General features: G+C 42.1%; 1 protein-coding gene across 1 annotated transcript; it reads left to right on the plus strand.

The window, feature by feature from the left end:
- Nucleotides 1-3,718: 3,718 nt before the first annotated feature.
- LOC126291584 (brachyurin-like) lies at nucleotides 3,719-97,786 on the plus strand. The gene is made up of 6 exons (XM_049985118.1): nucleotides 3,719-3,809; nucleotides 37,231-37,399; nucleotides 47,579-47,748; nucleotides 64,966-65,067; nucleotides 82,840-82,976; nucleotides 97,481-97,786. Exons 1-6 carry the CDS (start codon nucleotides 3,734-3,736, stop codon nucleotides 97,652-97,654), a joined length of 828 nt encoding a protein of 275 aa, XP_049841075.1. The 5' UTR covers nucleotides 3,719-3,733; the 3' UTR covers nucleotides 97,655-97,786.
- Nucleotides 97,787-144,179: the final 46,393 nt, after the last annotated feature.

The raw sequence follows: 144,179 nt of genomic DNA on the forward strand, positions 1-144,179 counted from the left end.
CTGAGTTTGCAATGTGCGGTTTAGGAGATCCCAACACATGTCTACAGCATTTCTTAACAACGAACAAAGAAGGCAATAATGTAAACAGCATAATATTGTAGGGTTCGCGATTTAAGGAGGGCAGGAAGGGGATTAAAGCGTCGCGCCAGAACTGATCTTGGAAAGCGATTTCGAAAATTGTCGCTCTGTCTGACAGACCACGCCTCGTTAGTTAAAGGATAAGTTCAACTACAGTAACGAAAAACTTTGTTGAAGGTGGGAATTTAAATTTAAAAGTTAGTACACTTAATTAAAAATCACTATGTTTCAGTCTAAGAAAGCTCATCATTCCAACATTATGGAAATAGTTGTGTAATGATATTAGAGATATTACAGTGTGACAATAAGCATGTAGCTGTCCTCTAAACTGAGTAACATCTACTGTCTGAAATAACTGGGGAGCAAAATTTATTGTTTTCCTTTACTTTCAAACATAACTCTAAAAATATGAAACCCAAGGACATTAAAATTGGTACATTACCGATAAAAAGTGGCATTTTTGTTCCAGTATCCGCAAATGATACTAGTTAAGAACAGTAAGTGACGTGGCAATTATAACAAGAAGATGGACCATCACTTTATTTTCAGTACGTGCTAATATATTCCTGAGCAACATTGTTGCATTTTTGCTATAGACATATGCATCGTTTGTTCTTGCGAACATTAAAAGTAATTGTGTCATAAATGGACGTCAAACACAAACATAAAGAAATGAAATAAAATCTTAAAGGTGAGAGAAACCTTAAAAAATCAATACAGTACAGCATTTATATGACGAAAAATGCAAAATTGGGATTTTAGTACATGTGAACAATAAGTAGCTAATAAGAAATTAAAGAGGACATACCAGAAAACTCTATGAAACACTAATAAAGTCCAGTGAAACGGAATGAAGCTGCTGACGACACTGCTATAAGTGTACGTAGGAGCATTTAGAAAAATATCTGCGGTGACAATTATGTCTCTGAAATGCTGCTTTAGCAAAGAGTGAAAAAGTCACCCTCTCAGTTCCTATGTGCTCACCCAACCGCAACCTCAAACGGCTAGTTGTGTAACAAAACAGTTGCACGACAGAAAACACTCAACAAAAGTTTGAAAATCAAAGAAAGAAATAAAATAATGTCTGACAACTTTCAGGAGTTAATTTAAAGTAGCATAATATTTGTTATACAGGGTGTTTGGAAACGAAATCCCTAGTTTTAGGTATAAATTTAATGGGGAAATTATTGAAAAATTACCTCAATGAATACATACCATGAAAGAGAATCCCTTCAAGGTTTCTTTAATTTTAGTTGACGTCAACGTGGGATCCATTTGTTGCCCTGCACAGGTCGAGACGATATTACAATTCTCGCCACGTAATCATCAACATTTCAGGTGTAACTGTTCCAACCACCACGACGATTCTTTCCCATAAATGATTGATGTCTCTGATCTTGTCACTGTACACAACATTTTTTATGTGGCCCCAAAAGACAAAGGTCAGAGGGATTAAGTTTGGGTTACTTGGTGGCCAAGGTACTGGGCCAGCCCTGCCTGTCCACCTTCCTGGAAAGCGAGTGTCAAGAGCCGCACTCACATGTTACTGTAATTAGGTGGAGCGCCATCTTGTTGGAAAAACACAAGTCTCTTTTCCGCCTCAATATCGTGCATTTTGAGAAACACGTACTCTGTCAACATGTCACAGTAAACGTCTCCGTTTATTGTTTTTGCTACAATTATGAAAGGACCAATCACATGATTTTCCATCAAACCGCACCAAATAATAGCTTTGGGAGAGTCACATTGATGCTGAATAAGTCCATGTGGATGCTCTGCCCCCCAAATTCTGCAGTTATGACAATTAACTGTTCCACTTGAATGGAATGTAGCCTCATCAGAAAAGACAATATTTTTGTAAAAGAATTGACATCGTCAATTCTGTGTAGCAGGTCAGCAGCAAACTCATACCTTTCGATTTTACCAATAGGTTTTATTTCATGTAACATTTGCAATTTGTAGGTGCGTAACTTAAGTCCTTTATGCACAACATCATACACAATACCTTCAGCCACTCCTAATTGTAGACTACGTCTGGCCAATTACTTCTTAGGGCTAGGAACACACGGAACATTGATCTGCTCAACAACATCTTCAGAAGTTCTTGATCTAACTGGTTATTTTGCCTTTAAAACACAACCCGTTTCCTTGAAAGACTTTAGCCAATGACGGACAGTTTTTGCTGTAGGTCGTTCACCACCATTGTCGCATCTAAAATTACGTTGCACTGTTTTAACTGACTCAGTTTTCGCCGGCTGGTGTGTCGCGTTTCTCGGCGCTTCAGTCTGGAACCGCGCCACCGCTACGGTCGCAGGTTCGAATCCTGCCTTGGGCATGGATGTGTGTGATGTTCTTAGGTTAGTTAGGTTTAAATAGTTCTAAGCTCTAGTGGACTGATGACCTCATATGTTAAGTCGCAGAGCGCTCGGAGCCATTTGAACCAGTTTTTGGTTACACGACAATAACATCCCTGTAATGGACTGGCCTGCACAGAGTCTTGACCTGAATCCTATAAAACACTTTTGGGATGCTTTGGAACCCCAACTTCGTTCCAGGCCTCAACAACCGACATCGATACCTCTCCACCGTTCAGCACTGTGTGAAGAATGGACTGCCGTTCCCAACGTGGAAGTCATTTTCAGCCAGGTGTTAGCACACTTTTGATCAATTAAAGTACTACTGTGACGGAACAAGACTCAGACACCGCGTTTAGTGTGGCAGGAGGCACTCAGCTGGCGTGCATGACCAGCGTAAGACACATTTACGAAATACGAAAACCTAATAAATTATTACACAAATAAGCAAACCATTGCAACCACATGAAATCAAAAGCACATTAACGTGCCTCTATATGAAACAGAATAATTAGGTAAGGTAACGACATAAAATAGCAAGTCAAATGATTTGATTAAAACTGTCATACGTAGTGAAACAGCTAAATTTTAAAGTGCTCGCACAGCGTACGTAAACAAAACCCAAACTTCAAGGCATCAGGAAGAGGGGCCGTCTTAAATATTGCAAACCATTGACAAAGAGGTATATCTAGTAATTTGAATAAAATTTAAGTAACAGAAGGGGGGAGGGAGGGCGCACAATCACGATGACATCTTCCACTCCATCATCGAAACGTGCTCGAGACTCGTCGGGGATTGGGGGGGGGGGGGGGGGGGGAGAAGGGGGTTGTCCACTGTAATGAAACTCTTTGGAGTTTCCTGTCCTTTTGAATATTTGGAATCACCTCACCAAGCTAGTTTATGCTTGTGGTACCTTCCTATCCTGGTGTCGATGATTTATGGCTTCTGTTGTCACAGATTTGAATTCTGCTTATCTGCTTGTACCTTCACCTGGTGTGTCTTCACCTGGCCATTTTGATGCAGTTCAACTCAAGTCTGTAACAAAAGACAAGGGAAATGATTTCGAGAGCTGATAAACGTTTCATAGAAAACTAGTATCTTCTCTCGATTAGTTTCCGAGTCCTAGTGCTTTGAAATGAATGATAGATGGACCTTATGGAGACCTAATGTTGCTGTAATCGCATGCCCTGCTGTGACGGGCTGCATCGTCAGATAGCGATAGTGGCAGATAGCAGCAGGCAGAAGCACCTACCAGCACTGAGTTCATCATTCTAGTGACAGCGATACTCACGGCAGGAGCAATGGCGGTGTGCGTCCTGTACTTGCTCCTCTCTGCGCCCGTGCTAGCTGCTGCGAAGCCGAGTACTACGGAGTGGTGTGAGTGCTGCTATGACCAAGATCAAATTTCACAGTGAAACGTACGAAACGGATAATTAGTTTACTAGAAATGTGTATACCTTTTGTTTTCATTGCCAAGCGTTACTCTAGCTGTCATTTCATTTCTCTTCTTTTCTTCTCACTACTTTCTAACGGCCTGCTACCATTTAACTTCCTCCGTGAGTTTATTCACTTATGGCCAACATATTGGTAACGGCCTTGCCGCAGTGGATACACCGGTTGCCGTGAGATCACCGAAGTTAAGCGCTGTCTGGCGTGGACGGCACTTGGATGGGTGACCATCCAGGCTGCCATGTGCTGTTGCCATTTCTCGGGGTGCCAATTGAGGAGCTACTCGACCGAATAGTAGCGGCTTCAGTCAAGAATACCATCATAATGACCAGGAGAGCGGTGTGCTGATCCCACGCCCCTCCTATCCGCATCCTCCTCTCAGGATGACACGGCGGTCGGATGGTCCCGGTAGGTCACTCGTGGCCTGAAGACGGAGTGCTTTTTTATGGCCAACGTATTAAATTATTCGGAGTAAATAGTTACTAGAGCTCAAGCGATTATTTTAAAGGAACATAAGAAATGTTTTTTTTTGTAATGGTGTTATTCTTAAACGAATCCAGTGAGACAAAAATAAAGACCAATGTGTAGTTAAAATGTAATATATATGATGACATCTATGGGGTGTTACCGTAAGAGCGTGCAGAAACTGAACTGGGCATAGAGGATATTCCGCTGAACAATCTGAGGTAGGGAACCTTGGATCGGAGTAGCCATCTTAAGGAGTTAAAAGGAATAAAACCACATTAGCGTGTATACTATTAGTATTATTAGTTGAAAAGCTCCCAGAGTGGAAGACGCTAAGTAAATATGGTTCATTTTCTGTTCTTCTGGTTCTTTTTATTTGCGCACCAGTGTTTCATTGTTTGCGAGAATGTAGCTCTTCTTTCTTCCCTTCACTTTGTTCTGGTTCTTCGGGCTTTTGTCTATGGTTTAATATCCCAGTTTTCTACTTTTATTCTAAAATTTTTCCCTACGTCTATTTCTTCTTTGGTGATTTTGGCTAATTCCAAGTCTTTTTTAACATTTTGGATCCATTCTCCTTCATTAGCGAGGCAATCTACGTATTTTACTATTCTTTTTGTTAGTCTGTGTTCGGGAAGGCTCATTATGTGGCCATAGAATTTGAGGCGTCTTTTCCTCATGTCTGACTCTATTCTTCAATTTTGGATGTTTTCTGTAGTCTATACCCATTCTCGGTCCATTTTGGTCCCAAAATTTTCCTAATTATTTTTCTTTAGATCTTCTATATCAGTTTTCCTGTTAGGCACCAAGATTTCACTGACATATAACATTCATGGTTTAATTACTGTTCTGTAATGTCTAATTTTGGCATTTAAAGATACGCATTTTTTGTTGTATAAGTTTTGCACTAATTCTAAAGCATTACGAGCTGCTTGTATTATTTCCTATTGTGCATATTTTACAGAGATAAGTTCTTCTAGATATTTAAAGTGTGATATTTGGTTTGTAATTTGAAAATTTCTCAATTTCATCTTGTAAACATTGTGTTTTTGAATGATATCTGCAGGCCAACTTCCTCCGCGCATTCTTTTAGAGGTTATATCTGTTTTATACCAATTTCACAAGAATCTGCCATTATTGTGAGATCGTCCTCAAAGGCTAAGTAGGGAATTTTTAGATTATTTTTTTAGTTCCTTATGAAATTTGCAAGGAACTAAAAAAATAACCCTATGAAATTGGGCAGGATAGAGTAACATGGAGGACTGAAGACCACAACAGATGAAATTGGTTTCCAGCAATTTTCTTTTCTCATTCTTCCATGTCTCTGTCTAGAACTACATTGAACAACAAAGGCGATAACCCATCACCTTGTGTAAATCCAGTTTTTATCTCGAATAGTTTTGCAAGTTTTCCCAGAAATTTCACTTTGGATGTTGTATTTGTTAATGCCTGCTGAATGATTTTCTGTATTTTCCGATCCAATCCGTTTTCTTCAAGAATCGTAAATATTGTGGGTCTGTGGACTGAGTCGTAGGCATTTATGAAGTCGACAAAGACATGTGCTGTAAGCTTGCCTCTCATCTTCCTCCTTCTTGTGCTTAATTTTTTAAAATTTGACCTGGGCACGATCTGTTCAGCCTGAAACCAGCTTGGAAATCTGAGATTTTGGGTCCGAGCAGTTGCTGTTCCATTTCGAGAATACAAGCTGGTAAAATCTTATACGTGACAGGGAGTAGAGAAATTCCTCTGTAATTATTCGCATCATGGTTGTCCCCTTTTTTTAAATTTATTTATTTTTATCTTTTTACTTAAATTAGGTACAGCGTACTGCAAATACCACCATTGACACAATGAACGTACTATTTGTACTGTATCTTACAAAACGTGCTGAAATTGACGGCCATCAACCTCACGCATGCATGACATCGGCAAACAAGATGCTGACACAGCCTGACAAATATTCCTGCTGTGTTTCAAATTACTATACAGGCAGCTACTATTGTGGCAACTAATTCCACCTCCGTATCCACTGGGGTCTCATACAAAAGTGACTTTAGGTATTCCCACGAGAAATAATCAAGAGGATTCAGGTCAGGTGACCTCACAGGCCATGGAATAGGACCTCCCATTTCAATCCAGAGACCAGATAATAAAGAATCATGACTTCCTAGTAAACAGACTGATCTTCCTCGTTTTCTTGCAGGTAATAAAGAATGTACATGTAAATAAACAGCACAGTAGGTGTAAGCTTATACGCATGTAAGTTGTAAATTAGCTAGGAAACAGTAATGTTAGGCAAAGCAGTAGACAGGTTTATTTTCATATCTCCTTAAGCTGGCTTCTCCGAGCCCAGGTTCCCTACCTCAAACTGTTCAGTGGAGCATTCTCTATGTCCAGCAGCATACGGAAACACGCTGTATAAAAAGAATACTACATATAGTGCAATCTGTCTTTATACACCGTTTCTGCACTCATAATTTTCCTCTAGTAACATTCTGTATCTTACCGTGTGTCCTGCCGTCTTGTCCCTTCTTTTTGTCAGTGTTTCCTACCTATTCCTTTCCATGGTAAATGTCACAATTTTTACTTAATCAATCAACTTAATTTTCCACATCGTTGTGGAAGGCCGGGAGATACGGGAAGATTTCAATTAGATCACATCATGGTCAAACAGAGATTCCGAAATCAGATACTGGATTGTAAGGCGTACCCAGGAGCAGATATAGACTCAGATCACAATATAGTAGTGATGAAAAGTAGGCTGAAGTTCAAGACATAAGTCAGGAAGAATCAATACGCTAAGAAGTGGGATATGGAAGTTCTAAGGAATGATGAGATACGTTTGAAGTTCTCTAACGCTATAGATACAGCAATAAGGAATAGCGCAGTAGGCAGCACAATTGAAGAGGAATGGACATCTCTAAAAAGGGCCATCACAGAAGTTGGGAAGGAAAACATAGGTACAAAGAAGGTAGCTACGAAGAAACCATGGGTAACAGAAGAAATACTTCAGTTGATTGATGAAAGGAGGAAGTACAAACATGTTCCGGGAAAATCAGGAATACAGAAATACAAGTCGCTGAGGAATGAAATAAATAGGAAGTGCAGGGAAGCTAAGACGAAATGGCTGCAGCAAAAATGTGAAGACATCGAAAAAGATATGATTGTCGGAAGGACAGACTCAGCATACAGGAAAGTCAAAACAACCTTTGGTGACATTAAAAGCAACGGTGGTAACATTACGAGCGCAACGGGAATTCCACTGTTAAATGCAGAGCAGAGAGCAGATAGGTGTAAAGAATACATTGAAAGCCTCTATGAGGGTGAAGATTTGTCTGATGTGATAGAAGAAGAAACAGGAGACGATTTAGAAGAGATACGGGATCCAGTATTAGAATCGGAATTTAAAAGAGCTTTGGAGGACTTACTGTCAAATAAGGCAGAAGGGATAGATAACATTCTATCAGAATTTATAAAATCATTAGGGGAAGTGGCAACAAAACGACTAGTCACGTTGGTGTGTAGAATATATGAGTCTGGGGACATACCATCTGATTTTCGGAAAAGCATCATCCACACAATTCCGAAGGCGGCAAGAGCTGACAAGTGCGAGAATTATCGCACAATCAGCTTAACAGATCATGCATCGAAGCTACTTACAAGAATAATATACAGAAGAATGGAAAATAAAATTGAGAATGCGCTAGGTGACGATCAGTTTGGCTTTAGGACAAGTAAAGGCACGAGAGAGCAATTCTGACGTTACGACTAATAATGGAAGCAAGGCTAAAGAAAAATCTAGACACGTTCATAGGATTTGTCGACCTGGAAAAAGCGTTCGACAATATAAAATGGTGCAAACTGCTCGAGATTCTGAAAAAGTAGGGGTAAGCTATAGAGTGGACGATCAAGAACGAAGTGCTCTTATTAAGAAGGGTGTAAGACAAGGCTGTAGCTTTTCGCCCATACTCTTCAATCTGTACATCTAGGAAGCAATGTTGGAAAAAAAAGGAAGGTTCGGGAGTGGAATTAAAATACAAGGTGAAAGGATATCAATGATGACATTGCTATCCTGAGTGAAAGTGAGGAATTAAATGATCTGCTGGACGGAATGAACAGTCTAATGAGTACACAGTATGGTTTGAGAGTAAATCGGAGAAAGACGAAGGTAATGAGAAGTAGTAGAAATGAGAACAGCGAGAAACATAACATCAGGATGGATGGTAACGAACTCAATGAAGTTAAGGAATTCTGCTACCTAGGCAGTAAAATAACCAATAACGGACGGAGCAAGGAGGACATCAAAAGCAGACTCGCTATGGCAAAAAAGGCATTTCTGGCCAAGAGAAGTCTACTAATATCAAATACCGGCCTTAATTTGAGGAAGAAATTTCTGAGGATGTACGTCTGGAGTACAGCATTGTATGGTAGTGAAACATGGACTGTGGGAAAACCGGAACGGAAGAGAATCGAAGCATTTGAGAAGTGGTGCTATAGACAAATGTTGAAAAGTAGGTGGACTGATAAGGCAAGGAATGAGGAGGTTCTACGCAGAATCGGAGAGGAAAGGTATATGTGGAAAACACTGATAACGAGAAGGGACAGGATGATAGGACATCTGGTAATACATGAGGGAATGACTTCCATGGTACTGGAGGGAGCTGTAGTGGGCAAAAACTGTAGAGGAAGACAGAGATTGGAATACGTCAACCAAATAATTGAGGACGTAGGTTGCAAGTGCTACTCTGAGATGAAGAGGTTAGCACAGGAAAGGAATTCGTCGCGGGCCGCATCAAACCAGTCAGTAGACTGATGACAAAAAAAAAAGTGTAATATCACCCGCCTCTGTAACCAAGGTCACTGACGCATGCTTGTGCCGTGGTACTCACCTCGGACGTACGCTAGTTCGAAACCTGATGGTGAAAAATATTCACTGCCACTGTTTGCCCTGCAAGGGGAGAAGAGGTGGTGGTGTAAAGTTCCTGACCACCACCCTCTGTGACAGGGCCTCGGATTTAATACCAAACCTCTCTGCGATTCAGCCTCTCCATTCCCGCCATCCACAGCGATATTAATCCAAAACTATACTCCACAGTCATCCACAGGGCACAGATACTTGGCTGATACTTCATAAAAGATCGGGGGAAGACAACGGCAAACCACATTCACTGCTGCCTTTTCTAGAAAGATTCCTGCATCTGGTCCCCAAAATTTCAAAATGGTTCAAATGGCTCTTGAGCACTATGGGACTTAAAATCTATGGTCGTCAGTCCCCTAGAACTTAGAACTACTTTAACTTAACTAACCTAAGGACATCACACAACACCCAGTCATCACGAGGCAGAGAAAATCCCTGACCCCGCCGGGAATCGAACTCGGGAACCCCCAACATTTATTCCCCGATTATGGGACTTGTTTCACTTCTGATATCACCACGTTTCAGTTCTTTGTTTTTACACGCTGTCCATTACGTAAACAGCTGTGCTTGAGTCCTACGTATCCAGAAATTTCAATTTATGGTCCATTTTTAATACTATTAGAACGCTTCCGTCGAGCAGTGCTCTCTTTGCTTTGTTAATCCCCTCATTTTCATCCTTCATCCTTTAGTTTGCTTCCAGGGTAGGGGAAGCCTTTTAACTAATCAACTGTGTGGTCGCTAAATTTCATGTTAGGTTTGTTGCCTGCCTTATTTCCGCTGTGTCTCAGATATCTTCACCTTTATTTGGTTAACTTGAATCCATACTCTGTGGGTGTAAGACCTTAATTCTACAGAATCCGCCAGAAAAATGTATACACTCTTTGTCAGGCTCTATCGAGACATCGATATTGTCGTCCGATTTAAGTTACGACTGTGTGGTAGTATGGCCTTTGGCTCAACAGTTGTTAATGGTTTCATCTCCGTATTGAGAAAACAAGATGGCTGCAGCACGCTTGACATTCGAGCAACGAAAATGAATTGGGAAGTGGTTTTCCAAGTTTGATAATACCACTGAAGTGCAACGTCAGTGGAGGCGGGATTTTGAAGCAGAACCGAACCGGACTCTTACGATAATAGTTGGTGGTGACTTTAATTTACCCTCGATATGTTGGCGAAAATACATGTTTAATACCAGAGGTACGCATAAAATATCATCCGAAAGTGTGCTAAACGCATTCTCTGAAAATTATTTCGAGCAGTTAGTTCATGAGCCCAATAGAATAGTAAACAGTTCTGAAAACACACTTGACCTCTTAGCAACAAATAATCCTGAGTTAATAACGAACATCAAAACCGATATAGGGATTAGTGAACACAGGGTTGTCGTAGCGAGACTGAATATTGTAATCCCCAAATTCTCGAAAAATAATCGAAAAATATACCTGTTCAAAAAAGCAGATAAAAATTCACTTGACGCATTCCAAAGAGACAATCTCCACTCATTCCAAATTAATAACATAAGTGTAGACCAGATGTGGCTTAAATTCAAAGAAACAGTGTCGGCAGCAATTGAGAGATTTATACCAAATAAACTAACAAACGACGGAGCTTATCCTCCTTGGTACACAAAACGGGTTAGAACACTGTTGCAGAAACAACGAAACAAACATGCCAAAATTAAACAGACGCAGAATCCCCAAGATTGGTGATCCTTTACGGGAGCTCGAAATTTAGCGCGGAGTTCAATGCGAGATGCCTATAACAGTTTCCACAAGGAAACTTTTTCTCGAAACCTGGCAGAAAATCAAAAGAGATTCCTGGTCGTATTTGAAGTTTGTTTGTGGCAAGAAACAATCAATGGCTTCTCTGCGCGATAGCAATGGAAATACTATCGAAGACAGTGCTGCCAAATCAGAGTTAGTAAACACAGTCTTCCTCAATGCCATCACAGAAGAAGACAGAATTCGAACCGAGAACAGCTGCCAACGTCAATAACGTAGAAGTAAATATCCTCGGAGTAGTGAAGCAACTCAAATCACTTCATAAAAGCTAGTCTTCTGGTCCAGACTGTATCCCAATTAGGTTTTTTTACCGAGTATGCTGATGCATTAGCTCCATACTTAACAATCATATACACTCCTGGAAATGGAAAAAAGAACACATTGACACCGGTGTGTCAGACCCACCATACTTGCTCCGGACACTGCGAGAGGGACTTTGAGCGAGGGCGTATAGTGGGCATGTGGGAGGCCGGGTGGACGTACCGCCGAATTGCTCAACACGTGGGGCGTGAGGTCTCCACAGTACATCGATGTTGTCGCCAGTGGTCGGCGGAAGGTGCACGTGCCCGTCGACCTGGAACCGGACCGCAGCGACGCACGGATGCACGCCAAGACCGTAGGATCCTACGCAGTGCCGTAGGGGACCGCACCGCCACTTCCCAGCAAATTAGGGACACTGTTGCTCCTGGAGTATTGGCGAGGACCATTCGCAACCGTCTCCATGAAGCTGGGCTACGGACCCGCACACCTTTAGGCCGTCTTCCGCTCACGCCCCAACATCGTGCAGCCCGCCTCCAGTGGTGTCGCGACAGGCGTGAATGGAGGGACGAATGGAGACGTGTCGTCTTCAGCGATGAGAGTCGCTTCTGCCTTGGTGCCAATGATGGTCGTATGCGTGTTTGGCGCCGTGCAGGTGAGCGCCACAATCAGGACTGCATACAACCGAGGCACACAGGGCCAACACCCGGCATCATTGTGTGGGGAGCGATCTCCTACACTGGCCGTACACCTCTGGTGATCGTCGAGGGGACACTGAATAGTGCACGGTACATCGAAACCGTCATCGAACCCATCGTTCTACCATTCCTAGACCGGCAAGGGAACTTGCTGTTCCAACAGGACAATGCACGTCCACATGTATCCCGTGCCACCCAACGTGCTCTAGAAGGTGTAAGTCAACTACCCTGGCCAGCAAGATCCCCGGATCTGTCCCCCATTGGGCATGTTTGGGACTGGATGAAGTGTCGTCTCACGCGGTCTGCACGTCCAGCACGAACGCTGGTCCAACTGAGGCGCCAGGTGGAAATGACATGGCAAGCCGTTCCACAGGACTACATCCAGCATCTCTACGATCGTCTCCATGGGAGAATAGCAGCCTGCATTGCTGCGAAAGGTGGATATACACTGTACTAGTGCCGACATTGTGCATGCTCTGTTGCCTGTGTCTATGTGCCTGTGGTTCTGTCAGTGTGATCATGTGATGTATCTGACCCCAGGAATGTGTCAATAAAGTTTCCCCTTCGTGGGACAATGAATTGATGGTGTTCTTATTTCAATTTCCAGGAGTGTATTTTGTAGACATCGACGTACATAGGGAGGAACGATGACCACGATAAAATAAGGGAAATCAGAGCTCGTAAGGAAAGATATAGGTGTTCATTCTTTCCGCGCACTGTACGAAATTGGAATAATAGAGTATTGTGAATGTGGTTCGATGAACCCTCTGCCAGGCACTTCAATGTGATTCGCAGAGTATCCATGTAGATTTAGATGAACCGCTAACATGCCTAACAATTAAACGCATTATTGACAAGTTTGAATTGTATGGAACGATTTATGATATTCACTAATGAATATCAGGACGACAGCGTACAGCTACAAGTCGTGGTTCCTCGGCTCTCGTGTTGGAAGCGTTTGTTAATTCTCCACAGAACTCTGCTACGCAATGTGCAGATGAAGTGGTGCGTTAGGATTGCAAGCTGCAAAGTGGGAAGTTTACATTCCACGATTACTGCACGGAATTAATGATGACGATACTGATTGCCGAATGAAGTTTTGTGAATGGTATCAGCGGTTCTATGTACTTAAGTCTGGAACCGTGCGACTGATACGGTCGCAGGTTCGAATCCTGCCTCGGGCATGGATGTGTGTGATGTCCTTAGGTTAGTTAGGTTTAAGTAGTTCTACGTCCTAGGGGACTGATGGCCTCAGAAGTTAAGTCCCATAGTGCTCGGAGCCATTTGAACCATTTATTAAGTCCTATAGTGCTCAAAGCCGTCTGAACCAATTTTAGTTTATTCTGAGACCGGTTTCGAAGCTTAAAGCTTCAGCTTATGCTTCTGGGAACACTACACTAGGCGCTTGCGTGTTGTGCACAGTATTATGAAGTCCATTTCTGTCTGGAACCCTTGCCACAGTTAGCGTTTGTGTTGGAGTGCTATGCGTTTGTTTGACGTTGGTGTGATCCTTCATGGCTGACTGGCTGGAGAGCCACACAATTTTGTCCTTATAATTATGTGAGAGCCCTGCTCGACGGAAGAGTTCTAATAGTATTAAAAATGGACCATAAATTGAAATTTCTGGATACGTAGGTTAAATAAATAAAGGTGAAGATATCTGAGACACAACGGAAATAAGACAGGCAACAAACCTAACATAAAATGTAGTTAAAAGGCTTCCCCTACCCTGGAAGCAAACTAAAGGATGAAGGATGAAAATGAGGGGATTAACAAAGTAAAGAGAGCACTGCTCGACGGAAGAGTTCTAATAGTATTAAAAATGGACCATAAATTGAAATTTCTGTATACGTAGGACTCAAGCACACTACAATCACACTACAATCTGCCTGCCCGGCTAGTCGCGCCGTCTAACACGCTGCTACACGAGCGAGATTAGTGTTCGATTAGTGTCGAGGTCCGCCTCGGCGAATGTTAGCTGGTCCCGCTTATTCGGCCTCAGATACGCTATGTCTGCGACTGCTGCGCAGGCACTGTCTCCACGTACGTGTACGCAATACTTACTGTACTACGGTAACATTTGGGGTTACACTTGTCTGGTATGAGTCGTTCCCGCAGGGTAAGGGTCCACTGGGAGCCGAACAGCACAATAACCCTGGATTAGGTGTGGGGCGGCGGTGGGGTGGGTAGACTGCTGTGGCCTGTTGTGGGATTGTGAACCACTAAGGGCTACGGCGGGACAAAGCCTCTCCGTCATTCCTAGGTCCCCAATTTAACACACAAATACACACCACTATCTACAAAAGTAGCTTTCACTTTAGTATGTCAGTCCCACAGTACTTGTATGTTGCTAGCCCCTGCTCTTGTTCACATTTGACAGCAAATGAAGATGAAGATTTAGGTTTGGAAACAGGTCGTGGAATAAATTAAGAAAATTACTGGCAATTGAAGAAAATTTTTCTTCTATAAATGTGTTCCTACACGAAATTATATGTGGCTAGAAAAATAACAAATCTGGAGGTGATGATTGCATCTTGGCTGAAATGTGGAAATACGCACATCAAGATACAATAAAACATCTCCATGGTATCATGGTGCAGATTTGGGAAACTGAAACGCTACCTCCAGTTTGGACTATAGCAATTCTTCATCCGCTTCACAAAAAAGGCGATAAGAGTGATCTGAATAATTACCGAGGAATATCTTTGCTAGCAACGACGTACAAGATCTTTTCCAGACTGTCGTTAAACAGAGTTGAATCAGTCTTAGATCAACAATTGGGCGAATATCGAGCTGGTTTCAGGGCACCAAGATCCTGTGCAGAGCAGATCCATAACCTGAAATCTGTTACATCATACGCTAAATCAAGATCAAAAACGTTTGTTGTGACCTTTGCCCACTTTCAAAAAGCGTATGACACAATTGATAGAGAAACAATAAAGAACACCCTTGCCGAAGTTGGTCTAGATAGGTAAACAATCAATCTGACAAGCGCCACTTCAAATAATACAGTGGAACGGTCAAGTTCAGAGGATAACTATCAGAACCATTTGAAATCTGTACAGGTGTGAGACAAGGTGACCTGCTCTCTCCATTGCTTTCAACTATGTCCTGGAAAAAACAGGGAGTGGAAAACAAACGTACCGCCAGGTTATGGGATTCAAATTGGACACAAAAGAAATGGCCTCAGTGGAAACTGTTTGGCTTTTGCTGATGATCTGGCAGTCATTGGAAATAATATTGACGTAGCTAACGTTCAAGCGTCCAGCCTACAATCAATTGCTGCTAAGACTGGCCTAAAATTAGCATTTAACAAAACTGGATTCATCACAAACATCTAACACGCTTCTCCTCATATTGAAATACAAGAGAAAATCAAGCAGTCGAAGAAATTTAAATATCTTGGAGAAATAATTACACGTGACAGTTAAAAAATGCAGCTGTAGAGAGTAGGTGTTCTAAACTCGAAGGTGCTTTTCATCTGTGCAAAGACTTATAGCAAAGCAAAAGACTGTCTTTAAACCTAAAACTTTCTCATTATAACACCGTAATTATAGCGTCAGCTTTGTATGTATCAGATCGTTTAAACAGGACGAAGAAAGGACCAATACGAAAACTTGAAATAAAAGCCGGTAAATTTTGAGGAAAATCCTTGACCCTATCAAAGAAAACGGAGAATTCCGCCGAAGGCACAACTGTGAATTATACGAACATACAGAAGACATTCTTACCAGCATGAGGTAGCGGAGAGTGCTGTTTTTTGGTCATCTGGAAAGAATGAACCCTCCAAGACTTGCTTATTCCATACATTCATCAATTTCTAAAACAAAATCGTATTCAAAATGGGCAAACCAAGTTAAAAAGGTTTTATAAGAAGCTTAAATTTCATTTTGATGACATTCAGGATAGAGAAGTTTTCAGAGAAAAAGTCAAAATTACTTAAAACATTATTTCGCTTACTGCGCCAGTTCTACGTCCTGCCTGCAAAATGGTCAAAACAGAGAAAAGAAGCACAGTGAGACAAAATGAAAATCTACTAGCAAAAGAGGAAAACACAATCAGGGAAGAGATAAAAATCTTCGTGGTCCATAGCAGACCGAAATGATAGCAAAAAAATGTTCCCCAGTTGTGGAGGTTCACCTGATCAAATATACTGTCTTGACAACAGTAGGACGATTAGTGAAATATATGGGGATGAAGTAGAAGAGACGCAGCGTTGAGAAACTGAATGGAGAGAATTACGCTCCCTGGTCGTATCAAATTACAATGATTCTGTTAGATTGTGATTCTTGGACTATATTTCAGTCTGGTGAAGATGGATCAGTCGTGAGGGCAAGCAAAAACTCTGCTTTCCATATGCAATTAGCAGCAAATGCAAATGCGGAATTTGAAAAGTCCAAAAACAGTATGGGAAGTATAATATCTTGCGCACTCGTCTAATATAAGGTGCCTAGGAAGCTGTCTTCTCAGATGGCTAGTCAACAATTCAAGCAGATCATATTAATGGAATCTATTACAGTAAGTGAAATTGACAATAGTTAACTTTGTGTATTCACAAGAATGTGACGCAATCAAATGGCGATATGCTAATAATCAATATCCTTCGATATATACAATTTCAGTACGAGCAAAACAATTAAGTTCGTAAGTCACTGCTGTGGCGGTAGTATGCGAGCAACTTCTTTTTTTTCCTTTATTGAGTTTCGATTCCCCCTGAAGGGGGCGGGCTGCCAGCAGCGTATTACGCCGCTCTTCATCCTACAGAATTTGGTTTAAAAAGATGAAGATAATAAAAAATAAGCGATAAAATCGGTGACTTAAAGGTAAAATGGCAGAAAATTCTGGAACTTAAAACATAAAACACAGGGTTAATGATGCTAATAAAATACACAGGCAGCAGAAAAATAATAGACAGACCATTAAAAAACACGGCGACAGTCTGGTTTCTGTTCGCAAGAGATATAAAATGCACGCCCAGCGACAGCATGATTTCTGTTCGCAACACTGTGGAAAGACGCACATCTCTGAACACTCACTTACACACTGCACTAAAAAGTTGGCACAAATATGACATACCACAGACGAGAGCAGGTGGGGGGAAACTGGACAGATGACGGGAAAAAAGGGGGGAAGGAGAGGAAAAGTGAAGGGGGGAAGGGGAAAAGGAGCCAATGGAAGATGAGGATCCATAAGAGGGGTGGGGGTGCGGAGCAGACGTGCCAGGGAGTAGGGAAGGCAGAGGAGGGGAATACAAAAGGACGGGGGAGGGGGGGGGGAGAAAGAAGATAGGGTATGCGAGCGATCGAGCTATGAGGCGCAGCGCTTTTATTCTCTTTGTGTAGAGGCCGCTCCTGCTGTGGTGACGTCATAGTCAGTGTGCTATTGGCTGACGTCATCTCACAGCCTTCTCTGCTCTTCCGTCCTTCATCATCGGGCTGACGATTGTCGTCACGCCGGGACAGGAAGAATATGAAACATTTAACGACACAAGGGATACGACAGTTTGCACAGTGTTACTGAGACGGGTATTACATTAGCTTAAAATGAAGCACTTTGAATCTACGTAAAATTATGTAGGACTAATATACCAAACTCCAACGCATGTAACGAACTTTAGTGACAAAATCGAAGATGGAGATGTAGCAGTGAGTATTCTTCATTGGGTTGCAGATGTATGGCGTTCAGTAGTGAGAGCTTTTGTGGAATTTTCCAGATAATAACTTTAACTGTTCTACGATTAACAGTCGTTTGCTTGCTGAAGATGCCAGACGTCATGAATATAATAAAGATAGACATTCTGGAGTGTCATTCAAAACTAATCTTGTTGTTGTTGTGGTCCTCAGTCCTGATACTGGTTTGATGCAGCTCTCCACGCTACTCTATCCTGTGCAAGTTATTCATCTCACAGTACCTACTGCAACCTACATCCTTCTGAATCTGCTTAGTGTATTCATCTCTTGGTCTCCCTCTACGATTATTACCCTCCACGCTGCCCTCCAACGCTAAATTTGTGATTCCTTTATGCTTCAGAATATGTCCTACCAACCGGTCCCTTCTTCTTGGCAAGTTGTGCCACAAACTTCTCTTCTCCCCAATTCTATTCAATACTTCATCATTAGTTATGTGATCTACCCATCTAATCTTCAGCATTTTTCTGTAGCACCACATTTCGAAAACTTATGTTCTTTTCTTTTCCAAACTAGTTATCGTCCGTGTTTCACTTCCATGCATGGCAACACTCCATGCAAATACTTTCTGAAACGACTTCCTGACACTTAAATCTATACTCGATGTTAACAAATTTCTCTTCTTCAGAAACGCTTTTCCTTGCCATTGCCATTCTACATTTTATATCCTCTCTACTTCGACCATCATCAGTTATTTTGCGCCCCAAATAGCAAAACTCCTTTACTACTTTAAGTGTCTCATTTCCTAATCTAATTCCCTCAGCATCACCTGACTTAATTCGACTACATTACATTATCCTCGTTTTGCTTTTGTTGATGTTCATCTTATATTCTCCTTTTAAGACACTGTCCATACCGTTCAACTGCTCTTCCAAGTCCTTTGCTGTCTCTGACAGAATTACAATGTCATCAGCGAACCTTAAAGTTTTTATTTCTTCTCCATGGATTTTAATACCTACTCCGAATTTTTCTTTTGTTTCCTTTACTGCTTACTCAGTATACAGATTGAATAACATTGGGGAGAGACTACAACCCTGTCTTACTCCCTTCCCAACCACTGCTTCCCTTTCATGTCCCTCGACTCTTATAACTGCCATCTGGTTTCTGTACAAATTGTAAATAGCTTTTCGTTCCCTGTATTTTACTCCTGCCACCTCCAGAATTTCAAAGAGACTATTCCAGTCAAAGCTAATACCAGTATTAAAAGGTGCCTAGGAACGTCACTTACGGAACAATGTGTCAAAGGACAAGAACAAGCGAAGAAAGAAGCGTCGTGCAAATGTACTTTTGTTTTCTACAATTCCACAACGAAATTCTGTCTCGAAATCTGCCAGGAAACCCAAAGAGATTCTGGTCATACATAAAGCACACCAGTGGCAAGACTCAGTTAATACCTTCACTGTGCTATAACAAGGGTGAAGTCATTGATGACAGTGACACTAAAGCAGAGTTACGAAACACAGGTATCCGAAACTCCTTCGCCAAAGAAGACGAAGTAAATATTCCTGAATTTCAAACAAGAAGTACTTCCAAGATGAGAAACATAGAAGTAGATGTCCTCGGTGTAGCAAAGCAGCTTAAATAACTTAATAAAGCGAAGGCCTCCGGTCCAGATTGTATACCGGTCAGCTTCCTCTGAGAGTATGCCGATACAATAACTTCATGTTTAACGTACTCAACAGCTCGCTCACAGAAAGATACGTGCCTAAAGACTGGAAAATTGCTCAATTCACACCAATACCCATATCCATAACGACGATTTGCTGTAGCGTTTTGGAACATACACTGTATTCGAACATTACGAAGTACCACGAAGAAAATGATTAACTGACACATAGCACGGATTCAGAAACTATCGTTCTTGCGAAACACAACTAGCTCTTTGTAATCATGAAGTAGTGAGTGCTATCCACAGGGGATGTTGCTGTCATTTACCGTCTTGTAAAATGATTTAGATAAGACATCTTTATGGTGGGAAAAATGGCAATTACCCGTGGATAAAGAAAAGTGTGAAGTTATTCACATGAATACTAAAAGAAATCCGCTAAATTTTGATTACGCGATAAGTCACACAAAACTGAAGGCTGTAAATAGAAATAAATACTTAGGGATTACCATTACAAAAAACCTAAATTGGAACGATCACATAGATAATGTTGCAGGTAGAGCAAAACAAAGACTGCGATTCATTGGCAGAACACTTAGAAGGTGCAACAGGTCTACCAAAGAGACTGCTTACACCACGCTTGTGCGCCCTATTCCGGAGTACTGCTGTGCAGTGTGGGATCCGCATCAGGTGGGACTGACGGATGAAAAAGTACAAAGAAGGGCAGCTCGTTTTGTATTATCGCGAAATAGGGGAGATAGTGCCACGGACATGACACGTGAATTGGAGTGGCAATCATTACAACAAAGGCTTTTTCGTTGCGGCGGGATCTGCTCATGAAATTTCAATCACCAGTTGCCTTCTCCGATTGCGAAAACATTCTGTTGGCACCCACCTACATAGGGAGAAATTATCATCAGGACAAAATAAGATATATCAGGGCTCACACGGAAAAATTTAAGTGCTCATTTTTCCCGCGCGCTGTTCGAGACTGTAACGCTAGAGAATCAGCTTGAAGGTGGTTCATTGAACCCTCCGCAAGCAGAGTAATCACGTAGATGTAGATGTCCCAAAGTCCGTCACTTATTCAGACGAAAAGAAAGCGTGTGCTGTTTCTATGAGTTCGTCCTGTGGCACAGTTATTGAGCAGTGGTGTCAGAAAAGTGGAATCCGTGGAGAAAGATACACTAAGATCGAAGATAACTAACAAAGAATGTATGACTAAAGAATTTGTAGTTAAAAATATAGTATTTGTATTTCAGGTCGGCCATGCAATCTTTTGTGCGAGACAGTTCACTGATAATGATAGGCAGATTATTTTCGATTGCGAAGATTGGAAGCTCTACAATTAACTTGGGAGAGAGCTCGTTTAAAATCAACAGAAAACTATTTTATATTACGTAAATAGGAACGCAAGTGCAGACGTCAAACCAATGAACGTATTGAGAAATAATGAATTTAACACAAAATCACTAGACTTATGACATCGAATGATGTACGTCAGGAAGAGTACAACAGATATCGTGATGAAAGAGGAAGCAGTCCTGGGACTACACCGTAAAAAAGGTCAAACAAAACCGGAGACAGTGAACACCGATGTGGTGTGATAATCAAGTAGCAATTATGCACTCCAAGAATCATATAGGTAAGTCAAGAATTCGAAACACCAATTCATCAGGGAGAAAGTAATGGATTGAACCATTTACTGTCAGTAAATCTGGGCGCATAAAAATCGAACAGACTTGTTGACCAATTGTTCTAAATCGGAATTTTCACGAAGGTCACTGGGACAAAATTTTACGTTCGAAATAATATACGTGGTTTAGTTTCCGATATCATTTAGAAGGGAGCGGGAAAGAGCTCCTTTACTGATTCCATTTTTGTTATGTGACTGGATTGCTAAAAATTACGAAAAAAAATTTGATACGTTAAGAAAAAGACATTTTTCTCTTCTTCAGTGGTGTACGCAATATCGTCTTTAAATGTTAATGTGTATAGTACGACCGGTTCATACTATTTCAGCTAGATGCAGTGCATGCAAATAAAAATCGGAGTCCGTCAAAGACTGAAAATACTGTTCACATGCAAGTCACGTTTATTATATACACCTCAAAAAAACTTTTACATTACCTTCGTTCCGAGAGTTCCGGAAGCTGTACAGAAAATTGGGATAGAGATCAACATAAAAATCCATTACACCCTTTTTATTGCTCATGAAAAGTACACATTCCACGTTGTACCACCATACAGCGAGACCTTCAGAGTTAATGGTCCACATTGATGTACTTACCGGTACTTCTAATAATTAGCAGCACGTCCTCTTGCATTCATACATTCCTGTATTCGTCGTGGCATATTATCCACAAGTTCATCAAGGCACTGTTGGTCCAGATCTTCCCATACCGCAACGGTGATTCGCCTTAGATCCCTCAAAGTGGTCGGTCGGTCACGTCGTTCATAAACTGCTATTTTCAAACTATCCCAGGCATGTCCTATGGGGTTCATGTCTGGAGAACAAGCTGGCCACTCTAGTCGAGCGATGTCGTTATCCTGAAGGAAGTCTTTCACAAGATGTGCACTATGGGGACGCGAATTGTCGTCCTTGAAGACGAATATGCTGCCGATATGGTTGCACTATCGGTCGGAGGATGGAATTCACGTATCGTACAGCCGTTACAGCGCCTTCCATGACCACCAGCGGCGTACATTGACCCCACATAATGCCACACCAAAACAGCAGGGAATCTCCGCCTTGCTGCACTCGCTGGATCGTGTGTCTAAGGCGTTCAGCCTGACCAGGTTGCCTCCAAACACGTCTCGAACGATTGTCTGGTTGAGGGCATGTGCGGCACGCATCGGTGAAGAGAACGTTATGCCAATCCGGAGTGGTCCATTCGACATATTGTTGGGCCCATCTGTATCGCACTGCATGGTGTCATGGTTGCCAAGATGGATCTCGCCATGGACGTCGGGAGTGAAGTTGTGCATCGTGGAGCCTATTGCGCACAGTTTGAGTGGTAACACGACGTCCTGTGGCTGCACAAAAAGCGTTACTCAACATGGTAGCGTTGCTGCGAGCATTCCTCCGAGCTATAATTCGTAGGTAGTGGTCATCCACTGCAGTAGCAGCCCTTGGACGGCCTGAGCGAGGCATGTCATCGACAGTTCCTGTCTCTCTGTATCTCCTGCATGTTCACTTCGAGACTCCTGGACACTTCTCTTGTAGAGAGCGCTTCCTGGCACAAAGTAACAATGCGGAAGCGATCGAACCTCGGTATTGACCGTCTATGCATGGTTCGACTGCAGACAACACGAACCGTGTACCCCTTCATGGTGAAATGACTGGAACTGATCGGTTCTCGGACCCCCTCCGTCTAATAGGCGCTGCTCATGCAATGTTGTTTTGTCAAAGGGACTGTGCCTGTGATACAATATCCACAGCCAACGCCTATCTTCAGGAGTTCTGGCAAGCGAGGTGATGCAAAACTCTTTTTGATGTGTGTATACTGATTTAACATGGTTTACTTCAGGTCAGAGGGACTAAAAACAAGAAACAAAAATAACTATAAATTTCTGAAATGAAAATTTAACAGCATGTTGTTGTTACATATGTCAAATGCTAGCTTCTGATTAGAGAAGTGCAAATGTGCAAACATATTTTGTTAGGGTAATACATCTAATCTAGTATTATTTAAAATATCAAATTTATGGTGAAACTTGACATCTGATTGGCTGTTTTCTGGTGTGCTTCTCATGAGGTGCTTCAGTTGTTTCAGAATTTCTCTCTAAAGAAAAATATATAAATATTTGCAAAAAATGAAACAACAGGATCGAGAAATGTGATCAGAATGAAATTTATTCCACCGATTAGTGAGATGACACTACACATATGATTAGCATGACAGACGTGTACGTATACTGTCACTGTGGGAATACAGCACAAAGTAGTGCCACAGTTTGCTACAATCAGAGCCCCCAGAGCTCGTGGCGTGGAATAAAAGAGGGCGTGAATACACAGCTGGGGATTACTCTGTCACGCAGCTTTCACGTGCACCCACAAAGAATCAACTGTGACTGCAGGAGGAGCTCAACGAGCAAGTTGGCGGCCGACCAGGCCCCAGAAATGTTCAGAGACCGGCATGGCAGGCTAACAGGCACGCTAGGGGAGCGGTGGTAACCAAAAATGTTCAACGAAGACATGCACATTCCTCGCCAAATGCGGTCGGGCGTTGTCGTGCTGTAATGTGACATTTGAAACAGCCTGCAGGAGGTGCAGTGGCGTGGGCTGTAAGGCCTAACTGATGTAGTGGTAGCTTGCCCTCGAGACATAGGGTCGTGGTTTCCCAGTCGCGTTCTCTCTTCCCGAGCGTGGGGTTCCCGGTTCGATTCACAGTGGGGTAAGGGATTTTCACGTGCCTCAAGATGACTGGGTGTTTATATTGTCCTCATCGTTTCATCATCATTCCTGAAAAGTGGGGAGACTGGACTGAGCAAAGGTTGGGAATGTATATGGGCGCTGATAAACACGCATTTCAGCGTCCCACAAACCAAACATCATCATCATCATGATCGAAACGTAGGAGGCGTTATAGGCAATGGCGCCACACTTTCTCCTCTGTGCTGCTCGATCATACAGTCTGTCGTCATGTGTTCACCACAGTGGCGTGGGAGGCATATGTGGCTATCACTGTAGGACAATTTGAAGCAGAACTCGTACGAAAATGCTACATTTGGCTACCCAGCACGCCAGAGTCGGCTTTCTCGTGTCCATTGCCACCTGCAGCGATCATGGGTTCTGGTGAATGGAAACCGCCACAATGGCATGTGTGCCATCAGTCCAGCATACAGAAGACGGAGCTGCAGTTCTCCATCGTTGCACCAAAACTGTGGACGAAGCTGTGCTTTCCAATACGACTAAATGGACAAGATGGCGGTCGTTTCCCGCTGTGATCACACTGTATCGTCCAGTACCCTCTGGGTGATGTGTACGGCCCTCTTGCTGCCATTGGTACCACACCCGCCTCATTGTTCAAGAAGGGTGCCCCGTACGAGCTGAAATGTCGAGGAACGATAGACACACCACTTTGAGACCAGTCATTCTGCCCCATTCGGACACACTGACATGTGGATGTTACTCCCTGTTTTGTCGCCGAGGTGTAGTGGCACTTCGTTACACGTTTCCACTTCGTCTGACGACTCTGCACCGACTGAGCGTTGCGTTGCGATACAGTTCCCCGCAGTCGTTTAATGAACAAAGTAAGAGCATAAGGACTATCAGACCAATTGTGTGATTGAAGAGTTCCTAGATAACAGAACGCAGCATGTCATTCTCAATGGAGAGAAGTCTTCCGAAGTAAGTGTGATTTCAGGTGTGTCGTAGGACCGTTGCTGTTCATAATATACATAAATGACCTTGTGGATGACATCGGAAGTTCATTGAGGCTTCTTGCAGATGATGCTGTGGTGTATCGAGAGGTTGTAACAATGGAAAATTGTACTGAAATGCAGGAGGATCTGCAGCGAATTGCGCATGGTGCAGGGAATGGCAATTGAATCTCAATGTGCTTCGAATGCATAGAAAGATAGATCCCTTATCATTTAGTTACGAAATAGCAGGACAGCAACTGGAAGCAGTTAATTCCATAAACTATCTGGGAGGACGCATTAGGAGTGATTTAAAATGGAATGATCATATAAAGTTGATCGTCGGTTAAGCAGATTCCAGACTGAGATTCACTGGAAGAATCCTAAGGAAATGCAATCCGAAAACAAAGGAAGTAGGTCACAGTACGCTTGTTCGCCAACTGCTTGAATACTGCTCAGCAGTGTGGGATCCGTACCAGATAGGGTTGATAGAAGAGATAGAGAAGGTCCAACGGAGAGCAGCGAGCTTCGTTACAGGATCATTTAGTAATCGCGAAAGCGTTACGGAGATGATAGATAAATTCCAGTGGAACACTCTGCAGGAGAGACGCTCAGTAGCTCGGTACGGGCTTTTGTTGAAGTTTCGAGAACATACGTTCACCGAGGAGTCGAGCAGTATATTGCTCCCTCCGACGTATATCTCGCGAAGAGACCAAGAGGATAAAATCAGAGAGATTAGAGCCCACCCAGAAGCATACCGACAATCCTTCTTTCCACGAACAATACGAGACTGGAATAGAAGGGAGAACCGGTATAGGTACTCAGGGTACCCTCCGCCACACACCGTCAGGTGGCTTGCAGAGTATGGATGTAGATGTAGATTTAGATGTAACGCTGGCCTGTCCAGTCACAAAAAAGATGGCATTGTTGGGCCCATGTGCACGCCACCTCTCTGCCATGTGAATCATTTATTGTAATTCCGCTGATCTGCACATCCTCGTATCACTGCATAGAGTCGTGGTCGGAGAGCGTTGATGCCGTTTTTCTTTTTGGGCAACTTGTCACCATCGAATGGCGTCTTATTCCTCCCTCAGTTACTATCTGAACAAGTTGCTCACTTGCCTCCGTCAGTAGTAGCAGCAGCGTTTATCAATACTGGTACTGCTATAACTTCCTTTGTGTGGAAGTTACACTCAGTCGCAAAAGTATTCGGACAGCACGTAACGGTGTATAATTTTGCAGTTTGCCGCATGAACAAATACAAAAATTGCACTTTGTGATGTATTTGGGACTCTGGGTACGATGTCGCAACGTGAAACACGCATCAAATAGGAAGAATTGTTATTGGACATGTGTCTGTTACGTAATATTTCCTGAAAACGGCATGGGAAGGTGCAACAAAAGTATTCGGACAAAGGCGGACAACGTGAGAGAATAGTTTATTCCGAGGCGTACAGAGGGTGAAGCGACTGCAGTGTGTCCGACATTTCCGCGAGACGATAGCGATGATTAGTAAACACGTATCGCGAGCCTGTGCAGGTCGACGATGGGACGCAGAGGAAAGTGTTCTACGTTCGACCAAAGACAACTTGTCGTTTATCAACAAGCGAAGGGGAAAACGTGCAGGGAAATTGAGGCAATAGTGAACATGAAGAAAAGTACAGTTCACGACACCATTAAACGGTTCGAGAAAGAAGACCGATTGGAATTCCGTTGCAGTACAGGACGGCCATGCACATTTTCAGAGAGATGAACGTGTGATTGTGCTAAGGGTACAACAGAATACGAAAATATCTGCCGCATGAATTGCAAGTGAGGTGGAGGGAGACCTTGGTATAAAAGTTCATTCCGAAACCGTGCGGAGAGTACTACCACGATCGCAGTACCATGGTCGAGTGGCAAGGCGAAAGCCATTCATAAATGCAGTGAACCAGAAGAAACGTACGCAGTTTTCGAGAGAATAAGCCGAATACGATCAGGCTTGGTGGAATCGGGTGATATTTTGCGACGAATGTAAATTTACATTATGGCAAAGCGACGGAAAGGCAAACGTGTGGCGAAAGACCGATGAAGAGCCGAATCCCAGGAACCTCAAACCAACAGTAAAGTTTGGAGGTGGGATCATCATGGTGTGGGGATGCATGTCCGGCAATGGAGTGGGTGATTTAGTATTCATTGCTGATACGATGAACAAGGAAGCGTATTTGAATAAACTGCTAGGACACTTGAAGCAGAGTGCACGACATCTAGGTATTGCGAACAACTTTCATTTTTATTAGGATAATGATCCCAAGCATACCGCGCATATTGTACAAATGTGGTTGCTCTTCAGTTGCCCGAAGGTGTTGCACCCCCCCCCTCCCCCTCCCCGATACCAGACCTTAACCCAATCGAACATTTGTGGGATAAATTGAAACGGACCCTCCGCGCGGACAACATCTATACGAAGGAGACCTCGAAAGAGAAACTGCGCCAAGAATGGGCAAATATAGGCCCAGATATCACGAAAAAACTCGTGGAAAGTATGCCTAGTAGATTGGAGGAAGTATTGAAAATAAAAGGTGGACCCACAAGGTATTGACATATTCGTCGTACAACTTATGAACATTTATTGGACAGTGTCCGAATACTTTTGTAGCAGCAGGGTGTGCAGGATGTTTCATTTTTGTTGTTAATTTTTCTGTTATTTTTTTGGAAACGAAATAATACAATAATTCTTTTGTAATTAATGTTGTTACGAATATATGTTTCTAATAAATATGTTTGGGTTTCATAGTCAGTGTTTCTCGGGTGCTCATTGTGAAACTTCCCACTGTCCGAATACTTTTGCGACTGAGTGTATATTTCCATGTCATGATGTGTGTGGCAGTTGGTCGGGGCCGCTGGCGGCGTGCACACGCGGTCGGAGTTGTGTGGCACTGGCTGCGAGAGCTGCTGAGTTCGTCGCCCACCGCACCTGCGTACTGGAGTTGAGTAATCAGTCAACCTGTCACGAAAGCTCAACCATTGTGACATCTCATCGTTAACTGCTGGTTGTTGCATCCTGGGCTGTCCCCGCAAACAGCAACATGATGGTGTTTTGACTCGGAAAAATTTTGCAGCCGCCTTCCTGTATGGTGTTTAACCTTTGAAGTGATTATAATTTATTAGTGAAGTGCATCAGTGGTATCTTCTGCCTAGTGGCCGTTAACGTTCCGGTTACCTGCCCTGGTCGTTACCGCTGTTTTGCGGCAGTGTGGTTTCCTCGCCGTGTTGATGCAGTCCGGCACATCGTGTAGTTTAACAGCTTGATGTTGTTCTCCTCTTCTCTTTGAGTGTTTATTCTGCATTGGCTGTCTTTATACGCCAATTATTAAGACATAATCCTGCTGCGATCCTCGTCTTCGCTGGTACGTTTGGTTGTCGTGCTGTTGGTCGGGTGGAAGGGAATTGATAAGGCGGTTGGTTGGTTCGTCAGCCGTCCGTAGGTCATGCTGCAGCCCGATCTTTTAGTGCTACGCTTGGCTGTCTGTCTCACCTAAACTGTGGTTCCAGTTTCCTCCCAAGGCCGACGCTTGGAACACTTCCGAGCACCACTGCTTGTTGTTTGTGATTGTCATTTTATTTGGTCGCAGGTACTGTGCCAGGCCTTCAGCCGTGTATTAATAATGCCGTTTCATGTCTGTTTCCCCCTGAGCAGCCATAGCGTACGGATCTCCGTGCCGGCGCGTTCACAGGAGCTCAGTCCGTCAGTTCACCTGATGATGGCGACATGTTTGATCGCCGAAATATTGTGCCCGTTCGACAATATAGACCGGCAGTACACCCGTGGATATTTAATACGCCGGGAGAAACTCAAGAATCACATGTCTGTTTCATGTTTAATGTATGGCCTTCATCCGAACTTCATAACAACTTTAAGATTAGGCCTTCAACCGTGTTTCATTTACAATTCTTGTTGCTCTGTATTTAGGCCTTCAGCCGCGTTTGTTTCAGAATCTGAGGCTTTAGTATGTAAACCCTTGTCTGTAAGGTTTCTCTTTAATTATTTTGAATTCTTGAAGCGGCCTTCAGCCGTGTTCTGCAATTGTTTATCTTCAGGTTGTCTTTAATTATTCTTGAGTAATTGTTTGGGCCTTCAGAAGACAAATTAGGTGAGATGTTTTTCTATTGCACTGTGTAAAGGCTTATTCTTAAAGTCTCTCTTTTATAATGTAAAGAAATTTTTTTATTGGTCTTTCAACCGAAGAATTAACTTAAAGTTTCCCTTATATAGCCATTAGCCGGAAGATATTGTAATTTTACTTAAGTAAAGCCTTCAGCCGTTACTCTAAATCCTGGTGTTTTAAAAGTAATCATTTAAACTTATTCTGGAGAACTATACATGACGATAGTATCTGCTCCCGAAAGAACACCGTAGATGACCATGCAGCTTTGCTAGAAATGAAACGATAATTAAATGGACACCCTAGCTGCAAACAGGCGTTGATGTACTTCATTAGGGACCTGTTTAAAATGTGTGCCCAGACGGGGACTCGAACCCGGGAACTCCTGCTTACATGGCAGACGCTCTATCCATCTGATGGGCAAACATCTCTTAGGCGCACTCGAATGTAGTGGTGTGGACATGTTGGGAATGTGGGTCTCACGGGGAGCGTACAAGGGATAAGTCCCTGCAGTCGCGCTATCCTGCGTGCCCTCGGTGGCTCAGATGGGTAGAGCGTCTGCCATGTAAGCAGGAGATCCCGGGTTCGAGTCTCGGTCGGTGGACACATTTTCAACATGTCCCTAATGAAGTACATCAACGCCTGTTTGCAGCTAGGGTGTCCATTTAATTATCATTTTATTCTGGAGAAGTTATTTGGACCGTGAATTGGTCTTTGTTGTTTTAATAAGACTGCGTTGGTTTCAGGAATAAAGTTGTGTGTGTCTTGTATAACTAACAGTAATTGTTCCGAGTCTTCCACTTTTTGCAAACTGTAGGGTACGTTATTCAGGGTGATTTTGTTTAATGGTGAAAGTCTGCAGAAAATGATTCCCAAGGGGATATGAGGCAAAAACGTTCATGTGGGTGTATGGACAGAAATGGTGTCTATGCTACAGCAGACAAGCCACAGATCACCATGTATCTTACAGGGTGTTTCAAAAATGACCGGTATATTTGAAACGGCAATACAAACTAAACGAGCAGCGATAGAAATACACCGTTTGTTGCAATATGCTTGGGATATCAGTACATTTTCAATCAGACAAACTTTCGAAATTACAGTAGTTACAATTGTCAACAACAGATGGCGCTGCGGTCTGGGAAACTCTATAGTACGATATTTTCCACATATCCACCATGCGTAGCAATCATATGGCGTAGTCTCTGAATGAAATTACCTGAAACCTTTGCAACGTGTCTGGCGGAATGGCTTCACATGCAGATGAGATGTACTGTTTCAGCTGTTCAATTGTTTCTGGATTCTGGCGATACACCTGGTCTTTCAAGTGTCCCCACAGAAAGAAGTCACAGGGGTTCATGTCTGGCGAATAGGGAGGCCAATCCACGCCGCCTCCTGTATGTTTCGGATAGCCCATAGCAATCACATGATCATCGGAATATTCATTCAGGAAATTAAAGACGTCGGCCGTGCGATGTGGCCGGGCACCATCTTGCATAAACCACGAGATGTTCGCAGTGTCGTCTAAGGCAGTTTGTACCGCCACAAATTCACGAAGAATGTCCAGATAGCGTGATGCAGTAATCGTTTCGGATCTGAAAAATGTGCCAGTGATGCCTTTGGAAGAAATGGCGGCCCAGACAAGTACTTTTTGAGGATGCAGGGACGACGGGACTGCAACATGGGGCTTTTCGGTTTCCTATATGCGCCAGTTCTGTTTATTGACGAAGCCGTCCAGGTAAAAATAAGCTTCGTCAGGAAACCAAATGCTGCCCACATGCATATCGCCGTCATCAATCCTGTGCACTATATCGTTAGCGAATGTCTCTCATGCAGCAATGGTAGCGGCGCTGAGGGGTTGCCGCGTTTGAATTTTGTATGGATAGAGGTGTAAACTCTGGCGCATGAGACGATACGTGGACGTTGGCGTCATTTGGACCGCAGCTGCAACACGGCGAACGGAAACCTGAGGCCGCTGTTGGATCACCTGCTGCACTAGCTGCGCGTTGCCTTCTGTGGTTGCCGTATGCGGTTGCCCTACCTTTCCAGCACGTTCATCTGTCACGTTCCCAGTCCGTTGAAATTTTTCAAACAGATCCTTTATTGTATCGCTTTTCGGTCCTTTGGTTACATTAAACCTCCGTTGAAAACTTCGTCTTGTTGCAACAACACTGTGTTCTAGGCGGTGGAATTCCAACATCAGAAAAATCCTCTGTTCTAAGGAATAAACCATGTTGTCCACAGCACACTTGCACGTTGTGAACAGCACACGCTAACAGCAGAAAGACGACGTACAGAATGGCGCACCCACAGACTGCGTTGTCTTCTATATCTTTCACATCACTTGCAGCGCCATCTGTTGTTGAAAATTGTAAACTACTGTAATTTCGAAAGTTTGTCCGCCTGAAAATGTACTGTTGTTCCAAGCATATTGCAACAGACGGTGTATTTCTATCGTTGCCGTTTTTATTGCCGTTTCAAATGTACCGGTCATTTTTGAAACACCCTGTATTTTATAGAGCAGACAAGTCTCTGAACCGCACAATCTGTGAGGAGTCGTGGGCGTCTGGCCATTTCGCATATAGTGGTAGTTTCTCTGTTCTTCTGTATCTTTGCGTAAATACTAACGACAGTAGCACGTGAACGTTCGATCAGCTTCGCCGTTTTCGAGATACATGTTCACAGGCCCTGCATAACAATAATCTGCCCTTGTCAAAGCAGCTTATCTCAGTGGATTTCTACGTTTGCAGCCCATATCTCCATAGAGATATCCACCTTCCGTGTCTGACCCGCTTACATACTGTTGTTACCACGTCACGTGACCTCAACGCCACCAGGTGCCATCCAGCGCCGCGGTGGGCAGTGGCGTAGTGTTTTCGTCTATCATTGCATGTCGTCCAGGACTCTGACGGCGCTGTGTATGGTCCTCTTCTCTCCACTGATTCCACATACATCTCACTGTTCAAGCACCATGCCCTTGTACGTGCCGCAAAGTGACAGAATGAGAGACCCACCACCTGGAGAACTATCATTATGCCCCGTTGAAACGCAGTCAACATCCCCATAGCCCACCCTGTGATGTTGGTGAGGCATAGCGGCACTTTATTGCACGTTTCCATACTCTGCACGATGGCTACGCCTGTCCACAGTCGCCGCTGGGCTTACGTGCACGCTACCTCTCTGCCATTTAAATCACTTGCTATGATTCTGCTGTTTTATCATGGCATGATGCAGACCTGCGCTTCTCAGTGTTCCACGTCTCGCAAGCAGTAGTGTAAGTGTCAGAAAATGAACAGAGCAATGACCTCACCTCAGACCTGTCGGTATTAGTTGCTGGATGGTGTACCCAAAACTGACCATGTAATGTGGCTACGAATATGACGTGCTTTGCCGCTTTATATTTGTTGGTAATGCTGGATATAATTTCTAAAAAGTAAATCGAAAGTGACAAGTAGGACCTCACTTAAGATCTGATAGAGCAAGTATAAGGAAGTACACTCATGCTCATAAATTAAGGATACTTGCAGAATGTGGTTCCACACAGCGTGACACTACACAAAACTGGCGCTAGTAGCATAGGTACATAGGGAACACACACGACACAGACATGTAAGTCTACGGTGTTGGTTATAAGTTGGAAAAACTGTCTCGAAACACAAGTGCTGCAAAACGCCACTGTTTTCTGCGCATGTACCCCGACATCAATGTGGGATACGTTCACTATGCACATACACACACACACACACACACACACACACACACACACACACACACACACACACACAGGCCGCACAATGGGTTGGCATAATCAGGATCAGTTGGTGGAGCAGCTGCTGGGGTATAGCCTCCCATTCTTGCACCAATGCCTGTCGGAGCTGCTGAAGTGTCCTAGAGGTTTGAAGACGCTGCACCGATATGTCGACCGAGAGCACTCCAGACGTGCTCGATGCGGCTTTGGTCTGGAGAACAGGCAAGCCACTAGAATGAGATATTCACTCTGCAGCGGAGTGTGCGCTGACATGAAACTTCCTGGCAGATTAAAACTGCGTGCCCGACCGAGACTCGAACTCGGGACCTTTGCCTTTCGCGGGCAAGTGCTCTACCATCTGACCTACCGAAGAACGACTCACGCCCGGTACTCACAGCTTTACTCCTGCCAGTATCTCGCCTCCTACCTTTCAAACCTTACACAAGCGCTCCTACGAACCTGAACCAGAGCATTGTTTCACAATGTATTAGGAGAGCTTCTGTAAAGTTTGGAAGGTAGGAGACGAGATACTGGCAGAAGTAAAGCCGTGAGTACCTGGCGTGAGTCGTGCTTCGGTAGCTCAGATGGTAGAGCACTTGCCCGCGAAAGGCAAATCTCCCGAGTTCGAGTCTCGGTCGGGCAAACAGTTTTAATCTGCCAGAAAGTTTCAGGCAAGCCACTAGATTCGCCTGATATCCTCTGTTTCAAGATTATCCTCCACGATGGACGCTCGGCGGGGCCGTGCGTTATCATCCATCAGGAGGAAGGTGGGACACACTACACCCCTGAAAAGGCGGACATACTGGTGCAAAATGACGTCCCGATACACGTGACCTTCTGCAGTTCGTCTGTCAAATAAATGCATCCATCAAACCACGACCTCCATTCAGGTCCCTTTAAGGACATTAAGAGATTGGTATCTGGTTCCTGGTTCACGCCAGATGAAAACCCGGCGAGAATCTCTGTTCAGACTGTACCTGGACTCGTCCGTGAACCCAACCCGCGACCACTGTTCCAATGGCCATGTACTGTGTTCTTGACACCAGGCCTTACGGGCTCTCCTGTGACCAGGGGTCAGTGGAATGCGCCTTGCAGGTCTCCGGGCGAATAAACCAGGTCCTTTGAGTCGCCTGTAGACTGTGTGTCTGGAGACAACTGTTCCAGTGGCTGTGGAAAGGTCCCGAGCAAGACTACCTGCAGTACTCCGTGGCCGTCTCCGGGCACTGATGGTGAGATATCGGTCTTCTTGTGGTGTCGTACACTGTGGACGTCCTGTACTGTAGCGCATTGACACGTTTCCTGTCTGCTGGAATCGTTGCCATAATCTTGAGGTCACACTTTGTGGCGCATGGAGGACCCTTGCTACTACCTGCTGTGTTTGACCAGCCTCCAGTCGCCCTAGTATTCTACCCCTCATAACGTCATCAATATGTGTTCTTTGAATCATTTTCAACACACAATTAAAACGTCTGAGTGTTGTGTGCTGTTCTTAGGTTGGTTAGGTTTAAGTAGTTCTAAGTCCTAGGGGACTGATGACCATAGATGTTAAGTTCCATAGTACTCAGAGCCATTTGAACCATTTTGAAAACGTCTGAAAACGTCTGCACACTTACTCGCTGCACCGTAGTCTGACATGCACCAACATACCTCTGCATATGTGCAGTGCTGCCAGCGCCACCGTGCGACGACCGCAGGTCAAATGCACCGCATGGTCATACCCCGAGGTGATTTAAACCCGCAAACCGCCCACCAGAACGTTGTTTCAGCATGTATCAGTATTATCCTTAATTTATGTGCATGAGTGTATAATCAAACTAAATGGTGGAGAAAGATGCGGATAGTTTCCGTTTTTTGTTGTAAGCAAAAGAGGCTGCTATGTTAGACTATAACCATATTTTACTACATGAAAGTTTTGGCTACGGTGGACAAACAGACTTCCGTCTAAAGGCTCCCGTAAACGATCAAACATTTTATCAAACTTAACTATGCTTGCCAAATATTTGACAGTTCACGGTGCAGTTTGACGTGTTTGTCAACCATAGATCTTGCTTGACGTATTTGAGAGAAATTTTGATTGACAGAATGTTTAACAAGATGGCGGAAGTTCTTTGTCTTGAGGGTTTGCAGTATATGTTTAGTGAAAAATTGTTTTCATACGATTTATCTCACTGTATTGTGAGTTTCCACTACTATCAAAAAAACTACGAGCAAGTATAAAAACGAAACAATACTGATAATTACCAAAATAAAAAGGTAACACATCTTCATCAGCCATGTATTACCCACGAAGAGGTTATGAACAATATAATTATTTTACACATACAGTGACATACAAGCCGGTGGAATGAAACAAAAGATATCGAAGTTCTCTGGTTCCCTGACTTGACTGCAGTATATAAGAAAACACGCGACTTTTAGTTGGTTGTCGAATTTTTTGTGAAGTTAGATCAACAACCAACTAAAAATTGGGTGTTTTTTTATATATTGCAGTAAAGCCAATGAAATGAAGCAGAATCTCACACATCCACAACATCACATAATAATGACATAAGAAACACAAAAAAACCGCTTGAAAATGGGAATAATTCCCCGAAAGGCCTCGTGCGAAAAATAAAATAAAGAAAATCGCGAATGGAAGCAGATGAGTTATTTACAAACAAACCTATTGTTTTTCACAGTTGAAGGCTTTCAGATTCATTTATAATGTATCAAATATGTATAAATATGTATAAATTTTCGCATACTTGTTTCTTTCTCAATGTGAGGGCGAAATAACGTTGGACAAGTTTATTAAACGTTTCACTGTCCATCCGCACAAAGCTGAATTAATCATCAGGTTCTGAGTGAAACATTTGTAAAATTTGTAAATTTGTTGAAAGATCTTATGGGACCAAACTGCTTAGGTCATCGGTGCCTAATCTTACAAACTACATAATCTAACTTAAACTAACTTACGCTATGGACAACACACACACACCTACGCCCGAGAGAGGACTCGAACCTCCAACGGGGGAAGCCGCGCGGACCGTAACAAGGATACACCTCAAAGCCGTTTCACTCACACACCTGTTCGGAATAGAGCAGTGGTGAGGGAAGCCGTAGAACCTCAGTCGCCTCGACTACGGTAGCAGACCGCGAGCGCTCTGTAGAACCGGAAGTGATGCCCGGGCCTCAACTAAAGCAGTAAATCGGTTGCAAACTACACTCCTGGAAATTGAAATAAGAATACCGTGAATTAATTGTCCCAGGAAGGGGAAACTTTATAGACACATTCCTGGGGTCAGATAAATCACATGATCACACTGACACAGGCACTGACACAGGCACATAGACACAGGCAACAGAGCATGCACAATGTCGGCACTAGTACAGTGTATATCCACCTTTCGCAGCAATGCAGGCTGCTATTCTCCCATGGAGACGATCTTAGAGATGCTGGATGTAGTCCTGTGGAACGGCTTGCCATGCCATTTCCACCTGGCGTTCGTGCTGGACGTGCAGACCGCGTGAGACGACGCTTCATCCAGTCCCAAACATGCTCAATGGGGGACACATCCGGAGATCTTGCTGGCCTGGTTAGTTGACTTACGCCTTCTAGAGCACGTTGGGTGGCACGGGATACATGCGGACGTGCATTGTCCTGTTGGAACAGCAAGTTCCCTTGCCGGTCTAGGAATGGTAGAACGATGGGTTCGATGACGGTTTGGATGTACCGTGCACTATTCAGTGTCCCCTCGACGATCACCAGAGGTGTATGGCCAGTGTAGGGGATCGCTCCACACACCATGATGCCGGGTGTTGGCCCTGTGTGCCTCGGTCGTATGCAGTCCTGATTGTGGCGCTCACCTGCACGGCGCCAAACACGCATACGACCACCATCGGCACCAAGGCAGAAGCGACTCTCATCGCTGAAGACGACACGTCTCCATTCGTCCCTCCATTCACGCCTGTCGCGACACCACTGGAGGCGGGCTGCACGATGTTGGGGCGTGAGCGGAAGACGGCCTAACGGTGTGCGGGACCGTAGCACAGCTTCACGGAGACGGTTGCGAATGGTCCTCGCCGATACCCCAGGAGCAACAGTGTCCCTAATTTGCTGGGAAGTGGCGGTGCGGTCCCCTACGGCACTGCGTAGGATCCTACGGTCTTGGCGTGCATCCGTGCGTCGCTGCGGTCCGGTCCCACGTCGACGGGCACGTGCACCTTCCGCCGACCACTGGCGACAACATCGATGTACTGTGGAGACCTCACGCCCCACGTGTTGAGCAATTCGGCGGTAGGTCAACCCGGCCTCCCGCATGCCCACTATACGCCCTCGCTCAAAGTCCGTCAACTGCACATACGGTTCACGTCCACGCTGTCGCGGCATGCTACCAGTGTTAAAGACTGCGATGGAGCTCCGTATGGCACGGCAAACTGGCTGACACTGACGGCGGCGGTGCACAAATGCTGCGCAGCTAGCGCCATTCGACGGCCAACACCGCGGTTCCTGGTGTGTCCGCTGTGCCGTGCGTGTGATCATTGCTTGTACAGCCCTCTCGCAGTGTCCGGAGCAAGTATGGTGGGTCTGACACACCGGTGTCAATGTGTTCTTTTTTCAATTTCCAGGAGTGTATTTTAAACATGTCGCAGACTGATGAAAAGAGTAGAGAATCGACACACGGCGCCCCGCCTTGTTTCAGACACGCGGCGCTCACCCGTAGGGAGTGGCGCTCGCGTCGTGGACGGCTACGACGCGGGGGTGGGCCAGTTCCCGCACCAGGCCCTCGTCCTCTGCGACGGGTCGTCCATCTGCGGGGGGGCGCTCATCACCAGGACCGCCGTCCTCACCAGGGCGCGCTGCATCGACTAGTGAGTCCGAATACTTGCTGCGAGGCCAGCTGTGCAGCGTGTGCACACAGGAACGTGGCTCATGGGGGCACTGCAGATGTATGGTCGTTAGAGTGTCACAAATTGTTGTTGCCAGTATTGTGATAAAACTGATATTTCAATATTCCATCTTTGTTTTATATGATTGGCAGTAACTGCAATGGTAACTCCACTGATAACTGCAGATGAGAGAGTGGATAGGTCGGAAAAGTACGAGGGTGAGTCAAATGAAAACCTTAAATATTTTTTTAAATATTATTTACTGTGCAGAAGTGGTACAAAGCTGTATCACTTTTCAACATAATCTCCCCCACGCTCAATGCAACTCCTTCAGCGCCTACAAAGCACATAAATTCCTTCGGAAAAAAATTCTTTTGGTAGTCCGCGCAACCACTCGTCCACCGCGTGGCGTACCTCTTCATCAGAACGGGACTTCTTTCCCCCCGTTGCGTCTTTGAGTGGTCCAAACAAATGGAAATCAGTAGGAGCAAGGTCTGGTGAGTATTGTGGATGAGGAAGACAGTCAAAATGCAGGTCTGCGTTTGTTGCAACTGTTTTACGGGCAGTGTGGGGCCTAGCATTGTTATGTTGGAAAAGGACACCTGCTGACAGCAATCCGCGTCGCTTTGGTTTGATTGTAGGCCGCAGATGATTTTTTAAGTTCAAATGGTTGAAATGGCTCTGAGCACTACTTAAACCTAACTAACGTAAGGACATCACACACATCCATGCCCGAGGCAGGATTCGAACCTGCGACCGTAGCGGTTGCGCGGTTCCAGACTGTAGCTCCTAGAACCGCTCGGCCACACCAGCCGGCGATTTTTTAGTAGATCTGTGTATGATGCACTGGTGACAGTGTTCCATCCAGGCATGTAATGTTCCAAAATGACGACTTTATCGTCCCAAAAGAGAGTCAGCGTAACCTTCCCTGTTGATCGTTCTGTTCGAAAGTTCTTTGGTTTTGGTGATGATGAATGGCGCCATTCCTTGCTCGCTCTCTTCGTTTCCGGTTGGTGGAAGTGAACCCAGGCTTCGTCCCCAGTAACGTTTCTAACAAGGAAGCCATCACCTTCTCGTTCAAAGCGCCGAAGAAGTTCTTCACAAGCATCAACACGTCGTTCTCTCATTTCAGGAGTCAGCTGCCGTGGCACCCATCTTGCAGACACTTTGTGAAACTGGCGCACATCATACACGATGTGGTGTGCTGACCCATGACTAATCTGTAAACATGCTGCAGTGTCATTCAGTGTCACTCGGCGGTTTTCCTACACTATGGCTTCAGCTGCTGCAGTGTTCTGTGGAGTCACAACTCGTTGTGCCTGACCTGGACGAGGAGCATCTTCCACTGAAGTCACACCATTTGCGAACTTCCTACTTCATTCGTGGACTTGTTGCTGTGACAAACATGCATCACCGTACTGAACCTTCATTTGTCGGTGAATTTCAATAGGTTTCTCACCTTTACTACGCAAAAACCGAATAACAGGACGCTATTCTTCCCTGGTGCAAGTCACAAGTGGGGCGGCCATCTTTATACTGATACTGCGACGGTATGTGTGCATCTGCACTATGCTGCCACATACAGGCCATTCTGCATGCTGTTTGTAGCACTAGCACGCTAACCAACTTACAGGATCACTGAGCGAAAGTTCGTTTTGTTATTACAAATTTAAGGTTTTCATTTGACTCGCCCTCGTAGATTGAAGGCCTCTCTGAGCAGGAAGACTTGACTGATGACGTGATAGAAGAAGAAATAGGAATTGACAGGGCAGAAATAGCGGATCCAGTATTAAAATCACAATTTAAAAGAGCTTAGGAAGCCTTAACATCAAACAAGGCACAAGGGATTAATAACATTCCTCACAATTTCAAAAATCATTGGGGAAAGTGGTAAAAGAATTGGTGTGTAGAATCTATGAGACTAGCAAGTTACCATCAGACTTTCGGTAAAAAATAATCTATACATTTAAGATTTCGAGATTATCGCATGATCGGCTTAACATCTCATGCATCCAAGTTGTTGAGAGCAATAATTTACAAAAGAATGGGAAAGGAAATTTAGGATGTCTCGGGTAACGATTACTTTCTCTTTAGGAAAGGTAACCTTTCCCCATGAACCATGGACCTTGCCGTTGGTGGGGAGGCTTGCGGGCCTCAGCGATACAGATACCCGTACCGTAGGTGCAACCACAACGGAGGGGTATCTGTTGAGAGGACAGACAAACGTGTGGTTCCTGAAGAGGGGCAGCAGCCTTTTCAGTAGTTGCAGGGGCAACAGTCTGGATGATTGACTGATCTGGCCTTGTAACACTAACCGAAACGGCCTTGCTGTGCTGGTACTGCGAACGGCTGAAAGCAAGGGGAAACTACGGCCGTAATCTTTCCCGAGGGCATGCAGCTTTACTGTATGATTAAATGATGATGGCGTCCTCTTGGGTAAAATATTCCGGAGGTAAAATAGTCCCCCATTCGGATCTCCGGGCGGGAACTACTCAAGAGGATGTCGTTATCAAGAGGAAGAAAACTGGCGCTCTTGATCGGAGCGTGGAATGTCAGATCCCTTAATCGGGCAGGTAGGTTAGAAAATTTAAAAAGGGAAATGGATAGGTTAAAGTTAGATATAGTGAGAATTAGTGAAGTTCGGTGGCAGGAGGAACAAGACTTCTGGTCAGGTGACAACAGGGTTATAAACACAAAATCAAATATGGGTAATGCAGGAGTAGGTTTAATAATGAATAGGAAAATAGGAATGCGGGTAAGCTACTACAAACAGCTTAGTGAACGCATTATTGTGGCCAAGTTAGATACGAAGCCCACACCTACTACAGTAGTACAAGTTTATATGCCAACTAGCTCTACAGGTGACGAAGAAATTGAAGAAATGTATGATCAAATAAAAGAAATTATTCAGATAGTGAAGGGTGACGAAAATTTAATAGTCATGGGTGACTGGAATTCGGTAGTAGGAAAAGGGAGAGAAGGAAACGTAGTAGGTGAATATGGACTGGGGCTAAGAAATGAAAGAGGAAGCCGCCTGGTAGAATTTTGCACAGAGCACAACTTAATCATAGCTAACACTTGGTTCAAGAACCATAAAAGAAGGCTGTATACATGGATGAAGCCTGGAGATACTGACAGGTTTCAGATAGATTATATAATGGTAAGAAAGAGATTTAGGAACCAGGTTTTAAATTGTAAGACATTTCCAGGGGCAGATGTGGACTCTGACCACAATCTATTGGTTATGACCTGTAGATTAAAACTAAAGAAACTGCAAAAAGGTCGGAATTTAAGGAGATGGGACCTGGATAAATTAGAAGATCCAGAGGTTGCCCAGAGTTTCCGGGAGAGCATAAGGAAGCAGTTGACAGGAATGGGGGAAAGAAATACGGTAGAAGAAGAATGGGTAGCTTTGAGGGATGAAGTAGTGAAGGCAGCAGAGGATCAAGTAGGTAAAAAGACGAAGGCTAGTAGAAATCCTTGGGTAACAGAAGAAATATTGAATTTAATTGATGAAAGGAGAAAATATAAAAATGCAGTAAATGAAGCAGGCAAAAAGGAATTCAGACGTCTCAAAAATGAGATCGATAGGAAGTGCAAAATGGCTAAGCAGGGATGGCTAGAGGACAAATGTAAGGATGTAGGGTAAGATAGATACTGCCTACCGAAAAATTAAAGCGACCTTTGGAGATAAGAGAACCACATGTATGAACATCAAGAGCTCAGATGGGAACCCAGTTCTAAGCAAAGAAGTGAAAGCAGAAAGGTGGAAGGAGTATATAGAGGGTCTATACGAGGGCAATGTACTTGAGGACAATATTATGGAAATGGAAGAGGATGTAGATGAAGATGAAATGGGAGATACGATACTGCGTGAAGAGTTTGACAGAGCACTGAAAGATCTGAGTCGAAACCAGGCCCCCGGAGTAGACAACATTCCATTGGAACTACTGACGGCCTTGGGAGAGCCAGTCCTGACAAAACTCTACCCTCTGGTGAGCAAGATGTATGAAACAGGCGGAATACCCTCAGACTTCAAGAAGAATATAATAATTCCAATCCCAAAGAAAGCAGGTGTTGACAGATTTGAAAATTGCCGAACAATCAGTTTAATAAGTCACAGCTGCAAAATACTAACGCGAATTATTTACAGACGAATGGAAAAACTAGTTGAAGCCGACCTCGGGGAAGATCAGTTTGGATTCCGTAGAAATTTTGAAACATGTGAGGCAATACTGTCCCTACGACTTATCTTAGAAGCTAGATTAAGGAAGGGCAAACCTACGTTTCTAGCATTTGTAGACTTAGAGAAAGCTTTGGACAATGCTGATTGGAATACTCTCTTTCAAATTCTGCTGGTATCAGGGGTAAAATAGAGGGAGCGAAATGCTATTTACAATTTGTACAGAAACCAGATGGCAGTTATAAGAGTCGAGGGACATGAAAGGGAAGCAGTGGTTGGGAAGGGAGTGAGACAGGGTTGTAGCCTGTCCCCGATGTTATTCAATCTGTATATTGAGTAAGCAGTAAAGCAAACAAAAGAAAAATTCGGAGTAGGTATTAAAATCCATGGAGAAGAAATAAAAACCTTAAGGTTCGCTGATGAAATTGTAATTCTGTCAGAGACAGCAAAGGACTTGGAAGAGCAGTTGAACGGAATGGACAGTGTCTTAAAAGGAGGATATAAGATGAACATCAACAAAAGCAAAACGAGGATAATGGAATGTAGTCGAATTAAGTCGGGTGATGCTGAGGGAATTAGATTAGGAAATGAGACACTTAAAGTAGTAAAGGAGTTTTGCTATTTGGGGAGCAAAATAAGTGATGATGGTCGAAGTAGAGAGGATATAAAATGTAGAATGGCAATGGCAAGGAAAGCGTTTCTGAAGAAGAAAAATTTGATAACATCGAGTATACATTTAAATGTCAGGAAGTCGTTTCTGAAAGTATTTGCATGGAGTGTAGCCATGTATGGAAGCGAAACATGGACGATAACTAGTTTGGAAAAGAAGAGAACAGAAGTTTTCGAAATGTGGTGCTACAGAAAAATGCTGAAGATTAGATGGGTAGATCACATAACGAATGATGAAGTATTGAATAGAATTGGGGAGAAGAGAATTTTGTGGCACAACTTGACCAGAAGAAGGGATCGGTTGGTTGGACATGTTCTGAGGCATCATGGGATCACCAATTTAGTATTAGAGGGCAGCATGGAGGGTAAAAATCGTAGAGGGAGACCAAGAGATGACTACACTAAGCAGATTCAAAAGGATGTAGGTTGCAGTAGGTACTGGGAGATGAAGAAGCTTGCACAAGATAGAGTAGCATGGAGAGCTGCATCAAACCAGTCTCAGGACTGAAGACCACAACAACAACAGGAAAGGTATCGGCCTCAGAGAGGCAGCTATGACGTTGCGGCTGAAAATGGAAACAAGACTGAAGAAAAAGCGAGATATCTTCACAGGACTTGTCGACGTGGGAAAAGCGTTAGATAATGTGCAATGGCGCAAATTGTTCCAAATTCTGAGAAACATGGGGTTAAGCTATAGGAAAAGACGTGTAGTATACAATATGTACAAGAACGAAGAGGAAGCAATAAGACTGGAACTGGGGTTTAATCTTTCTGTCCTGCTGTTTTGTCTATACATCGACAAAGCAATGAGGGAAGTAAAACAAAGTTTCAAGAGTGGGATTAAAATTCGATGTGAAAGGATACCAGTGGTAAGATTTGCTGATGACATTCTCAGTGAGAGTGAAGAAGAATTGCAAGATCTGCTGGATGCAATGAGCTCTGTAATGAGTACAAAATATGGAATGAGAGCAAATAGAAGAAAACCGAAAGTAATGAGAAGTAGGAGAAATAGGAACACTGAGAAACTTAACATCATAACTGGTGATCGCGAAGTAGAGGAAGTAAAGGAATTCTGCTACCTAGGCAGCAATATAACCCATGTAACCCATGAAGGACGGAGTAAGAATGGCATAAAAAGGAGACTGGCACTGTCAGAAATAGTATTCCTAGCCAAGAGAAGTGTGCATCAAATACAGCCCTTAATTTGGGGAAGAAGATTCTGCGCATGTACATTTGTCGGAGAGTAATGTATGGTAGTGAAACATGGACTATGGGAAAACAGGAACAGAAAGGAATAGAGGCATTAGAGATGTAGTGCTACAGTGTGCAGAATCGGCGAGGAAAGGAATGCATTGACAACACTGACAAGAAGGAGGGACAGGATGGTAGGACATATGTTAAGACGTGAGGCAATAACTTCCATGCTACGAGAGGGACCTGTAGATGGTAAAAAATTCAGGAGACGACTGAGATTGGAATACACCAGTAAATAATTGAGGATGTAGGTTGCAATTGTTACTCCGAGATAAAAAGGTTGGCGCAGAAGAGGAATTAGTGGAAGGCCGCATCAAACACGTCAGAAGAATGAGGAAAAAAAAAAAATTTGTTATGGAAAGTGGAAGTGCAGAGTAAACTGTAAATTGCTGCAAGACTTTCTTTTCGTCACGTACATGATAAGAATTCTATAGAATTTGCAGTGGAAAATTTAGCTTTGGACATGAGGACGACGCGACATTGTACCTCAAGTGAAGTCTGTTGCAAATAAAAACCGACGAGGCTTAAAACTACAACTATCTATCGGTGAATCCACCTAGAGATACATAAAATCCATTTGAAATTCACGTGGCTACACTTCAATACAACAGTGTCGTGCACAGCCGGTGTTTGAGGTTGATGGATTGCACCACACATACAATGAAACCACTCATCAATCGTTACTGTTCATGCTCTAATACTGATATGAATTGAATCATCACAAATCTAACGCGCCATCTCGGATATAAAAAGTAATTGGTGCCCTTACATTACAGACAACCCTGTAGGTAGGGCAACCGCAACTGTGAGTAATCATCTTGGGCATTAATGAACAACTTCAACTGTATTTAGTCCTTTATTTTTAGGTGAACATCTGGATAGCAATAAATCCAGAAGGAATAACAATCCTGATACATTAACTGGTATAATAACTTCCTAAAAATGTTTTGAAATTTTTAATAATTTATAAAAAACTACTTTAATCTCTTACATGAGACGTTTAGAATATTTGTAGTCACATAACTGAAATACTCTCATTTTCTCGTGTAGAAGTTCTTAATAGTTTTTTTTATTTTAAAAAATCTTAATATAATTTTAGAAATTTATTATACCAGTGAATGTCTCAGAGTTGTTATTCCTTCTGGTTTTATTGTTATACAGTTATTCACCTGAAGTAGCTTTTAGTGCCATGAAACCAGCAGTGATCTAAAAATGAAGGACTAAATACAGTTGAAGTGGTTTATTAACACCCAAGATGAACCCTACATTATAGTACATTTCTGTAATTACCAGCTGTTTCCACAACATAGTTTTCAAAGTCGTTCCTCTACTTGTTGTTTAGCAACATCTTGTTGTAACATTTCTTGCCACAAACCTATTCGTTCAATTTTATTTAAACACTCGTAATCTATATATTGGTATCTGAGTTGGAAACAGAATTATGTTATCAACTTGTTTGCTGGTATACATCCAGTTGCAGTACCCACACAATATGATTACTTATTACTCACTTGTCCATGATTTTTTGTGCATCATTGTAAGAATAATAAGGGACGCATTATTATGTGTTGTTACTGATGATTATTCAACTTGCATTTCACGTATAGTCATCGCCTGTCGCAAACTGTCATGATTCAGTCCTCGCTTATTTTAAACAGAACTGCAGATCGGAGATACACATTTATCTCTCTGTATCGCAGATGGAGAGGCGTATTTATACGCTATGAATTTATTATCAGACTTCACATGCAACGAATAGTAATCCTAGTGACCATAGAATAATCTCAGAGTCTAAGCCTAATTTTTCCAACATTTCACACTTCACACGTATCCACTGTCATTAACACAATCACACATATTTGAAACATCTGTATGAACTCATCAGAAACATATATTAAAATATCAGTAAATTCAGCTAGATAAAGTCAGACTGCTCATGTGCAATCAACTACAAGTTGTTCAAACAGTAACACAGCATTATAGAGAAGTTACATCACTATGGATTTCACATTACTGAGTTCGTCATTGTACGTTTATAAAAACATGCTACATTTGTTGACGAATTTGCAGAAACGTCAGTGAGAACTGTCTACAACTGCAGAATAGCTGAACTATTAAGGACCAATCTTAAGGTGTTTACATGTAAACAGTGCGCCAGAACATCGATTTGTAACGATATACGTGAATCATGTTAACACTGGTAACATTTCACGTAATTTACTTAATTTCACGACGTACAGAGCTTCGCACTCGTCTGATATTACTGTACTTCTGCAACCAAAAGGCCTATTTTTGACGATGACATGTGAGCATACCTGAGGATTTTTAAGTCCGACATGTGCTTAAACAAACTCTTTTGCATTACCACTTGAAAAGGCCCATAGACTGAAATTTCAATAGTGAAATAAATAGTTTCTTCAGTCAACGAAGAATATGATGTTCCCTCGAAACTTCTACATGACTGTGAACCTAGATCATGAGAAGTTAAATAAAAAATAAATTACATAACTTTATTTTTTCTTGGCGATTATCGAAACCAAATTCTAACCTAGAGACGTTTTTATTAAGCTGCTGCACTTACCTTGGGTACATTGCCACACGGATTATACCAACATTGTGTACAAAATGTAGCATTTGCAGAATCAGCTTTACAGCTATAGTCGCCTGGTAGAAAATCATAGCACTGACACACAGAGACAACCCATTGCTCCCCCTCTTACCCCCGCCCCAAAAACACACACATGTGCACTTGTGCAGAGTGAAAGAAATTCTCGGCCAACCCCCTCACGAGACTGACGATCGTGCAGAATCAAAACGCACCTCTTCGTCTGCACGACAACGTTCCTACGAAATTGAAAGACAAAAAGCATCTCCTATCATCGAGCTTAAGTTTTAGTCTTGTACTCTAATGACCACGTGTGGTATCATATCAAATCATGCTCTATCCTTAGATCTCAGTTACATCATCTCAAATAAAAATCCGTTCTTCATGTGGCACATTCGCCATCCATTCTACGCATTCTGCCATGACACAGCACTTACTCTCGCTCTCAGGCCGACAACTGCTTGCAACTCCTTCGCTCGCTTCAAATCTACTCAATAATACAACCTATGGTAGTCAAAGAATATGTCACTCCTGTGATCGAGGCATGCAAAGATGCTTATAGTGGTAAACGTTCCTAACAACTGTGATTTCTCTTGACATTTATTTTCAGATACGCCAAGTGCCAAACATACCAGACAAACTGCGATTTCTGATATGTACATTTTTACCGCCATTTCTCCTAATATGTAGACCTTTAATTACCATTTACCCTAATATGTACATCTTTCACTAGTACTGATTACCATCAAAACCGCAAGCCGCGGTAGCCGAGCGGTTCTAGGCGCTTCAGTCCGGAACCGCGTTATCGCTACGGTCGCAGGTGCCTCGGGCATGGATGTGTGTGCTGTCCTTAGGTTAGCTAGGTTTAAAGTTCTACGTGGCTGATGATCTCAGATGTTAAGTCCCATAGTGCTCAGAGCCATTGAAACATTTGAACCATCAAAACCACACACAAAAATTATTTTCTGAAAAGACTTCATAGTCGCCGTTGACTGTATAAAATTTTTATTATTACGATTGCAATATCGGCCTTATGGCCATTTTCAAGTAACACTGCAAAAGTTACATTTTGTCAGAATATAAAACTATCTGACATTAGTACATGTCGTCGTCAAAATGCAGCTTTTTGACTGTGAGAGTCCCACAAGGTACGATGAGTACGATCGGATCTTGTGGGACTCTCACATTCCAAAGGTTGCATTTTGACGACGACATGTACGCATGTCAGTTTTATATTCTGACAGAATGTAACTTTTGCAATGTTACTTGTAAATGGCCATAAGGCCGAAATTGCAATCGTAATAACAAATATTTTATACGGTCAACGGCGACTTTGATGTCTTTTAAGAAATGTTATATGACTGTGAATCCCAAACATGAGAAGTAAAACAAAAATTAGTATTGCCACTAGTCTGCTTCGCAACTGGAAACAGGAAATTTACTTTCGCAGCCACACGTCATGGACCGTCCGCCTGGGAGGCATCCGTAGGACTCAGGAAGAGAGAACCGCTTGGATCGAGGTAGCCACCTGGGCAGTGGTGCACCCAAACTACAACACGACGGCCTATCTCAGCGACAACGTGGCTATTCTGTTCCTGCCCGCGGAAGCTCCTCTGAACAGTGAGTAGCGCAATAATAACATACGATTCTTACTTTAGAGAGAGAGAGAGAGAGAGAGAGAGAGAGAGAGAGAGAGAGGCAGAGAGAGAGAGAGAGAGAGAGAGAGAGAGAGAGAGAGAGACAGTGGGAGGTGAGGGAGGGTTGAGGGTTTGTGATTGAACGAAAAATTTCACGTGATGGCAGCCTGGGAAAGCAGTGTGTGCAGTACAAAAACAGTTTAAACATCCACGATGGTGACATTTATGGTCATGTGATAATGACATCACTTCTGGTTGCGTCTTCTACGTTTGCTTGTAGATACAATCCAGTTGTAAACACCTAGGCCAGTTGCGGTATTTTCTACACATGTGTGTGTGTTACTTTGTTGTGGGGCGCCCAGACCTTAGCACACACATAACGCTGGTTGATTTGCCTCTAGACGTTGTGTATTCCATATCATACAAGTGTGGATCCAGCATGAAAAATACCCATGTCACAACGTTGGTGGATCCATCTGTGGACATTGTATCAGATAATACATGAGTGGGTCCAACCTGAACAACCCATCAAGCATAACCCTGGTGGATCCATCTCCATACATTATCCCAGTTCACATGTGGGTAGATCCACTCGAACAATATCCAGTATGTAACGCAGTTGGATCCACCTTCGTACCCTATCCTCACCTACCATAGGCTGTGGGGGATGCCTGAGACAAACTGCTGCAAACACACAGTGCGCTAGGTTACTACTATTGGATTATAGCATTAACTTTGTATATATAAGGCAAGATTTTGTTGGGAATACTTGTTTTTACAATGATGGATTCGGTGCCTTATAACAGTATATAGATATTATTTTAAGTGTTACATCGAATATGAAGAATCATGAAGATAAGTCACTTTTTTATAAGGTTTTCAATAGATTTGAAGCTATTTCCTTGGTAGAGAGTCATATCATGCCACCAATAACTGCTCACACTTAGTCATAATCTCATGTGGTAGGTTAGGACGTGTGCAATGCTGTTCTTACCCAAGGTGGTCATGATATCTGTAACGGAATGTGTTCACTCTGCAGCGTAGTGCGCGCTGATTTGAAACTTCCTGTCAGATTAAAACTGTGTGCCGGACCGAGTCTCGAACTCCGGACTTTTGCCTTTCACGGGAATGTGCTCTACCATCTGAGCTACCCAAGTACGACTCACGCCCCGTCCTCACAGCTTTACTTCTGCCAGTATCCCGTCCCCTACCTTCCAAACTTCACAGAAGCTCTTCTGCGAACCTTGCAGACGAGATACTGGCAGAAGTAAAGCTGTGAGGACGGGGCGTAAGTCGTGCTTGGGTATCTCAGACTATGGAGCACTTGTCCGCGAAAGGCAAAGGTCCCGATTTCGAGTCTCGGTCCGCACACAGTTTTAATCTGACAGGAAGTTTCATATCTGTAACAGTCTGCCATCACTTGCCAGTGTCCATTAGTTTAATGCTTAACATTCATTGTCATGCATTATGATTATTTAAAAGAAATAAAATAAAACTTTTGTTACAAAGTAGAAATGATCAATGTCAAAATGAGTGTTCGAATGGAATACTGTAATAGCTTCATGTAGACGATACTAGTATTACCCATAAATGTCACACTTTAGGCTTTGTCTATAGCACAACACAGTAAGATAGTACTGACAAAAGCATTGTGAACTATGCAGATACCTGACTCGATGCTTTGCTGGGTGACTGCCTATTTTTAAGCAAATTCTGGAGGGAGTATGTTATACAACAGATTGCATTGCTTTGCTGGAAGGCTAACTATTCGTCATATGCACATTATATTTCAAAATCAGGAGATGTGTTTATCTATACCATACAACATTGTACTTTTAACGGAACATTTGGTAATGGCACCTGGTGAAATATATGTTGAAGTTTGGTTCATCATTGAGGACAATCCGATTAAACTGTAATCAAAACCACTGAGGTTCGTTTCAGATTTTGAAGTACTCGTATGTAAAAGTATAGAAAATAGATATTAACTGACGGGTTGCCAATTTTGTTTAATTTTTTTTAAGTCATCCGTCTTCTGACTAGTTTGATTCCCATTAGTGTGGATAATTTCGGTGTTTGATTAATATGAGGTTCGTTAGTTACGTTGTAGATGTGCTAGACAGTCTGAATATGGATCATAGACAGGACTAAATGGTATGTATACATCCTGCAATGGTAACATACCAGGAATTAGTGACAGGATATATTTTTACCAACCATCATCTTTAGGTTTGTTACCAAGCCTTTTAAACTGGTGTGGTAATTGCACTGAAAACACCTTTGTTCTGGTAGAGTAGTAAAATTTGTGTGGAAATCGGTTTGCCAACTAACTTACAGGGGTCTGATGCTTGGTATGTTGCCAATAGAACCAAAACTGGGTAAGATTATGGTACTGAGAAACGCACTTATTATTTCCGATTCTGCTTTCTCGACTATGGCAGCCAAAAGCTCCTCCTTTCCAAGGGTTTTGCATACTGTTGTGGACAATCGTTACCACATAAAAAAAAGCATTTACTGGTGGTAGAAATTCTTTCTGCTGACAAAGGCATTCCAAGGTTCTGAAAATGAGTGATGGAGCTTTGATTTACTGCTACAATGTTTGATCCTGCACATAAAGGGAACATTGAAATAGTGGAGAAATTCTGAGATTGACTGACGTAAGATTCATAGCCTAGAATAGAATAAACATGGTAAAGGTCTGGGATGAATAGCATTTAACCATTTACCAATCGAAAGGGTGAATACATGCAAGAGAGGACGTGAAGGATTTCCTGATTGTTTGGTAGAAAAATTCATAGGGAGGTCAAAGGTCATGAAGATAAAGGACAGTGCCGGGGGCAGAGTAGCACGGATATGAAAAACACGCACACTAAGCCAGAGAAACGCTTTTATGATATTCAGATGTTGTTGTGATCTTCGGTCCAAAGACTGATTTGATGCCGCTCTCCAGCCTTCTCTAGCCTAATCAAGCTGGCTACTACAACCTTCATCGTTTTGATTCTGCCTATTGTACTCATCTCTCGATCTCCCTCTACGATTTTTACCACCCACACTTCCCTCCATTTGTAAATTGGTGATCCCTTGATATCTGACAATGTCTCCTATCAACTGATTCCTTCTTCTAGACAGTTCATGCCACAAAATTTCTTTCCTCCCCAGTACTATTCAGTACCTCCTTGTTGGTTACGCGCTCTATCCATCTAATCTTCTCCGAGGTTGGCTTCTAGTAGCTTTTCCGTTCTTCTGCATGGTATTCGAATTAGTATTTTGCTACCCTGACTTATTAAACTGATGGGACAGTAACATTCATACTAGTCAGCAGCTCCTTTCTTTGGAATTGGAATTATTATATTCTTCTTGAAGTCAGATGGTATTTCGCCTTTCTCATACACCTTGCACACCAGATGGAAGAGTTTCGGCATGGCTGCTCCTCCCATGGCTACCAGCAGTTCTGACAGAGTTTCGTCTAGTCTTGGGACCTTGTTTGGACTTAGTCTTCTGTCAAATTCTTGTCGCACTATCATGTCTCCCATCTCATCTGCATTTACGCCCTCTTCCATTGCTATAATGATGCCCTCAAGTACACCTCCCTTGTGTATACCCTATATATACTCCATCCATATTTCAGCTTCCCTTCTTTTCTTGGGCCTGGTTTTATACGTGAACTATTGATGTTTTAAAATATGAAAATCGTTGTTGAAAACAACAGTAATTCTGAGAACAAAAAAAGAGCTATAAATCTCTAAAGGTAAAAATTTTTAATGTATTTGGATTTCATAACGTTTGCACCACGCTACTCTCTGGGAACACTTGACACCGAATGAATCATGGTACAGAAAATAGGTGACCAAGGGTGCCTGCAACCATGTATGAAGCATTACAATCCACAGTGTATGTATTATGAGTCCGTCACGTGATCATGATGTCACTTCAGGTTACGACTCCTACAATGAGAGCAGATATTGAGAGTACCGATAAAATCGCGTTACGTGATTGGTTGGATTCTCCAGCCCTGCTGCTCTACGTTGAGGGGGCAGAAGTCATGGTAATCCTCCTACTATCGTGCTGGACATTCTTTCGCCTGGAGAGGTGCAGCAACTCGACGTGGCAAGATCTCGACAAGTAGTTGGAAGTCACCTCCAGAAATACCGAGCCGAGCTGCCCCTATAGCCGCCCATAATCGCGAAAGTGCAGCCGGTGCTGGGTTTTGTCCACGAACTGACCTCCATTATATCCCACATATTTTCTGTGGGATTCATGTCAGGCGATATAGGTGGCCAAATCATTCCCTCCAACTGTCGAGAATGTCCTTCAAACCAGTCGTGAACAGTTGTGATGTGGTAACATGCCACATTGTCAGTCATAAAAATTCCATCAGTGTTTGGGGACATGAAGTTCATGAATGGCTGAAAATGGCATCTCCAGTCAATGATCGGCACAATTTGACCAGAGGACTCAGTCTATTTCATGTAAACACAGGCTACACCACTATGGAGCCATCACCAGCTTGCACAGTCACTTGTTGACAACTCTGGTCCATAGCTTCGTAGAGTCTGCGCCACACTCGAACCCTACCATCAACTCTTACCAACTGAAATCGGGGCTCTTGACCAGGCCACGGTATTCTAGTTGCCTATGATACAACAGATACGGTCACAAACCCAAGAGAACCACGACACGCGATGTCATGCTGTTAGCAAAGACATTCGCGAGGGTCGTATGCTGCCATACCTCATTAACGCCAAATTTCCTAATGGATACTTACGTCGTACGTCCCACACTGATTTCTGTGGATATTTCACGTAGTGTTGCTTGCCTGTTGGCAATGACAACTCGACACAAACTCCGCAGCCCTCGGTAGTTAAGTTACAACCATCGGTCACGGCTTTGTTCGTGGTGAGTCAATGTTAAGAATATGTAAATAATATACGCCTGAAATCTGGTATTCTCGGCACACTCTTCACACTGTGGATCTTGGAATACTGGATTCCCTAACGATTTCCGAAATGAAATGTCCCATGCGACTAGCTCCAACTGCCGGCCGGTGTGGCTGAGCGGTTCTAGGCGCTTCAGTTTGGAACCGCGAGACCGCTACGGCGCAGGTTCGAATCCTGCCTCGGGCATGGATGTTTGTGATGTCCTTAGGTTAGTTAGGTTTAAGTAGTTCTAAGTTCTAGGGGACTGATGACCTCAGATGTTACGTCCCATAGTCCTCAGAGCTATTTGAACCATCTAGCTTCAACTACCATTCCGCGTTCAAAAGTCCCTTAATTCCCGTCGTACGGTTATCATCACGTCAGAAACCTCTTCACACGAATCACCTGTGTACAAGTGATAGCTCCAATAATGCACTGCGCTTTTATAGCTTGTGTATGCGATACTACTGCCATCTGAATTTGTACATATCGCTTTTATGACCTCAGCATAATGTTACAACAGATAGCAGTATATGTGGAAACGTGTAACAGTACCACAAAGCTATACTAATGACAGATTGTTGTCATGTGTGGTGGTCTTGAGCCCTGAAATTGGTTTGATGCAGCTATCCATGCTGCGCTATCCTGTGCAAGCTTCTTCATCTCCCAGTACTTACTGCAACCTACATCCTTCTGAATCTGCTTAGTGTATTCATCTCTTGGTCTCCCTCTACGATTTTTACCCTCCACGCTGCCCTCCAATGCTAAATTTGTGACCCCTGATGCTTCGGAACATGTCCTAACAACCGGTCCCTTCTACTTCTCAAGTAGTGGCACAAACTCCTCTTCTCCCCAATTCTGTTCAATACTTCCTCTTTAGTTACGTGATCTATCCATCTAATCTTCAGCATTCTTCTATAGCACCACATTTCGAAAGCTTCTATTCTTTTCTTCTCCAACCTATTTATTGCCATGCTTCACTTCCACACATGGCTACACTCCATACAAATACTTTCAGAAACGACTTCCTGACACTTAAATCTATACTCGATGTTAACAAATTTCTCGTACCGCCATAGAGGTAAGAGCGGCTCAGTATTTCTGGAGGGGACTTCCAGCGACTTGTCCAGTGCGTGCCACGTCGAGTTTCAGCTCTAAGCGGGCTAAAAGGAGGTCAGACGAGATATTAGGAGGTATCGCGTGACTTTGGCACCTCAGTCTAGTCTATATTTATTTATCTCTTGCGTAATACATTCGTAGAGTGACCCGGATTTTCAAGTGCGTTTTTTGCGGTGTGTTATCTAGAAATACATCACGTATGGGATGTGGTCGTCAGCCTGAGACTCTTAGCACGTTTCACTAATGGATGTGAATCGAGGTGTTTTCCTCTCAAAAAGATTTAAAAAGTCCGCATCACGGCACTAGGACTTCTTTATGGCTACTTATGAGTCACCATTCGTTTACTAAGGTATTAAAAATGCTCGTTACAATCCCGACCCCAGGTCTAGACCTCTCACCCCGCCTACCCCCACCCCCCCACCCCCCCTTACAAACCATTTAATTGGCGCCCTTCGCTGCAATCTCACTATGCTACGCTTCGGCAATAAGCCACCGTAAACATATGTTAACTTATCTACATCTACATCTGCATCCATACTCCGCAAGCCACCTGCCGGTGTGTGGCGGAGGGTACCTTGACTACCTCTATCGGTCCTCACTTCTATTCCAGTCTCGTAGAAAGAAAGATAGTCGGTATGCCTCTGTGTGGGCTCTAATCTCTCTGATTTTATCCTCATGGCCCCTTCGCGAGATATACGTAGGAGGGAGCAATATACTGCTTGACTCCTCGGTGAAGGTATGTTCTCGAAACTTCAACAAAAGCCCGTACCGAGCTACTGATCGTCTAACTTGCAGAGTCTTCCACTGGAGTTTATCATCTCCGTAACGCTTTCGCGATTACTAAATGATCCTGTAACGAAGCGCGCTGCTCTCCGTTGGATCTTCTCTATCTCTTCTATTAACTCTACCTGGTACGGATCAGCGCGGGATTAGCCGAGCGGTCTGAGGCGCTACAGTCATGGACTGTGCGGCTGGTCCCGGCGAAGGTTCGAGTCCTCCCTCGGGCATGGGTGTGTGTGTTTGTCCGTAAGATAATTTAGGTTAAGTATTCTGTAAGCTTAGGGATTGATGACCTTAGCAGTTAAGTCCCATAAGATTTCACACATATCGGGACTTTTTTTTGGTACGGATCCCACACCAGTGAGCAGTATTCAAGCAGTGGGCTAACAAGTGTACTGTAACCTACTTTTGTGCGTCCATCTAATCTATAATTATTTGTCACTTACATAAAATGTTTTGGAGAACGATTCCGATTTTGCGGTTCGTTTTCCGTGGTGTATTACGTAAAAATACATTACGTTACGAGATTTTCCCCTAAGTTTCAAACTCTTACTGTGATGGTATACGCAGTGGTGTGGGGTACAATTATTGCCCAACTTTCCTCAACTGTATGTACCTTCGAAAAGCTATCAATCTGATTTTCGCGAGCACTGTGTTGTTGCTCTTTCAGGGAAGTCTAGTTTACCGTAGAGGTGAGAAACCAGTCCAGGACTTAAAGATGCTTATGTCAGCAACTATCGGACAGAACCGTGAAAAAGGCAAACGATCGCTAATACTGCACGCATGTCGCAGATTCTGCGGGTTTTTTAATGTCTCCGTTAATACACGGGATGTTCCGAAACTATTCGTTCGGATTAATACTGAATGTAGAGAACATAAAAAATGGCGTTTCAGTAAGGAAGATACGCTCTCTGCAGTCAGATTGTAATGATAGGGAACATTTTGTTAGTGGTGCTGACGGAACCTGTTGTATCTTCGTCACTGACTGGGAATGTATATTGACATTCAAAACTGTTCCATGTATGTAAGGATAACTTTGCGGTCTGCCTAACAGTACACCGATTCATTGGCAAGCGTCATATCCATGTGACGACAACAATGTATTCCATATAAACACACCGATTCAGCCGGCTGGTGCGGCCGTGCGGTTCTAAGCGCTTCAGTCTGGAACCGAGTGACCGCTACGGTCGCAGGTTCTAATCCTGCCTCGGGCATGGATGTGTGTGATGTCCTTAGGTTGGTTAGGTTTAAGGAGTTTTGAGTTCTAAGGGACTGATGACCACAGATGTTAAGTCCCATAGTCCTCAGAACCATTTGAACCATTTGAACACCGATTAAAATGGCTGTGAGCACTATGGGACTTAACTGCTGTGGTTATCAGTCCCCTAGAAGTTAGAACTACATAAACCTAACTAACCTAAGGACGTCACACACATCCATGCCCGAGGCAGGATTCGAATCTGCGACCGAAGCGGTCGTTCGGTTCCAGACTGTAGCACCTAGCACCTCTCGGCCACTTCGGCCGGCACACCGATTCAGTCGCAGCAATTACCACCTCAGATAACAAAAGTAATCATGGACCAGTTTCCGTACACGGAAATGGCAGACATGAATCTGGTGAATGGAAATGGACGAGCTGCAGTAAGAGAGTATCGACAGTGCTTTCCCAACTGACGGATTCCGCAGCACCAAATATCCGGCATCGCCTGCTTCGTGGAATCTCGCAGTTATGGATGATACAATAGGGAATCGAACAGTGTGAACTCCTGGAAGGAAATACAAGATTCTGCGTCATCTACAAGTTCACGACCTATTGCGCGTATCAGTGGTGTCAAACATAGCTTTGTGTGGAATGCGTTGCATCCATTCCGTCTTCAGAGCTTGGTAGCACTAGAACCAGAATAATTTCCCCAATGCGTGATGTTTGCACAATGATTTTTAAAGGGGACTGCCCCGCACCTCTTATTTCTTGCTTCGGTCCTGTACACTAACGAGGTTCTGTTTACTTGTGAAGCTGCAGTTTTGGTTACATGTGACTCTACGAGGTACTCAACCGTGGGGTCATCGACAGCGATTTGCTGTTCATTTTCGGGCCAGCATTCCCTGTGTTAGGTTGACAGGACCATACATTCTTCCATTCCGCCTCAGTGGACGGAGATATCGAATCTCGATGGGACATGTGTTACCAGAAATGCTGGAGGTTGTTAGGCAAAGGATGTACTTCCAGTACGATGGGAGGGAGCTCACTTCAGTACTGGTGTGAGGTGTTATCTGAGAGCCACCTTTGGAAATTGATGGATTCGAGAAGGTAGCCCTGTGGGTTGGCCACGCAGTTCACCTGATCTCACGTGTCTGGATTTCTTCTTCTGGGACCTTGTGAAGCACCTGGTGTATGAAACCCTTAAGGAAAGAGACCTCGTCTCTTGAACTGCTGTCGCTGCTGGTACCATTGTAGACATGCCAGAAATCTCTGAACAGGCATGACAATCAATGATCTGTCTATGTACTGCATGCACACAGGCAATTGGCCAATCGTTCATGTGAATGCAGGTGCTCTACTAGCATGCAGAACTGCCTTCTGTCTCCAGCTTCAGAAATTGCCGTCAGCGACTTATGTACCAGAATTATGAGGTGCATTCAAGTTCTAAGGCCTCCGATTTTTTTTATAATTAACTAATCACCCGAAATCGATGAAAATGGCGTTACTTCTCGGCGTAATCGCCCTGCAGACGTACACATTTTTCACAACACTGACGCCATGATTCCATGGCAGCGGGAAAGGCTTCTTTAGGAGTCTGTTCTAACCACTGTAAAATCGCTGAGGCAATAGCACCACGGCTGGTGAATGTGCGGCCACGGAGAGTGTCTTTCATTGTTGTAAAAAGCCAAAAGTCACTAGGAGCCAGGTCAGGTGAGTAGGGAGAATGAGGAATCACTTCAAAGTTGTTATCACGAAGAAACTGTTGCGTAACGTTAGCTCGATGTGCGGGTGCGTTATCTTGGTGAAACAGCACACGCGCAGCCCTTCCCGGACGTTTATGTTGCATTGCAAGAAGGAATTTGTTCTTCAAAACATTTTCGTAGGATTTACCTGTTACCGTAGTGCCCTTTGGAACGCAATGGGTAAGGATTACGCCCTCGCTGTCCCAGAACATGGACACCCTCATTTTTTCAGCACTGGCGGTTACCCGAAATTTTTTTGGTGGCGGTGAATCTGTGTGCTTCCATTGAGCTGACTGGCGCTCTGTTTCTGGATTGAAAAATGGCATCCACGTCTCATCCATTGTCACAGCCGACGAAAAGAAAGTCCCATTGATGCTGTCGTTGCGCGTCATCATTGCTTGGCATCATGGCACACGGGCAGCCATGTTGTCGTCCGTCAGCATTCGTGGCACCCACCTGGATGACACTTTTCACATTTTCAGGTCGTCATGCAGGATTGTGTGCACAGAACCCACAGAAATGTCAACTCTGGAGGCGATTGTTCAACAGTCATTCGGCGATCCCCCAAAACAATTCTCTCCACTTCCTCGATCATGTCGTCAGACCGGCTTGTGCGAGCCTGAGGCTGTTGTCACACGATGTTCTGCCTTCATTAAACTATCGCACCCACGAAGGCACTTTCCACGCATCCATAACTCCATCACCACATGTCTCCTTCAACTGTCGATGAATTTCAATTGGTTTCACACCACGCAAATTCAGAAGTTCAAGTAAGGAAAACGTCGCTATTTGAAGTATTTAAAACAGTTCTCATTCTCGCCGCTGGCGGTACAATTCCATCTGCCGTACGGTGCTGCCATCTCTGGGACGTGTTGATAATGAACGCACCCGCATTTTAAAACAATGCGCAGGTTTCTCTCTCTTCCCAGCCCTGAGAAAAAAAATCAGACGCCTTAGCACTTGAATGCACCTCGTAAATATATTTGTTTGTATATCCTCTACCTGTTGTATTAATTTGAAAGGAAAGTATCGAAACACCCTTGATGTATTGCTGCTCTGAACTATAGGACACTTCGTGCTTTGAGCTGTGTGCGGTTCGTGTTGGTGCTGTTGGTAGGTTGGCATCTTGTAATAGGGATAGTGGCGTCTCGTTTTCTGCTTCTGTTTACTGGCGACACTACATCTGCTAGTATTGTCTGTCTGGGAGTGGCAACAGGAACGTTTATCGATATGTGGTACCTATATTATTTTTGGAAGGACGTGAAGTGTTTTCCGGGTCGGGTGTGTCGGTAGTTTGGTTGGGACAGAGCAGCAGAGACGTCCGGCAGCGCGAGGACATGCCGCGACCGCTGGCGGCACGCAGTTATTGCCGGATCGAGAGGCTGTAGTTGCGAGGGCCACAACATCGTTGTGGAACCGGACCTAGCACGTTGAGTGGAGTGAACGTTAAATCCTGTAGTTAAACCTCCATTTTTGTGATCACGCCGTTTGTTCGTGCATTGCGTGAGACGAACAGCAGTTAGTGGAGTGTGTCGAGAGGGCAGAATCTATTAGCCGTCTTCTACTGCCTGTTATTAGTTTTGAATTTTGTGTTATTATTTGGTGAACTGCAACCAGCGGTATTTTACTGCCTAGTCGCCGCTAACGTCCCAGTTACCTGCCCTGGAGGTTAGCGTGTTTTTGCGGTATTGCACCTTTCCTCGTCTTGGCGATGCTGTCCCGTATGATGCGTTGCGTGACAGCCTCCTCGATTGCAGTGTGGATTGTGGTTTCTTTTCTCAACTTTCATTGTAGTGGTTCCTTCTGCCTTTCGTCGTTTTAAATATCGGATTCTGAAGATGCAGTGCTGTCTGTCACTTCGCCCTCGCTCGAATTACTCCATCGTTTTACTGGTTATCACACATTAGGTGGATTTAGCTGTAGGGACTTTTCTCAGGTCGATCCTTGGAGCACTGTCTGCGGATCACTCCCTTTTTTTATTTGATCTGATTTTGTCAATCGTTTAAAAGTAATATTTTGTTTAATTTATTCCGATTGATTCTGGTCTTCAGCTGGCAAATAATTTTAATTCTTCTTAATAAGGCCTACAGCCATCAGTGTAACTTGTGTTACAGTTGATTTTTTTAATGATTGTTTTAAAAATTATTTTCCTATTTTCAACTTGTTGTTGTCTTTCTCACTTGTAATTAAGGCCTTCAGCCACTAATTGTTCTCAATTATTGCTGTGGCCTTCAGCCAACAAATATTTTTGAATTCTTTCTTAATAAGGCCTTCAGCCATCAGTGTAGCTTGTGTTACAGTCAATTTTTTTTTAAAAAAATGATTGCTTAAAAAAAATATTTCCTTAAATAAAGTGTGTGTGTTTACTGTGCAAACAACGGTAACTGATTAGGCCCCATCCACCACACCTTTTCCTGCTTACCCTAAGTACCACGTCTCATTCTTATAAGTTGGTCACTTGATTATGACAACTTTTAGTTATAACTCATAAATCCTTAGATCACATTTACTCCCAATAGGTATTCTGCAAGGTGCATGTTGGAGGGTACCTCGTGCCACTTTCAAATAGGGGAAACAGGCTCTCTGTATGCTTCTGTGCAAAACCCTAGGGTCTTTCATCTTCATGGTCCTTCCACGATACATACTTTGGCGGTAGTAGTTCTATTGTTAGCTGCAAATGACAGTTCACTGAATTTTCCCAATAGGTATTTATTCGCCAAGAACGTTATCTTCTCTACAGGGATTCCCATTTGTGTTTACAAAGCATCTCTGGAACACTCGTGCTTTGATCAACCCCACTGATAACAGATGTATCTGACATAGTGGTGCGTGAATGATTTAGAGAAAGCGATCTACTAACTTAACTATCTGTAGCTAAGGCGTGAGTTGTAGCATTTTTCACTTCTCCATAAGCAACAAAAGATTTACTGCTGTCAAATAGTTTGCGAAGTGCATGTTACAGACAGATTCCAGCAACCTCGTAAACCGCAAAATAACATAAAACTTGAGTCAGCTAAATTATTATCAATGAGTGTTAACGAAAATAAAATCGAGGGATGAATGTAATGAACGTCACAACATTTCCACGTTTCTAGATGAGAACATCTACTTTGCTTTTCGAGAAGTAGAGAGATAAGTAAAAAAGAATATTAGAGATGGATTAATACAGCTTGCATATCACTCTGCTGCTGAACACTTTGGCTGATGCTATACTGCCTCCCTTCTCAAGACCTTGCTTCCGTCAATCACAGGTACTGGTGTTAGGTGGGTTCCTGGCTACTGTATCGTTGCGATCGGAGGGTTTCGTAGGTGGTCAGTATCCTTTAGACAGCTTCACAGTGCGTCATTCTCGCTCCAGCTAGCTATGGAGGTAGATCACACAGGTACACTTCATAATGGTATAGCAACTCAGCCACGCCGGCATCCTTCACTGTTTTGTCAAAGTGTCTTATGTCGTAAATTTTGTAAATATTTACCGAGATTTTGCAAAGTACGCCATTATGTCATTAAATTACATCATTTCTGGCGAAAGGACGACATACACGTATTAAGACATATACTATGACGTGACTTATACTAGTAATGCTGGGATGACATTGATTTGCTATGTTGTGGTATTTTTTAAACATTTAAAGTGTTAGCAATACTGTATTTGTTGGTAATAAAGCCTTGTAAACGTTGTTTAACGTGGAATATCAGTGAAACTAACATTTCAAGTCTCACCAAAAACGTGTTTGTTGTTAAATGTTGTGCTGCAGAAATTGTTTATTTTGGAGTGTCGACGTTTTTTAAAAAATAATGTGCTACAGTAATTGGTCAAAATCATATTTACACATATCTTAAGACAGAGATGTAGGTATTTGTAAAATCGGTAAAACTGCAATAAATTAACTCAAAATCATAAAATAACAATCATCAGGGGATGGGACTAGTTTTACTTACACGTCTTCTTATTCTGCTTTTGGGATGGACTCAGCCAGTGCTTCATGATGATACTTCCATTATGTTTTCTACAGACCTCTAGTGATGAATTCCGCAAATTTCCTCATAAAGGATGAGGGGGAGGGCGAAGGAGCTTGAATACTATTTGTCCAGTGAGGAGCGGGCCAGGGGAGTTGTGGGTGACCTTAAAGGTATAAGTGGACTGAACCAGTAACAACTAATTTTCAGAATGAAATTTTCACTTTGCAGCGGAGTGTGGGCTGATATGAAACTTCCTGGCAGATTAAAACTGTGTGCTGGGCTTAGAGTCGAACTAATTTGTACCAGAACCAACAGTGGCTTAGATGCTTGGACAGACCTGGGGAGGGAAGGCAGACCTTCAATGTAAAACAGCCAAGTGCATAGTCTGGCTTTGGGAAGGGGGAGTTGGGGTAGGCTTGTATACAACTCTCCCAATGATACACTCCTTAGTCTGGCGCTGATGACCGCGCAGTTGAGCGCCCCATCATTATCGTACCCTCCTTATTAGTGGGTTGAACTAGATGTAACAGATCATAACCATTTGGAAGTTGAACTGGCAGTGCTCCACAACTCAGAGCAACACTTAGTAATAGCCATGGGATGAAACCTGACCATGAAAATATAGATGCGACTGGTGCTGCAATCCTATCCAGATCGCTTCCCACTATGCAATGTACTATGGTTCCTTCACTTTGAATGCCTGTGTAGAACATGGAAAGGATGACTGTTTAAATGCCTTTTCTCACTGTAATTACTTTGTGCTCCCTTTGGAGTGTAATATCTTCTGATAAATGATTAAATTTTTCCTTTCATTCACTTGTGAACCTGTCATCGTCAACATGGAAAGCATCGTCCAAACCAACTGGTGATACTCTCCAGTTGCAAGTCTTCTGTAGTCACACATTACTCTCAGTAAACACCATCACTTATTGGGCTGGCTGTCAATGGAATGTATTTACTGTATGTTTCTGCAGAACCAAATAGTTATTTATCATACTCGTAAATATTGTTAACAGAAATGACCAAGAAAGTTTTCGTTTCCTTAGCTCTACGATGATGATATGGCTCTGGATTTAAATAAGGTTCGAACAGAATTAGAAATAACAAGATACTGAGCTGGAATAATTATCTGTTATTTAAATAAACTAAATCTATGTTGTACTTTTTTCTGTGCAATTAAATTTAGTGATACTCTTCTTTCAGTCCAAGTAGCACATTAGGTCAAGCTACAAGATGCCTCACTTCAAACGAAAATGTTCTTAACTATCTCACTTAAGAGCATTTTTTTGGTTTCTCGAAATTGCGTTGTTTAATTGCTTTTCATGATCCATTTCGAAAGTTCATTCCTCTGAGGCATCCATGTTTTTAAATTACTTTTAAATTTCATTTACTTTCTAACAACCATATATATAAAAATCATGTAAGTTCATTGCCTTCAGACCTTAAAACACATCTTTATTTCTGTTTATGTACTTAGAGTTTTCCATCACTTCACGTGATTCTGCCAGAGAGTATGCCTGTATCATTTATCGTCTCTAGGTCAAAAGCTGCTACCTGCCTGGAGATATTGTAACTTTCTTGAACTCAGATCCGTTTAAGCATTTTCAAAGCTATTCTTAGAATGCGTCATTCATATTAGAAACAAAAAAACTTTATAATATTATTTAGTGTCCTGACTCATATTCATACTTATTCCCTTTTTCACAGTACTAAGATGGTTGACAGTAAAATGATAGGAAAGAGAAAAAATACGTGACCACTACAGATAATCAGGTCAAAAGGTGACTGGAGACTGTCTCCCTTTAAGAATCAGCTATCCAATGTATACATTTTCATCACTATCACACATACAAAATTAACTCCGCCCGAACAGGCCTTGGAAGGACCAACGGTACCGACACTTACGAAATTAGATATATTTAATGTGTGATTATTATATCAAAATATACTTTTTGCACTTGTTTCAAACGTTCTTGTACACACACTGTCTCCGAGTTAAGCAATGCTCACAAGAGTATGTCGGTAATTGGACATTGTGTAATGAAGTCACAATGGACACTTATTCTTCAGATCCAGTTCACATTATATGATTGTATTCTACTCTAAATCAACGTTACCCAAATTACAGTATCCTGCCATCTCATTTTGCCTACTAAATGTGTAGAAACTTCATAGTGCTACAGAAACATTATTCTACCATTATGCCTATTGGTTCCTTATTCCAGAATGTTCTCAATTTCACCCTCTAATCTCCCCTATTTTTGAAACGTAATTCAGTAACACCTATTTTACGCATATAAATTTTACTTACCACTAAATTGTATTCATACTTAGCAAAAGAAGATAATACCCTTTTATTTCCGCTCATCTGAAAAGTAATTCTCTCTTAAAATTTCTGTCCTTCATTGCCTCTTCTTGTCTACTTATCTTACTGATAACTAGAATACAGAAAAAAACACTTCCTGCTCAATTCCTTTACACTTTAATCTCACCTTTTCCTCAGCAATACCTAACTCTGCTTTTTGGTTAAATAGCCAGATTAAACTCTCGTCTTTGGTAGCACAAACAGATGGGAATACAAATTTATCACATGTTAAAATGCTCAACTGGAATAATACTCTTGTAATAAATAACTAATGTTTGTAATTTATATTAATAATTCTCTTGTTTCAGCTCCTATATTTATATTGTTAAACAGGATCCATTGTTTCTTTTTCTGTTTACCATTTCTGTTGTTGAATTTATTTTTGGGACCTATTTCGTAAATTCATTGCTTTTAATACAACCATTTTTCTAATTTAGTTTTAAGGATCATTTCCTTTGAGAAAATCATATTCATAGCAGACACGAAAGTTCATTCCTTTCAAATATTGAAACTGTAATCACATAGATATACTTAGTTTTTCATTACTTCACGTCATTGTATGAGAGAGTCTGCCTATAGCATTTATCGTCTGTGGCTCAAGAGCTGCATCCTGTTGGTAAAAACTGTATCAGTTTCTTGTACTCTGTTTCTCTTTAGTATTTTCAAAGCTTGCCTTGGTACATGTCGTTCTTATTAGAAACCAACAGAAACTTTGGAGTGTTATTTCGCAAGCTGAATTACATTCATAATCATTGCCTTTCTTTTAGCACTAGGATGGTCGACAGTAAAATGAAAGGAAAGGTAAACAAACATGCAACCACTACAGATGTCAGGTCTGGAGTGGTACATAGGGGGTTGTAGAGTCAAAGTTCATTACTTAGTAACAATGGCTGTGTGTGAGTATGATTTGGCAGAATAGTCTACATTGAAGTGTCTGCCACTGTCATTCTGATGACGACGCGTATTTGCATCTCATGGATTGTTGGTTAGGACATAGTGTGAAGATAACATCCAAATCGCAGATTTGTAACATTTCATTCAATGACATTAGTAAGGCACTGTATTTCATATTCAAAGAATCCAAACATATGATTTGTAATATTTTGTTCTCAAGGTTTCATCAACGTGGTGGCGTTACCTTCTTTTCTCGAGGTCAATGAAACCTTCGCTGGACAAACTGCTGTGGTCAGCGGCTGGGGACTGACCAATACCAGTGGTAAGTGTGCTTCCTTTGTTCACTTTGAGGCATCTATTGAAAAACAGCAAGTTACTAGGCTAGAATACTACTGCCTGGTGACTGATTTTAGAATTACTTGACAGAATGCTCCCTAGGGATCGCCAAAAGCAGTTCCCGCCATTTTCTACGGTTTTAGTTGTTGCTAAGACAAGATTGTCCTTAATGCAGCATTTGTAAATGCTTCGAGCTCTACATATTTAAGGGAGGCATTGAAACTACACACATAAAAAAAAGTTTTGCATTACCTCGGTTCCGAGAGCTCTGGAACCTGTACAGAAATTTGGAATAGAGATCAACATAAACATCATTTACGCCCTTCTTATTGTCCACGAAAACCACACATTGCATGTCGTTCCACTATACAGCGAGACCTTCAGAGGTGGTGGTCCAGACTCCTGCACACACCAGTACTTCTAACACATAGAAGAACATCCCCTTGCATTGATGCATGCCTGTATTCGTCGTGACATATTAACCACAAGTTCATGAAGGTACAGTTGGTCCAGATTGTCCCACTCTTGCAGCCCTTCTCAATCTATCCCAATCATGTTCGATAGAGCTCATGTCTGGAGAACATGCTGCCCACTAGTAGAGCGATGTCCTTATCATGAAGGCAGTCATTAACAAGATGTGGACGATGGGGACGCAAATTGTTATCCATGAAAACGAATACCTCTTTAATATGCTGCCGATATGGTTACACTGTCCATCGGCAGATGGCATTCACGCATCGTACAACCATTACGGCGTTCCTAGACCACCAGCGGCATACGTCGGCCCAACATAATGCTACCCCAAAACAGCAGGGAACCTCCACCTCCTGCAATAACTGGTAAGTGTGTGTAAGGCGTCCAGCCCGACCGCGTTGCCTCCACACAGGTCTTCGACGACTGTCTGGTTGAAGGCATATGCGACACTCATCGCTGTCGAGAACGTGATGCCAATCCTGAGCGGTCCATTCGGCATGTTGTTGGGCCCATCTCTACCATGCTGCATGGTTACAATGATGGGCCTCGCAATGGACGTCAGGAGTGAAGCTGCGCATCATGCAGCCTATTGCACACAGTTTGAGTCGTAACATGACGTTTTGCAGCTCTATGAAAAGCATTATTCAACATGATAGCGTTCTCCAAGCCATAATCAGTAGGTAGCTGTCATCCACTGCAGTAGTAGTGCTTGGGCGACCTGAGCGAGGCATGTCATCGACAGTTGCTGTCTCTATATCTCCTCCATGTCCAAACAACATCGTTCTGATACGCCTGGACACTTCCCTTGTTGACCCTCGAATTTACCTTTTGTGAAATTACTGGATTACTCGATGTTGAGAAACTAGTTAAAAGAAATATTATCAGTTCAATATGCATACATGTTGTAAGGAAAAACATCATGATTACGTCACAAGCGAACATGCCTGACGTAATATTGACCACAAAAAAATGGAGTAAGGAACATCTACAGGCTCCCATCTAGTTTCTTTGAGGGCTTGGTAGTAACCTACATTTCTGACTAAAGTTTTTGTATGTCGAGTCAGTAGTGGCTACAAAAACATCAGTCAGGAGACAAAATTGATTCTTAATATCATTTTTTGGTTGAAATTCATATCCCAGCACAAATATTATACAGTGGGAATTTTATTATTTTGGGACATCTGTTTATACAAATTAAACTGTGCTGGCTTTTCAAGATGTTCCAGAAGATCGTTTTTCTATGAACATGGTCCCTTTCTCCACAGGTACTTGTTGGGAATGTAAGTCAGATTTGATACAAATTTTATCAGCCCAGGTTATATGAAATTACAGAATACCTCCAGGAATTTAATAGACTGTTTGAAAAATCAAGTGCTGCAAGCAATGAAAACGCCATGGAACTATATTATAAACTTGTCAGGTGCCTCTCATATTGCTTAGGTTTGGAGGACCTGGACACTTAAATTGAATAGATTACCTTATTAGTTATAGAGACATAAAATGATTTGTTAAATATTAAATTGATTCAAACAACACAAAATTCACAAAAACACACAAATGGAGAGATTACAAAAGAACTCTATTACAATTTTACACAGACAGAGTAAAACAAGAATAATAAAAGTAATGATTATAATGCTCGCTGCCAGCATTATACTGGACAATTATGGTTATATTCTGCCCAAACACATGAAGGACGTGACTGGTGCATTCACCTCTGATGTAGAACTTTATAGTTATATACGAAAAAATTACAATTAAATTTTATCAGTCAGAACAGATTAGACAATAGATTAAGAAATAAAGGACAAATAAGACCATTACAAAATGCAGGAATGTAAATGATTAATATAAACATTCAACATTAAGAAAATCTATTATTTTCATCCTTAGTAAGTGTTTACAAAATATTACCCAAACATTGTCAAAAAAGGTAAACGAAATAGAAAAGTAAATGAACAATTGAAAGAAATGTGTAAAACATAGAAAGACAGTCAAGATCAGAGTATGAAAATTTTTTAAAAGATCAACCAGTTAAACAAGGAATCAAAGGAATAGGTGATATTCCATTAAAAAGCAACTGAGGAAAGCACATGACAAAAGGTTTCTTATTATCTAAATGATTTAGAAAATTGGGCGATATTCCACCAACCACACAACATGAAAGTTAACAACCTAATTACATTTTAAGTGAATCAGATATACAAGATTCAACGAATCAATATCTAGAAGAAATTAAATATAGAAAAAAGTTAAAATAGACGAAGACTAAATGAGTATTGAATAAATATGAGTGAGTTTTTGGATAAAGAGCTAGATTTAAGTATATTGGACGATTACCAGTGAAATATGATAACTTAAAAAATGGCGAAATAGAATATGAAGGTACAGATGAATTAATGAATCCTTTAACTGAAAACCTATGACTATGGACGATTCAGGTGAAGAATTTGACAACTTTGATTTACAAAGATATGCATGAATTTTTTCGATTTCAGTGCAGTACCTAATGAAAATAATCGAAATAAAATTAAATCAAGCAAGGTAAATATATATAAAAATTTGTTAAAAGTAATTGTTGAAGAATATTTCCTTAGTTTTTGGGTAAGGACTTTCAACAATTCATTAGATAAAATTATTGTACAATTAATAAAAATATGTTCAGAAAAGCAAACCAAATATGTTTTGATGACTGAGAATCTACAATAAATTGATAGATTTAAAAAAGGTTACAAATAAATTTAAGATTTTTATTATTAATATTCCAGAAGGAATTCTATATTTGATTAGAACATTGGAGAACAACCCTTTTACATTTTGGAAATTCCAAAAAATATAGGGAATCGTTAGTTAAAATATTAATCAATGAACTACATTTTGAATTAGTTATTCCTGATTATAGATATTGTGGCAGTGGAATAAGATTAGAAGAATGATTATGTAGAGGGGTACTGGAATTAATCATTAGACAGTGCTTGTAAAGTAGATGACTTTTTTTGATAGAGATAATGCTTTAGAGAAATGCAGTAAAGCTGAGAAAGAAATTCAGGTAACTGGGAAACAAGAAATGTATTCTGAAGATGTGTTACTTGGTGAAAAATTGGTGGCAACAGCTGTTGGAAGAATAATATATGGAAAAAGCAAATTAGGTATGGGTATTGAAACGGATGATAGTGTTCCTTTTATAAAATTCTTTATTAATTTTTTATCAGTATACATAAATAATAATAGTGCTGATTATACTTTACACCCAAGTGATAAAATTAAACCAATATCAATTAAACTTAAATAAAATAATGTACAATTAAGCAGTATCAACAATTTTAACTGGTACTAAAAAAAGAAAAAGATAAAAGACTGGTGGGAATTTAGTTATTACATTAAGTGTTCCTGTAGTGAAATAAATTGCTGAATATGTAATGAAAAAGAAAGAAAACTCTGGATTAACGAAATGAAAGGAGCAATTTTTCCTATTTTATTGGTTGTTTTGTGCAATTTGTTCAGCAATTGGTGATATTTCTTCTGTTGTTTTATCTGCTGATAATAAACAGAAATTTGATAAACAATTACAAGAACACAAAAGATGTAATTAAACAATGGGAAATAAAGGTACTGGATTGAAAAAGTAAAACAAAGTGGAAAAATAATTAAAGCACATAATAAGAATTTAGCTAATTTTAATGTAGGAGAATTAGTTGAACAAGTAAAAATTTAATATTTTAGAGGTTTATTCCTGATTAATTGTCCAAGAAACCAAAAAAATCTTGAATGTGGAATGCTAAATGAAATACATCTGATCATGTTCATAAACACTGGATTTTTTCTTATAAATCTAAAACACAAAATTAATTTTGGCTTTATTTTGTGGAACTATACCAAAAAAAATTGTTAATTAAATGAGATATATCATCAATATAAAACAAAGTTTCAATAAATTTATTTGTAGTCATTTATGTGTATTTATCTTAAAACTATTATCAAATGTTATAACTTCAATGAAATGTTAAATGCCAATAACTGACATTTTTGGAAATAAGACAAATCTTAAATATACTGAAAAAATTGAATTACAAATAAAATGGAAAAATACATAATGAATAATATATTACAAAATAATAATTTCAATTAACATATAAAATAAAATACGTGATAAGCAAAGTATTGACTTTGTATTTATTCCCCCAAATGAAACAAATATTATTCTTAACAAAATTGTTATTATTGGTTAAAATGTTTCTTCAAGTGTGTGTGATAATCTTTACAAACTAACTAAATCCATCCATCCAATCAATGATTCTAACAGAAGTAGAACAGATACTGTTAAAACTGTGCCAGTCGATTTAAAAGTACTTTTATTTGGTGAATTGTTGTTAGATTGAAATGAAGACAATAGATTAAAACAGTATTGAAGTTTTTATCTTTATAAATTGACTATCATGCTTCACATTCTGTCCTTCAAGAGAATCAACCAACCCTTCATGATTATCATACCTATCATTTAAAGTGTAAAAAAATTACTGAAAGTGATAATCTCCATAGAATAACAACAACTAAAGCTGGAAGACAAAGAAATGAAGGCTTGCTTCTATTTGTAAAACTAAAAATAATAAAAAAATGTAACTAATAGGTTGAAGATTGTAAACACACACACTGAAAATATACTAGGTCCTAATGGATGTATTAATGAAGAAATTATTAATGACTTGCATAAAGTAATGAGAAAAAATTTAAAAGATGAAATTTCGTATCTGTTGCTGTAGATGATTTATGGCAATGGGATGTGGTTGACAAGGTAATTTAAGAGGGATTTCAAAAATAAACAAAGGATATAAATATTTATTAACTGTTATTGACAATTTTTCGAAATTTTCTGGTGTCATTGCAATTAAAGAGAAGACAGGTAAAATTGTAGTTATTAATTTTTTTTTAATTTATAATACATTGTCCTAGAAATTTACCAACAGAGAATGGAATAGAATTTTATAGTTCTGATTTTCAAAATTCAATGAAAAAATATATATTAATTTACTATTCAAGTTCTTGGGAATTCAAAACATTCATCTTTGAAAGATAGCACAGAAGATTGAAAGGAAAAGTGTGGAAAAAATTTGCAATGAAATTATAAATGGATTGATTTAGTAAAATGCCTAGTTGATGAATATAATAAAATTCATTCAAAAATAATAATGTAATCGAAAGATGTAAGTAAATAAAATGAATTTTTTTACTGTAAACAGTTTATGTAACAAATTTGGCAGCTACAAAATCTAAATATAAAGTATGTGATAAAGCAAGTTGTACTGATCATACAACAAAAAAAAGTAGAGAAAATAATATATAAAAGAAAAAATTCATAACTGGAGTAACCAAGCGTCTACTCAAAATTGTACTGAAAAAAAGAGTGAAAATGTTTCGATTATCAGAAACATAAAGGTAGGTATCAAAATTTAGATGTTTTGAGGAAAATCTGTAAAATATATTTGAAAACATAATAAATTAGGCTGTCATGAACAAATATTAAGAAGTATTAAATACATTTCAACTGGAATTGCAACATCATTTGGAAGAACTTAGTATATCTTCATTGTATGATTGTCCTTTAGGACTTAGTACAACAAAATTGTACTAACTAAACAACAGCTAAAATTTACTATTTTTAACGATTTTATAACTTGATCTTTAAAACAGTCTTTTGTCAAGAACCTAAATTTTAACTTTCAAAATTTAATATTTTTAGCAATTTTTAAAAGTGAGCCAGATCTGTGTTTTGTGTACTGTTTCCAACAGAGCATTGCTGACCCACTGCCAGTTTGTTTCCATCCAACAGTAAAGGTGCTAAAGAACTGCTCACCTTGAAGTTGAAGGATTCGCTCACTCCTATCAGCATGATGTACAAGGTATTGGGACTCATCGGATCCTGAAATGCTCTGCCACTACGCCAACATCCAGTGGAAATGGTCACTTATCCACTTCAATCGTACCCATTTCAGTCATGGTTGCTGATGTCGTGGTGTTAACATTGGCACATGCATAGGTCGTCGACTGTGGAGGCTCATCCTTAGGACTGTTTGGTGCACTGTGTGCTCAGACACACTTTTATTCTGCCCAGCATTGGAAGTCTGATGCTAGTTCTATGACAGTTCGCCACATGCCCTCTTTTACCAGTTTGTCCAGCCTACAACGTGTGGCATCTCTAACACACAAGCCCACGACATGTGGATGTGGTTTCACCTTGGTTTCGCGACGTGTTGAAGACACTCACCACAGCACTCCTCAAACATCCGACAAGTCATGCAGTTTCCGAAATGCTCGTGCCGAGCCGCCACTCGATTACAATCTGCCCTCTGTCAAACTCAGATAGATCATGCTGTTTCACCTTTCTACATATAGACAGCAGGACACTGATAATACATGCATTGTTTGTTTCTGACTAGAAGTCATTCCTCACTAGGTGTCACTAATCACATGGGCAGATTTGTATTAATAGTATGTCAGTGGTCATAATGCTCTGGCTGATCACTATATTTTGTTTTTGGTACAGCATCTAACGTCCCAAACACAGCAGGATATGGCAACTGATCTTCTGAAGATTCAACCTAAAGTTAGTTAACAGATGGTGTTCTCACGCCTACCACACCCCAGTCTCCTGTTCTACTCTTTGTCCTTACATCCATTCACAGGTACCGGCAGGATTAGCACTGAGGATCTCACCTGGCTGCTTGTGTAATCTGTTAACATGAAAATCCTCAAGAGCGTGCGAAAGGCTGGAAACATGTCACCGCTTCACATATAAAAGTAATGATGTTATCGTCTCCTTTCTGAAAAACTGCCTGCTGCAGCTCGCGAACCCAGTTTATCCTGTAAAGCGTGTCCACCTGTGTGTCGCTACTAAAGACCCAATATATATTCGAATCTGCTTACAGTAGTCAAACCTGTGATCTGTAGTTTTTACCCAGTTTCATTGCCCCACACTCCCATTACAAAATAAACAATTCCTTCATGCCTTATGATGTTTATATTCAGTGTCAATAAATTGCTTTTTTTCAGGAACACTGTTCTTGCTGTTGCGAGACTCAAGCAACCCACAGTATATCCTGTATTAACTCGATTACATTACAGAGCATCTTTCTATGGCGTCATCCATTCTGACCAACTGATGTTTCAATTTCTTTGTCATCCCTGATACAATTAAAGTAAGGTTACCATACAAATGACAATGAAACATAAAAATTACAATTCTTTTTATAGAATATACAACTGTAAATATAATTTGCAGATATATTCACATTAATTCTGAGCTTCTGTTTATTTTTTTCTTTAATTTCTTTGTTGTGATATCAGTCTGAGATACTTGATTACTGAATGTCACAGCATTTACTAATTAATAATTGCAAAATAGTCAGCAATGTACATGCATGAGCTGTTAGGCTGACTGTGCAATAATACCCGAACTTGGCAGCTCTCACAGTCTTCGGAATTGTGTTGATATTTTCAGGAAGAAAGATTGAATGTTACGCGACTCATACATTCTGCACACCTACGTTAATAGTCGTTTTGTGCCACTTCCCCCAATTATTTTAGAATTTCTGATGAAATTCTATGTTATTTGATCTTAAGTCCTCCAAAGCTCTTTTAAATTCTGATTCTAATACTGGGTCACATATCTCTTCTAAATCGATTCCTGTTTCTTCTTCCCCTGATAGAGGCTTTCAGTGAATTCTTTCCACCTATCCTCTCTCTCCTCTGCATTTAACAGTGGAAAACCCCTTGTACTCTTTATATCACCAACCTTGCTTTTAATGTCACCGAAGGTTGTTTTGACTTTCCTGTACGCTGAGTCTGACCTTCCGACAGTCATTTCTTTTCTGATATCTTCCCATTTTTCCGCAGCCATTTCGTCTTAGCTTCCCTGAACTTCCTTTTAACTCCTCTGAGACTTTTATTTCTATATTCCTTAATTTCCCAGAACATTTTTGTACTTCCCCTCTCATCGATCAACTGAAGTGTTCCTTGTGTTACCCATGGTTTCTTCACAGTTACCTTCTTTGTACCCATATTATTTTTCCACATTCTGTGATTGCACTTTTTAGAGATGTCCATTCCTCTTAAACTGTTCTGCCTACTGAGCTATTCCTTATTGTTGTAACTACAACCTTAGAGAACTTGAAGCGTGTCTTAGCACTCCTTAGTACTTCCATCCGAAACGGTATGATGAACAGACTGTAAGTGAATGGTGATCGATAACCTAATGCGACCTTCTCCTGTTTGAGCAAGGTGACCTAATTGCGATGGTGTATCGTTCACAGTGTACCAATTCTCCAAGGAACATTGTGTACACCGTCACAGTTGAAAGTTCAAGTTTTTGAAACCTAAGTCACCTTAATGATGTTCTGCAACTTTATGTCTCTAACTGCCGGGCGAATAAAAATGTGTATTTGCAAATGCAGATAAAGTCACCGACTGTCTTTCAATAGACGAAGGGTTAATGATCTCCAGTATTTAGTATTGCTCGTAGCAACCAGTGTTGAGGTAACACATGGTTAGAGACATGCATATCAAATAGCTTTTAGTTCATAAGTTCGCGAGTTCATAGAGGTAAAACGCCGTGTTGAAATGTTATCGCAACGTGACATGTAGTCTCCCGTAGGCTAATAGTATTCAGCTTTCAGTCAGCAAGTTAGGTATGATAACGTAGGTTTTCCCGGCGTATCAAATACTGGTGATTGTCACGGGTTTGCAGCCGGGTTCTATCATCGTGACGACAACACGATATTTCGGCGGACCATCTGGCCGCCATCTTCAGGTGAGATTGAGTGCACAATCACGCCGGAACTGAATAGAGCTCAGATTTGGCGGCTCCTTTATACCGTCTTGGACAGACGCAAATTATTGCCTCGGCTGGGATTGTCTAATGAAAGAATCAATTGAAATATGTCTGTCTCATGATATTATTAACAGAGATAAAGGTTTTCCTTTAAGCAAGACGTGGAATCCTATTTTATCACAGATAAAACAACAACGGTCTGGTTTCCGACCGGCTGCATTTTAATTTTGCGATTCCTCGCTTTTGACAGTTTTCACCGTTGGCGCCGCTGCAATTTTTCGCCTCACAGAGAGCAGCTCTTCCGTTGCTAGCGCACGAGCAACGGCCAGTACCCGCGGTATAAAGCAGCCGCCGAATCTGAGGTCTCTTCAGGTCCTGCGTGATTGTGCCGAAATATCGTGTTGTCAGGACCACGGAACCCGACTGCAAACCCGTGAAAATCGTCAGCAGGTTAGCTAGTTTGGACAGGGCATGAGCGAACGACCTTTCCCTTACAACCAAGGCGTAGCCAGGATTTTGACAGAGGGCTGGGGTCCGATTTGTTGCAGAACTTAAGACTATGTTTTTAATTCATTCCTGGAATTTCCGTATAGATTGATAAACAATTTTATTCGACAATGATACCGGAGTTTTCATCAACAGGAGTTACACTCTCCTGGCTTAGGAGAGCTGTATTATGACAAACCGCTAAGAAGCAGCCATGCTCCAGTCTCCCTTCATCCTCTAAGGTCATTCTACAGTCTTCTTCTTTCAGTCTGGATTTGAGAGAGGAACTGATCAGGAACGGAGTAGAGTTAATTTTTTTGGACACTGTGGCGGTTACCACCTGGCTTTTGGAATAAAGAGATCTCTGTTTGTCAGAGAAGCTAGAACAATTTTTGGTTGTGAAAACGCAAATGATCCGTAATCATTTAACCTTACACTTTCCCAAATTTCCTCATTTAACTATGCATCTCTCACTTATCGACATGTAAGAGAAATCATTTTCTGCAATACGGAATATCACGGCAGATAAATGCATGAGCTTAAATGACGAGAATTCGATTTATTTATCAGATGGATTTTAGTACCAAGAGTCTCCAAAGAGATGCATATCTGTTCATTTAAGGAGACGGTCTGCATCTTCAAGGAAATTGGAATCTTTCAGGGAAGAAAGGTATTGGGAGGGAATTTGCTGTGGACTACAGAAAAGAACTAACCAGTGGAGTTGCTTAAATTCAAGATGTAAAAGCACAGAAAACCATTGCCACGGTTGCTAGCAGACGGATTCAAACCACCTCCTCTCCCGAATGCAGGGATTGCTAGCTCAGCAGCACAACACCTGGAGCTACCCCAAGTCGCCGGAAAATTTGGAACAAGTGATTGTCGTACATTGTTGTAATGTTAAATAAAATGCACCAAAACAAAAGATTGAATTCTGGCATTGCATGTTTTTCTTTTAATTCTCCATGGTTAGTCATTTGATAGTGCATGAATGTATGCATATTTTAAGATTTAATTAGCCATGGAAATGCTGGATTGAGTTGTTACATTATTATAAGATTGTAAACACACTACTGGCCTTAAAATTGATACACCAAGAAGAAATGCAGATGAACGGGTATTCATTGGACAAGTATATTATACTAGAAGTGCCATGTGATTACATTTTCACGCAATTTGGGTGCATAGACCCTGAGAAATCAGTACCCAGAACAACCACCTCTGGCCGCTATAACGGCCTTGATACGCCTGGGCATTGAGTCAAACAGAGCTTGGATGGCGTGTACAGGTACAGCTGCCCATGCAGCTTCAACACGATACCACACAGTTCATCAAGAGTAGTGACTGGCGTACTGTGACGAGCCAGTTGCTCGGCCATCATTGACCAGACGTTTTCAATTGGTGAGATATCTGGAGACTGTGTTGGCCAGGGCAGCAGTCTAACATTTTCTGTATCGAGAAAGGCCTGTACAGGACCTGCAACATGCGGTCGTGCATCTTCCTGCTGAAATGTAGGGTTTCGCAGAGATCGAATGAAGGGTAGAGCCACGGGTCGTAACACATCTGAAATGATGTAACGTCCACTGTTCAAAGTGCCGTCAGTACGAACAAGAGGTGACCGAGACGTGTAACCAATGGCACCCCATACCATCACGCCAGGCGATACGCCAGTATGGCGATGACGAATACACACGCTTCCAATGTGCGTTCACCGCGATGTCGCCAAACACGGATGCGACCATCATGGTGCTGTAAACCGAACCTGGATTCATCCGAAAAAATGACGTTTTGCCATTCGTGCACTCAGGCGCTCCTGTCTGTGATGCACCGTCAAGGGTAACCGCAGCCACGGTCTCCGAGCTGACAGTCAATGCTGCTGCAAACGTCGTCGAACTGTTCGTGCAACTGGTTGTTGTCTTGCAAACGTCCCCATCTGTTGACTCAGGGATCGAGACGTGGCTGCACGATTAGTTACAGCCATGCGGATATGATGCCTGTCATTTCGACTGCTAGTTTTACGAGGCCATTGGTATCCAGCACGGCGTTCCGTATTACTCTCCTAAACCCACCGATTCCATACTCTGCTAACAGTCATTGGATCTCGACCAACGCGAGTAGCAATGTCGCGAAACGATAAACCGCAATCGCGATAGGCTACAATCAGACCTTTATCAAAGTCGGAAACGTGAGGTACGCATTTCTCCTCCTTACACGAGGCATCGCAACAACGTTTCACCAGGAAACGCCGGTCACCTGCTGTTTGTGAACGAGAAATCGGTTGGTAACTTTCCTCATGTCAGCACGTTGTAGGTGTCGCCACCAGCGCCAACGGTGTGTGAATGCTCTGAAAAGGTAATCATTTGCATATCACAGCATCTTCTACCTGTCGGTAATATTTCGCGTCTGTAGCACGTTATCTTCGTAGTGGAGCAATTTTAATGGCCAGTAGTGTAGATTTGGGACCAAAGTGACAGGGAGGGATGCAGAACGCAGTCAGCAAGGACGAATTGAAACATCCCGCTGAAAACTTCTTTTAAAACTAACGGGCCTTAGAATGTGCTGTCATCACATATCCCTTCTGCTCTCCCAAAAATGCTCCCCATCACTCCGTATTGGAAGTGGCTTTTGTAGCTGAGTACCATCCAGCTGACCACATTGGGCGACATTTTGCCATTTTCGCAACTAATGACAGAATATTGAGCAAATCTTTTAAAGAAATTCAACCTTGTATACAACACGATTTTTGGGCGACATGGACAAATGCAAGTGTATTTTTATGCACTGATTTCAGTTTACTGCTGTTTGTAACGATATTTGCGGCTCCGATGCCTTGTGCCTTGTGAAGTACTGAAATATTGAAATCCCAAATTTCTACCAGCCTCCAAATAACAAATCCATAACTAACATTAAACTGCTGTAGATAAATAATTAGACTATTATGGTAGTGCATACTTTGTAAGGTGTCAGGCAAATCCAACACCTTCCATGAAAACCCTGTAGTATGTCACATAGCTCCAAATAAATCGTGACATTAAATTAACCAAAGTAATACGAGTAACGAGTGAGCAAATGGAATACCACAGACTAACACAAGAATGCCTAAATGCATGTCGTACCTTCCCACCGTGAGACCGACGCAGTTCCGAGTGGAGAAACGAGAACAGAAGCCCAGAGTAGAATCGTGTTAAGCTAGAAGGCCCTGCGATAAGGGACGGACTGGACACCCACGTCGGCAGCCTACCGCTAAGACTACCACAAGCACGTTTTAGTGTGAGACTTTTTCGCGTCCCTGTTACATCAAGGACCACCCCCCAGCCCATGTTAGAAGGTAGAGCCCTCCAGAAAAACAGTAGAGATCTCACGATAACTCTAAAAGGACCACACCAGCTGCAGGTTTTAGCGTGAGACTTTATCGCGTCTCTGTTGCGCTGCAAACTTCAAAAACATTGCCTCACCACGAAAAGTATAACGTTTCTCATTGGATAGACAGAATTTCTGTAGGTGAAGTTTAGGTTAACATTGCGACCCTGATTGGTCAGATGAAAACACAGCCAGATAGATTTTTTAAACCAACTTCGGTAAATTGTAGTAAGAAGAAGTTAGGAGAGAGTTGCTTCCGAGATAGCGAGGTGAGAGGAGCTGTGCTGCCCGCCGCTGCCCTGGCACTGGCTAAACACTGACAAGGTAATGAACGCACGCGATGCCGCATTTTTCAGCGCATAAGGCTTCACTCAGAACTGCAGAAGTCTCATCTGTTACACCCCCTTTTTTGCGTAATACTAGTGTCGATCGTTAATTAAAACTCATGGTGTTCACATTTGCCACTTTAAGTAAAGATCTGAAACGCGATGATTTTTCTGTTATATAGTTATTGAGAAGCCACATCAGCCACTGTAATTTACGACACGTTAGATAAGTTATTAAAGATAATTGAGGGTCACTGTAAACCATTTTGATAGTTTTTCTCTTTTGTGAAACTTAATTTAAACCTACATTATAGATGTGATATGGTATAGGTCATCCTTCGATCCATTGTAGAACTTTAAGACCATTCAGGGAATATTCGTTCACATTTTTGTTGAACGCAGTTGGTTTTTACCATCCTGTATTAAAACATTCCCTTTTATCAATAGCGCAATTTATAAACAATGTTTTGTGAGTAGAATAAAATTTCCAGTGGTAAACGTAACTGCTTTTTCGACGTTATTTTACCAGCTAACTAAAAATAGGAAAGCCTTGAACCCCTTCCACTAAATTTAGTTAGTATTAAGATTATTTTCCAGACAGTGCAGTGGAGCTGACACTGAGATCATTTAGTACTTGGTTATATCATCGCTAGTCTCACTGAACTCTTCTGAATTCTACATGTCTTGTGTGGTCTGGCGTCTCCTTACCAGCATCAGGTCCGAGGTTCAAACTAGTTAATTCCCTAAAAAACACGCTCAGAGCGTCGTTGCGCGAAAGTGGTAGGGAGACACGATATAGAACAAACAGACACCACCATGAATGTTTAGAACTTGTTTTTAACTTACCATAAGGCTGGAGGATGAATCAAAATCGATTTTCCTCTTCTTCCTTGTTACAAACTTATCCATAAATGGAAACTATCACAAGAGCACACAGCACGAAGAAACGGTAGCACTAACATTAAACTCAACTGCAATTAATGTACCAGCATTTCGCTTTTGCAACGGCTTATCTCGTGCTTACATTAACCTGTGATCTGCCAATGTTAACCACTTACAAATGTTACCTAGACAAATATATTACCGAAATTTCATTACTCTACATTAATTATTTTTTGGTGTTGCCATTGTTTTCCGTCTGTATATTTTGCCGACCATATCAAGTGCAAAGAATTGTGCACGGTAATGTTGTGGAGTTGGAAACGCTGAAATGTGTTAAATGCATTGGGAGTCGTTACGTGTCACATGTTAATATATTTAAATGGACAGAAGAGTATTACAGCAGATGTGACATCGAGTCTGTATTCTGTCAGCAATAGAGAAGGTCCAAGTGATCTCAGGGAACCATGTAATTGAAACTTCATGACATCCACGAATTTGTCACACGATGTCAGGGCCAAGGGGAACGAATATACAAAGAAGGGAAACGTAGGCCAATGGTTGGATGTAAGTGCTGAAGGAGAGAAATGCGTATGAGGATTGACTGTTATGAGAAATGATGTCATAAGAAGGCAAAGGACGGTGCCGAGTTAGGAGAAGTGATGTTTTGTGAGCTGTGGGAGATGATGTTTAATCAGTATTGACGAAAGCAAAGGACGCCGCAATTTGTGTATGATTTTGTGTAGAGGGTATTTAGCAGTACACGCTGATTTAAATGAGAGTTTTATGTGCTAATGGGAATAAGATAAGAGATTTTTACCGATTCCCAGGTATTGTTAATATAATTTGAGATGTGTGAGAATATTACCCGTGTAATGGAATCAAAACCAAAATAAATATTAAAGATGGACGAACTAGAAGGATGAAATCTTGGTTCGATCAATACAGATGAAGAAAGGTAACGGAATACGGCGAAACAAAACAAGGAATGAAAAAGTAAGTTAAGAGAAACAGGTGAAGTAAAATTGTGGATAGCAACAGATAATGGTGCAGTACAGTTTTTGTGTTTTTTGGATGAATTATTTGTGTGCTTTTGCTACAGATTTGCGTTTTCCAACCTTGAAGAATGCACACTGAACTGAGAAACAGCGACACTGATTTTCACAAATGACACAATGAATGATAATTTAAAATCAACTATTGATATCATAGTAGGAAAAACAGGAATTTTAGGTGGCCACTATAGACTAGAGGTGACAGAAATCACAGCTAGAGAGGGCAATTGTCAGAGAATGAGTTAATATCGCTGGATTTCTCGGGTCTAATGTAATGCACGCGAACTACAAGATTAGTGAACCCACATACCAATTTCCACCCAAACCGAATTCAATATAATATCTAATGAACGTGAATTTCCACATTTATGTAAAAAGAGAAATGAAGTATACACAGAATTTTGAAATTTGAAAAGTTCACTTTCATGCTGATAACATTGAATTTGTGAGATATAAGCAGTTCCACTGTTGTTAAAGAAATAATTTTTGGAGAAGAAGCATTCGTTTCATTGACATAACTATTAACTTCTGTGAACTTAACTAATTTCATTGTTGTTAAAGAAATAGCAGTGAGGAAAGCAGCATAAATTTCACTGATGTAACTACCGACTTTTCCCATGATTTTAAAGGGAAATGGTATGCGAGTTGCATATGTTAATGATCTTCGTGAGTGTAAAGATAGTAACAATATGTATTTGTCTTGTGTAAACTGTGTAATGGATTACTGTTCGTAATTTCTTCCGAAATTGCACAAGCGACACAATGACTGGAAATACGAGTAAAATCGCAGACGAGATGTCAAACAATTTACTGGATGGTCTTTGAAGTACAAGGTAGTACGGGACGCACACACCTTTAAACTGGGTCACACTTGGCCAACACGCACGTAACTGCAGTGATAGGCTGCCATTTGGAACCGCTACCCCAGTAGGTGAAAGAGGATGCCGAGTCGTGAGCAACACCGGAAACCCCGACCACTTGCCGACGCCCGAGGAAGGCGGAGAGCGCAGCTGACACGAGGACAAGTTGTTACAAGGATGAGGCCAAAGGGTGGGTCCTACCCCCCCCCCCCCCCCCCAATCACGTGAATGAAATTAAACACGTCGTGGTTGCCATATATTGAAATTGAAAGATATTTTGACTTTGAATCATAAGACGACTAAATGATAAGCACTATCGATAGTCAGCAAGGCCAACGATATATTTAAACTGTCTATACTTCCATGGTACTGTCCGTTATAGCCCATTCCTATTTTAGCCAGCACCAATTGTTGGTATTGTTTCAACTCGTTCGTTGTTTTGTTAATCAGTGAACTCTTACTTGAGAGGTGGCGCGGTGGTTAGCACACTGGAGTAGCATTTGGGAGAACGACAGTTCAAACCCACGTCCGGCCATCCTGATTTAGGTTTTCTGTGATTTCGATAAATCGCTTCAGGCAAATTCCGGAAGGGCACGGCCGACTTCCTTCCCCATCCTTCGCTACTCCGAGCCTGTGCTCCGTCTCTAATGACCTTATTTTTGATCGATTCTCTAGACAGAAGCAGAGAAATGGCTTTGCCAGCACAAGTAATTATTAATAAGATTGGCTATAAATAATTAATCAAGAATTTTAAAAAGGTAATATTCAAAAACACAGTACATAAAAATTATTTACTTTAATATTCTTCAACAAAGCTCTACTTACGTATGGAATGAGAAAAATCTGACAGTCCCAATAATCCATGACAAATATCAGCTGACGTCAACAGTTATGAAAGACTAATTTAATCTAGAACTGCTTGTCTTGAATTGCTTGTTTTATCTCACTGATGAATTTTCGGTTAAAACAAATTAAATATAGAGTCAAAAGTATTTAAATTTTAATCTCTTTCTTCAATTTAGGTGTCACCGGTATCAAATGTTTTTCTGAAAACTAATTCGTGTATACCTGATAATAAAGTTTAGTATGTTTTGTTTTGTCTTGTCAGTCGCTGAGTGAAATCGCTTTCCGAATGGAAGGTAACCTGATAAAGTTTAGTATGTTTCTCTGTGCTGATCATTCGTCTGACAACAGCCAGTATGTGACCCTGTACACCAACTTGTGATTGATTCGTTACATCGAAACTGATTCACTCTCTATAGTAATGAAATATTTGGGCAAATGGAGTCTGGTAATTTGTACAATGGCATTGACAAGTTACTGCAAAGATTGTTTTTCTGAATTTCGCTATTCATTACTCAGAGATCCCTACAGTGCAAATGGCTTGGAATTGATATTATTTATTTATATTATGTTGGTGCTGGAGAGCGCTGTAACTGGATGTTCACATTGATAAAGAGACACGAAGACGACATAATAAAATTCTTTTCGTTACAGCGACCTGCTGTCCAGAGGTTCTTCAATGGACCGAGGTGACGGTTATTCCCAACTCAGTGTGTACCCAGTACTACGAGCCGGGTCGCATTATTGAAAGCACGCTGTGTGCCGGAAACGAGTACACTGGCATGTGTCCTGTGAGTAGAAAATCTGATTCTTCTTCACCACTTAGGCCTTAACAATTTCTTAATGTGTGGTATTTTCAGACTGGGTTTGTAGCGAAATAGTATTTGCTATTTACAATTAATTAATGATTTATAGTTTACTTCATCGAATTAACAGAACTTGCTGTTGGTAGCTTTATCACACGGTCTGCTTGCATTCACTGATAGCCCGTCAACATACCAAGTAATCTAGTTATGACTCACATCTTGTCTCCTGAGTTTTCCACTTGTTATCAATATGTTGCTGTCAGCAGATGTCAATGTCTCAGAAGCTGCAGGAGGGTGAAATCGTTATATCCATTTCTTCCCTAAGACTTCTGATCGATGATTATGTTGATATCCACACTGGCAAGCGATTTAGGTGGTGACAGTATTATGTACAGCCAGACATTTTGGAACATATAAATATCCACTTCTTTATCTACACCTTCATTTACATGCTTACTCTGCTATTCGGAACTGAGTGTCTGGCAGAGTGTTCATCAAACCACCTTTAAAATACTTTTCGACCGTTCCACTCTCGAATGGCGTGCGGGATAAACGAACACTTACGTCTTTTCTTGCGAGCTCTGATTTCTCTTATTTTATTGCAACGATAACTTTTCCCCATGCAGGTGGGAGCGAACAAAATATTTTCACCCTCTAAGGAGAAAGTTGGTGACTGGAATTTCATGTGAAGGTCTTGCCGCAGTGAAAAACGCCACCTCAGTTTGTGTATCATATCTGTGGCTCTCTCTCCCCTACTTCCTGATAATACAGTTAATTATAAAGTTTAATATATGAATTTGGCATTGTCAGTCATTAAAACATAAAAGGACTATGCGCACCAGCTTGAAGAACATAAAACAGATACTAATACAATCGTTTTATTTCTATAAAATAGATGTATTTTGGGTCATGTAGAAACTTATTGCAGTGAGCACTTAGAAAGCCTATTCTTATGCAATCAGTATTTTTCCGTCGAGGAGTACAATTTAGAAAGAAAAAATAAAATTTTCACTCCATTAATCATCATCTCAGGACGACTTTCCTGGCTGTTAGTCATCAAAGACTATTCATTAGACTTCTTCACGCTCTCTGAAGTGATGGTGACATTCGCGACATACAGCGCTCGAGGCAGGAGAATTTCTTGGCAACAGTTGTGAAGATGACGGTTCACCTCTTTCTCTCTACACACACACAAACACACACGAACACACACACACACACACACACGCACAAGCAAAGTCTTGTGTCTCCCACCTGGTATCCAAGCTTCACACTAAGAACCTCACGACAGGCATTCCACACTATATAGGAGTACTGTGTCTTCTACATTCGTTCCCTTTGGCTTAATTACTTCTGGCTAATGTGATGGTAGCTACAGCATTGCCGAGTCACTACAGAATCATTTCAGTACGTCCTGAGTGGGTATGTGAGTAGGCCAGTGACAGGAGCTAGAAGTGTTCATTAGACTGTATTGTTGGGGATCGGTCGTAGCAAAAGTTAAAGGTACGGTTGAGAGCAAGATTTGTATTAAGAAGTGGATTGGTTCTTCATTAATAATTACATATATCAGGGTTAAACAGAAGGGTGTTATCTTTAAAGTGGGAGTAGAACTAAAGTTACTTTCTGGGATTCTCGTGGATTAATGACCTACAGGAGAATGTGCTACATGTCGAAGCTGTTGTCGGTGAAATAATTAAGACTGTAAATATAGTGGCTTCTTTAGAGTTACAATCCCTCGGTGTGAATTTGCAGAAGCGTTGGTATGGGGCATTAGTTAGGAGCTTTCATTGTTGAGAACCACTATGCCAAGTTTACATGCATCGTGTTATGTTTTATAACAGATACTGATAATGTGTAGTTACCAAGTTGATGGCTGTTAAAGATACATCATGAACATGTAGATAAAAAAGTATTGTATGTGCCAGACGTGAGCTGTTGTTCAGTCGCCAGGTACTAGCTCGGTAGTAATGTAGCTCGAATTACGACTATCACGGAAAGGAACTGTGTTGAACTCTGCACGGTAACAGTAGGGTATGTACTGCAAGCATGAATGACAATGGTTTCTGACATGTGCAGAAGATCTGACATACAAATGAAAGAACAAACACCGTGACCACACACACACTTCTGTGGTATGAGACGATCAACATCACAATACATCAACCACAGCAGTGAAGCGACCTGTATTCCGAGGCAAATAAACTTGTAAGTATAGCCAAAGCATTACGGTGGATATAGCATTGCTTCTGTAGGCATTGTTCAGTAGAAGTAGAAATATATTTTGCAAGAGTCCTGTGAATAAATTAGTGTACAATGCCAGGAAGGAAATCCAGTGCGTCGTGTCAAAGATGGCCGAAGTCAAAAAAAGACATGTCAGGACGGTTCAAAATGGTTCAAATGGCTCTAAGCACTATGGGACTTAGCATCTGAGGTCATCACTCTCCTAGACTTGGAACTACTTGAACTTAACTAGCCTAAGGACATGACACACACCCATGCCAGAGGCAGGATTCTAACCTGCGACCGTAGTAGCAGCGCTGTTCCGGACTGAAGCGCCTAGAACCACTCGGCCACAGCAGCCCTCGTCAGAACGGACACTGAACAGAATTTTAAGTTTTGTAAACTAGACGCAGGAAGGAAGGTGGGCCGGCCGCGGTGGCCGAACGTTTCTAGGCACTTCAGTCCGGAACCACTGGACCGCTACGGTCGCAGGTTCGAATCCTGCCTCGGGCATGGATGTGTGTGATGTCCTTAGGTTGTATAGGTTTAAGTAGTGCTAAGTTCTAGGGGACTGATGACCTCAGATGTTAATTCCGATAGTGCTCAGAGCCATTTGAACCATTTGAAGGAAGATGAAGGACCGATTCAAGAATATCAGAAATGTCATGAACAAGAACAACGGAGTCTGATTTAATGGAGGAGATAGTGGATTTGCAGGACAGCAGTACACTAATCAACAAAACTTACAAAGTAAAGGGAATACGGAACAGGAAAAAGCCCAGGTAAGTACCAGAGGCAGATACTCTTAGCAGCTGCAAAACACTAATGGGTACGATAACCTCAGACCTAGAATGATTAAGGAAAAAGCCACTGTAATAGACAAAAGGATAGATGGAAGCACATATGATAGGAAGACAGAAGGGAACGGTGCCTAAATAAGAGAAGTAACAGCTCAATAAGCAGAGATCCTCATTAAATGGAATGACTGAATCAAAAAATTCGAACGACAGTCAACAACAGGCAAAGCAACGCGTCGCGAGCAAGATCGGCCTCCAGTTAGCGTCTGTACAATGTGAGGCAGAACCCATCACACAAAAAATAGGCGAAATTAGCGACAGTAGTGAGACAAAATTCAAAAAGGTTATGACGAAGTTGGCAACATTGATGCATATGACTGATGATACTGTAGCCACTGCGAACAATAACTTAGGTACAACGGAATGGAAAATTTTCCAGAGACAAACTGCTAACGTCAGTACAAAGGAGTGTACTACATAGTAACAAATCGGTTAGAAGGGTGCAATGCTTTTGGCAGGGGTTGTAAAAATTTCCTACTGAGTCGAAGACTGCATGAAGTAGTATTTTTATACAGGCTTTAAATAGAGATATTCAACCAATGGGCCAATATAAAAGACATAGATTTCGCTGTGATGAGCCCGAACAATGTAGTGGTCAACTAGGGAGATTCCCTGAATTTACAAGGATGACACACGACGAGTATGAAACCACTTCTTTGGATAAATATTGGTCAGGGATGAGCTGAGACTATGAGAATATTTTAGGTAGGTCAATGGGCCGATGGTAGGCATAGTAAGAAAGTCACTAGAATTAAACAGATATTTGGCCACATCAGTAGCAAACAAAACCTTAATAAGATTAGTAATGAGCAGAGCAGACAAAACCTTCATAAGATGTGTAATGAGCAGAGTACCAGCACGTTATGTAGATATGTCAGACAGCCTGATAGTCGAAAAAGAGAGAGCACTCAAGGAAGATTTGAAAACGAGTAAATAGGACCCTTGAATGATACGACTGTAACAGAAATAATGTGCTCCTGAAGTAGCGAGGTTACACGTGCACACGTGACTGGCTAGAGTGCTAGCTAAATGATCGACGACATGTAGCGCTAAGCATTGCATAGAGGATACAAAGAAGGCAGGGGCAGCTATGTGAGGGGGAGTTGCTGAGGTCACAACAGAGGCCGCAGCAGGTGCAACAGCTTTGTAGTAACATTTCCCGTGTATGAATAGCAGAGCAGCAACAGAAGGAGAAATCAAAAGGGAGAGATGATAAGCAGGGAAACAGGCAATGGTTCTAGGCAAGCCACACCATGGAAGTAACGTAAGGCTCCTCCAAAAGCACGGATCATAACTGAAAGCCTGAAGGACGAAGTAGAGAAACTAACAGAAGAAGGAAACTTAGTGGAACAAGAACAAGCGTCTCATATTGAAGCTGTAGAAATAGATATTGATGTGTAAGCTTTATGGGATGAAGCATACACAGTATCCGAGACATTGCGTGAGAGCCTACTGAGAAAAGGAGCCTATGAATCAAATTTGTCAGTCTGTGGTTTCAGAATTAGTGGAGCGGTCTATAATGAGATTTTCACTCTGCAGCGGAGTGTGCGCTGATATGAAACTTCCTGGCAGATTAAAACTGTGTGCCTGACCGAGACTCGAACTCGGGACCTTTGCCTTTTGCGGGCAAGTGCTATACCAACTGAGCTACCCAAGCACGACTCACGCCCCATCCTCACAGATCCCGAGTTCGAGTCTCGGTCGGGCACACAGTTTTAATCTGCCAGGAAGTTTCATATCAGCGCACACTCCTCTGCAGAGTGAAAATCTCATTCTGGAAACATCCCCCAGTCTGTGGCTATGCCATGTCTCTGCAGTATCCTTTCTTTCAGGAATGCTAGTTCTGAAAGTTTCGCAGGAGAGCTTCTGTGAAGTTTGGAAGGTAGGAGACGAGGTACTGGCAGAAGTAAAGCTGTGAGGATGGGGCGTGAGTCGTGCTTAGTGGAGCGGTCGTCCACGGTATCAAGCATATAAGGTGCCAATAATAACTGGTGCAGATGGGATGGAAAGCTAGAAGGTGGAATTACATTTCTAAAATGGAAAGTAAGAATTGGGAGGGAAAGAGAATGACACCAGTACAATAAGCCTAGCTGATGTTTGAGTGTGAAAGTCGCAGACCAGCCACTCTCAATGAACCATTACAAATATTCAAAAGTGCCAGGAAGTTAATAGTTTCGACCTGACAGACCACTGAAGTCGCGTTGGATAAAGGATGTCTATAGTATACCACATCTTTATACATCAGGTGTTACCAGAAGTGATCCCCTCTTTTACATGGGTGTTATGCAGCGAATTATATGAAGATTTGCTACGGCGAATACAGATTATGTAACAATCTCATTGTGGTGAGTGAGGCAGTGGAAGAACGGATAAGCCGGACGGGGTGGCCGAGCGGTTCTAGGCGCTACAGTCTGGAGCCGCGCGACCGCTGTGGTCGCAGCTTCGAACCCAACCTCTGGTATGGATGTGTGTGATGTCCTTAGGTTAGTTAGGTTTAAGTAGTTCTAAGTCCTAGAGGACTAATGACCTTAAAAGTCCCATAGTGCTCAGAGCCATGCCAAGAACGTATAATAAGAAATATTCTAATAAACTGGAGGTAATATATATATATATATATATATATATATATATATATATATATATATATATATATAAAAGCAAATATGATCATCGGCGACGGTAAATCAAATTTTGAGGACATGTCTTTATGTTAGAAGAGATTAGGCTCAACCCAGAGAAGCTACAACCAGTTAATAAGTTACCCATAGCTACATACCAAAAGCAATTGAAAAGAGTCTCGAGTATTAACTATTGCTACTACCATTTTGAAAATTAACAAACCCTGAACTATGAAATACTAAATGATTACTGAAGGAAAAAATTGAGGTAACGAATAAAAATACAGGTTTCGAAAGGAGAAGAGAAGGTTGAACAATTTGGAGACCATAGCCCACCCAAAGCCAACAAGGTGTTTAACATGGTGTATCAGGTAGATGAAGAACAGAGAAAGATAGTGGAAACAACAATAATATTCGCCAGCAGCATCTTTGAATAGTGGAAGGAAAATTACCATGTCACACGGAAGGAGGTGCTAGCAGTACAGTATGTATTTAATAATTTCTGTTACTATTTAACCAACAGCTAACAGATGACAAAGCATTCTCATTTATAACGAAAGCCAAGTTGCGGCATGAGCGACTCAGTGGATAGGTCTTGGTACTGCACGAATTTTAATTTGAAACCATTTCGCTTGTGAGTGTGAATAACAAACCCTGTTATAGACCTTCCCACCTCAGAAAAACTTGCAAGGTTACTGGAATCAAATACAGGTCATTCTGCACTGAAAGTAGTGACACCTTTCTGCTACGCATATGGTCGATTTCAGTGTGTATGTGTGGAAATACAGAAGCATGATACTGCTGAATAGCCTCCCTATCCATCTCCGTCTCCCTCTATCTCCCTGTAATGCTACTGGCTAATGTCAGCTACTGGGGAGTGTCAGCTACTGGAGAAAATTAAATTAACTGGCCTTGTCGTTTTACAAAACTAAAGAAATCTCATTAATGTTGGCTGTGATGACGTGCGATAGGCAACCGTAAGCTTCTTCTTATGTATACTGTTGCTTGCAGCATTTGCCACTCGCTACATACAGCTGGCGACGTCATCTATAAGACGTCCTTCCAACCACTACACAAACTGAGCCACTGCATAATCTGCGTCACAAAAGCTTTTGCGTGCCTGGGAACACCACATAATTAGCCAAGAAAATGAAATCCGTCGACATAGGAATTGAAGTTACATGCGATATTGATTGAGCAACAGTCAGTATCTGGTGGGGGCATAAAATGGTAATTCTTCTGCCGGCCCCCAGACTCACTTCTTCATGCAACCGAAAACTTTAGGCAATAACCTCACATCGGTAGCATGTAAGTTCCCCAACCACACTGTAATTATCGGAGGAGGCTTTAATCATCCAACAATCAACGATGATAATGACAGTTTTGTTAGTGGCGGGCATGACAATACATCCGGCGAAACGTTTTAAATGCCTTTTCTGAAAACTACCTAGAACAGGTAGTTCGGCATTCCATTCCCGGTGGAAATATAATGTGTCTTACTTCAATAAATAGACCTGATCTCTTTGAGGATTGAAACTGGTATCAGTGACCATCAGGGAGTTGTAGCAACAATGATTAGCAAAGTTACAAAGGGCAAATAATACATGTAGGAATATTTTTATGTTCGATTAACTAAATTAAAGACAGTAGTGGGGTTAAACTCTCGGCACAGGACAGGAGGACATAGATGAACTATGGCTCAAGTTTTAAAGAATAGTTGACGATTCACTGGATGGATATGTACCTAGTGAAACAGTTCGTGAAAGGGAGGAAACCTTAATGGTACCCTGCCGCTGTAAACAAACTTCTAAAGAAACAGAGGCTACTGCATAATAGGTATAAAACAAAGTGGCCAAAGGTGGAGAGAGAGGCAGAACGAAACACATTTGGCAGCCAAGAGAACAATGTGTCACGCCTTAAATGACTACCGTAGCAGAATATTGTCAAATTATCTTTCACAAAACCCAAAGAAATTCTGGTCGTACGTTAAGGCTGTTGCTGGCACCAATGCTAGTGTCCAGTTGCTCTTGGAAGGTAGTGGAACTGAAATTTAGAATACCAAAGCGAAAGGAGAATTGCGTAGGTCTGTTTTCAAATGTTCCTTTAGAGAGGAAAGCCAAGGAGTATTGCCCTAACTTAATTCTCGTACCATTGAAAACATAAGTGAGATAGATAATAGTATCAGTGGTGTTGAGAAACAGATGAATTCGTTAAAACTGAACAAAGCTCCAGAGCCTGGTGAAATCCCTATCAGATTCTTTAGCGAATATGTGGCAGAGTTAGCCGCTCTGATACCCATAATCTACAGCAGATCACTCGAATAAAGACCTGTGTCCAGTAGTCGGAAGAAAGCACAGGTTACACCTGTCTACAAAAAGGGTAGTAGAAGCGATTCATAACTATCAACTGATATCGCTGAACTCGCCTTTTGGAGCATCTTAGAACATATTCTGAGCTCAAATGAAGAGGGATATCTCGAACAGAGTGACTTCCTCCATGCCACCCAGCACGGATACTGAAAACACAAATCATGTGACTCCCAGGACGCAGTTTTGTCACATGACATATTGTAAACCATAGATAAGACAGTCGGGTGGATGCAGTATACTTGACTTCCGAAAACTATGAGAGCCAGTTTCACATCTGCACTTATTATCAAAAGTATCGTCATCTGGGTTACCAAGCAAGGTTTGTGACTGGAATGATGATACATTGGTGGGCAAAACACAGCATGTTATCTTGGATGGAGAGTCGTCAGCAGATATAGAAGTAACTTCGGATGTGCCTCACGGAATAGAGTTGGGACCCTGGCTGTTCGTGTTGAATATTAACGACGTTAATGACTTTTACCAGATGATGCTATCATCTATAACGAAGCATGCTGTGTAGAAAGGTGCTCAAGTATTCAGTCATACCTCGATAAGATTTCAAAGTTGTGAACAGATTGTAAACTCACTTCAGAAATGCGAAACTGTGCACGGCACTGAACAAAAAAGTAATATCCCGTGACTACAATATCAATGAGTCAGAGGTGAAGTGAAGTCATACAAATACTTGGGTGTAACAAATCATAGGAATATGAAATTGAACGATCACGCAGTCTAAGTCGTAGCTTAGGTAGGTGGTAGATTGCAGTTCATTGGTAAAGTACTGTGGAGATGTAATCTGTCTACGATGGAGATTCTAAAATATTGCTCAAATAAGTGGGACCCATAACAAATAGGACTAACAAAGGACACAACGGAGACATGGAAGGGCAGCAGGTTTGTTTGACCCGCGGGAGAGTGTCGCAGATATGCTGGAGGAACTTAACTGTTATACACTTCAAGGTAGACGCAAACTGTACAGTGACTGCCTACTTAGAAAGTCTGCAAAACCAACTTATGTGACGACTCCAGGACTATACTACAACCGTCCACTCCCGCAGGAATCGCAATGATAAGATTAGAGTAACTACAGGGCGCACACAGGCATTTATTATTCATTCCTTCTTCCCGCAAGCAATTCGTCAATGAAACAGGGGAAGCCCAAACATTGCTACAGTGGAACGTATTCTCTGCCACGCCTTTGAAAGTGGTTTGGAGAGTATAGACGTAGAAATTTGTGTTTCAATGTGTCTGTAAGTTGTAGGTAAAGTTAATGGGAAGCTATGATTCATTGCTACAATACTAGCAAACGTCAGATTGTCCACAAAATATATTGCATACACATCACTTATAGGTCCCATATTTGAATACCGCTCGTACACGATTCATATTATGTTTCAATAATATGAGTCATGAAGAGCACAGAATAATAGACAGTGTGAATGGTCACAGGCTTATTTGACTGACTAAATAGTGTAACAGAAACGTAGGAAAATCTTAAGAGGTGGACGCATGGAGAAAGATACCTTACCTGTGCTGAGAGCCTGCTAATAAAATAGCAGGAAATGCCTTTCTGGGCAAAAGCTATGAATATTCTTTGACTCATCATATATATTCCGTAGGTACCTCGTACATGTAATTATGTAAATACCAGTCCTCAAAGGAACGTACAGGGATCCGTTCTTTCAATGCTGCATCTTTGTATGGAACGGAAAGAAACCATAAAATGGCTGCCAACTAGCATCAAGGTGAAAAAAAAATGAGTGGATTAAATTAAATTACGGGAACCCCACAAAATTACTGGCAATAATAACTGTAGAGCAGTAGTATCGAACTGTAATAAATCAGGTGGCATAGAAGTTGTGAGAATTTAGTTTGAAAATGTAGCTAGCTAATTAGGAACGTGCACAAACATAAATTTGCTGGACAATACTTAAGACCTGCTGCAGGTTTACATTTATATAGCCAGGAAACTGAGAATACTCATATCATTTTCGTTGAGATGTAATTAAAGATTCGGTATTGTTCAGTGCACACATTTGCAAGGCAGTCAGCATCGACAGAACGTAATTCATATTGACCGTATTAATGGTTCCATTTTTATTCAGATACTTTTACAATAGTTTTCGACTGCACGTGTTCCTTGGAAATCGTAAGGGTAAAGCATTCGACAGTTTCGCACTTTCTTAATGAGTAACGTACGAGCTTAGGGAGGATCGGACCACATTCGCGACTGGATTCAGGATTTTCTAGCAAATATCGACAGACATAGAGGTAACTTGTATTGTCCGGAGTGTGGGAGTGTTATAGGTTGTTGTAAATTCTATAATTAAGCTTTCGTTCGCTGTTTCTAGCAACTTCCAGTACAATTATGGAGTGTATGTAGTGACACTTAAGTTCAATAATCATTAGGTACTTGAAGAGACCTCTGCAACATGTGTGATTATCAACTTGGTGTAACAGTATTGATACGTAAGTAAAATACATGCTTTTTTATCATAGATGCATCACACTACAAGATTATACAGTGGCTCCATAATGGCTTAAAATCACAATGTGTGTTCAAAATCCCGTCTCCATATCACCACAAGGAGAAATTTCAAAGTTCAGAGCAGAATGAACGAGCTTTTTGCTTAATATATCCATGAGCTGATGCTACCACAATTTGCCATTGACCTCGATGCCAAGGAACGTCCCATATGGAGCCCCATCCAATAGGGACTCGTTGATCTCCACTTGCGATACCTGGAATCCAACAATATGGATTTTTTGTAATATTTTGCCGTTACATCATTTCTCTGGCTGCGTCAGCTATGGAAGTGTGTGCTCCTTTGGTTCAAATGGTTCAAATGGCTCTGAGCACTATGGGACTTAACATCTGTGGTCATCAGTCCCCTAGAACGTAGAACTACTTAAACCTAATTAACCTAAGGACATCACATAAATCCATGCCCGAGGCAGGATTCGAACCTGCGACCGTAGCAGTAGCGCGGTTCAGGACTGAGCGCCTAGAACCGCCAGACCACCGCGGCCGGCGTGTGTGCACCTTTCAACAGCATACTTGTGTCATCAATAAATATACAGCTTTTCGAGAGTCCTCCAATGCTCCTGTTCTATCCATCACGTAGGTCAAGTTGTAATATACGCTCATGCTCACAAATTAAGGATAATGCTGGTACATGGTAAAACAGCGCTCTGGTGGGCGGTGTGCGGGTTTAAATCACCTCGGGGTATGACCATGCGGTGCATTTGACCTGCGGCTGTCGCACGGTGGTGCTGGCAGCAGTCCACATATGCAGAGGTCTGTTGGTGCGTGGCAGAGCACGATGCAGCGAGTAAGTGTAGAGACGTTTTCAATGTGCTAACTGTGTGTTGAAAATGGCTCAAAGAACACATGTTGATGACGTTATGAGAGGTAAGATACTAGGGCGAATGGAGGCTAGTCCGACACAGCAGGTCGTAGCACGGGCCAACAGTGTGCCACAATGTGTGATCTCAAGATTATGGCAACGATTCCAGCAGACAGGAAACGTGTCCAGGCGCTACAGTACGGGACGTCCACAGTGTACAACACAACAAGAAGACCGATATCTCACCATCAATGCCCGCAGACGGCTACGGAGTACTGCAAGTAGCCTTGCTCGGGACCTTACCGCAGCAACTGGAACAGTTGTCTCCAGACAGAGTCTCCAGACGACTGAACAGACACGGTTTAATCGCCAGGAGACCTGCAAGGTGTATTCCATTGACCCCTGGTCACAGGAGAGCCCGTAAAGTCTGGTGTCAAGAACACAGTACATGGTCATTGGAACAGTGGTCCAAGGTTATGTTCACGGACGAGTCCAGATATAGTATGAACAGTGATTCTCGCTGGGTTTTGAATTGGCGTGAACCAGGATCCAGATACCGAATCCTTAATGTCACGAAAGGGACCTGTATAGAGGTCGTGGTTTGATGGTGTGGGTGGGATTATGATTGGTGCACTTACACGCCTGCATGTCTTTGACAGAGGCACTGTAACTGGTCAGATGTATCAGGACGTCATTTTGCACCAGTATGTCTGTCTTTTCAGGGGTGCAGTGGGTCCCACCTTCCTCCTGATGAGTGATAACGTACGACCCCTCCGCCGCGCGGGATTAGCCGAGCGGTGTAAGGGACTGCAGTCATGGACTGTGCGGCTGGTCTCGGCGGAGGTTCGAGTCCTCCCTCGGGCATGGATGTGTGTGTTTGTCCTTAGGATAATTTAGATTAAATAAAGTGTAAGCTCAGGGACTATGACCTTAGCAGTTAAGTCCCATAAGATGTCACACACATTTGAACATTTTTGATTTGTACGGCCCCTCCGAGCTGCGGTCGTGAAGGAGTACATTGAAACAGAAGATATCAGGCGAATGGAGTGGCCTGCCTGTTCTCCAGATCTAAAGTCCATCGAGCACGTCTGGGATGCTCTCGGTCGACGTATCGCTGCACGTCTTCAAGCCCCTACGACACTTCAGGAGCTCCGACAGGCACTGGTGCAAGAATGGGAGGCTATACCCCAGCAGCTGCTCGACCACCTGATCCAGAGTGTGCCAACCCGTTGTGCGGCCTGTATACATGGGAATGGTGATCATATCCCGTACTGATGTCAGGGTACATGTGCAGGAAATAGTGGCGTTTGGTAGCACATGTGTTTCAGGACGGTTTCCTCAACATATCACCAATACCGTGGACTTACAGATCTGTGCGCGTGTTTTCCCTATGTGCCTATGCTGTTAGCGCCACTTGCGTGTAGTGCCACGTTGTGTGGCACCACATTCTGCAATTATCCTTAATTTATGAGCATGAGAGTAGTTCGTAACCTTTCTCAGTTGTTGTTGTTGTCTTCAGTCCTGAGACTGGTTAGATGCAGCTCTCCATGCTACTCTATCCTGTGCAAGCTTCTTCATCTCCCAGTACCTACTGCAGACTACATCCTTCTGAATCTGCTTAGTGTATTCATCTCTTGATCTCCCTCTATGATTTTTACCCTCCACGATGCCCTCCAATACTAAATTGGTGATCCCTTGATGCCTCAGAATGTGCCCTACCAACCGATCCCTTCTTCTAGTCAAGTTGTGCCACAAATTCCTCTTCTCCTCAATTCTAATCAATACCTGATTAGTTAGGTGATCTACCCATCTAATCTTCAGCATTATTCTGTAGCACCACATTTCGAAAGCTTCTATTCTATTCTTGTCTAAACTATTCATCGTCCACGTTTGACTTCCATACATGGCTACACTCCATACAAACACTTTCAAAAAGGACTTGCTGACACTTAAATCTATACTCGATGTTAACAAATTTCTCTTTGTCAGAAACGCTTTCCTTGCCATTGGTAGTCTACATTTTATATCCTCTCTACTTCGACCGTCGTCAGTTACTTTGCTCCCCAAATAGCAAGACTCCTTTACTACTTCAAGTGTCTCATTTCCTAATCTAATTCCCTCAGCATCACCCCAGTTAACTCGACTTCATTCTATTATCCTCGATTTGCTTTTGTTGATGTTCACCTTATACCCTCCTTTCAAGACTCTGTCCATTCCGTTCAACTGCTATTCCAAGTCCTTTGCTGTCTCTGACAGAATTACAATGTCATTGGCGAACCTCAAAGTTTTTATTTCTTCTCCATGGATTTTAATGCCTACTCCGAACTTTTCTTTTGTTTTCTTTACTGCTCGCTCAATATACAAATTGAATAGCAACGGGGAGGGACTACAACTCTGTCTCAATCCCTTCCCAACCACTTCTTCCCTTTCATGCCCCTCGACTCTTATAACTGCCAACTCCATTCTGTACAAATTGTGAATAGCCTTTCGCCCACTATACTTGGCCCCTGCCACCTTCAGAACTTCAAAGAGAGTATTGCAGTCAACATTGTCAAAAGCTGGCTGTAAGTCTACAAATGCTAGAAACGTAGGTTTGCCTTTCCTTAATCTTTCTTCTAGGGTCAGTATTGCCTCACGTGTTCCAACATTTCTACGGAATCCAAACTGATCTTCCCCGAGGTCGGCTTCTACCAGTTTTTCCATTCGTCTGTAACGAATTCGCGTTAGTATTTTGCAGCCGTGGCTTATTAAACTGATAGTTCGGTAATTTTCACATCTGTCAACACCTGCTTTCTTTGGGATTGGGATTATTATATTCTTCTTGAAGTCTGAGGGAATTTCGCCTGTCTCATACATCTTCCTCACTAGATGGTAGAGTTTCGTCAGGACTGGCTCTCCCAAGGCTGCCAGTAGTTCTAATGGTGTTTTGTCTACCCCCGGGGCCTTGTTTCGACTCAGGTCTTTTAGTGCTCTGTCATACTCTTCACGCAGTATCATATCTCCCATTTCACATTCATCTTTCTCAGTATGTGCAGCATAAGTGTATTAGACGTAATATAGTAAGCGTCTACATTGCAGGGTGACTATGGCAGCGCTCTTGTTATCAAGACGGCAGAAGGTTACAAAGCGATCGGCGTGACCAGCTTTGTTCCGGACGGCGGTTGTGGCACAGCCGGGGCGCCGGCAGCCTACACCAGGGTAACCTCCGTGCTCGACTGGATTACCACGACCGTAGGCATCAGCGCCACATGAGCAGCTGCTGCTGTCTGCGACGCCGCTCCGTTCTGCCACCATCTCTTTTGTTCACAATCTGTCGTAATACGCTAACACACACTACTCTGTCGTATAAGTGATCATCTCTTCACAACAATAAAGTGACTTCAACTTTAATAAACTGATGTATTATTTTGCGATGTACCATGTGGCCGCCTTCCGACGATCTGCTGTCGTCGACTTCTCTGACGTAAGACGTTGATGTTGTTATCTAATGTATATACCCGACATTTCGTTATATCTTGACATAAGATGGAGCAACCACAAACATCTTCACTGTAACGGCCACCAAATCATAATAATAATCAATGTTGACTTCTTGCACAGTCGATCACCCTTCATTTGTTACTGCGTCACCGAAGACGAGATAGTTAATAAAGTATTTCAACTTTCTCATTCCGACGTTACAACTTATCCGTGCTGTTTCTGGTTTTGTATTACACTACCGGCCACTAAAATTGCTAAAGCAGATGACAAACGGGTATTCACTGGACAAATATATTATACTAGAACTGACATGTGATTACATATTCATGCAATTCGGGTGGATAGATCCTGAGAAATCAGTACCCAGAACAACCACCTCTGGCCGTAATAACGGCCTTGATACGCCTGGGCATTGAGTCAAACGGATGGCGTGTACAGGTACAGCTGCCCATGCAGCTTCAACACGATACCATAGTTCACCAATAGTAGTGACTGGCGTATTTTGACGAGCCAATTCCTCGCCCACTATTGACCAGACGTTTTCAATTGGTGAGAGATGTGGACAATATGCTGGCCAGGTCAGCAGTCGAACATTTTATGTATCCAGAAAGGCCCGTACAGGACCTGCAACATGCGGTCGTGCTTATCCGGCTGAAATGTAGGGTTTCGTAGGGATCGAATGAAGGGTAGAGCCACGGGTCGTAAGACATTTGAAATATATCGTCCACGGTTCAAGGTGCCGTCAATGCGAACAAGAGGTGACCGAGACGTGTAACCAATGGCACCGATACCATCACGCCGGGTGATACGCCAGTATGGCGATGACGAATACACGCTTCCAATGTGCCTTCACCGTGATGTCGCCAAACACGCACGCGACCATCATGATGCTGTAAACAGAACCTGGAATCATCCGAAAAAACTACGTTTTGCCATTCGTGCACTCAGGTTCGTCGTTGAGTACACCATCGCTGGCGGTCCTGTCTGTGATGCAGCGTCAAGGGTAACCGCAGCCATGGTCTCCGAGCTGACAGTCCATGCTGCTGCAAACGTCGTCGAACTGTTCGTGCAGATGGTTGTTATCTTGCAGACGTCCCCATCTGTTGACTCAGGGATCGAGACTTGGCTGCACGATCCGTTACAGCCATGCGGATAAGATGCCTGTCATCTCGACTGCTAGTGATACGAGGCATTTGGGATCCAGCACGGCGTTCCGTATTACCCTCCTGAACCCATCTATTCCATGTTCTGCTAACAGTCATTGGATCTCGACCAACGCGAGCAGCAATGTCGCGATACGATAAACCTCAACTTCTCACCAGGCGACGCCGGTCAGCTGCTGTTTGTGTATGAGAGAGAAATCGATTGGAATCTTTCCTCATGTCAGCACGTTGTAGGTGTCGCCACCGGCTCCAGCCTTGTGTGAATGCTCTGAAAAGCTAATCATTTGCGTATCACAGTATCGTCTTCCTGTCGGTTAAATTTCGCGTCTGTAGCACGTCATCTTCGTGGTGTAGCGATTTTAATGGCCGGTAGTTTATTTCTCTCCGACTGTAAATCAAATGTTAAATAGCTTTTAAGTCACAATTTACGCTTCGCAATATTTCATAATCGAATCTTCCGGCATCCAGAGATACAGTTTGCAGCTTGTATATGATTATCACTGACTAATACACACTCTGTTGTGGAAATCACCTCAGTTTTTTATGAACAGCATTGAATAATAAATAAATGACCATGAATGACTGCGTTTTGTATACGGGTGAAAGGAGGGTTGATTCTAAAATTACTCTCAGCAATTACGGAAACTAAAATGTCCTTAATTTTAGATATTACAGCATTGCTCATTATTATACTTCGTTACAGACAGTCAAACTTCGTACGCTTTTACTTGCACATAGCTCATTGTCCAATTCCGTTCTTATATTCAGTTTAACGTCCCTTCGTGTAGTCCACAGATCCTGTTATCGGTTATTCGGCATGTAATATAATTTAATACTGAGCGATACATTTTTCTCGCACACAATTTCTCAGCTCTTCTTAGTCCGTGACCTTAAGGCAAAAGCCTGTCCCGTATAAATTACCTATATAAGACTTTCTTGCAATTTAACAAACATCCCCTGATCCCTTTCGTAGCGTATATCACACGCCGCAGCTACGTAGAGTTATTCAGAGCGCAGAAAACAAGATAAGAGAACTGACATTCCTGCACATGGATTATGAATTGGAATTTATAAACAAAAGTAACCGCTTTAAACCTGTTTGATTTCATTGAAACGGTGCTTTGCTGCGGGCGTTATTCTGACGAGAGATTAGGTATGTCCAAAATTTTAATTAAAACTTTTTCGATGCTATTAATTATGTCCGATATTTTCGATCACTTCTCCCCTATATGAGAATAAGCCTGATATTATTGCTCTCAATTAAAATAGCTATTGTAAACACTGGCTCTACATTTGGCAACTACCTATACTTTCACATTACAGTGGCATATTTTCCATAGATTTTAGCTGTTTTGTCAATGAGTATCCTGAATCTACCATCTATATGCCGACGACATCCAACTGTAAATAAGTGCAAGCCCCAAAAACATTGCTGACGCAGTAGCGAGTATGAACGCAGATCTTTGCTCTGTTTTTCGATGGACACATAACCTAGGTCTGAAACTAAACCCCAAGAAATCCCAGGTCATACTTATATCTCATCCAAAGTTAATCAGCCGGTACTTTCGCGAAACAGTCCCTCAAATACTCCTCAATGGTACCCAACTACCATACCAAAAAACAGTAAAAGACCTTGGAATAATCTTGGATGAACACCTGAAGTGGGAAGAACAAACAGTCACAGCTTGCCGGAAATCGCTCTCCTCCCTCCTTGGAATTCAAAAATTTAGAAAAATATTTCCAACCCATGTTAAACAAAAATTAGTCCAAACACTAGTCTTGCCTAATCATTACTACTGTGATGTAGTTCAACACGGCACAAATAGTGAAAATTCTAGATGCCTCGAGCTAGTGATGAATGCTTGCGTTAGATACGTGTGCAGTATTTGGTTGTATGATCATATCAGTCCTTCATACTCCCAGCTAGGTTGCATACGCCTACATAAGGCACGCGATCTCCACACGATGTGCTTACTTCATCGATTTCTTAGCCACTGGTGCGCCCAATACTTATCTTCTCACATTAAACACCTATCATCATTCCACAATCGCAATACCAGATCGGATACGTCTAGCATCTTGGCTGTACCTTTACATAACACAAAATCTTTCTCCGTGTCATTCTCCATCTCAGCCATACAACTATGGAACGCGCTCCCCTGTGATCTGCGTCTTATCCAGAACTACTCAACATTCAAGAGGGAACTCAAAACTTACATATTAGGGACGGTATAGCCACCATTGTTGTGCCCCTCTCATCTCTTTCTTTCTCCTCTCCATTCTATTTCTCTTCCTCTAAGCTATCTACCTCTTTTACCCCATTCTATCGTCTTATGTCTCTGCTCGATGAGAATAACTCACAAGCTGCAAGAACATAACGAGAAAATTCCCCACTAACAATAGGACTGACATTCACAAAAAAAGTATGTTTACTTTCATGTACATACTCATTACTATTATTATCATTATTATTCTTGATTGTTATAATTATTTTTTATTGTTATAGTTATCATTGTACTACTGTTACAATCTCTATTTTTTTTCTTTAACATCAATACTGCATAATACGTTATATGTCCTTAATGTTAAGTAGAAACTGTAACTCGTTCAATCTGAGTATGCCTGGTTAGTTGTAAGAGAGGGCCTGAAGGTCCTACTCTTGCCAAGTAAAATAAATGCATAAATAAATAAATAATTAAATAAATATTGCACATATTAGGTTATGCATAAGATCCTAGCGTTATTGTTTTGCATGTTGTTATTATGGTTAGTATACGCTTGTTCATCGATTGCGTTTTTTTATTTTGTAGTTCGTTGTTGTTATTTGAGTTGTCATTTTGTCATTTTGTAATCTGGAGACAGTGGGTGGAGCTGTGGATGCTAGAAAATGGAGTACCAAGTGGACAAATGGGAACATCTCCGACATATTCTTCTGTATGAGTTGCGTATAGGGGTGACAGCCAGAAACGTTTGCCCCATGTATGAGGATGATGTCTTTGGGAAGAGCAAGGCAAGAACCTCGTTTTAAGGAGGATCGGTGTGACATTAGTAACCATCCGCGCTCAGAAAGACCTTCGGGATTTTATGAAGATCGTTTAAAAGCAGCAATCCACAATGATGCACCTCAGTGTACTCGAGAAGTGGCAGATGTGATTAAGTGTGATCATTCCACCACCACGCGACATTTGCAAGCAGTGACGGGTGTTCAAAATTCGGGTGCATGGGTAACGCATTATGGTTGGTATACACTTGTTTATCGATTGTGATTTTTTTATTTGTAGTTCGCTGTTGTTATTTGAGTTGAAATTTTGTCATTTTGTAATTTCGAGACAGTAATAGCACTTCATCATCAGGTTACAAGTGGCCCATCGGTACAATCCGAACGCCGTGTCATCCTCAGTTAAGGATGGGGATAGAAGGGGCGTGGGGCCAGCACACCGCTCTCCCGGTTGTTATGATGGTTTTCTTTGACCGGAGCCTCTTCTATTCGGTCGAGTAGCTCCTCAGTTGGTATCACGAGGCTGAGTGCACCCCGAAAAATGGCAACAGTGCATGGTGGTCCGGATGGCCACCCATCCAAGAGCCGGCCACGCCCGACAGCGCTTAACTTCGGTGATATGACGGGAACAGGTGTACCCACGGCGGCAAGGCCGTTGCCCAATTTGGAGACAGTGGGTAACAAAAATCACCCGGTGGCCTTATGTGCATCTCGCTTGTTCGTCGTCAACTGACTCGTGATCAGCTTCGACCATTGCTACCCTTTGTCGTTACTAGGGACTAGAAATTGTGCCTTTATCGTAACATAAGGATAAGAAGGGTATGGCTGGGCCCAAACAAAGCAGCAACTCCCCGTCAAAAGTCCTGCGCTCATCCACAAAAGATAATCTTATGAATCTGGTGGAACAACGGCTGTGTGGTGTGCTACAAATTGCTTTCCTGAGTTGTAAACATCACTACTGATTTTTTGTCAACAACTGAGACGTCTTGCAAGCGCAGTTCAAGAACAACGGCCAGGAAGACTGCGTTACAAAAGACGCTACACGGGGGATTGATTGGGGAATCATTCTGCACCCACCTTACTCACTTGGTCTTGCGCCCTCAGATTTTCAGCTTTTCCGCTCTCTATCGTATAACGTCCAAGGAACTTCCTTCCCATATGAAAAAGCGCTCCGAACATAGATCAATGAGTTCTTCGTCTGAAAACCACCTGATTTCTACAGCCTCGGAATCGAAATGTTAACCCAGAGTTGGCACGCTGTTGTAAATAGTGAAGAAGAATATGTTATTGTTATGTGTATCTGTTGTGTTTATTAAACTTATGGAAAAAATCTTTCAGCATTCTAAATTTCCAAATTGTTATTTTATTAGCTTACCAGCTACACCAGCTACAGAACCCCCAGCCGGCGTGTAGGAAGATTCCAACCTTCGTTCCGGTCAAAATAGACGCCAGCATTCTAAGACTGTTATCTGTAGATTTTTACTTCGTACAGCGATTACTTCAAACTTCAGCATATCATTGAGATGTTGAAAACTGGTTCGTGATTTAGAAAAAAAGTGCGTATCATCAGGAAAGTCTTTTCCTTGTTGGTATTATTATCGCGATATGGGCAAGTACTGACGAACAATCTCCATATATATGAAAATCGATCACATGTCAAATAACATTTGCTTTAGCTATTAACATGGAAGTGGTTTTGATATTAATTTTTACTGTTTCATATCTCAAATGTACGATATTTCTCCATTTACGCGTTATGCGTAAATGGCTATAAATGGTTCAAATGGCTCTGAGCACTATGGGACTGAACAGCTATGCTCATCAGTCCCCTAGAACTTAGAACTACTTAAACTAAACTAACCTAAGGACAGAACACAACACCCAGTCTAAATGGTTATAAATGATATTGTCTAAAGTACGGATGTATGTTCGCAACATGAGTCTAAGTCATGTATTTCTTGGTGGCGATTACCTTATTGGTTGGGACTTACCCATGAAAGACTATTTTACGTTTCCGACACCTGTGGTGGATGAAAAGGCAAACTTACGGGAAGATAAATCTACGTAGCTCCTCTATCGTATTAAATACAAACATAAGAAGCTCGCTGTCAAATAAATGGTTATAGACGTGTTGTGAAGACAGAACGAAATTTACGCTACAACAGGTTTACCGAGTACGCCCATCAGATTAAATCTGAAGTTAGCGAGAAGGGCAGCTTCGTTATGGACTGCTATTTTTCAACAATCAGAGATTTCGTACTCTCAGGAATTTACAAATATTGAAAACACTTCATTATTGTTGTTGTAGTTGTTGTCGTTGTGGTCTTGCGTCTGAAGACAGAAGATAGAATCACCAAAAACGCATTTGAAGGAACTCTCCAGGCAACAAGACCATTGGGCTGAGCTCGAACAAGGTGGAAAGATGACACAGAGAAGGACCTCGCAGCATTAGAAAGTTCCGTAGGGTGGAGAGTGACTGCCAGAGACAGAGGGCGGTGGAAGCAGATAGTTAATGCAGCGCGTGGTCTACAGGGTCTGTGATCGCTGAGGAGAATAAGAAGAAGAAGAAGAAAACGTCTGAAGACTAATCTGTCCAGCTCTGCATGCTGCTCTATCCTGTGGAAGCATGTTCATCTCCGTATAACTACTCTAACCTACATCCGTTTAAATCTTTTTGTTGTAAGTATTAGTGTTGTAAGTGTTACCACAGTACGTGTCCTATCAACTGACCCCTTCTTTTAGTTGAGTTGCAGCACACACTTATTTTTTCTCCAATTCGATCCAGTACCTTCTCATTTATTATTCGATCTATCAATGTAATATTCAACATCCTTCTATAGCACCACACTTCATAAACTTATACTTCCTTCTTGTCTAAAATGCTTATCTTCCGTGTTTCCCTTCCATACAAAGCTACACTCCAGACAAATAATTTCAGAAAAGTCTTTTTAACTCTTAAATTGATGTTCCATGTAAAATTCGTCTTTCTAGGAACAGCTACTCTTCATACTGCGTGCATTTTACATCCTGCTCTTTTCATCCATCATCAGGTATTTTAATGCGCAAATAGCAAAACTCATCTACTACTTTTAATGTCTCATTTCCTAATCTGACTCTCTCAGAAACGTCTGGTTTAATTCGATCACACTCCATTAATCATGTTTTGCTCTTGTTGATGTTCTTGTTATGTCTTACTTTCAAGGCACGTCCATTCCAATCAAAAGCACTAGCAAGTACATTGCTGTCTCTGACAGAATTACAATGTCATCGGCTAACGTCTAATTTCTTCTCCCTGAACTTCAGTACCTTCTCCCAATTTTTCTTTGGTTTACTTTACTCCTTGCTAAACGTTCAGATTGAATAACATCGGGGATAGGCTACAGCCCTGTGTCCCTCCCTTCTAAACCACTTCTTCCTTTTCTTGGCCTTCCACTGTTAAAACTGCTGTGTGGCTTCTGTGCAAGTGATATATAACATTCGGATCGCTGGATTTTATCCCTGCTGCCTTCAGAACTTCAAAGAGTATACTCCACTCAACATTGTCAGAAGCGTTTTCTAAATCTACAAATGCTATAAACATTGACTTGCTTTTCCTGAAACTGTGTTCTAGGATATATCGTCTCCAGAACCCAAACTTATCTTCCCCAATGTCGGCTATTACCAGTTTTACCATTATCCTGTAAATTATTAACGTGAATATTTCGCAAATATGAATTATTAAACTGATAGTTTGAGAATACTCTCACCTGTCAGCAGCGGGTCGATATGAAAATGGAATTGTTACATTCTCCTCTGAGGACATTTCGTCTGTCTGATACATATTGCACCCCTGCTGGAACAGTTTTGTCACGAATGGCCCTCGCATGGCGCTCAATCACCTATTCCAGTGACCTTGCTTCTAACTACGTCTTTCAGTGCAGTGTCAAACGCTTCCTGATCTTCGTATACTTCCTCTTCTCTTTTTAAGTTGTTGTCCTCAAGTCTGTTTCCCTTACACAGATGTTGTGTCTACTCTTTGCTTTTTGGAGTTTTCCTTTCGTTGCCTGGTACTGGCTTTCCATCTGAGCTCTTAACAATCGTATACCTTTTTTTATACAAAAGCCTGTTTCTATTGGCGACATCTTTATTTTCCTTAGTTACGCATACCTCTACGGTCTTCAATTCTCCTCTACACAGATGTTGTGTCTACTCCTTGCTCCCTTCAGTTTTCCTTTCGTTGCCTGGTACTGGCTTGCCATCTGAGCTCTTAACAATCGTATACCTTTCTTCTACAAAACCCTCTTTCTATTGGCGACATCTATATTTTCCTTAGTTACGCATACTTCTACGGTCTTGAATTCTCCTCTACACAGATGTTGTGTCTACCCCTTGCTCCTTTCAGTTTTCCTTTCGTTGCCTGGTACTGGCTTTCCATCTGAGCTCTTAACAATCGTATACCTTTTTTCTCCAAAAGCCCCTTTCTATTGGCGACATCTATATTTTCCTTAGTTACACTTACTTCTACGGACTCCAATTCTCCTCTAGCCAAACCAGTTTAGCCTTTTGTGCTTTCTGTCAGTCCCATTTTTTACACATTTATATTGTCTTTCGCCTGTTTCATTTCCTGTATTTTTATTCATACCTCCTACGTTATCCGTAGATTTCTACTAGGATTTGCCTTTTTGCCTATGTGATCATCTGTTACTTTCCTCGTTTCATCTCTCGAAGCTAGACATTCATCTTCTGTTATATTCCATTATGCAGTTACAGTCCGGCATTGCCCAATGCTCCCTCCGAAACTATCCACAACCTCTAGTTCCTTAAATTTATATATGGTCCCATATCCACAGTGTCCTTGCCTTTTACTCTTCATACATTTTGATAATAGTCTCTTTAGTATATTTCAGTATTTCACAGTGGTAGCTAGCTCTATACGTGGTAGATTAGCTAAAATAATTATTACGGTCATAAGTTTTCACTATTTTTCGTTGGCTAATGTTTGTGTGCTGGAATTTAGAAGGTGGTACTCAATGTGAGACTTGAGAAGATGGTTCAAAACAGTATCATCGTCGTAGAGAATACTTTCAGAAATTTCACTATTTCCGCATTTTTGGTTAAATTAGACTTGGGTAAAATAGCGTGAAACTGTCAGTACTGGCATCATTGGAAAAGACCTGTTGTGGTCAGAGCCTGATCTATAGCGTCTTTCCGTAAGACCGTGCAAAAATGTAACAAGACATAGAGGATGATCCACTGAACAATTTGAGGTACGGAATCTGGAGTCGGACATGCCAGCTTGAGGAGGTATGTAAGTAAACTTGTCTACCACATAACTGTTTTCCAGTTTATTTACAACTAACATGCGTAGCACTTCACACGTATTGTGCTGTTTATTTACGTGTAAATTCATTACTTCCGACAAGGAAACAAGGAGAACGAGCCTGATATCTAGGAAGTCATGATGCTAGCTTTTTTTTTTTTTTGTCCATAAGGTGGTTCTGTTGTATCGTATTTACATTGGCCCACGACAGAATGTGCTATGAATTAACTACAAGTCCATTCATTACTCAGTACTAGACTTGCCACTCTTTCTATGTTTCGATACAGTGTATCGATACGTGGAACTGTTTCAGTGTTTCGGAAAGGCTGTGGTTCACTGTTTCGAAACAGTGGTGTTTCATTCCGCCTCTGTCTCGGATAACCGGTCCAGATTCGATCTCGAGTCAGACACAGAAACTGTATCGTTGTTTCAAAATAAGGACTAAATGTATCGAAACAGTGATCTTTCATTCCGCTGTGTGTCGGACGAGATTCAGGATCGGCACAGGTACTGAAACACCACATACCACTTCATGAAACACTTTCAAGAGTGTCGAAATCTTTTTACGAGCAATAGCATGAAACTTAAGATATCCGAAACTAAAGCTTCGTTTCTAGCTCACTGTCCTATTCTGAAATGGCGTAACATCTGCTTTATAAACACTAACCAAACAATAAAATAACTCGTACTATTCACATTCAAAATAATAAATATGGGAAAATTGTTCAGTTAAATTACACTATTTTTATAACATACGCTTCTCTGTTCATATACAGTAATCATATTAAGAAACGCAAGTAAGCCTACAACATTTTGAATAAAAATGGCGTAGAGTGACAGTTATTAGACATATACTTAAATTTGATGTAGGTATAATTCCAGGCAACCTGTTTCAAATGGTAACGGGAAGGGCTGGGAAGTATGGTGAATTTACAGTAACGGTTAGAAACACCTTGAAAGACAAAATTTTTTCTGTTATATTTTGTTATTTATTCGAATTATTTGGCGCTATTTGTGAGTCTATAGTCACTGTGCCTATTATCCACAATGATTCCCTTTGTGTGCATGGAAATTAGCAGGAAGGGTATATTACCCATACTAACGGAATGTGGGAATCCCAGTAGTATACCCGTTATTTCTGCAGTTTGCTCCCACCTCCAGTTCCGTTCGTGGTGGCTCTTCTGTCTTCAGCTGTGGCTGTCCTCAGCCAATTGAAGTCACACGACACGAAAGCAGAGCATTTGCTGCTGGAAATACGAAACTGCCAAGACGCCTAAGTGATAGTTTCATACTTTCTGCGATATGATAAGCGCTCTCGCACCTCATTTGTGTTTATATGGACATACGTATACAGTAGACATTAAAGGTGATAAAATGTGTAGGTTTATTAGATTACAAAACACAAACTGTTTCACTGTTTCGAAACACCGTATCGAAACATTAGATTGTACTGTTTCATTTGTTTCGAAACAGTTACGTGTTTCAGTTTGCCCACCTCTACTCAGTACTATTCAGAGAAGTACAGTACAATACGACGAAGCTGCACCCGTACAGTTTTGCAGAACTTACTGACATGCAACTTGTGTATGGGGAAGTACGTTGCAATACTCTCTCCGCTGAAAGGTTGTACAGGGAACGATTTCCTAGCAGGCACCATCCGCCACGACAAGTGTTTATTTCTCTCGATCGACGAATGCGGGAGACAGTCATCGGGAAACAAAAAAAGAGGGATCTGGCAACGTGAGGACGACTCACACACCCGATTTGAAGAGGGAGGGCTGGAACGTGTTGCAACGCACCCCACTAAGGCCCGTTTCACACTGGGGCACTGGTAAACTGGTAACGGTCACCAGTGACGGTTACCGACAGAGATACATTCGTTTGAACTGGAGCGTTCACACCGGGACACTACACTGCCTCACCGAGCCACTGTAAGCCAGCAGTGACACAGCCTCGCCACATGCGACAGACAAGGTCACTGTGTTTACAGCACTCACCGCCAGACATGCATTAGTCTGAAATGGAGTGTTCACACTGGAACACTGATCACAGACACAGCGCTGCAGATTTGCCAACAGACAGGCAGTCATTTCTCAGACATTGACGCGAAATATTCATTGTACATTATACTGTACAGAATGAGATTTTCACTGTGCAGTGGAGTGTGTGCCGATATGAAAGTTCCTGTCAGATTCAAACTGTGTGCCGGACCGAGACTCGAGCTCGGGACCTTTGCCTTTCGCGGGAAAGGGCTCTACCATCTGAGCTACCCAAGCACGACTCACGCCCCGTCCTCACAGCTTCACTTTTGCCAGTACCTCGTCTCCTACGTTCCAAAGTTTACAGAAGTTCTCCTGCGAGTCCTGCAGAACTAGCAATCCTGGAAGAAAGGAGTCCCGAGTTCGAATCTCGGTCCTGCACACAGTTTTAATCTTCCAAGAAGGTTCATTAAACTGTACACACTGTAGGCAGGAGTTTAGGTTTGATTAACACGGAAGATTTTGTAAATGAAGTAGAAAGCCGTCCTGCTATTTGGGATGTCAAAACCGATGACTACAGCAACAAAGTGGTGAAAACGAGTGCGTGGCAAGAAATTACAACGAAGTTTGCGCCTGATTTCAGTGAGAAGAGCATGGATAAGAAAAACAAAACTGATAAGTTGTACGTTCATTTTTCAAATTTAATACCTTATTTTTCGGGCCATAAGAGGCTAGCGAAATTTAGTTCAAAAATGGCTCTGAGCAATATGGGACTTAACATCAGTCCCTTACAACTTAGAACTACTTAAACCTAACTAAGGATATCACACACATCCATTCCCGAGGCAGGATTCGAACCTGCGACCGTAGCAGTCGCGAGGTTCCAGAGTGAAGCGCTTGGAACCGCTCGGTTACCGCGGACGGCGAAATTCAGTTTCTACCCCCTGTACGAGTCTATTTCACTAACTAATCAGGTGGCAATACCTTCGGTGTCGGGCACCATTGATTCAGGATTGTTCACCACAGTCACGGGGGACCATTACTGGCGACCATCACCAGTGTCACAGTGTGAAACGGGACTACAGGTAGTCGTCGTATTGCACGTGGAATGGGAAATGCAAATATTAACGTGTGGCATGTGCTCCACGAACAAGAATGACATCAGTATCACCCACAACGAGTCCATGCAAATGCTTGTGACTGAATTTTCACCGAGGGTCGCGCTGTGTCAGTAGTTGCTCTAACAATGGATTGATCGACCAGATTGCCTCCAAATCGCGCTGTTAACTGACGAGGCCCAATTTGATCGTGATGGTATTTCGAAGAGCAGGAACAGCCGTGCGTGGAATGAGAAAAACCGTCACCTTGTAGTAGACTCACGCCATCTAGTACGTTTTGCTGTGGATATCTTAGCCGAGAGCGCTAACGCGCTAGTTGCTGGACTCGGGTAGGCGCACCGGCACCGGATGTACACTCCTGGAAATGGAAAAAAGAACACATTGACACCGGTGTGTCAGACCCACCATACTTGCTCCGGACACTGCGAGAGGGCTGTACAAGCAATGATCACACGCACGGCACAGCGGACACACCAGGAACCGCGGTGTTGGCCGTCGAATGGCGCTAGCTGCGCAGCATTTGTGCACCGCCGCCGTCAGCGTCAGCCAGTTTGCCGTGGCATACGGAGCTCCATCGCAGTCTTTAACACTGGTAGCATGCCGCGACAGCGTGGACGTGAACCGTATGTGCAGTTGACGGACTTTGAGCGAGGGCGTATAGTGGGCATGCGGGAGGCCGGGTGGACGTACCGCCGAATTGCTCAACACGTGGGGCGTGAGGTCTCCACAGTACATCTATGTTGTCGCCATTGGTCGGCGGAAGGTGCACGTGCCCATCAACCTGGGACCGGACCGCAGCGACGCACGGATGCACGCCAAGACCGTAGGATCCTACGCAGTGCCGTAGGGGACCGCACCGCCACTTCCCAGCAAATTAGGGACACTGTTGCTCTTGGGGTATCGGCGAGGACCATTCGCAACCGTCTCTATGAAGCTGGGCTACGGTCCCGCACACCGTTAGGCCGTCTTCCGCTCACGCCCCAACATCGTGCAGCCCGCCTCCAGTGGTGTAGCGACAGGCGTGAATGGAGGGACGAATGGAGACGTGTCGTCTTCAGCGATGAGAGTCGCTTCTGCCTTGGTGCCAATGATGGTCGTATGCGTGTTTGGCGCCGTGCAGGTGAGCGCCACAATCAGGACTGCATACGACCGAGGCACACAGGGCCAACACCCGGCATCATGGTGTGGGGAGCGATCTCCTACACTGGCCGTACACCTCTGGTGATCGTCGAGCGGACACTGAATAGTGCACGGTACATCCAAACCGTCATCGAACCTATCGTTTTACCATTCCTAGACTGGCAAGGGAACTTGCTGTTCCAACAGGACAATGCACGTCCGCATGTATCCCGTGCCACCCAACGTGCTCTAGAAGGTGTAAGTCAACTACCCTGGCCTGCGAGATCTCCGGATCTGTCCCCCATTGAGCATGTTTGGGACTGGATGAAGCGTCGTCTCACGCGGTCTGCACGTCCAGCACGAACGCTGGTCCAACTGAGGCGCCAGGTGGAAATGGCATGGCAAGCCGTTCCACAGGACTACATCCAGCATCTCTACGATCGTCTCCATGGGAGAATAGCAGCCTGCATTGCTGCGAAAGGTGGATATACACTGTACTAGTGCCGACATTGTGCATGCTCTGTTGCCTGTGTCTATGTGCCTGTGGTTCTGTCAGTGTGATCATGTGATGTATCTGACCCCAGGAATGTGTCAATAAAGTTTCCCCTTCCTGGGACAATGAATTCACGGTGTTCTTATTTCAATTTCCAGGAGTGTAATACGCTTGGCGCATTAACGACGACGGCCGGTGTGCCGGCCAGCGTGGATGTGGTTTTTAGGCGGTTTCCCACGTCCCGCTAGGTGAATACCGGGCTGGTCCTCACATCCTGCCTCAGCTCCCCGGCTCGAAACATTTGAAAACTTTCGCACTATCCCGTGGATTACACTAGTCGCAGACAGTTGGAGTACACTAATTCTGAGCCGGGGGTTACGGGAGGGCGGCAGGAAGGGCATACAGCCACCCCTTAAACTAACACTGCCAAATCCGATTACGCATGCCGACCCTGCCTAACTGCGGCAAATGGCACAAGTGAAAGAAAGAATCTGGGCCGACACTTAGGCAATAATATTATTGGGCCGTATCTTCTGCCTGGCCGTCTGAATGGCCACCTGTACCAGAGGTTCGTGTAAAGAGTTCTACCTGAGTTGTTGGAGAACGTACCCTCAGCTGTTCGTGAGAGGATGTGGATACAACACGACGGGGCACCGCCTCACTTGAGTATGGATGCCCGCGACCACCTCTATGCTGCATTTTCTGGTAGCTGGGTTGGAAGGGCAGGTCCTATACCGTGGCTTGCGAGATCACTTGCCCTGAATTCCCATGATTACTTCCAATGACGGTATCTAAAGCCACTTGTGTATGAGACCCCAGTGGATACGAAGATGGATTTGGTTGCCAGAATTGTAGCTGCCTGTGATGTGATTCAAAACACACCGCTGGCCGCTGCGGCCGAGCGGTTCTAGGCGCTTCAATCGGGAACCGCGCTGCTGCTATGGTCACAGGTTCGAATCCTGCCTAGTGCATGGATGTCTGTGATGTCCTTAGGTTAGTTAGGTTTAAGTAGTTCTAAGTCTAGGGGAGCAGTTGAACGGAATGGACAGTGTCTTGAAAGGAGGATATAAGATGAACATTAACAAACGCAAAACGAGGATAATGGAATGTAGTCAAATTAAATCGGGTGATGCTGAGGGAATTAGACTAGGAAATGAGACACTTAAAGTAGTAAAGGAGTTTTGCTATTTAGGAAGTAAAATAACTGATGATGGTCGAAGTAGAGAGGATATAAAATGTAGACTGGCAATGGCAAGGAAAGCGTTTCTGAAGAAGAGAAATTTGTTAACATCGAATATAGATTTATCTATCAGGAAGTCGTTTCTGAAAGTATTTGTTTGGAGTGTAGCCATCTATGGAAGTGAAACATGGACGATAACTAGTTTGGACAAGAAGAGAATAGAAGCTTTCGAAATGTGGTGCTACAGAAGAATACCGAAGATAAGGTGGATAGAGCACGTAACTAATGAGGAGGTATTGAATAGGATTGGGGAGAAGAGAAGTTTGTGGCACAACTTGACTAGAAGAAGGGATCGGTTGGCAGGACATGTTTTGAGGCATCAAGGGATCACAAATTTAGCATTGGAGGGCAGCGTGGAGGGTAAAAATCGTAGAGGGAGACCGAGAGATGAGTACACTAAGCAGATTCAGAAGGATGTAGGTTGCAGTAGGTACTGGGAGATGAAGCAGCTTGCACAGGACAGAGTAGCAGGGAGAGCTGCATCAAACCAGTCTCAGGACTGAAGACAACAACAACAACAAGTCTAGGGGACTGACGACCTCAGATGTTAAGTCCCATAGTGCTTAGAGCCATTTGAACCATCTTGAACCAAAACACACCAGGGATATTTGTTAGTGTGCGTCAGAATCTTGTTCGCCAATGTAATGCTTGCATTGAGATTGATGGCAGCCATTGTCAGCATATTTTGTAAGATACAGTACAAATGATATGTTCATTGTGCAGTGATGGTATTTGCAATTAACTGCAATGTAAATAAAAAAGTACACAGTGATACAATTTTATTCCTATTTCCTCTTTAAGCTGGCTTCTCCGACCCCAGGTTCCCTGCCTCAAATTGTTCGGTGTCGCATCCTCTGTGATCTGTTAAATTTTTGCATGCTCTTACGGAAACATCCTATATAACATAGCCCAAAGCGTAGGTCAGGCTGGAAAGTGACAGTTTGGTTATGTGTTCACTAAGGTGAGTGGACGTAAGTGTGAAGAGCTGGTTGGGGAGATATTGTCCATTCTAATGCAGCTTGCGGTTTACTTTTGTTGTGAAGATAATAGTGTGTTTGTGAAGTTTTACATAATGATCAAAAAAAGGTTCAAATGTCTGTGAGCACTATGGGACTTGACATCTGAGGTCACCAGTCCCCTAGAACTTAGAACTACTTAAACCTAAGTAACCTAAGGAAATCACACACATCCATGCACGAGGCAGGTTTCGAACCGGCGACATCTGAGGTCACCAGTCCCCTAGAACTTAGAACTACTTAAACCTAAGTAACCTAAGGAAATCACACACATCCATGCACGAGGCAGGTTTCGAACCGGCGACCGCAGCGATCACGAGGTTCCGGACTCAAGCCTCTAGAACTGCTCGGTCACAGTGGCACATAATGATCGAAGCCGTTTATATTTCTATACCATAGAAGGCAGCAATTATTGATAACATTCCTATTTTAGTTACGACTGAGGGCCACGAATCTCGTTTGAATTTTTATACTCAATTAGTAGCGCCTGTGCCAAAGTGCGAAACCTCTAGTCTCTCATCTCACGTCTGTTATGCGAAGACACTGTCAGACACAAGCCTTGTTGATACTGGATCGCAACTCTCGAGTGATAAATTATTTTGTTGTTTCCGTTTTATAATTTTCTTTCTAGAAAGGAACTATGCATCTGAATAGCAGTGTGTTGACGACATAGAATGCAAATTTTATTTTGTACTGTTTACAAAAGTAATTATTTGGGAAATATTTGAGTGACGTAAATTTGGTCTTTCCTTCCTTCCTCTGGCGAGAGTCTTGTACTCTATATCTACGAGGGATACGTGAATAGTTAAGCGTTTCTCAATTTGCGACGTACACTGACGGAAAAGAAGTCCCAACACTAGGAAATAATTGATGTAGAGCAATAAATGTAGGGAATAGGTTTGTCTAGGAAACATACTTAACTGATTAACAGTGCAATCTCAGCATTAATAACTAGTGTAACAGCCAACCTGTTGAATGCAAGAATGAAAACGTGCATGTATTGTATCGTACAGATGCCGGGTGTCAGTTTTTGGGATGTAGTTCCACGTCCGTTCCACTTGGTGAGTCAGACACACAAACAAAGTCAGTTCACCTAGGCCTCGGGGTACTTTAAATGTACACCCTCACCAATAGTCCTCCAAAATGATTGAACAAAAGTGATAAGGTATCCTACCTCTGAAATTCACACTGAAGCGGGAACACACATCAAAATAAATCGTCTTTGCGCGCGAGATTCGCCGAGCGGTCTTAGGCGCTGCAGTCATGGTCTGTGCGGCTGGTCCCAGCGGAGGTTCGAGTCCTCCCTTGGGGATGGACTTGTGTGTTTGTCCTTAGGATAATTTAGGTTAACTAGTGTGTAAGCTTACGGACTGATGATGTTAGCAGTTAAGTCCCATACGATTTCACACACATTTGAACATTTTTGAACATATATCGAACGGGTCACGTACAAACACGACGTCACCACTCCTTAAAGAGATGAAACACAAAATACCTCTACTCGTGTTCCAGGACATAACGAAACATTCAGTCAAAGAACGTTCAGAGCTGTATCCTGTTTATGACAAACTGGAATCATCTTTGCACGTTATTCTGAGTGAATCAGTCTGGCAAGTGAAGAGGCGTCATATAAGCTTATCCCATTTGATGTGTCTCCGTAAATAAATTAATTAGAAGACGTATGCATAATTTTTCCGAAAGGAACGTTTCATAAACTAATTCCTTTCCTGCGCCACTAGTATTTACAAGAAAGGAGGAAATTTAGTCAATCAAATAATTGCTGTAAGTAGATCTACTCAACACAAGTTTGGTTTTCCCTTTTCAAAACACGGGCAGAGTCGCGCGCAGCAGTCAACAGCGTTCCAAACGTTTCAAACAAAATAAAATTAACACTGCTCCGGATGACTACAAGAACAAAAAATCAGGTTTAATACACTCCTCGCTAAACTAAAGTGGGCTGGTCATCGAATATTCTTAGAAGAAAGGTATCGCACCCTGGTACGTTGACTATGTATGAAACGCAGATCAGTGACGCTGCGTGGGCAGCATTATACAGAATTGTACTGTTTTCAACTTAGCTAGACTCCTCTTTAGAACAAGAACCTACCTTGGCCGTAACAACTGATATAGGCCTGCAACACACGTATATATATGCAACATTAGCATAGCACATTCATACTACAACCTACACTACTGACCATTAAAATTGCTACACCAGAAGAAATGCAGATGATCAACGGGTATTCATTGTACAAATATATAATACTAGAAATGACATGTGGTTACATTTTCAAGCAATTTGGGTGCATAGATCATGAGAAATCAGTACCCCGAAACAACCACCTCTGTCCGTAATAACGGACTTGATACGCCTGGGCACTGAGTCAAACAGAGCTTGGATGGCGTGTACAGGTACAGCTGCCCTTGAAGCTTCAACACGATACCACAGTTCATCAAGAGTAGTGACTAGCGTATTGTGACAAGCCATTGCTCGGCCACCATTGACCAGACGTTTTCAATTGGTAAGAGATCTGGAGAACGTGCTGGCCACGGCAGCAGTCGAACATTTTCTGTATCCAGAAAGGCCCGTACAGGACCTGCAACATGCGGTCGTGCATTATGCCGCTGAAATGTAGGGCTTCGCAGGGACCCAATGAAGGTTAGAACTACGGGTCGTAACACATCTGAAATCTAACGCCCACTGTTCAAAATGAGGTCAATGCGAACAAAAGGTGGCCGAGACGTGTGACCAATGGCACCCCATACCATCACGCCGGGTGATACGCCAGTATGGCGATGACGAATACACGCTTCCAATGTGAGTTCACCGTGGTGTCGCCAAACACGGATGTGGTCATCATGTTGCTGTAAACAGAACCTGGATTCATCCGAAAAAATGACGTTTTGCCATTCGTGCACCCAGGTCCGTCGTTGAGTACACCATCGCAGGCACTTCTGTCTGTGATGCAGCGTCAAGGGTAACCGCAGCCATGGTGTCCGAGCTGATACTCGATAGTGGCGCAAACGACGTCGAACTGTTCGTGCAGATGGTTGTTGTCTTGCAAACGTCCCCATTTATTGACTCAGTGCTGGAGACGTGACTGCACGATCCGTTACAGCCATGCAAATAAGATGCCTGTCATCTCGACTGCTAGTGATACGAGGCCGTTGGGATCCTGCACTGCGTTCCGTATTACCCTCCTGAACCCACCGATTCCATATTCTGCTAACAGTCATTGGTTCTCGGCCAACGCGAGCAGCATTGTCGCGATACGATAAACCGCAATCGCGATTGGCTACAATCTGACCTTTATCAAAGTCGGAAACGTGATGGTACGCATTTCTCCTCCTTACACAAGACATCACCACAACGTTTCACCAGGCAACGCCGGTCAACTGCTGATTGTGTATGAGAAATCTGTTGGTAACGTTACTCATGACAGCACGTTGTAGGTGTCGCCACCGTTGCCAACCTTGTGTGAATGCTCTGAAAAGGTAATGATTTGCATATCACAGCATCTTCTGCCGGTCGCTTAAATTTCGCGTCTGTAGCACGTCGTATTCGTAGTGTTGCAATTTTAATGGCCAATAGTGTGTGTCACTTCCTAGAATAGTGCGACTTAGTACAAAACATCAAATAATAAATAGCAACCGGCTGAATCAGTAATTTGTTCAGAACAGCAGTTTTTCTAATTTCACGGCCCATACACTGGCCATACAGAAAATGTGTTACTGTATCAGAATTTAGACCCCTAAGTGAAACGCGGTGCATCAGTACATAATAAATGGCAGCCGAACACAGAACATAAAAGATCACAACCCGTATATCGGCCACACTAATATGTATTCAGACTGTCACAGTCCTATGCAAGAGGCGACAGAGTAAACACTAGAACTGCAAGACCCAAAATTCAGCCCACATTCACCAGGCACAAGCACCTGCAGAATTATAGAACATAAGATTAACTGAAGCAACATCGAGAGGAACGAGAATGCGTTGGGTGACTTCCATGAGAAACCAGTAATTCACTAGACACATTGAGCCCCATTGTTAACTAGAACAATAGCAATATCTGTCGGTCTAACTGGTCTTCCTAACGTCCACGGTGTGACGTAGTAAACACACAGATTCACTGAGTACCTACCGTCCAACACACTGCCGGTCGGAGCGGCCGAACGGTTCTAGGCGCTTCAGTCTGGAACCACGCGACCGCTACGGTCGCAGGTTCGAACCCTACCTCGGGCATGGATGTGTGAGATGTCCTTAGGTTAGTTAGGTTTAAGTAGTTTCTAAGTTATAGGGGACTGATGACCTCAGATGTTAAGTCCCTTAGTGCTCAGAGCCATTTGAACAATTTTTTCCGTCCAACACACTTATGAAAATATTGCTAATTAGGACAGATAAGCTTTTCTTCTTTCTCTTCTAATGCTCCTTTTCACTCTGTACACATACTCTTATCTTTGATGATCTAAAACACAATGACGGAAAAAATTCGCATTACCTTAAACGAGTTGTGCGACATAAATGAAAACTTATAGGCTTGTTTTTAGGTACGTCTGAAAAATGATATCTACTTAACTTGCTCTCGTGGTTATCCCACGCACAATGTCCGCTAATTTCTCCGTCAATTTGGTGATTCGTCCTGCTGTGCTGCCATTCAAGGACGCCTTTCCAGGCAGTGTTTTCCAACAGGATAACGATCGCCCACACACCGCTGTTGTAACCCAATGTGTTATACAGAGTGCCGACATGTTGGCTCGGCCTGCTGGATCACCAGATCTGTCTAGAATCGAGCACACAGCGGACATCGCCGCACTTGCAAATTGAGCCGCTGGGGGATTGCTTGGAACTGAGATTAGTTTTTTTGACTGTATAGTGGTTTCTGCTCAGTGGTGTGCCCTCGGCATTTGACCTTAAGCATTTAAGTTCATTGCTGGCCGAACTTTACTGGCGCTGTTCATCCTTGAATTGTGTTAATAAATAAAGTGTGATTGATTAAACTGAACAAGCTCCCAGTGCTACTCGGATCCCTATCGCCATATGCTGTACGTTTGCAGGAGACAGGGCTGGATCGAGAACACTTTTCCACACATGCGATTTACCGTTTGGCGGCTCTCGGTCTGGCATCCCAAGTGGGGGCTTATGTCGTTTGTGCCTTAAACCGACCCTGATAGGATATGCGCTACGCTGCACCGCGTGTGACATGCTTAAGCCGTAAATCGAAAATCGTTAACTACATCTCGTAATAATTCTTCAGTTGCTAATGGCTATTCATTTTGATTTTGAGATTTAAGTAACACTACCACATGAGGGTTATAAAACCACTTGTTCGAAATGTAGTCTACCACTTCACACATCCATCCACAGCTGCATCTACATGGATGCTACGTAAATCACAAGTGCCTGGCAGACGGTTCATCGAACCGCCTTCACAAGAACTTACCGTTATTCCAGTCTCGAACAGCTCGCGGGAAAAAACGAACACCTATATCTTTCCGTGCCATCTCTGGTTGCCCTGATTTTATTACGATGATCCTTTCTCCCTTTGTAGGTCGGCGACAACCAAATATTTTCTCATACTGAGGAGAAAGTTGGTGACTGAAATTTTCTGAGAAGATTCCGCCGTAACGAAAAAAGCCTTTCTTTCAATGATGTCCACCCGAAATCTTGTATCATGTGAGTGACACTGTCTCCCCTATTTCGCGATAATACAAAAATCGCTGACCTTCTCTGAACTTTCTCGATGTACTCCATTAATCCCATCCAGTAAGGATCCAAGACAGCCCGGTAATACTCCGAAAGAGGTTCAAATGGCTCTGAGGACTATGGGACTCAACTGCTGTGGTCATCAGTCCCCTAGAACTTAGAACTACTTAAACCAAACTAACCTAAGGACATCACACACATCCATGCCCGAGGCAGGATTCGAACCTGCGACCGTAGCAGTCGCACGGTTTCGGACTTCGCGCCTAGAACCGCGAGACCACCGCGGCCAACTCCGAAAGAGGACGGACAAGCTTAGTGTAGGCAGTCTCTTTAGTAGGCCTGTTGCATTTTCTAAGTGTGCTGCCAATAAATAAAAGTCTTTGGTTCGTGTTCCCCACAAGATTTTCTGTGTGTTATTTCCAATTTAAGATGTACCTGATTGTTATTCCTAGCTATTTAGTTGAATTTACGGCCTTGAGATTTGACTGATTTATCGCGTAACCGAATTTTAACGGGTTGCTTTTAGCATTCATGTGGATGACCTCACACTTTTCATTATGTAGGGTCAATTGCCAATTTTCGCACCATACAGATAACTAGAAATGATAATTAAATCGAGACCCTATGCTGTCGACAGACGTTGATATACCTCAACCGGGACAGCTGAAAATGTATGCCCCAACCGAGACTCGAGCCCGGGATCTCCTGCTTACAGGGCAGACGCTTTATCCATCTGAGCCACCGAGGGCACAGAGGATAGTGCGACTTCACGCTGCCCGTGAGACCCACACTCCCAACTTAATGTCCACACACTACATTCTTAGTGCCGCTGCCCATTACACTCTTTACTCGCGGCAGACAGTCTTACCGAGTCCCGTAAGAGTTAAGTCAATGCGTGTGCATCCGCACAGAAGAAGAAGGTCAATGACCGGTTAGCCTTAACTATATATGGAGATGGTATCTGTTCTTTCGGACAAGTCCGAAACAACAGATACCATCTCCGTATAAACAGATATCTTCTGATGACGTAAGTAGTCGATAAACGACAGTATCATCTGCAAATCATCTACGACGGCTGCTCAGATTGTCTCCCAAATCGTTTATACAGATAAGGAACAGCAAAGGGGCTATAACACTACCTTGGGGAACGCAAGAAATCAAAATGGTTCATATGGCTCTGAGCACAATGGCACTTAACTTCTGAGGTCATCAGTCCCCTAGAACTTAGTACTACTTAAACCTAACTAACCTAACGACATCACACACATCCATGCCCCAAGCAGGATTCGACCCTGCGAGCGTAGCATGCAAGAAATCACTTTTGTGTTACTCGATGACTCTCCGTCAATTACTACGAACTGTGATCTCTCTGACAGAAAATCGCAAATCCAGTCAAATAGCTGAGATGATATTCCACAGCACGAAATTTCACTACAAACCACTAGAGTGGTACAGCTTCAAAAGCCTTCTGAACACCTAGAAATACGGAATCAATTTGAAATCCCTTGTGAATAACACTCAACACTCCCTGTAAGTAAAGAGCTAGTTGTGCTGTTTTCTAAATGCGTGTTGACTAGGTGCCAAAAGACCGTTCTGGTTCAAATGGTTCAAATGGCTCTGAGCACTATGGGACTTAACTTCTGAGGTCATCAGTCCCCTAGAACTTAGTACTTAAACCTAACTAACCTAACGACATCACACACATACATGCCCCAAGCAGGATTCGACTCTGCGAGCGTAGCGTGCAAGAAATCACTTTTGTGTTACTCGATGACTCTCCGTCAATTACTACGAACTGTGATCTCTCTGACAGAAAATCGCAATTCCAGTCAAATAACTGAGATGATATTCCACAAGCACGAAATTTCACTACAAACCACTTGAGTGGTACAGCTTCAAAAGCCTTCTGAACACCTAGAAATACGACATCAATTTGAAATCCCTTGTGAATAACACTCAACACTCCCTGTAAGTAAAGAGCTAGTTGTGCTGTTTTCTAAATGCGTGTTGACTAGGTGCCAAAAGACCGTTCTGGTTCAAATGGTTCAAATGGCTCTGAGCACTATGGGACTTAACATCTATGGTCATCAGTCCCCTAGAACTTAGAACTACTTAAACCTAACTAACCTAAGGACATCACACAACACCCAGCCATCACGAGGCAGAGAAAAATCCCTGACCCCGCCGGGAATCAAACCCGGGAAACCCGGGCGTAGGAAGCGAGAACGCTAACGCACGACCACGAGATGCGGACAAAGACCGTTCTCTTCGAGGTAATTTATAATGTTCGAACACAACATATGCTCCAAAATGCTGCTGCAAATAGACGTTAATAAATTGGCGTGTAATTTAGTGTTTTACTCCTGCTACCTTCGTTGAACATTAGTGTGACTTCTGCAACTTTGCAGTCCTTGGGTAAGAATCTTTCGTCGATCGAGCTGTTGGATACGATTGTTGAGTATGGAGCTATTGCATCAGCATACTTCGAAAGGAACCTAACTGGTAAACAGTCTGTACCGGAAGACTTGTTTCATATTAAGTGATTTAAGTTGCTTCACTACTCCGGCGATATCTACATCTAAGTTGTTTATGTTGGCAGCGCCGGGATGATAAGGTAACACTATTATGAGGGTTTAATGCTTTCTATTACAATTAGCCGCTGTTTAAGCGTATTTTTCCCCCTTTAGAGTCGCCAGAGGTAACATTATATTTTGAGTATTTGAAATGTACTCCTCCACAATTTATATAAGGGGACGCACAGGGATGCCACGTGTGATTTAATGATGAAAATCTAGTGCGTCCGCCCCACACTTCTCGTGACTGACTTGCAGCAAACTTGTTTGCCTCGCATCTCGTAGACCAGGGCCGGCCAAACGCTGCACAGTGTACAGACGTGCGGAAGTGCTGCACATGTGCGCACGTGTGCGACAGCGACATCTTTTATTAGACATGTGCCCTAAATGAACGGCGGTGGCTCCACTTCCCCGTTTATGTGGTACAAGCAAGAGCGCAACATACCCAGTCTCGTTTACCCCTGGTAACCGTTACCTTAACAGAGAAGTACTGAGAAATGGCAGGTACTGTGAAAAAGCAAAGGACGGAAGATCTATGTTCTCAGTCGTATAAAAATGGCTGGGAACAGCAATTCTTTTTTGTAGCCGTTGGTGAAAACTTACAGTGTTTGCTATGCCGCCGAATAGTAGGCGGCCAGCGTAAGTTTTCAACTGAAAGACACTACAATACATATCACAAAGACGAGTGTGGTGTACTCAAGAGTGAAGAACGGCAAGCAAAATTAAGTGTCCTTAAAAAAATGGATGAGACATATCAACTCGATTATCATTCCTCATGACCAGTGATAACCGTGTTTGGATTTATTCCTTTCATAATTAAAAATTATTGTTTACTAACTGTGCATTAGTGCCTCATTCTGCTCCGTTACATTATTATCAGGAAAGTTGGTCATTAAACCGATTGTTCCAATGTATACTTACATTTACGTTTTTTTTTATGTGCGAAGGGCTACGCTCAGCTGAAGTCGATAAAACGTAACGTTCATCTAATTGTCGGTTATTATGCAGCTTTCAGACGGAGCTCATGAGAGATGTAGAAATAATGGTATTGAAATAACAGGTGATTATCGAGAGGTCTGCGTTTATCATTCTGTACAGAGGTCAGTGAGACAGAAATTATGTGGGTGTAACTGAGAACACCGAGAATTAGTTATAGGAAACTTTGCATTAGTTTAATGTTATTTCTAATCATGAATAAGGTTCGTTGGAAGTCGCTAAGTGCTCTCCTTCTTAAATACTAGATCAAAAACATAACTCGTATTTACGTGCCGTCCGTCAAGCTGCCTTAATAATAACCCACGGTTGTTAACTGTATTACTTGTCTTACGGGTTAAACTGTTAACATAAAAGTAGACGTCTCAATGAGTAGACTGTGACAGTATTTTAAGTGTTTAATACGCGAAATACCTTCCCATGGTTGGCTTGCAAGCTGTGGAAAGAGCACTAGAATGCGCCGGTACAGAGAATCCCAGCAAGTGGATAAAGCGACATCTGTGGGTAGAAACATGCACTACATGAACGCTGCCGGCTGCGGCGTGCACGCTGTGACCCGGGAGTTGCACATGTGCGGGAGCACCGCACGCGTGCACAATTTCTGGCCGGCCCTGTCGTAGACGCTACCCAAATTGGTTTCTTCTCCGTCGGTAGCGAGCCTTGAATATATGACACTACTAAGAATGCAAAGGTTAATTCCCAGTATGTCTGATGGTGGTACCTTCGCCTCTACTGCTTCCAGCGCTGTTGGTCATGCATATTTATAGTTAAAGGTGTATCGAAGCGTTGCTCTCTTAAAGCGCTTGGCAATGTTCGTGCTCTCAATCAGGTGGAGTGTAACTCTCCAAAGTAAACAACTCAAGCTGTGTGCATCGCAGTTGGAAAAACAGCAGGCGTCAACCCTGCTTGGCTTTTAAAGTTAGACTGGCCGCTCGGCTCTGGAAGTTAACAACTGTTGCAAACCATTATCCATAACATCTGAGATGCTAATGGATTAGTTATGTAAGAGAATCACTGCGTAAAGTTTGGTAACCTAGCCAACTGCTATTTGATCAAAGGTCGAAATTTTATTCTATGTCTTATATTCACTTGTGCAATAAACAGCGCATAACATCGTGCCATGTGGGTACGTTTAAGTGCTAAGAATCGTAAAATGTTACGATGCCAACTAATTTTGTTTTATTTCACTAATAGAAAAATCAATAAAACGACTTCTGGAGCCAGTCTGTCGTTAATATTCATAACGAGATTCCCAGTCATTTACCATTAGTTACGTAGCACCGCAAGAGTACAAAACGCTTCACACGATAGTAAAATCCACATGAGATCGCACAAATATGTTTTCCGAGTCAACTTTAACAATTAATTCCGTCTTTACGCCGTGTTATACTTCACGCACTAGTTGGCGTGTTGCCGTCACGCCAGAACATCGCATGAGCACGTCATCCGACGCAATTTTTCAGAAAACTGTTCGGTATTTACATGAAGGCAGACTTTATACACCGATTCATGTATTACCTCCTCGGAAACCGATCGTAGACTACTAGTGAGCTATCTTATCAGTTTGGCGCCTGCTCTGTCAATGCGCACTTGTGGCTGGTCCATCCTTTCTATCAATAAACACCGACAGTAATTAAAATTTGTAATTATCAGTTCCTGATGAGTTCAGTGATATTGAAATTATTATTAATACGCTCTCAGTGCAAGTATTGTCACCAGCACCTTGGGAGCTGTGTATTACTATTCAAACAGTAAATATAAATGGTAAAAGGTTCGCTTCTTAGCACCTAGAGCTATTGATGAATTCCTGTTGTCTCTCTCTCTCTCTCTCTCTCTCTCTCTGTTCCAGTACTATACGGCTCTTGAGCGCCCGGCTTTTCACGATGCTATTTGACCATTTGCCGCATAGTTCTAGATGTCTGTTTTGTGATTCTACCTACTGCCCATTAAAACATAGCAACAAAAAAGTAATAAAAGTGTGCGGGAATGTTGGTATAAGCGGCACACTTATAGAGAGTGAAATTGGAATTCTAATCCGGCCCGAGTGGCCGAGCGGTTCTAGGCGCTACAGTCTGGAACAGCGCGACCGCTACGGTTGCAGGTTCGAATCCTGCCTCGGGCATGTGTGTGTGTGATGTCCTTAGGTTAGTTAGGTTTAAGGGGGGTAGGACGTCAAACGGGCCGACTTGGAGCAGGAGAGGCACCACAGGACATTTTATTTTCTACTGTCTATACTTTTACAAATAAATTCATAAAACTTTGTCAACATGACCAGGAAGGATTCAGGATTCACACTCATAGCAGTGGAAGTGCAAAAACATTTTTTAGATATGAAATTTCATAATTTTTTCACTTACTGTTGGCTGCATTTGTTGCTATAGGTACATTTTTCTACGCAAGTAAGACAGATTCTTTGATGACACTCAAGAATTTTTCAAATCTATAAAAACTGTGGGAAAATTGAGATAATTAACTACAAAATTTGATTTTTTCTAAACAAAGTTTAAAAAGTAACAGCTCATTCATTTTTTCATAAATTAAATAAATTCTAGAGTTTCAGACACCTGCAAGTATGGTTTGTACGTTGTGGAAAATTCATAGAACAGTCTCTCTTACTTATGAAGAAAAGTGCACCTATAGCAACAAATGCAGCCAATAGTAAGTGAAAAAATGATGAAATTTCACATGTAAAAAAATTATTTTGTTATGTTTTTGAACTTCCGCTGATACGATTGTGAATCCTGAATTCTTCCTGCTCATCCTGACAAAGTTCTATGAATTTACTTGTAAAAGTATAGACAGTGGAAATTAAAGTGTCCTGTGGTGCCTCTCCTGCTCCAAGTCGGCCCGTTTGACGTCCTACCCCCCCTTAAGTAGTTCTAAGTTCTAGGGGACTGATGACCTCAGAAGGTAAGTTCCATAGTGATTAGAGCCATTTGAACCATTTTTTTGGAATTCAAACAAGCAACGCACGAGTAGAGGAAGTGACGGAAGCACTAGGAGACAAGCCGCCAGCCTCAGGAATGTTACAGGCTATGAAAAGAAATTAAATAATTTAAGCAGCCTGGAAAACAGTATGTCATAGTAACTGAAACATCATTCTTATAAATATTGCTAAGCACATATTTTCTTATGGGATAGATATTTTTAAAATATCGGCACACACTACTGGTTTAAGCAGCAAACACGTTTTTGTCATAAATATTGAAATACATTACTTAAAAGCATGGTATTCTTACAACGTCACTCCTGAGATGTCCATATACAATCGATGTTATAGTAAATAGCGCTCATGCAGTAATAGACAACCGTGTAATATAGGTATTTTACGTGATAGCGCATTAGTTGCATTATATTCTGTATTACATAGCATACTACCAGCCAAATATAGCCACATGGTCAGATCTCGAAGAAATTGTTTCTGGAACGCCTAAATGTAATTCAGTGCGATCAATACAAAAATTTCATATTCGTTAAGTGTGCTTCTGTAGGCATAATCATATTGAAATCGGCTTTAACACACCAACAGCTGTCAAAACTGACCACAGAACAAATGATTTAATAAAATAATTAGAATGAACTAAGTACTTCTTTCAGAGAAATTCTTGAAGCTGTGGAATAAATTTCAAAAACGAATCTTCAAAATTGTAATAGATGTGAATGACGCGTGTTAAGTTATCACTAACGTAGCAAATCATGTTCCAGAGGTACAAGACCCCCCAGTTCACTGCTAATAAGCCTATATGATTGAGATTTAACTCTCCTACAATGACGACAGGTTCATTGAAGCGTGTAACAACACATCTATGACAAGATCTTCTGCAGCTAAGCCTAGGTTGTTGTTTACGGTTACCACCTCTTTTAGAGTTGACAATGTTTACCTCACATATCTCCTGCCTTACTGCTGAATGGAGCAATGTAGTGAGGCAACTCACTTTAGTAACGAATATTTTTTTTTTTGCACAGTGAACACATTTTATCCCAGAAGGAAATCATGACTATCTTAGTTAGTGTTACATAATGAAACTTAGGTAGGTTCCTAGGTGTCAGAAGCTTTAGGTCTTCATACTTGAAGTTTCAGGTACATCTACCACCTTACGAGACTTAAGATTTGTACATGGCAGATTTCTTCTAAGCAGTGCAGCATGGTTTTGAATTCACGCTTTTTCTGTTTGGCAGTGTTATGACAATTGTAACTCCTGAGATGAGTAGAAAAGTAATAGGAACTATTTATGTTAAGATAGCTCAGAGTTTCCTTAACTAGTCCTGACATTCTAATTTCATTGACTGCCGAATTTATTATAAGTGAATGCTGGATGATTCCTGCAATTGGTCATCAACAGCTTTCTCTTTCCGTGTCGATGTTTGACATCTGTGAAACTAAGTGGATTATTATGCTATATGCGTATTGTTTATTATTACCGCAGTTATTACTAACGTAAATTGAAGGTGGTGGGGAAGAAACATTCAAATGGTTCAAATCACTGTAAGCACTATGGGACTTAACATCTGAGGTCATCAGTCCGCTAGACTTAGAACTACTTAAACCTAACTAACCTAAGGACATCACACACATCGATGCCCGAAGCAGCTCGGCCCGGGAAGAAAGGAAAGGGACTACTAATGTCACCTGCATCGGGACTTTATGTGGAATCAGCGGCAAAGAGTGGAAACGTGTATCCAATTAGGATTGGAACCCGGGACCTCTTGCTCACTGCACCACGTCGTCAAGTCTTTGTCGCAACTGGGAATACTATATCGGGTCGTCCCTCGGCGGACCCAAATTCCCATCTAGCGCCACCTGTCCGCCGTCGTGTCCGGTTCATATCCTCCTTGTCCGCTACTTGGAGATTCCCACAGGGGGTCAGACGTAACCGTGCATATGCACAGAAGAAGGACCCAGTTTCGATTCCCGGCTGTGTTGAAGATTCCTCTACCTCGGGACTGGGTGTTTGCCGCGCGGGATTAGCCGAGCGGTCTTCGGCGCTGCAGTCATGGACTGTGCTGGCTGATCTCGGCGGAGGTTCGAGTTCTCCCTCGGGCATGGGTGTGTGTGTTTGTCCTTAGGATAATTTACGTTAAGTAGTGTGTAAGCTTAGGGACTGATGACCTTAGCAGTTAAGTCCCATAAGATTTCATACACATTTTGAACGGGGTGTTTGTATTGTCCTCATCATTCCATCATCATTCGTGGAAGTGGCTAGATTGAATTGCGTACAGATTGGGAATTTGTACGGGTGCTGATGAAGGCGCAGTTGAGCGCCCCACAAACGAAACATCATCAACATCATCTGAAGAAGGTGGATTTGTTGATCATAGAGGCGAATCAGTTATATGAATGCGTGGTGTCTGCAAATTCATATAAGTGATTATTAACGAAACACATGAATTTTCACAGGTGCAAAACTTTTCTCCCCATTAAGAGTATGTCTCCATACTCATGCATCAGCTAATGCCCGTTGGGAGAGGACATTCAGTCGATACAAAACATACTCGTTTCTTTACATGTTGCAAGTGCGTGATAAAACCATTTTCTAATATTTCATATAGAACTTATCTTAAGATTTGTATGTTTCTGGAAATCATTCTTCCTGAAAGACAACCAGAGCATAGGTTTAAGGAGTACATGTACCTTCCATTATAATTACCAATTCTTCATACTGCCACATTGGGCCTGCAGTATCGGTAATCTATTATATTTTGCTGGTAGTAACTGTATTTGGCCTGTTTTAGTCAATCCTCTTATAACTCAAGGACAGCAAATATTACAGACTTCTCTTATTTCTCCTGGAGAGAATCGCTGAATATTTTCTGTACCAGTATTCGATCTGCAGCGGAGTGTTTGGTGTGGGCTGTTTTGACACTTGCTAGCAGATTAAAAATATGTGCTGCTTCGTAATTCGAACTCGGAGTCTTAACTTCTGTGTGAGTTCTCTTGTCATCTAAGGTATCAGGGCACCTGAAACGCCTGCTAAACCCGCTGGCCAAAACAGGTAATTAGGATTGTGGAAAGGGCCAAATAAGGTTGCGGTCAGTTTCACCTTCTAATTGTAATTTATTGAAATTAAATAACACATTTACAACCAAAGTGGCACATAATTGAACCTTTACCAAATGCAACTTTACCACGGCTGAAGGTGGTAAGAAATCTTAAAAATCAACAAGATAAGAAACGCAGTTTAAAATAGAAAATAAAATAATTTAACAAACATATATCACAGCTAGGTGGAAAGCCTGAAGGCAAAGTAGATAGAAGAAACATATGCAAGTGCAATACAAATGGCTGAAGGCCACAATTAAATTTCAAAATTTTAAAATATGTTACCACAACCCTTTAAAGGCAGAATGCTGCAAGGTTTAAGCTTGAAAGATAATTTTAAGAAGAAAGTTGCAAGACTGAAAACCCACAATTAATTTTCCAAATTTTTTAAAAAAATATAGCCATAAGCGTTAAATTTTAAATAGCTGAAAACAGATAATTAATCACCAGTGGGAGAGCCAATAAATACAATGGCACTCAGAAGCTTCCAGGGAGGACGGTCTGCCCTCGTTCACTTAGGTGAGACAGGTGGTGAGCCCAACTACATTTGATCCGTCGGAATCCAACCAAGGGACAGCTACGGACAGACCGAGTTGCTTGCCATCAATCAGCACATGAGAACTCAAACACAAAAGGTTACAAACGTGATTATGCGCAATGATGTACGGATTAGCTGTCAAAATTACACAGCATGTTGGACAGCGACAACAGGCGAGGAAAGGACGCTGCCTGAAATAACGTTAGTGGCCAGTATAGGTAACCGGAACATCTACGGCCACAAGGCAGAAAATTCCGCTGGTACACTTAAATTCGAAACACGGCAATATAGTTAACTTCACTCAAAAGAACACTGCCTGAATTTTCATCAGTGCCCAGGCAGGTAACCAGAACACTGACGGCCACAAGACAGAAAATTCCAGTGGTGCACTCAAATTGTTGATCAACATATTTAATTGCACCGCATGGCGGCTAAATTTCAGCATTAAAAACACTCGGTGTTGCTCACAGGAAAACCTCCCCAACAGCAGACCACCGAAACGAACCACACAATATGAATGGACGTGGCTTTTGTAGTTGAATCCACTACTCAACTTTGACGTCCTGGGTCGGCGAACCTGCGCAGCGACCGCCAGCGGACCCAGCCGACTGCACAGTGCGGCGATAACTTCCCTGCTCCGCAGCAACCTACCGACTCATAGCAAATCACTTAGCCGGAAACTATATGCACAAAGAAAAGATGGTACATGGCTCAAATATTGATACTCATCACTGCTGTCACACGTAGGAGGAAGAAGAACCACGACGTAGTCGCAACAAGGGCAGGAAACCAAATACAGATAGATAGAGAAGTTCACGAAAACGCACAGTTGGGAGTGAGCACGGCTCAGCACCCTGTCGTTATTCCTTCGGTACATTGAAAGGACGCAGGCGCGTCTCCCCGACCCCTTTCAATGTATGACCGCAATAATCCGCCAAAGGGATTTTATAACTGGTGAACAATACCAGAGTTAACCAGAGCACTAACAAAAGCAAACAAGAAACCTGACATTTAGAGAGGAGGTGAAGCTAACAAATAAATTTATACAGTTCTTGGACATGGTGCAGATTCTAAACCTGCGCAAAGAGGTAGGAAGAGCTACGCTGTCAAGTGACATTAATGTGATCACCTGTCAGAAACCTGAAAAACAACCCTTTGCAGAAAGAAAGTTAATTAGCTTCTGGGACGTACCGGCAGGAGTGTGGAGCCTTGAGGAGCTCAGTGTCGTGGCCAGACGCGCTGGGCTTCTCGTTTGAGCAATCATGGCTCGAACAGCCCGATCGAGGTGCTCACACAGATTCTCGATTTGGTGTAAATCCCGGGACTTTCGTGCCAATGTTGTTGTTGTGGTCTTCAGTCCTGAGACTGGTTTGATGCAGCTCTCCATGCTACTCTATCCTGTGCAAGCTTCTTCATCTCCCACTACCTACTGCAGCCTACATCCTTCTGAATCTGCTTAGTGTATTCATCTCTTGGTCTCCATCTAAGATTTTTACCCTCCACACTGCCCTCCACTACTAAATTGGTGATCCCTTGATGCCCCAGAACATGTCCTACCAACCGATCCCTTCTAGTCAAGTTGTGCCACAAACTCCTCCCCAATTCTATTCAATACCTCCACATTAGTTATGTGATCTACTCATCTAATCTTCAGCATTCTTCTGTAGCACCACATTTCGAAAGCTTCTATTCTCTTCTTCTCGAAACTATTTATCGTCTACGTTTCACTTCCATACATGGCTACACTCCATACAAATACTTTCAGAAACGACTTCCTGACACTTAAATCTATACTCGATGTTAACAAATTTCTCTTCTTCAGAAACGATTTCCTTTGCCATTGCCAGTCTACATTTTATATCCTCTCTACTTTGACCATCAACCATCATCAGTTATTTTGCTCCCCAAATAGCAGAACTGCTTTACTACTTTAAGTGTCTCATTTCCTAATCTAATTCACTCAGTATCACCCGACTTAATTCGACTACATTCCATTATCCTCGTTTTGCTTTTGTTGATGTTCATATTATACCTTCCTTTCAAGACACTGTCCATTCCGTTCAACTGCTCTTCCAAGTCCTTTTCTGTCTCTGACAGAATTACAACGTCCGCCAGTGTATTATAAAAGAGTGTCCATCACATTAACCGCATGTAAACTTCGCTTAGTGGTGAATTTTCCACAGTAAATTTGACATCATGTGGCCCGGAATGATATGGCTGATGTAGGTTACACCACACCACAATCTACGTTGGTAATGGATGCTTTATATCAACGTTGTTGCAAGTTGCACCATGAAGTAATTGAATGTAGAAATCCCTCCGATGTGGTGGGCTTGTGTATGGGAGAGCAGCTCTTGCCTAGCTAAGGTCCACAAAAAGATAGATGCACAAATAGAGGTGCAGCTTGCCCTACCTACAATGACGGGGAGGTAGTGGCCGATGTGTAATTTTCCAATAGTTGTCACGTGGCTGAGTTCTCTGTGCCCGACCACAGCTTATTCGTGGTGTTCACATAAAAGGGCGGACATTGGTGAGTCCAAGTCAGTCTGCCTTCTGGGCGAGGGTGAGAGTATCATATCTGATCTTTAAAATGTTGCCATCAGGAAGTAGCGCAACACAGCCTGTAGGCTGCGACCAATCGCCAGTGAAATAGAATGCATCAGCGTCCAAACTACATAGATAGTAATATATTCCACATGTTGCAATGCATCAAGACAGATGTTGCCAAATTGGTTGCATGGGTGACCTACAGGCCATGCCAGAAGCTGACCACTGTAGTGCAAAGGTTGGTCGATGTAAAGTCAGTACCAAGGTATTAGAAGCTCCAGACACAATGTGGAGAGCCAATTCCTCTCGTGTTAGTCTGCACGAAAGCAGTATCACTGTATATTTGGCGACACCCAGATCAGTACCAGTGTGTCCCTGTACTTGGAGATCACATTACGTATGCACATAGTCTCTTCTCGTGGCCGTACGAGCACCAACAGGTAGTCTGCATTGACATGACACTGGAACGTGTATTGCTGCAGGTGAAGCCTGACAGTATGTCGTGGCTCTCGCTGTAACTGTCTCCTGGCTGAGAGCACAGAGGACCACCGATAGCAGTCATCTCTGACGTAAGGAATTTCTGCTGAGTCTGGAGATTCGACAATTAGCCTGTACAAAGGAGCAGATGTTGGCATAGAATCATCACAGAGTACCAGTCAAGGGGGCTGGCAAGCTCAAGCACTCCGTGACAATGTGGAAGAGTTAACCTTTGACCACGAGATTATCGTGAATTACAAAAATGTTTTGAAAAATTTTAAACATTACTAAAATTTTTCGAAATAGGGATGCTAGGTCATAAAATTCATTATCACTGATTTTAAGTTTCTTCATTCCCTTGTATATCAGTTTAATATAAACAACTTCAAAAAATTGAAAATCCCAACCACTAATTATTTTAAAACATCTTTCTGTGAAAATAATTTTGAATCCATTATTCAGTTCCAGACATATTTTATCTGCTTATTATTCTCTCTCCTTGTCTCAACATTCAAATATTCACAATCAGTAGTGTTACATAAAACATTTACTTGTGGATCACTAATCTTTTTAAACAAACTGGTTTTGCTAGATTTATTGAGCTTCTTGAGTAGAGCCTCCATTTATGTGGATAAAATATTTATCAATATATTTTGAAATTTTTATACTGTCAATAGTAATGCGTAATGTCCATCTCATGGTGTGTCTGTTCTATTTTCCAAAATAAATCTTTTCTTATCATGTGGGATAAGTGACTTTTTATTTACATCAACTGAATAAATTTCATGCTTAATGCATCTATTATCTTCATAGCTGTTTACTGTAACCTACTGATAAATAAAACAGTCTTTATAATCTTCTACAATCTGCTACATCTACCTTTCTCCAGAAAGTGACGTACCGCACCATGTATTGGCTGCACTAGTTTTCCAACTACCCACACCTTTTATACTTCTGGGTGATTTTAATGCTCATAAGCCTTTGAGGAGTGGAGCTGAGATGGTTAAGATATCGAGAATCGACTAACTAAACTCGACCTTTGCCTCGTAAATACAAGTGTCCCTACTCATTTCAGTGTAGCACATGGCACATACCTGCCTGTTGATCTCTCGATTTTAGTGTGTTGCAAAGCTACCGGATCAACCTTTATTATTCTTGCAATAAGCCAGCTCAGGTCATTTGCTGTATTATTTTAATACCTTTATGTTGTTATAAATATTTTGAATGGGGGGAAATGAAGAGAGTATTTTGCTGTTAACTATGGTACCTGATGTTTTAGAAGATGTCGTTTTTTAGCCTTGTGCGACTACGCCGGATTTCGATATAAGCGCACCTTGTTCCGTGCAATGACTTGTCAGGTACTTGAAAGAAGCGAGCAATAATTTTGCTACACTTTTCTGGGAAACAAAAACGGGGATTGTAATAAAATTTTCGCCGGATAGCTTCTGATCCTGGATTTCAAAAAGATTATCGAAGAAGCTACATTTGAAAATAAAGTACAGCGAATTACCATTCAGTAACGAATAACAGTTTGCTGATTACGCCAACTTCTTTCAAGTTCCTTCGTCCTATGCAACCGTTCGATGATTTCTCTGAACATTTGTACTAAAATGACAATTAAACATTTATGAACATAGGGAATGAGAAATTGACTGGTGATTGCTATTTAAATAACAAGTCAAATAACTGCATTCAGTTTAGTATTAATTTTTAAAAAGCTAAAGAGAGACTTACTTTAAACATTTTTTCACGCATTATCGTGGCTGACAATGCCACATATACCAGCTTTTGTGCTAATAATTATAGTTCCTCAGAAACAGGAAAGTATACATTGCTTTTTTTTATATGTCGTGCTTTTTTTGATATATTGAGACCTTTCACGTCGAAGCTATTGGCATTACATATTTTTAATTACAAATTATAATGAACTGCAATAACGTGCGTCTACACATAGAGACAGACAAAAGATAAGTGGTATAGGATTTAGTACACATTTTGTTTTCATATTGTTTCTCATATTTTGTTTCACCGCGGTCGGGCTTTAAGAATGTCTTTGACCGCTTTTGAGTATATCGGATCGCAATATTAGTCTTTGGCGCTCCACGCCAGAACAGGTCACCTCATATCACGCGACTTTTAAAATCTCACTGAGTCTGTCATTCTCTGGAGAACTTATTCGGCTAATTTCGGTCGATGGACGCACATAATATTACACCTTCCACCGATTTTTTTTTCCTTTTAGTGCACTTTTTCCCCTTTACAGGTACATATTGACCATGGGAGCACGGCATATGGTTCAGCATCGCCGCATTGTGGATGGTGGGTCCTATACGCCACTGTGGACTTAGTCTTGCAACAGGAGCTTTCCGAATAAGCCCGGTGAGCACGCTACTCCTGGAAGCTAGGGTTCCTCCATTGTGGAGCAGGCGACAACAACTGCTTGCCAGTTATACTGCACATATTTGCAGCTTGCTTAAACACCGAAGGTATCGTTTCCTTTTCCCGACTGCGGGGATCCACCTCCTGCGACGGCGCCCCGTTCGGAGAGTTCCAATTGGATTCCATGTCTGGTCCCTTCTCACTGTACCCGTGATCACAGATTTGTCGACCTCTTGCAATCCCCAAAAGCCTCAGTTCCTATTGAGGCCCTCTTCCAAGCAGTTTTTCTCTATTTTCGATGAATTCCAGGTCTCAGAGATAGCCTACACAGATAGCTTGGTGGTCGACGGTGACGATGGCTTCGCTTCCTCTCACGCTGGATATACTGAACAGCACTTCTTGTCGGATGGCTGCATTGTTTCCACAGCAGAGTTGGTAGCCATTTCTCACGTTCTTGAGTACATCTGCTCCTGCACAGGTGAGTCCTTCATCATATGTAGTGACTCTTTAAGTAGCCTACAAGCTGTCGTCTGGTGCTTCCCTCGGCATCCTTTTCGAATGTCTAGTCTGGAGTCTCCTTATGTTCTCAAAAATCATGTACGTTCAATGGCCCTCACCTGGCCCCCCAGGACCTGTCAGAATCCCAGGAAATGAACTTGATAACCGGTTGGGCAAACAGGCTACCAGTAAACCGACTCTGGAGATCGACAGACCAGAGACTGAGCCCTGATTCGTCCTATGCCAAAAAGTTTTCGGGATCTGGAATTCCGAATGGCACATCCAAAGTACACCAGATAAATTACGTGCAGTAAAGGAGACAAGGAATGTGTGGAGGCATCCATGCAAGCCACTCGCAGGAACTCCATTGTCCTTTGCCTGCTCCACATCGCCCATACTTGACTAAATCACGGTCACTTCCTCCATTATGTGGACCCACCCCAGTGTAACTGTGGCTCTCGATTAACAACAGCCCACATCTTGTTGGACTGTCGCAATCTAGCTGCCCTGAGGCGGTATTTTAGCTTTCCTGACGCGCTGCCTACGGTCTTGGGCGACAATGAGTCAACAGCTGCTCTAGTTTTAAGTTTTATGTAAGAGGAGGTTTGTTACCACTCAATCTAAGGGTGGAGCTGTGACCTTTAGTCCCAGGCCTTCACCCTACCTCAACTTTAAATCTTTTTTGATCGATTTCGTGCTGTCTGTTCGACTTCGTTATCGTTTTCTTACCATCTGTGTTTCTCTTCGCTTGTGCTTTTAAGCTGGAGATTTTAATGTTTTGCAGAGTGGCTAGATCATCCTTTTTTATTCTTGTGATCAGCAAGTCCAGGCAATCTTCTATATTGTTTTAACACCTTCAGTTAGTGTATTAAATTTTGGCCTCCTTCTTTCATTTACTCCTTCTGTGTGGTTAAAGAATTCGTTTTTTTTTTTTTTGCATTTTGCATTTTGTTACTTTCCCCGATTTTAATTGATAGGATTCTTTTGTGGTAGGGTTTTCGTCCGAGACGTGTGTGACATCAGGAAAAGGGACTGATAACCAAGCAGTTTAGTACCTTTACTCCCGAAAGCAACCAACCAGCCAGCCAAAATCACAAAAGAAAGGATCCAAAACAATTCAGAAAAAAGGGTTTCACATGAAGCTTCATCATCAATTCGTAAACATGGCGAATATAAGATTAAAAATGAAGTGAAAGAGATGTATCGAGGTAAATAACTCACTCGGAAAATAAAAAAAAATGGGCGTTAACATATAGAAAAAATAAATGGACTAGTTCATAATGCTATGGGAATAATACAAGAAGGAAACAGAGAAATGAGACAGAAAAGAGATACCTAAGAACTTCATCTTGTCCCTCAAACAGTCGATCAGAATTTAAGACCACTCTTTGTTGTTTAAAAATTATGTGCTATAAACATTGAATATAATTATTATGTCATTAGATAACAACAAAAAATCTGCAATTTGAGGAATATGTGCTTCAGTAAATTTTCTGCACTTCAAGTGCCAGATGTGATTGTCCATTTATATAGATTACAAATTTAACAAAATTTAAATTTATTGCTCCATTCTATTATCATGATTTGATTCGAAAAACAATTCACCAAACAAGAGTAATTCACATGAAACAGGTACAGTTTTCACACATTGATTTAGAGATATTTATATTTTGTTTTTCATTTTCATTCCAACTGATAGATTCTTGAACTATGTTCGATATAAAACTTGCAGTTAGTTTAGATTGTATCTTTTTGCATCTATTTTAAAATCAGTAAGTGCCAGGTCACCATTTACATCTGATCCAAATAAAATAATTTTCTTAATTGACACATCATACCCAAATGCATATTTTAATACTTCATTGCCAGTAACAAAATTAAATTTCAATGTACGTTTGACACATATTCCAGCTTGACGACTACTTAAATGTTTTAAGTATGGTGTTAAATCTTAATTTGATGAGAAATCTGTCAAAACATTTTTGTTAAGTGATTTGTTGTATCACTACGAAACTGATAGTTTTTTATTTAGATGTGTTGCAGCGACATAGTTGTTGTCTTAGAATACTTGTATATCCAGGTTTACAGCATATGCCTAATATAAGTAATGTGTGGTAAATGCATCATAATCGTTTATTGTATCTTTTAAACCTACTAATTGTCTGTCTTTAAAATCAATACATCCTTTACATACTTTAAAAGTGGTATGTAATTCTTTATGAAATTGTTTGATTAACTTTTCATTTTCTGTACACATTTAATTTAAGTTTATTTCTCCATATTTAGGTTTCACATTACTTCCAATTTTAATTTACTATGTACAAAATTTCATTAAACTCACAATCATCTGATGTTAGTTTTAAAACAAATTTACACAAATGGTCATAACTTACTGCACTAAAATTCTGTATTTCTTGCATTACAGTTCAGCTCACTTGAGCAAAGATACACTACTGGCCATTAAAATTGCTACACCAAGGAGAAATGCAGATGATAAAGGAGTATTCATTGGACAAATATACTAGAACTGACATGTGATTACATTTTCATGCACTTTGGGTGCATAGATCCTGAGAAATCAGTACCCAGAACAACCATCTTTGGCCGTAATAATGGCTTGATACGCCAGGGCATTGAGTCAAACAGAGCGTGGGTGACGTGTACAGGTACAGCTGCCAATGCAGCTGCAACACGATACCACAGTTCATCAAGAGTAGTGACTGGCGTATTGTGACGAGCCTGTTGCTCCGCCACCATTGACCAGACGTTTTCAGTTGATGAGAGATCTGGAGAATGTGCTGGCCAGGGCAGCAGTCTAACATTTTTGTATCCAGAAAGGCACGTACAGGACCAGCAACATGCGGTCGTGCATTATCCCGCTGAAATGTAGGGTTTCGTAGGGATCGAATGAAGGGTAGAGCCACAGTCTGTAACACATCTGAAATGTAACGTCCACTGTTCAAAGTGCCGTCAATGCGAACAAGAGGTGTCCGAGACGTGTAACCAATGGTACCGATACCATCACGCCGGGTGATACGCCAGTATGGGGATGACGAATACACGCTTCCAATGTGCGTTCACCGCAATGTTGCCAAACACGGATGTGACCATCATGATGCTGTAAATAGAACCTGGATTCATCAGAAAAAATGACGTTTTTCCATTCGTGCACCCATGTTCGTCGTTGAGTACACCATCGCAGGCGCTCCTCTCTGTGATGCAGCGTCAAGAGTAACCGCAGCCACGGTCTCCAAGCTGATAGTCCACGCTGCTGCAAACGTCGTCAAATTGATCGTGCATGTGGTTGTTGTCTTGCAAACGTCCCCATCTGTTGACTCAGGGATCAAGACGTGTCTGCACGATCCGTTACAGCCATGTGGATAAGATGCCTGTCATCTGGACTGCTAATGATACGAGGCCGTTGGGATCCAGCACGGCGTTCCGCATTACCCTTCTGAACCCACCAACTCCATATTCTGCTAACAGTCATTGGATCTCGACCAACGCGAGCATAAATGTCGGGATACGATAAACCGCAATCGCGATAGGTTCAATCCGACCTTTATGAAAGTCGGAAACGTGAAGGTACGGATTTCTCCTCCTTACACGAGGCATCACAACAACGTTTCACCAGGCAACGCGGATCAACTGTTGTTTGTGTATGAGAAATCGGTTGGAAACTTTCCTCATGTCAGGAAGTTGTAGGTGTCGCCACCGGTGCCAACCTTGTATGAATGCTCTGAAAAGCTAATCATTTGTATATCACAGCATCTTCTTCCTGTCGGTGAAATTTCGCGTCTGTAGCACGTCATCTTCGTGGTGTAGCAATTTTAATAGCCAGTAGTGTATTTAAACACTTCTTTAGGAATATTTGCTCCAAATTAATCAAACACAATTTTTCATCTTTATTTTTATAACAACAGATGCAAAGTGAGTCAATATGATCTAAATTAGCTATTCCAGATTTATATTCTCTAGGATGAATCGGCAATTAATCAGTCATAATATCACAATGAAAGTATTTGATTTTTAAGTGATTAGGAATTTTTCCTCTATCAGAATTAATGCTGTAGGATACACGTGGATAATATTTTCCAGTTTTTATATTCCTCCCCCTCATGAACCATGGACCTTGCCATTGGTGGAGAGACTTGCTTCTCAGAGATACAGATGGCCGTACTGTAGGTGCAACCACAACGGAGGGGTATCTGTTGAGAGGCCAGACAAAAATGTGGTTTCTGAAGAGGGGCAGCAGCCTTTACAGTAGTTGCAGAGGCAACAGTCTGGATGATTGACTGATCTGGCCTTGCAACACTAACCAAAATAGGCTTGCTGCGCTAGTACTGCGAAAGGCTGAAAGCAAGAGGAAACTACGGACGTAATTTTTCCCAAGGGCATGCAGCTTTGCTGTATCGTTAAATGATGATGCCATCCTCTGGGGTAAAATATTCTGGGGGTAAAAATAGTCCCCCCAATCGGATCTCCGGTCAGGGACTACTCAGGAGGACGTTGTTCTCAGGAGAAAGAAAACTGGCGTTCTACGGATTGGAGTGTGGAATTTCAGATCCCTTAATCGGGCAGATAGGTTAGAAAATTTAAAAAGGGAAATGAATAGGTTAACGTTAGATATAGTGGGAATTAGTGAATTTCGGTGGCAGAAGGAACAAGACTTTTCGTCAGTTGAATACAGGGTTATAAATCAAATAGGGGTAATGCAGGAGTAGGTTTAATAATGAATAAAATAAATAGGAATGTGGGTAAGCTACTACAAACAGCATAGTGAACGCATTATTGTGGCCAAGACAGACACGAAGCCCACGCCTACTACAGTAGTACAAGTTTATATGCCAACTAGCTCTGCACATTACGAAGAAATTGAAGATATTTATTATGAAATAAAAGAAATTTTTCGGATAGTGAAGGAAGACGAATATTTAATAGTCATTGATGACTGGAATTCGGTAGCAGGAAAAGGAAGACAAGGATCCATAGTAGGTGAATATGCAATGGGGGTAAGGAAAGAAAGAGGAAGCCACCTGGTTGAATTTTGCACAGAGCATAACTTAATCATAGCTAGCACTTGGCTCAAGAATCATGAAAGAAGGCTGTATACATGAAAGAAGCATGGAGGTAGTTGAAGGTATCAGATAGATTATATAATAGTTAGACAGAGATTCAGGAACCAGGTTTTAAATTATAAGATATTTCCAGGGGCAGATGTGGACTCTGCCCACAATCCATTGGTTATGAACTGTAGATTAAAACTGAAGAAACTGCACAAAGGTGGTAAATTGAGGAGATGGGACCTGGATAAACTGAAAGAACCAAGGGTGTAGGGGGCTTCAGGGACAGCATTAGGGAACTGTTGACATGAATGGGGGAAAGAAATACAATTGAAGAAGAATGGGTAGCTCTGAGAGATGAAATAGTGAAGGTAGCACAGGATCAAGTAGGTAAAAAGACAAGGGCTAATAGAAATCCTTGGGCAACAGAAGAGATATTGAATTTAATTGATGAAAGGAGAAAATATAAAAATGCAGCAAATGAAGCAGGCAAAGATGAATACATCGTCTCAAAAATGAGATCGACAGGAAATGCAAAATTGTTCAGCAGGGATGTCTAGAGGATAAATGTAAGGATGTAAAGGTATATATCACTAGGTGAAAGATAGATACTGCCTACAGAAAAAATTAAAGAGACCTTTGGAGAAAAGAGAACCACTTGTTTGAATATCAGGAGCTCAGATGGAAACCCAGTTCTAAGCAAAGAAGAGAAAGCAGAAAGGTGGAAGGAGTTATAGAGGGTCTATACAAGGGCAATGTACTTGAAGACAATATTACGGAAATGGAAGAGGATGTAGATGAAAATGAAATGTGAGATATGATACTGCGTGAAGAGTTCGACAGAGCAATGAAAGACCTGAGTCGAAACAAGGCCCTGGGAGTAGACAACATTCCATTAGAACTACTGACAGCCTTGGGGGAGCCAGTCCTGACAAAACTCTACGATCTGGTGAGCAAGATGTATGAGACAGCGAAATACCCTCAGACTTCAATAAGAATATAATAATCCCAATCCCAAAGAAAGCAGGTGTTGGCAGATGTGAAAATTAGCGGACTATCAGTTTCATAAGTCACGGCTGCAAAATACTAACGAAAATTCTTTACAGACGAATGGCAAAATTAGTAGAGGCCGACCTGGAGGAAGATCAGTTTGGATTCCGTAGAAATACTAGAACACGTGAGGCAATACTGACCCCATGACTTATCTTAGAAAATAGATTAAGGGAAGGCAAACCTACGTTTGTAGCATTTGCAGACTTAGAGAAAGCTTTTGACAATGTTGACTGGAATACACTCTTTCAAATTCTGAAAGTGGCAGGAGAAAAACACAAGGAGCGAAAGGCTATTTACAATTTGTACATAAGCCAGATGGCAGATATACGAGTAGAGTGGCATGAAATGGAAGCAGTGGTTGGGAAGGGAGTGAGACAGGGTCGTAGCAAATCCCCGATGTTATTCAATCTGTATATTGAGCAAGCAGTAAAAGAAACAAAAGAACAATTCGGAGTAGGAATTAAATTCCATGGAGAAGAAATAAAAACTTTCAGGTTCACTGATGACATTGTAATTCTGTCAGAGAAAGAAAAGTACCTGGAAGAGCAGCTGAACGGAATGGACAGTGTCATAAAAGGAGGATATAAGATGAACATCAAGAAAAGCAAAACGAGGATAATGGAATGTAGTCAAATTAAGTCAGGTGAGGCTGATTGAATTAAATTAGGAGGTGAGACACTTAAAGTAGTAAATGAGTTTTGCTACTTGGGGAGCAAAATAACTCGTGATGGTCGAAGTAGAGAGGATATAAATTGTAGACTGGCAATGGCAAGGAAAGCGTTTCTGAGGAAGAGAAATTTGTTAACATCGAGTATAGATTTAAGTGTCAGGAAGTTGTTTCTGAAACTATTTGTATGGAGTGTTGCCATGTATGGAAATGAAATGCGGGCGACAAATAGTTTCGAGAAGAAGAGAATAGAAGCTTTCGAAATATGGTGCTACAGTAAAATGTTGAAGATTAGATGGATGGCACACTTAACTAGTGAGGAGGTATTGAACAGAAATGGAAATTTGTGGTACAACTTGACTAGAAGAAGGGATCGGTTGGTATGTCATATTCTGAGGCATCAAGGGATCACCAGTTTAGTATTGGAGGGCAGTGTGGAGGTTAAAAATCGTAGAGGGAGACCAAGAGATGAATACTGCAAAAACAGATTCAGAAGGATGTAGCTTGCAGTAGGTACTGCGAGATGAAGAAGTTTGCACAGGATAGAGTAGCACAGAGAGATGCATCAAACCAATCTCTGTACTGAAGACTACAAAAATAACATATATTCCAGTGCCTGATTTCTTCTGCACTTCTAAATTATGTTCTTTTTGTTCTTCTAATTCTTTATCATCTTTTTCTTGTCCATTACTGCTTTTGCAATATCAGCTGCTCCACCACCTAGTGAACCAATGGTTGCAAGAACTGTTAACACTGCCAGTAACAAAGGATGAATTTCTCCTTGATGTTCTGTTAGTCCTGAAACTTCTTTTTTTGTTGGGTATTCGATAAATTTTTCACAATAGACAAACCTATTTTTATGAGTAGATTCTCACAGTTTATCTCTTTTTCTTTTTTGTTCATCAGTTAAAAATTATCAGTACAACTTAATTATTGATTGTTAAGTTTAATTATACTTGATTTTGGTTTAGTTTTGCCACTAGGTAACAAAGTATAATCAATGCTGTAGTTATTCATATCTAAAGACCAAAATTTTTATAACATTTATATTTTTATAGTATCTAACCACTATCATCAGTTTCAATACCTATTCCTAATATTCTCTTTCCATACATTATTCATATAACTGTTGTAGTAGCTAATTTTTCTCTGACTGATGCAACAGAAGCACACATTCATTCTTTTGAAGCTAACTGAAGTTGTTCATCTGCTTCATATCTATAAATCTCTATTATATTCATATGCAATATCAGATTGTTTATAAGCTCTGTCTAGTTGTTTTATTCCTTGATCTCCTCCATCTAATCTATCATCTAATTTGGTCCACAGACCACAGA

This window comes from Schistocerca gregaria, chromosome 9 (assembly GCF_023897955.1).
Source record: "Schistocerca gregaria isolate iqSchGreg1 chromosome 9, iqSchGreg1.2, whole genome shotgun sequence".
NCBI lineage: Eukaryota > Metazoa > Arthropoda > Insecta > Orthoptera > Acrididae > Schistocerca > Schistocerca gregaria.

Bases quoted from the DNA above. Each gene is read 5' to 3' on its own strand.
- LOC126291584 (XM_049985118.1), top strand. From the start codon at position 3,734: ATGGCGGTGTGCGTCCTGTACTTGCTCCTCTCTGCGCCCGTGCTAGCT. The intron at 47,749-64,965 runs GTGAGTAGCGCA...TTTGTTCTCAAG, and splicing joins CGCGGAAGCTCCTCTGAACA to GTTTCATCAACGTGGTGGCG. The intron at 82,977-97,480 runs GTGAGTAGAAAA...TCTACATTGCAG, and splicing joins AGTACACTGGCATGTGTCCT to GGTGACTATGGCAGCGCTCT.